General features: G+C 55.2%; 7 protein-coding genes across 15 annotated transcripts in view; 3 read left to right on the plus strand and 4 right to left on the minus strand.

Annotated features, from left to right (window-relative positions):
- Window positions 1-5741: 5741 nt before the first annotated feature.
- Window positions 5742-19419, plus strand: SLC6A7 (solute carrier family 6 member 7). The gene is made up of 14 exons (XM_038150171.1): window positions 5742-5959; window positions 11440-11620; window positions 12329-12460; window positions 13019-13253; window positions 13744-13882; window positions 14157-14291; window positions 14918-15021; window positions 15600-15724; window positions 16097-16209; window positions 16291-16422; window positions 16744-16843; window positions 17199-17299; window positions 17504-17671; window positions 18611-19419. Exons 1-14 carry the CDS (start codon window positions 5927-5929, stop codon window positions 18824-18826), a joined length of 1914 nt encoding a protein of 637 aa, XP_038006099.1. The 5' UTR covers window positions 5742-5926; the 3' UTR covers window positions 18827-19419.
- Window positions 19420-22079: 2660 nt separating this feature from the next.
- On the minus strand, window positions 22080-56323 carry CAMK2A (calcium/calmodulin dependent protein kinase II alpha). 2 transcript variants are annotated; one of them, XM_038150172.1, is made up of 19 exons: window positions 56072-56323; window positions 50512-50606; window positions 47556-47615; window positions 43678-43732; window positions 43391-43456; window positions 41822-41894; window positions 41362-41464; window positions 40812-40895; window positions 40118-40212; window positions 39614-39736; window positions 38793-38876; window positions 37428-37470; window positions 35686-35726; window positions 31006-31038; window positions 29871-29919; window positions 28494-28569; window positions 27597-27691; window positions 26994-27231; window positions 22080-26757 (listed from the first exon to the last, which is right to left on the minus strand). In XM_038150172.1, the coding sequence occupies exons 1-18, from the start codon at window positions 56131-56133 to the stop codon at window positions 26999-27001; spliced, it is 1470 nt and encodes a 489-aa protein (XP_038006100.1). In that variant the 5' UTR covers window positions 56134-56323; the 3' UTR covers window positions 22080-26757; window positions 26994-26998. The 2 variants fall into 2 exon arrangements, with proteins under 2 accessions (XP_038006100.1, XP_038006101.1); XM_038150173.1 differs by lacking the exon at window positions 31006-31038 and having other exon boundaries at window positions 56072-56321.
- Window positions 56324-60472: 4149 nt separating this feature from the next.
- Window positions 60473-66379, minus strand: ARSI (arylsulfatase family member I). Its single transcript, XM_038150651.1, has 2 exons — window positions 65481-66379; window positions 60473-64423 (listed from the first exon to the last, which is right to left on the minus strand). The coding sequence occupies exons 1-2, from the start codon at window positions 65798-65800 to the stop codon at window positions 63016-63018; spliced, it is 1728 nt and encodes a 575-aa protein (XP_038006579.1). The 5' UTR covers window positions 65801-66379; the 3' UTR covers window positions 60473-63015.
- A 20029-nt stretch (window positions 66380-86408) lies between these two features.
- TCOF1 (treacle ribosome biogenesis factor 1) lies at window positions 86409-106762 on the plus strand. Of its 5 annotated transcripts, none has more exons than XM_038150134.1 (18): window positions 86409-86543; window positions 87102-87157; window positions 89787-89929; window positions 90661-90767; window positions 91042-91390; window positions 92205-92290; window positions 92762-92986; window positions 93567-93836; window positions 97649-97823; window positions 97970-98112; window positions 99984-100157; window positions 100552-100783; window positions 101010-101098; window positions 101809-102037; window positions 103038-103628; window positions 104677-104774; window positions 105274-105310; window positions 105762-106762. In XM_038150134.1, exons 1-17 carry the CDS (start codon window positions 86433-86435, stop codon window positions 105304-105306), a joined length of 3111 nt encoding a protein of 1036 aa, XP_038006062.1. In that variant the 5' UTR covers window positions 86409-86432; the 3' UTR covers window positions 105307-105310; window positions 105762-106762. The 5 variants fall into 5 exon arrangements, with proteins under 5 accessions (XP_038006062.1, XP_038006066.1, XP_038006061.1 ...); XM_038150138.1 differs by having other exon boundaries at window positions 105277-105310; XM_038150133.1 differs by having other exon boundaries at window positions 105274-106726.
- Window positions 106592-110694, minus strand: CD74 (CD74 molecule). 3 transcript variants are annotated; one of them, XM_038150141.1, is made up of 9 exons: window positions 110541-110694; window positions 109188-109363; window positions 108975-109066; window positions 108833-108886; window positions 108552-108647; window positions 108231-108321; window positions 107704-107892; window positions 107285-107374; window positions 106592-107183 (listed from the first exon to the last, which is right to left on the minus strand). In XM_038150141.1, exons 1-9 carry the CDS (start codon window positions 110609-110611, stop codon window positions 107176-107178), a joined length of 867 nt encoding a protein of 288 aa, XP_038006069.1. In that variant the 5' UTR covers window positions 110612-110694; the 3' UTR covers window positions 106592-107175. The 3 variants fall into 3 exon arrangements, with proteins under 3 accessions (XP_038006069.1, XP_038006067.1, XP_038006068.1); XM_038150139.1 differs by having other exon boundaries at window positions 108833-108880; window positions 110541-110688; XM_038150140.1 differs by lacking the exon at window positions 107704-107892 and having other exon boundaries at window positions 110541-110688.
- A 4106-nt stretch (window positions 110695-114800) lies between these two features.
- Window positions 114801-117870, minus strand: RPS14 (ribosomal protein S14). Of its 2 annotated transcripts, none has more exons than XM_038150142.1 (5): window positions 117590-117870; window positions 116215-116365; window positions 115770-115931; window positions 115534-115610; window positions 114801-114910 (listed from the first exon to the last, which is right to left on the minus strand). In XM_038150142.1, the coding sequence occupies exons 2-5, from the start codon at window positions 116361-116363 to the stop codon at window positions 114843-114845; spliced, it is 456 nt and encodes a 151-aa protein (XP_038006070.1). In that variant the 5' UTR covers window positions 116364-116365; window positions 117590-117870; the 3' UTR covers window positions 114801-114842. The 2 variants fall into 2 exon arrangements, with proteins under 2 accessions (XP_038006070.1, XP_038006071.1); XM_038150143.1 differs by lacking the exon at window positions 117590-117870 and adding an exon at window positions 117114-117411.
- A 4766-nt stretch (window positions 117871-122636) lies between these two features.
- The window catches only part of NDST1 (N-deacetylase and N-sulfotransferase 1), a 20959-nt gene continuing 7869 nt past the window's right edge, over window positions 122637-135726 (plus strand). Inside the window, exons 1-3 of the mRNA XM_038150321.1 lie at window positions 122637-122699; window positions 133936-134837; window positions 135387-135726. The exon at window positions 135387-135726 is cut by the window's right edge and continues 143 nt beyond it. Coding sequence (XP_038006249.1) covers window positions 134328-134837; window positions 135387-135726 — 850 coding nt within the window. The 5' untranslated portion in view covers window positions 122637-122699; window positions 133936-134327. The remainder of the gene's footprint in view (window positions 122700-133935; window positions 134838-135386) is intronic.

The raw sequence follows: 135726 nt of genomic DNA on the forward strand, positions 1-135726 counted from the left end.
GAGGGCAGAGCAAGCTGGGCTCTGGGAACCAGGCAAGAGCCTCGGCTGTGGGAGGTGACATGGGAGCCCTGCAAACCGGTGATGCAGCAAGCTGGAGCACACCCTTGACAAGAGCACCTGAACATCCCCACCATTGTCCCCAGTGACCCTGGCAGTGCCCAACCCTGCGTGCCCAGCCCTGCCCCTGCAACCACACAGAGCCATGTGGAGCAGCCCTGGTTCCCTGGCTGTGCCATGGCAAGGAGGCACTGCAGCCATCCTCCACGTGCAGCACAGGGAGAGGGTAGAAGGGAGCCTGGCACAGGCACATTTGGGGCAGACCACCCTGCTGAGCCCTTCCATGGGGAAGGGAAGGAGAACAGAAGGTTTGCCGTCGGGACAAGGTCCAAGAACCAGCCCCAGGCTGTCCAGAAGGGCCAATACTGGGAGAGTTGTGGGTGCTGCTCTAAGGGAGCACAGTAACTGCAGGCACCAGGAGCTGCTGCCAGGCAGGCAGGGGCCTCCTCAGGCATGCAAGAAATGACTGGCATGTGCCCTGGTGTTAGGTGATGCAGAGGTGGTTTTCAGAAAGACAAAGAAGCATTTATTTTCCTATTTTCTTTAAAATTCAGAATACAGGACTACAGATTTTGTCCTCCCTGTCTCCCTGCTCCTCCATGCACTGCAGTCCCTCTCACCCACTGTGTTCCCTATGCCAGTTAGCTAAACCCCATCCATTCCTACTGGTGAACTGCAGCTGAGAAGTCCCTTTATCCTGTGGAGTCTAGACCATTGTATATGCCCAGGTTAATGTACAGCCCAGTTTCAGCAACCCCAAAGGCCGGTGGGGCACAGCTGGGGCACAGCTGGAACACAGGAGGGTCTGTGGCTCCTTCTCAGGCTGCACCACGTGCTCCTCAGCTGCAGTTCCGAAGACCAAGTCAGGCACGAGGGAGCATGAGCCTTGCATGGTGGCTTGTGTGACGTTTCTCAGCATTTTCTCTCCAAGCTCTGGCAGGATGGAGCAGCAGACATGTCCCTGCTGCCTGAAGACCACCCAGTCAAACCCTCACATCCCACCTGACACTGCTGGTGCCTCACATCCCTTGGCCACACTGTCCACTGCCAGCCCCCACCACTCCCAGCCTCCAGAACACAAAGTCCCCAGGTGTGCTGTGGCTTTTACAAGTGGGTCTCTGTTATCCCACTGTGTGCACTGCTCTGCTCCAGCCCTCAAAGGCTTTGGGTCTCCCTCCTGCCAGTGACACTTCCCACAGCCACTGTTACCAGGTGGTGATGAGGACAAATGTCTGCATCAACTCAGGACTTCAGCTCAGTTTTTGTGTATATAAGGCAGAACTGGTTTTCCTTTTTATTTTTTAGGCATGGGTGAAAATAAAGCCAAGCAGGGATCCTGTGTGACACAGGTTTGTTGCTGTCATTCCTGCCATGGCAGGGGAGGATGTTGGCTTTGGGGTCACACTGGTGCTGGTGCTCCTGGGCACAGCCAGGGCTGGGGAGGGTGTCTTGGGGCAGCAGCCTTGTCCCTGTAGCACACGGTGTGCCTGTCCCACAGGGACACTGCTGGCAGTGGCATGGTTCATACCATGGCATGGCACTGCCACGTCTCATTCCCTTGGCACCAAGAGGGATGGCAGACAGGATGGCTGCAAACTCACAGCACTGGAGACAGAGGGGAGAGGGTGAGGCCATCGTTGGGCTGGCAGAGGCCAAAGAACAAGGCCAGCTGCCCACGGATGTGGGCGCCTCCCGTTGGCGCCTCCTGGTCTCTAATCTCATTTTATGGCTGTCGATGGGCTGAATATCCTCCTTGTCCAAGATGAATAAACAGAGAATGAGGATGTGAGATAGTGCCTGGGACAGCTGGCATTGGTGCCTGACACTCTCCCCTCTCCATCCCATCAGTGTTCCCCTCATCCAGCAGAGCAAGTGGCTGCCCTCGAATCCCTGCCCCAAATGGCTCCTCCAGCCACAAAACTCTTCCCAGTGCCAAGCATTGCATGGGGTGTGTTGAGGTGCCAGGGCAGGCCAGCTGGCTGTGGAAGGACACCCGAAGCAGGATAAAGTCCTCATGGGTGGAGGAGATGGAGGAGTGGGAACAGGATGAGGTGGCATTGCTGAGAGAGGGACAGAGCAAAGTGTTTGTTCCTGCAATTGCAATAGAGGCTGCACCTACTGCTGCACCCTGATGACCCTGCACTCACCAGCATGGTGCCAGGCTGCCCATGGCACAGGAGAAACACCTCATGCACCCCTGCAAGGAAATGTGGGGAATCAGGAACTAAAACAGGCAGGGGGATGCAAATGCAATGGAGCTGGTGCCATATAGGAAAGGGATGAGACTGAATCAGCCACCTGCCTGAAGAGCTGGGCTGGACTGGGGAAACTGGAGCTGCTACTGTGTGCAGACTCCAGCATGGTCCCCCTGGTGGGGGCTGGCTCCCCCACACTCATCCTCCCTCCCTGGGCTTTGGCTGCCTTTAATGTCCAATTTTGCCATTGCCACGTGGAGACCAGCAGTGGGGTCCTGCCCTGGCAGGGGATGAGAGCCCAGCACTGGGCATCGCTGTTGTCTGCAAGGGAGAGCCTGCAGACAGCAGTGGGGAGGGAAACAGAGTCCTGGTGGGGGTGAAATGTGCATCTCCCAAATTCACCTGCGGTGTTGGGTGGCCTGCAGGGAGCTGAGGGGCTGGGACAGAGGGAAGATGCTCCAGTGCCTGCCCAGAGAGGCTGTGGGTGCTGTTGACAAGATGAAATTCCAACTGATACCCTAATCTGGCGCCTGCCTGTTTGCACAGCAGGGTAAAAGTCCAGGGAGCCGTGGGCTGTGCCCTTGGGTCCCTGCCACCCGTGTGTGCACAGGGAGCCGGTGCTGGCGGGAAGAGGCAATAAATGCACCCACACACCCAGCCACCCCTTCCCCCTACACACACACACGCCCCTTGACCGGGTGACGAAATGCATCTGCTCTGTTCCCCCTCCCATGTCCTCCCCTGCGCCCTGCATCTGCCATTTGGGCAGGGATGGGTGATCCGTGCAGGGCCCTCCCTGTGCCAGGAAAGGGGCTGGTGGACACCATGTCCCCACCAGCTTTGGAACCTTTGGTTCAAACCTCCTGGACACGTGTCACCTTGGCGGTTTCACCCCTGGCAGGTGACAAACACCTGGTTCTAGCACCTGCAGCAGCTGCCTCCCAAGTCACATGTCCCACATGGAGCCTGGCCCTTATGGGAACAGCCTGCCCTCGTAGCCAGGGGACCCTGGGGACTGTCCTCTTCAAGTTCCCACAGTTTCTCCTTGCTCCTCCCTCTGCACTTTCCATCAGCTCCCACTGCCCAGCTTTTCCCCTCCTTGGAGAAATCTTGAAACCATCATCAAAATAAGGCCACGCACAGCAGGTGGCCGAGCAGAGCCATGCTGCCAGCAGCCTCCAGCATGGCACATGTCCCAGCAGTGAGCAACAGAGCACCGCTGCCTTGCCGCCTTCCTCGTGTCTGCGGGCAGAGCTGGGCACGCTCCCGTCCTGCTGCCAGCCGCCTTCTCACCCCTTTCCGGCGGCTGCCACCCAGATCTGCGTGGGCTGCCCAGGCAGGGTGGGCAGGGGTGTTTCCCCAGCCTGAGTTCTGCCCTCTCCTTGCCCTCCAGAGTCACGAAGAGCAGGCAGCGCCAGTGGCTGCCTTGAGGTGGAGGATGTGTGCTGTGCTTTGGCCCATGAGAAGGGAAAGGTTTACTGCGTGTCCCAGGGGTGGCTCAGAGGTGGAGTGGGAAAAAACAAAACTTGCTGGAAAATGCTTGCAAGCCCCATGTGGGCTACCTAGTGCCAGCTCCTTGGGGATCAGGGCACGGGGTCAGTTGTGCACACCCTTGTGCTCTCCTGGGGTTTTTGGGGTCCCTAGATTGCACTGCTCCTTCTGGCTGTTTCTGCCTGTGGTGTGTGCTGCTCCATGAATTGCATTTCTTGCCAGCTCCAGGGCAATGCCAGACTTGGTCCAGCCCTGCAATGCTAAGCTGAAACATCCCAGGTCCCTGGGGTGGGACATCTACTCCCTGGTGATGCCAGGCTATGAAGAACTGCTGGTGTTGCCAAAGCAGCACCAGACAAACCAGAAGAGCAAGTTCCAGGTTCAGAGCATCCCAGAAGAATTGGTGTCAACATGGGCATTTCAGGGCACCATCAACCCTGGGTGTCTCTAATGAAAAATACTGCCCTGGACACAAGAAGATGAGGCCATGAAGTCTGCCCAGGGATGCTGAATGGTTGGGTAGAGATCAGTCCATGCTGGTGATGTGGGGCTGGGACAGCTGTAGTAAGGTGGCACCAGGCTCTCTGGTTCAGATTGCACTGGCATGAAAGGCAAACAAAGCATTCCTGCTCTGCATGAGGGCTGAGGTAAGAGCAGTGCTTGATGCAGCCCCTGGCCATCAGCCTGGCCAGCTCCAGGCTCAGCACTCCCAGCCAGCACCTGGGAGAGGGAGAAGTGGTGGGCAAGTCCAAGGCAGGTAAAATCAGCCTGAGTGAATTCCCAAAGATACTTTTATTTTTGAGGAAGATGTGAGTGTGTGAAAAGAGATGTTTGATGGGTTATCTAGTTTTGCTCTTTCCTCTTTTCTCTGGGAAATCCAGGTAAATATTAGCTCTAAAAGACCCATTGTGCAAATGCTGAGCCACTTCATCGTGTTGGATTTCTGCAGAAATGTGTCTTTATGCTGAGAATATCTTTCCTTTCAGGGAAAATTTTCAGAAGTGCTTAGAGGGCTGTAGGAGCACAACTGCCATTAGATGTCCTGGATATTTGCTTTTATATCAGGCAGGCTGGGTTCTCTCTGTTCCAGCCCTGTCATTGTCCTCCTCATCCCCACTCACCTTAAGCCTCAGCAAAGCATCTGGGCAGAAGTCTGGCTCAGGTTGGAGCCTGTAGGGCACTTGCAAGGAAAAGGGACACATCTGGTGTCAGAGCACTGGGCACAGTCCAGGGATGAAGTGATGGACAAGTGGATATTATCATGGGAAATAGGTACTGCTGTGAGACTGGAGCTGTCCTGGTCCCACACTGGCCCTGGAGCATGTGGGGTTGTTCTTTCTCCCATTTCCACCATCAAAGTGGGAGGAGAAGGCACAGACCAGCTCTGCCACCTCATTGGGAATTTGACTGAGTATGAGGGTGGAAAGCCAGCATCTCCCTGGGCACTGGGGCTCCAGTATCCCACTGCTGGCTCAAACTGGGAAATCTGGACCTTGGAGATGTGACCTGTGCTCCAGCATCGGAGCTGTGGTCTGCTGGGCTCAAGGTGCTCACCCTGGGCACTGCCCAAGGATTGCCCTTGCCCTCGGTGTGCTGGGATGTGTTGGTCCTACCCAAAGGGACTGCTGGCTGTGGAGCATCCCCTCCCCTGGACGGAGGGCTGGGCACAGGCAGCATGGGGAACTCTCATCTGCTCAAGCTCCAGCTGCGTCCTGTCACAGGAAAGTCATCTCAGAACCAGACAGGAAGGGGCTGTGAGCTTCTGGCATCTCTGCCATCACTACATGGGGTGCTCGGTGACAGAGTGACCCCAAAGTCAGGTCTTTGGGACACCTAGGGACACCTGATTGATGCATTTTGTGGCTCGGCTGAGGCAGCAGCTGTTGTCCCTCGCTGCCCGGGTGAGGGTCTGAGGTCCCGGAGCCCCCCTTTCCCCACCAGGAGTGCTTTTGACAGACAGACCTCCCTCCTCCCTCCCTGCTCCGCACGCAGCCATCCTCCACTCAAGGCAAACCTTTCCTTCAGCCTCGCTCCTCGCGTCCCCGGCTCTCCCGGCAGCAGGTGCGTGCCCACCCCTCCGTGCCGGCCATCGCTGCCCCGCTCCCCCTTCGCCCTCCCCGGCGCCGGAGAGAGCGAGAGACGCGAGGCGTCGGAGCGGGGAGCGCATAGCAACAGGGTCCAGCATGAAGCAGGTTCGGCAGCAGCATCTCCGCAAGGTGAGAGCCGGGAGCGGGGATGCTCCAGGGATAGGAGCAGGGGACCAGGGCTACTCCCGGCAGGTGACAGCCAGGAGCGAGGGTACCCCAGGGCTGGCAGAGGGAGCGGGGATAACCCCGGGCTGGGAGCGGGGGAGTCATGCCCACGGCCCTGCATGCCGTCCTCGGGAGCCTTCGTGGGCAGCCGACAGGGATCGGTGGGATATTCGGGAACAGCGTTGGTGCGCGGGGCCAAAGCGAGACCGTGGGCAGCGGGATGGGGCATTTCGTGCCCAGCGCTCCTCCTGAGCGGGAGGCACCGCTGCCCCGCTCCCCTCCCTGGCAGCAGGTGCTGCCGGCGGTGGGTGACTCATGTTGTGTCTGCCGGGCGCCGTGGGTGGCCCCGGGGGCAGAGCTGGCTCCCCGCAGCCTGGCACCCCGGGAACGCCGCTCGCAGCAGCCCCGGCACTGCCCGGGCTCGGGGTCCCTCCCGCGGGATGGGCGCAGGGGCTGGGCAGTGCCTTTCCCCCCTGCAGCCCGGATTGCCTCCTCATCCTCCTCCTCATCCTCCTCACCAGGATTCAAAGGGGTGTGGGTGATGTGGGGTCAGCTGGATGCTAAACTCTGGGTTCAGGGCAGAGCTGGCAGAACAACAAACCCTTTTTACATCCTCCTGAAAACCCTTTTTTAACCCAGCTGTCAGGCTTTTCCATCTCAGGTTCCCCTCCACTTGCTCTTAGCAGTCTGAGCTCCCACTTCCCCCCACACAGGGGACAAGTCCTTTCTCTGGGGACACGGTGGAGCAGGGTGGCACAGATGGTGTCAGCCACAGCTCCACCATGGGGATGTGCTGCTGCTGAATGGGTCAGCCCTTCCTGGAGCATCCCAGGCAGTGACCCAGGGCTGGGAGCCTCTTCAGCTACACCCTGTGCCAGACCATGCCCATTGAACACAGGGCAGGTTGAGTCTGCTGAGATGAATGAAAACACAGGAGAGTTTTATCCCTGGCAGGAAATTCCTAGGGTGTTGAGAAATGACGTAAAAAACCCAGCAGTATCCTGGTGACAGCCAGCAGGCCCTGACAGCCTATTTCTCCACTCTTGTTTGGAGGCATCGTTGGGATCTTCTCTTTCTTTCTCTTTCCAACAAATTCCTTTTCCAGGTGGCTTTGTGACTGCAAGATCCATTAAAAGTGGTCTTTGCCCCTTCCAATGCCTTTCTGAGTCACTTGATGCTGGTGACCCTCTTTAGCATTTATTCAGGAATTCATTTAGTCCCATGGCGATAAGTTGGGATGGAAAGCACATGTCTCTGGAGTTATTTTCCCCATTCCCAGTGTTGTTCTGAGCCCTCTGTCCTTCATTACCCAAAAATATTATTGCTGAGCTCCAGATGGAGGACCTGGAGCTCACAGCCACCTTGGGACCACTGTGTTCAATGCTGGCATTGGGCTTGCCTGGAGCTGGTGGTGGCTGATGAAGAGATGTGCCCATCCCCACTGCAGCACCCACCCAGGACCCTGACAGCCTCCTCTTCCTCTCATTGTGACCCATTTCCCATTGGTGAGCTGGAGTTTTAAGCTCTTCTTGCCAGACATATTTTAGACATATGGAAATACCTCTTGATTAGAGAAGACCTTTCTCAAGCTCTAAGGGTTTCAGGTTGGTTTTTGCATTAATAATACTCCCAGAAGAGTTGAGTGGTTGTTTTAATTTATTTAATTATTTTCTTTGGGGTTTATTTGGTAGAAATGGACTAAATCCCACTGCTGGGAGCCATGGTTCCTGCTGTCCCTTCCCATACCTGGCCAGGCTCCTGAGCAGCATCTTTCTCCCTCAGCCTCTGCCTGCCACAAACTGCCTTGAATCTTCCTCAGGGTTTCAGATGAAAAACCACAAGCATTTGTATCTGTGCATGCTCCCTACACTTTGGACATTGCTGTAATGAGTTTCCTTCAGCCTCAGCCATCTCCAACCTCCCTGTGCTGGCTCTGCCATCACTTGCTCCCACTGATGGCATCAGCTGTGACCCCGGGCTGGGGTCACCCAGGGTCAGTTCAGCCCTTTGAGGGGCTCTTCCTTACCATAGCAGTGCTTTATTTACTTCACTCTGCAAGTGATATTACATTTGAATTCATTTTTATGCCTTTTTAAGATTTTTTTCTCTCAGAGATTAGCAAGCAGTACAAACTAATCTGAAGTGACTCACACTTTAGAGACTCACTGTGCTCAGATCCGCAGGGGAGAAATCTGGTGCTGGGTGGCATTTCTCTTGCTCAAAGGCTGTGATCACGCACAAAACACTGACAAAATAACCCCACAATGCCAGCTTGAATGGAGACAAAATAGGATGAAAACATACCTTTGATCTGGCTGGAGTTTTTTCTCTCAGATACAGCTGAGTTTTGGTTTAAGTAAATTGGTTTAGAGAAAATAATTAGCACAGAGCCCTTTCCTTACAGACCCGAGCTCTTATCTTGGCAGAGACTAAAGTGCTTTTTCTTCTCGCTGACCTTTGCTTTGCTGACTTCTTTGGGAGCATCTTTTGGTGAATAATGGGAAGTGATGCTGTGTTCAAAGAGGCCGTGGTTGCCAAGGGAGCTGTTAGTCCCCGTCTGTTTATAACTGCGAGACGGGAGCCCGGCTTGAAGGATGGCAGCTGACTTCAGTGGAAAGCACTAGAGCAATGCTGTAGCACTGGAGCACTTCAGCTGCTGCTGAAAAGAGAATTTCTGTTATGACAGAGGCTGAAAGAGACCATTAATCCTAAAAAACCAGCTCTAGAATCAAGCTGGTGTGTTAGATTTCCAGCAGTCTGGAGAAGGGAGGTGTGCTTCCCTCTGCAATTCAGGACAAGGATAGGCTGGAAGCCTTAAATACTGTGCTTTGTAATTCATTTCAAGTCAGGCAAATAGGCCAGTTTTTCTGTAATTTCAATGGAAAGGCTGGGATTTGGGGGAATTTTGAGCATTGCAGTCAGGGAGCTGCCTTTGTGTGTGTTTTCCAGCAGCATCCCTGACTTGTATCCCCTCAGCTTACCCAATGGGGACAAGTGCCATTGTCCTTTGGGTTTATCTGACACTTGAGTAGTCTCTGCTTTCTGTTCTGGGGTCCTAAATTTGTGCTCCAGATAAAGATATTAACAAGAGGGGCAGTCATTACTGAGTCACAAGTGACAAACTACATCCCATGGCCCTTGAAATGGTGACTGAGGTGGGGACCAGGCCATTTACAGTTTGGAAAAGGTCCCATTGGTTCCTTTCATTTCCTGTTGCTGCTGCTGTGTTGATTTCTGTGCTACACCTCCTGGACAGGCACCCACATGTAATGAGATCTTGCAGCTCTACCTGTGCCCTCCTGCAGGTGTTTGGGATTCAGACAGAGATGCAGGAATTAGGCAACAGGATTTAATGATCTCCCAGCATCCCTGCTCACTGGTTTTCTGTGATTCAAACCTGGAAAACAAGAGCTTTCCCCAGCCAGTATGATGGATAGGGAAGCAATATTTTTCAGGGGGAAGACTCAACTGTGATGGCCCCTACCTGGCAGGGATCTTTATGAGTACAGGTTTGAGCTGCTGAAATCTCTGGGAGGGAGCTCAGAGCAGCCTGTGCACCCCCTGCAAGCGCAGACAGCTGTGGGTCACACACTGTGTGTGCTGGGCTAATTAGCAGGCACAGCCATGGCCTGTTGCTGAACCACAGAGCTGTGTTGAACAACTGCAGGAGGCTGCCAGGTACTGATGATTTTATAGCAATAGTATTACTTTTGGGTTATATTTTGACTTTTCAGCCTGTGTTTTTGCAACTTTTTTTCCTGGCCCTTGTCTTGTGATGGTGGCATCCAGCAGGGATGGGCTTTTCACAGAGGGTTTTGGTGTAACAGCTTTGCTGCAGCTGTACATTTCAGACCGGCTCTGGGAAGAGTTTGGCCTTGTCCTGTCCCTCGAGGTGTTTGTGCTCCAGGTGGGGATGGGGAGGAGTTTGCCTCTGTGTTTGGTGCCTTTGGGCTGCAAGCAGCATGTCTGCAGTGCCAGCAGCTGGGGGTTTGGGGCGCACCCTGTGCGGGGGGGAGCTGGCAGCCCTTTCCTTCAGCATCATGGCTCGGTGTCTCCATGGGAACCAGCAGCAGGAGCATCCTCCAGTCCAGTCCAGCTGGAGATGAGGAGGAGGAGAGGAGGTGGCTGCCACCTTCCAGGTCGTGAAAGGGCAGCACTGAGCTCTGATCACCAGCCAGCTCTGGCCTCCTGGGGACTGGGGTCTGCTGCTAGCTCTGAGCACCAGTGCACACTGGTCCAGGAGATCCACAGCTCCTTCTGGCTGGTCCCTCCACACCCAGGTCCCTCTCTCTCAACCACATCCCAAGGGTTTCTTCCCTACAATGATGAACAAGGACAGGGAGATGGCTGCTTTTTTTCTTCAGAGAGCCCAAGAAGAGAAGATTTCCAAATGGGCTCCTCCAGCCCTGGTCCTGGTACCTTGTCAGCAGGGACACCAGAATCCTCCTGTGCCTCAACACAAACATGATAAACTCCCACACCAGGGCACGGCGACACATGGTGGCACAGGGACAGGATCCTCATTCCACCCCATTGTGCTGCCTGGTTTTGCTGTGGGTGTATGTGATGGGATCTCATCTGGCAGCTGCAGGCTCAGGCTTTCAGCTCTGGAGTCAGTGGGGATGCTTTCCCTGCTCTCCCGAGGTCAGGAAACTGCGGGAATTCAGACTGAGCACCTCCCTGCAAACCTGCTGTACACCCATGCAAACACGGAGATGCCCTCCTGGTGCATCACCCCAACCCAAATGGATTGCAGGACTCACACTTCCACTTGCAGGGCTGAGGCAGTGGGGAGGAAGGGAATGGGTTAATGCCCTGCCTGTGCTGCATTGATCCAGAGCACATTAGGAATTCTGGAAGGAGGTCTCTCATCTCTCAGCAGGGACAACTGGGAGTATCACTAAATTCCCACAGTGCAGGCTTTTGGCAGTTGGAAAAGTGTGAAAAATGCACGGAGCAATAAGTGGCAGCCAGCCAAGTGCCTGGCATGGCACACACATGGGGCTGGTGTCACGCTCCCTGGCACGCCACAGTGCTTCTCCTGCTGCCCTCATGCCCCTATCCTGCAGGAGATGCAGAAAGTTTATTGTGGCCCCCTGAAAAGATGTTTCTGGAACCTGGAGTTGTGAGTCGGGTCCTGGCGAACCTTCCCAGAATGAACTGGGAAAATCCCACATTTTCCAGGGGAGCTCTGGCCGTGTGGGATCACATTTATCCTTTTTGTTTGGTCAGTGGCAGAGCAGGGCATTGGCTGAGGTGGGGAACAGAGAGCTGCTGGGACAGGGTGTTCCCAAGGGACAAGTGTCAATGTTGTCAAGACTTGGGGTCACAAATTCACTCACGAGTTCTTGGCACTTCTTCCCTCTCTCCCATTCTTCATTCTCTGTTTTTATTCCTTGCTCAACCCCTGTCTGCCCTCTCCCACACCCTGGTCCCTCACTCAGCCAGTGACGCCAGACCTCCTGGTAAGCCCTAGCAGCCAGGATGGGGACCTGGGCTCCGAGTGCCCAGAGGACAGAGGGAACTGGACGGGGCGGCTGGATTTCCTCCTCTCCTGCATCGGATACTGCGTGGGCCTTGGAAACGTCTGGAGGTTCCCCTACAGGGCTTACACCAATGGAGGAGGTACTTGGGCATCCTCTGTAGTGGTCAGCCTCCCACCCACTGACCTGGGCTGGTGGAATATCCCTGAGGAAACATCCCTTTCCCTTCCTGGGCCTGGAAAGTAGCACTTGTTGCGGGGTGAAGCCTCCTCTTGTCCGCCCCATGGTTGTTTGGGGCTTTAACCACCTGTATCCATGTGTGGAAGGGATTTGCAAGCCCAACTCTGTATTCCTGGCCTTGGACAACCCCCTGTCTCCATGCTGAACCACACACCAGCTCTCCTGGTGTCCAGCAGCTTCTTGGTCTGGTGTCCTCCAAGACTCAGCAGGGTCAGCCAACCTCTCCGAGCTATCAAAGGAGTGAGTGAACCTTTTGCAATGCAAGAGCCCTGGGTGATGGTGGAAAGTGTTGGTTCAACTCCTCCCAGAGCAGTAATAACTGAGGAATTTCAAGGTGTTTGTGAAAGATTCAAAGAGAAAAGAGAGTTGGGAGCAGTGGGGAAGCACAGCACCAGGTGAATCACAGCCCTTTTCTCCTACAGTAACAGTGAGCTCTTGCTCCCCTGTCCTCCTGATTTTGATGTAGATCCCTCAGAGCCACACATATTGAATGAGCTTTATTCCCTGTCACAGTTAGGCTTTAGGTGTTTGTCCTGTATTACTTTCAAGGTTTTTTTGGTTTTTTTGTTGGGGTTTTTTTTGTGTTTGTTTTTTTTTTTTCTTCTTGCAGGAGCTTTCTTGGTTCCTTACTTCATCATGCTGGCTATCTGTGGGATCCCCATCTTCTTCATGGAGCTGTCACTTGGCCAGTTCTCCAGCCTAGGGCCACTTGCAGTCTGGAAGATCAGCCCTCTCTTTAAAGGTGCGTGAGTGAAGTCCAGAGCCTCTGAGAGACCTCTGCAAGAGCTCTTTGATGAGGACATGCACCAGCAGCAGCATCTCATGGTCCTCAAAGCTCTCGTTAGAATCAAAAGAACCCAGGGGAAGGTGTGGCAGGCTGGAATTTTGAGTTAGCTGTTTTAGTAGCTGCATGACATTGATCAGTCTTTGAGGGCTCTGGATGGCATGGCCAGCTCTAGAAATGGTATGAAGATTATTAAGCCAGCTCTGGTACAAAATAGAGCATGAAAACAAAGCAATGTGCCTGTTAAAAACAAAGGTAAGAATAAAGCATTTGAAAAAAAAGTTCAGATCAAATACTTCTATTCTCAACATTAGGCTGGTGTAAAGTTTTTTGTATGAGGCAGATCAATACAGAGAAGGCACGTCCAGATGTTATAATGGCAATGAGTGGCTCCCCCAGCAGGTGAACCTTGGACTGGTTGATCATTTGGCTGCTGAGGTGCAGTGTCTGACCCTGCTTTTGGATGTGCTTTGCTCTGCTCCAGCTCACTCCTTCTTTACCCTCTCCTTCCTTCAGGCGTTGGCATGGGCACGATCCTCATCGTCTCCCTGGTGGCCATTTACTACAATATGATCATTGCTTACGTTCTCTTCTACCTCTTTGCATCCCTCACAAGCGACTTGCCCTGGCAGCGCTGTGGCAACTGGTGGAACACTGACCTGTGCCTGGACCACCACGTCATCAAGGCGGGGAACAGCACCCTCCCCGTCAACATCAGCAACACCGTCAGCCCCAGCGAGGAGTACTGGAGGTAACGAGGTCAGCCCGAGCCAGGCCTGGGGACGTGGCTGGTGTCTAGCCAGGGAGAGGATGGGGAGGGCATGAGGGGTGAGGACCTGCACGTCTCACAGCACAGATGCTGCAGGTCTCACTCATTGGGGGTGGTGTGGGTGCAGCAATGGGCTCGTGTGCTCAGCTCTGGGTGACAGCTCAGTTTAGCCACTGGGATGTGGGAGGTGTCCATGTTCTAGCACGGCTTTGTTGGCCGGGAGATATGCTAGACTAAAATGCATCCCACGTCTGGAATGGCTGGCAATTTGCTCTTGAGATGCCAGGCATCCCTTCTGGGCTCTTTAATACGTGGTGGAGAAATCACTCCAAGTGTTCCTGTTTGCTTGTCAAGGAGCTGCCAGGGCCTATGATTGTTGACAAGGTCATTTTGCAGCAGAGGCATTTCTAGGGTCAGAGGGCCTCTGAAGGAAGGCAGCCCATGCTCACTAGCAGCTCTCCTTCCTCCCTAGCCGGTATGTCCTGCACATCCAAGGAAGCTCGGGGATTGGGGATCCTGGGAGGATCCGCTGGAACTTGTGTCTGTGCCTGCTCCTTTCGTGGACTATTGTTTATCTGTGCATCCTTAAGGGAGTCAAATCCTCTGGCAAGGTAAGGGCTGGCTGCTCTCCTCTGGGGGGACCTACAGCGATGCTCACCAGTGTGTGCAACTCTGCACCTCTGGGAAAGTGAGACCCACAAACAGCATCCGCTGGGTATAAGATATTTTGGGGATGCCTTGCACACCCAGACACCAGCAGGGCTGACACACCGGCCCTCCTGCAGCCCAAGAACCCCAGGGTGGTGTCCCACCCTAGGGACAGGGCATGGGGGCAGCACTGTGCTCTCATTCCCAGCTCTCCCTGCTGGCTCTGCTCTCCCACAGGTCGTGTACTTCACTGCCACCTTCCCATACCTCATCCTGCTGATGCTGCTCATTCGTGGCGTGACCCTGGAGGGGGCCTGGAAGGGGATCCAGTTTTACCTCACACCCCAGTTTGATCACTTGCTGTCTTCCAAGGTGAGTAGGATGTTGTGCAATTTGTTCAAGACACAAAAATTAATCATCTCCCACCACCTCCTGAATGCAGCAGGGACAGTTCCCTTACTCAGATGTCTTTTCTGGCCACACTCTAAACTAAAACTCTCTTGGTTGTTCCTAGACCAATAATCTTTGTCCCACACCTTGTCTGGGCCACTATTCCCATGTGTTCCCACCCCATGCATGTGTTAATGGCTCTGCATGGATGGGATGGTACCAAAATTCCCCTGAGTACCAGGACCATGGGCAGGATCATCCCAGCCCCTGGGATGGGCTGATGGGTGCCCGTGGTAGATTTGACTGTTTGTGGTTCTCAAGAAATCCCAGCATGTGGAGTGGGGGTCAGCAGTGGTGGTAATCAAGAGACCACCCAGTTTTAGGGGAGCATTTAATGCCACACTGGGCCGGCCCTAAAACATTCTTATTAGCCTTTCCATCAGCCAGCGGATCCACTATGAGTGGTGAGTGTTAACAAGGAAAGACAAATATCCCGTAGGCTGGGGAAGATGTGCCTGGGGCTCTGGGGAAGCAGATTTCTAATGTCATCTTCCTCATGTGGAGGTTCCCAAACCCCTGCTCTCCTCAGAACTGCTTCCTTCCCCCAGGTGTGGATCGAGGCAGCCCTGCAGATTTTCTACTCCCTTGGAGTGGGCTTTGGGGGCCTCCTCACCTTCGCCTCGTACAACACCTTCCATCAGAATATCTACAGGTGGGAGTCAGCTGCTGTCTTGTAAAAATTATGAGTTGTGGGGAGCTGTGAAAACCTGAGCTGGTGGGTTCAAAGCCAGCAGAAGCCTGTGGTGCAGCACAGTCACCTTGCTCTGCTCCTTGCACTGAGGGGATACCTGGCAGTTTGTACAGGCTTGAGAAGAACAGAGGGATCCATGGGAAAAAATTCTCCTAAGCACCAAGGCAGAGCACTCAGCTCAGATGTTTTGGGCTGTAGGTGCTGAAAGCTGAGGATATTTGAGACTGGGAGTTGGGCACCTGTGCCCTGTCCCCAGCATCCAGTGTAGCTCACTGAAAGAGACAGGTGTGACATTTGGTCTGACCCCATCCACAGGGGGCAGAAAGCTTTGGAGGAACCCTGTACTACAACAGAACCCTACAGTATTATCCACTAAATATATGCTCCTTTTGACCCTGGAAAGCACTTGCCATGAGAGGCCCTGAGGGACAGTGACTGGGTCACCTTACTGTGGCATCAGGGGCTGGCAGTGCCACCGTGCATGGGTGTGGGGTGGGAAGGAATGAGCAAATTCAGAGCATCTTCTTCCTTCTCTGTAGGGACACCTTCATAGTGACCCTGGGCAATGCCATCACCAGCATCCTGGCAGGGTTTGCCATCTTCTCTGTTTTGGGATACATGTCCCAGGAGCTTGGGGTCCCTGTTAACCAGGTGGCAAAAGCAGGTGAGGCCAAACAAAGATGTTTTCCCCTTCCCCCTCTGCCTGGGTGTGCTCAGGAATATCCCTTCCAAGATGGAAGGCACCTGAGGGTGTCAGCATGAGGGATGAAGGTGGATGCTCAGCTGGCCAGGGGGAGGGAAAGGGGCAGATAAGTTCCTGTAGTGTAAATGTTGAATAACAAGTGATGTCTAATGAAGGTCTGAGCAAGGAGCAGGCTGTTTCTCCACCCTTTGCCACAGGACCCCTCCTGCCCATCTTGCCAGAGTCCTGGCAAGTCTCTGCCATGGTGCTGCTCTGCTGAGCTCTCCTCTCCTCCATCCCCCCACGCCCAGCTCTGTCACCACTTTTCACCCTGCTGTCCTTTGCCTCCCCTAGGTCCTGGTCTGGCTTTTGTGGTGTACCCCCAGGCCATGACAATGCTCCCCCTTTCTCCATTCTGGTCATTCCTGTTCTTCTTCATGCTGCTAACCTTGGGCCTGGACAGCCAGGTAAGGACAGAGCCCACGGAGACAGCCGTGCCCTCCAGGCAGCCTGAGGGCTCAGGGGACCCTCTCCTCCTGTGCCTGCAGTTTGCATTTATGGAGACCATCGTCACGGCAGTGACAGATGAATTCCCCTACTACCTGCGGCCGAAGAAAGCTTCCTTCTCAGCTGTCATCTGCATCGCCCTCTTCCTCATGGGGCTCATCCTCACAACAGAGGTATGGCTCTGGGGATGGATCCATTGCGGGGGACAACTAGGGACTCATTTTAGGGAGAACTTAGGGGGCCAAGTTTTCACATGTATATTCCTATCAGGTAGCCAGGTGAAAGAGAGAGACAAGCCTGGGCTTCCAGAAGGTGTGAGGGCCAAGGGGAGTGACACAGTGTCATTCCCATTCCTACACCAACCCCATGAGGAGACTGATGTCTCTTGAGGCTGCTGACTGCTGTGCTCCCCAGGGTTCCCAGAAGTCAGAGGACATGGGTGGAGGTGTGATGATGGTCCAGGAGACGCCGGCCTCTGTGCTTTGTCTCCACAGGGTGGGATGTACTGGCTGGTCCTACTGGATGACTACAGTGCTGGCTTTGGTCTCATGGTGGTGGTGATCACTACCTGCCTTGTGGTGACACGTGTCTATGGTAAGGCCGCTTGTCCCCACAGGGGCACAGGGAAGGATGTGCTGTCTGTATGAAGAGAGGGATTTAGAGGGAGCAGTAGGGAAAGCAACAGCCTCACAGTGGAGCGTGAGACTCCGTTCCCATCACCTGTTTCTTCTTGGCTGTCACTTGATTCACCTCTCCAAAGGTACAAGTGGTGCTGAGCCTGTCCTCCAGGCAGCACCAGCTGGGCCCCCTTCTGCATCTCCCAGAGGGGTGGGAGCAGACTGCTGCAGAGGATACAAACCACTGCTTGTGGTCAGTGCAGGGCAGCCTGGTACAGGCACGAGGCTCTGCAGGAGGGATCAAAGCTTCTGAGTCCCTCTCCCTCCTGCAGGCATGAAGAGGTTCTGCCGAGATATCCAGATGATGCTGGGATTCAAACCAGGCCCCTACTTCAGAGCTTGCTGGATGGTCCTATCCCCAGCAACGATGATGGTAAACTGCTCAGCTAGAGCTGCTGGATGGTGCTGGAAAACCACAGTGCTGCCAGTATCCCTGGGTACCTCCCAGTGTGATAAGTTACTCTGCTGGCATCTCCTGCCCCAGAGACCATCCTTCTTCTGGGTGATGTTCCATCATCTCCAGGCCCTTTTGAGCACAAGACCTCTGGGATGATCTCACTTTCTTCCCATCCCACAGGCTCTGCTGGTGTATAACATTGTCAAGTACCAGCCTTCTGAGTATGGCAACTACCGCTTCCCCCCCTGGGCAGAGGCCTTGGGCATCCTCATGGGAGTCCTCTCCTGCCTGATGATTCCCATGGGCATGGTGGTGGCTGTGCTCCAAGAAGAAGGGACCCTGTGGGAGGTAGGAACTACTGGGGTCTGACACTGCTGGGGAGCACCCCAGAAACATGCAGCAGGGAGCACAAGCCCCTGCCAAGTCAGTATCCCTGGAAGTTTCTGTATCCTCTCTCCTGGAGGTGTGTGTCCCCATTCCCCCTTGCTGCGTAGGGGGTGTGAGAGAGGGCACATCCCAAAGCATTTCCAGCAGTGTTGCTGCCCTTGATGCCAGACAGGTACTGAGAAAAACAGCTGCCCAAGGGGCAGATCAGTGTGCACTCCAACTCCAAAACAAGCCCGCTATGCCCTCTGAGGAAGCACATTGTCCCCAGCGTGGGGTGGCCATGGGCACCTGGGACTTTGTACCCACTTGGCAAGAGCAATGACACAGCAAGGCAGGCAGCTGCCAGACTGTGCAGGCAGCCCAGATGGGATCCCTGCCCTGAAAGGCTTCTCCCAGGAGCAGGTTACAGAGCTGCTGGCTGCTCACAGCTTTCCCAGCCCTTCACTGCTCTTGCCAGGCTGTTAAAAGCGGGGGAGCAGAACTTGATGCCCTCCCCAGGCAGCAATCCCCTGCTGGAACACTTTCTGGCTGTAACCTGGCTTGACACAGCCATGGGCACTGTGGCATGGCCAGGAGCCACCTTGGCCAAGGCTAAGCCCTTGTCTGAGTGGCTGTAACCCCACAGCACAGGGCTGTGGCCCTACAATAGCCCCTTGCTCCTGCAAGCCCTCACCACCAGCACCTACAGCTCATGACACCTTCCCAGCAAGACACTTAGACAGATCACCTTCCCAAAATGTTTCAGGACGAGCTTTTGACCCCATCCCATCCTCACTGGGCATTCTTTCACTCCCTGGGGGCCAGCAGGGCACTGGGAGTGGTGGGTGAGCTGCAGGGGGGGTGCTGCCTGGGGAGTGGAGGGTGCAGGGTGCTGTGCTCGCTCTGCCTGTCCCCTCACAGCGAGTGCAGCAAGCCAGCCGCCCGGCCATGGACTGGGGCCCGTCCCTGGAGGAGAACCGCAGCGGCGTCTACGTGGCGAGCCTGGCTGGCAGCCAGTCCCCCAAACCCCTGATGGTCCACATGAGGAAATACGGGGGCATCACCAGCTACGAGAACACGGCCATCGAGGTGGACCGGGAGATGGAAGAGGAGGACGAGGAGGAGTCCATGATATGAGGGGACCCAGTGTCCCGTAGGCCAGGTGGGAGCTCGCCTCCCATTTTGCACAGGTTGCACTGCAGCACTTCAGGACAGCTTGGGGGGGGTCTTTCAAGGTGTAGTCAGGAGCTGCTGACACTGCCAGGTTCCCCATCACCACCCTGGCCCTGCCAGGACAGAGCTGCTAGCTGTCCTGGTGCCCCCGATGTGTTTCTGTTCAGTGTGACAAACTGTGTGATGAGTCCATGTGTTTGTGTGACAGTGTCTGGTTGAAGTGTCACGGCTGTCCCACTCCCACCTGCAGCCCCAGCCCTGCTGTCCCCTCTCAGGGTTGTCCAGGGTGGAGGGATGTCCAGGCTGCAGGAGGTGGGGAGGAGGAGAAGGATCTCCTGTGTGTTGATCTGTTCTCTGTTCGTCTGTATGTGACTCCAATAACCCATAAACACGTGTGAGAGAATCTGTAACAGCCTCCATGCCCAGAGGACAGCTTGTGCCACAGTGCTCTGATTCCATGGAGGTATTCCAGCAAAACCAGCACAAATCAGTGTCCTCCTAAAGCAATTTGACCTAATAAACAAGCAGTTATAAATGAGTAGAAGAATAAAAGTAAAGGCTCTATAAACAAACCAGGCTGTAGATCCCCCAAGGACCTTGGTGGGTCAGGGTGGCTCTTCCCTGTGGTGAGGGATTGGGGTGATTTGAAGGGAGAGAAGAGTTGCTGTAACCTGTCCCTCGTGTATGCAGGAGGCTGGGGACAGGTTCCAGCTGGACCCAGTGTCCAAGGAGGGCCTGTGTCTATTGCCAAGGGAGATCCAAGGTGCGGCCCCAGCCCTGAGTGTTGCTTTTCCCAGGGCGAGGAGAAGGGCTGGGTTTCAGTGTCTGTGTGTGATTTTTGGGGTAGATCAGCCCATGTCCCACCTCCTGCTGACACTGCTGGCCTGAGAGTCTTGGTGACCTTCTGGATGAGGCTGTTTGGACCTGATGCTGCCAGCCCCCATCATCCCAGCATCATGTGTGCCTTCTGCCATGTGCCATCAGCTCACCTGTAGCTGTGTGACACAGCCCCTGCCTGGGTTATCCGGGGGGGGGGGGGGGTCTTCAGCATGGAAGAAAGACACACCTAGAGGAACTTCCAGGGCTTCCCCTGCACATCTAGAGGGGCACAGCTCCTCTTGATTTTTTTTTTTCTGAAAATCTTTGTCCTGGTAAAAGAAAAAACTGTAGGACAAAGACAAAAATGAGGGTCGGTGTCTGGATTGTGGATGTGCTCCTGGTGCTCGGCGTCCAGCACTGTGGCCTGAGCTCCAGGGTGAAATCTGTCAGGAGGCTGCAGTCTTCTTTCCCTACAGTATAGGAGCTTTAACGATTGCCTTTGCCCCTCCAAGAGTGTAGGACTGGCTCCTACAGCCTGTCCTGCTGCCTGCTCACCTCCTCTTGCCCAAGGATGCTGAGCCCATTTCCGGATGGCTGTGCCTTTCCTTTCTCCTGCAGGACCACTGATGGCTTTCCCCATACCCCCCATGGCTGCAGCCCGTGGGGGCCGTGGGGGTCCCCCAGCTCCAGCTGCTCCAGGTGTGTGGGGCTCTGGCAGCACAGCCGTGAAGCGCCTTCGACTGCTGGCCCCGGGTTAATCATTAGAGTCCAGCCATAAAAGTGTGGCTGATGGAAAGCTCCGGCCATGGAGGCTGGGGAGCAGGGAGGGCCTGCCATAAACATTTATGGCCCCAATGAATCCCTTGCTCTAACCTTGACACTATTTACTGAGCAGGAGGCCTCTGGAGGTCACGGTGTTGCCCAGCCATCGCTGCGGGTGCTGGCCAGGGAGCCCGGGCTGGGCTGGCCCCTGGAGGGGCACACACAGGGGTCTGTGTGGGGTGATGGACTCCCGGGTTTCATGATGGTGCTGCTGGCCACAAAGCACCAGAAGAACCAGGAGAGCCTGACACCTTCCCACAGCATGAAGCTGCTCTGGGCTGACCAAGATGGTCCAGTCTCTGATGTTTCTCAGCTTTTCCTACCTGCATGGGGTCCTACCATACTCCCCAAATCCCCACTGGGGTCCTCAGGGCTGTCCTTTGGTAGCTGCCATCACCCAGCACTGTGCTGCAGAGCAATGGGAGGGATGAAGCTGTGCCAAGGATGTGGTTGGGAGGCAAAGCTGGCACTGGGGGAGGACGCCAAGGGCAAAAGGCAGTGGGGCAGTGGCACATCGGGAGGACACGTGCCCTGTGCCATGCGTGGCTGCTCAGGGCTGGGGGGGGACGCAGCAGCGGGAGCATTCCAGTGCTGACACCTGCCGGGGCAGATGGCAGCGACAGAGGGCAAAGGAGCACCCCTTTGGGGTGGGCCTGGCGTGGAGCAGGAACAGGGAATGTGGCAGCCTGACTCCAGTCCCCCTGAGGTACCAGCCCACCTGCACAAGCAAAGCCCAGCAGGTGCCCCTGGGAGCCCCCCAAACCCTCCCTGGACTTAGCTGGAGGTCCTGTGCCACTCACCCTGTAGCATCAGCTTCCTCTAAACTCCCCCAAAGTGCCCAGTGGGCACCCCCACCCCCCACCTAACTTGAACACCTGCTGGAGGCTCCCAGACCCCTGCAGCACCCAAAGCCCTGTCCCTGGGAAGAGGGCTGGAAGGCAATGAGCTGAGTCTGGGCAGGACACTGAGCTCCCTGAAACCCCAGAGATGCTGGAGACCAGGGGTGGGCAGCATCCAGAGTACCAGCATCCTGCAGGCAGCAGGATACCTGCAGCCCCTGCCCAAGGCCTGCTCTCAGCATTGATGCTTTCGAGGACAGGAGCGCGGTGATGGAGGGACAAGGGGGTGGCAGACGGTCTGAGTCACTGCAGTGACGGAGAATCATCCGTTTCCATGCTCAGAAGTTGGTAGCTATTTATTGCACTTGAACACCAAGAATAAAACTGACACTCGCCCTCCCTCCCACACCCACCCCGCTCCCCGTCCCCCCCCCACCGCCCTCCCCAAACAGATTTGAGCAGTGATCATTCTGTTCACAGCCGCAGGTTCAGAAAAGACAAAGGAAAAGGAAACAAAATCAATCCTCCCCAGCACCCCCCCTCCCCGCCCCAAGTTCCCACTGAATCCAACACGGTCACACTGCTCAACAGTTCGAGTGCACTTACAAAAAGAGAAGAGAAAGGCTTCAGCTGCAACCGTACGGACAAACAGACACGAGGGGACAGGCAGCTACCCCTCCCCGGGGCTTGATTTTTTGTTACGTGACAAAGCTCAGTATACTCTTAATTATAATATATTTTTTGCAATCATCTTAAATAAATATTTCCATAGAGATTTCCTGTAAGTATATATATTTTATATATATATATATATAATATATAAGTGAGAGAGATAGGTCTCATTTTCTTTCCTTAAACCACTGTTAACATATTTTCCCTGCTTGTCCAAAAAATGTTACAAAAGCCCTAAAATTGTGCAACAATTAGAAAAAAGGGACAACAATCCAAAGAAGGAAGGAGCCATTTGATACAGTCCCCTCCACTGCTCCCTCTCTCCCACTCCCTGTTGATGACCTGCAGGAGGGAAGGAGATTCAGATGAATCTGGTGGCAGAGTGGCCACCAGCCCCTGCTCTGGCGTCCCCACAGCCTGCTCATGCCTGAGTTTCCCTGTCTGATACGGATGGGAGCTGCACCTTGGGACACGGACAAGGGCAAGGGCGAGGTCTCTGCTGGCTGGAGGATCTGTGCAGCATCAAGAGCATGGGGTACACTACAACCCATCCTGTGGTGGGGAAGAAGGGTCACTCTGTCTCCTGGGGTGATCAGAGGACGTGATCTCCTGCTGGCAGACACTCCTGGTCCATGGGGCTGTGGGGCTGCCCCCTCACACATGGCACTGCAATCCCACCATGGGCTGCAGAGCCTGCCAGGAGCTCCAGGTGGGAGTAGATGACTGCTGCCTGCTCCAGCTTCTGGCGATCCATGGGGGTATCCATGGGAGGAGAGGCAGGTTTGGGGTCAGACAAGGATTTGGTGCCTGGCAGAAGGGGCATTTCATGCAGGGAAGACAACTCTCCCAGTGGTGTCTGGCTGGGGTGAGGAAGGTGTCTGCTCCTCCAGCAAAGACCAGAGGCCTCTTTGTCTTCCAGAGGGAATGCATCAGCAAGATGTGAGAAATTATGATGTTGCCAGTGGACACTGGCAGACAGGAAGGGAAATCAGGCAGCTCCCAAACCCACCTGTGGAGCTGGGAGCTCAACACCACTACAGCAAGTGCCTCCAGTTAGACATCCCCTGGGGACTGGGAGAGGTGGAAGAGAGGATGAGTATGGAGGACTTCCGAGTTTGGTTTGACCCAGGCACCAGGAGACCAGAGGAGAGGAGTTCTGTCTGTGCCAGGAAATTAAATGTGCCATAGCCTGATCTCCAGCCTTGAGGCTGATGGGACTGGAGGTCCATGGTGGTAAACTCTATCCCAACAAGATGGCCCTGTCCATGTTGTTTATTAGGAACATCTCTGGATGCTGTCATTCCCAGAACCATGGTGAGATTGTTGGGGCAATGCCCGTTTGCATGTGTCAGGGACAGTGTCAACAGCTTAAAAGTAGAGAAGTAACAGCAGCATCCCTGGCTCTTCCAGCCAAAGAAGGATGGTGGAAACTTATTCATATAGCTTTCCTGCAAGTTTAGGAGAAATCAGCAAATGCGAAGGAAGACAGAAACAGATGCTTTCCATGAATACTGAAAGAAAGGGTGGAGGTCCATCAGTGCTTGCTGAGATGCTCTGGAGATACAGGAACCCACTCTGGAGAAGCAGGGCAAGGTGGGGCAGAGACACCAGGCAGGACAGACCCCTAAAGTGCAGGTGCTTAATGCTGCCAGCATGGGCATGTTGGGAGGTTGGGTCTTCCTTGGTCAGGCTGCAGCTTGACTGGAAGACTAGAATGAGTTTAAACTTCAGATTCTGCTTCCCTTGCAAAGGAGTGTTGCAAGGACATCCAGCTGCCTCCAGGGGAGATGACCTTAGGGAAAACTCAAGGAGGAGAAACTCCCTCCAAAAAGACACCTCAAAGCCTTCCAGGGAGTCAAGATGCTTCTCCCTAGAAGTGACTGTGGGTTCTCAGTGAAAGGAGATTGTATCTACCCCAACATCTCATCTGTTATTCCCAAGGAATCCCACCAGACTCCCAATCCCAGTCCTTTCTCAGTAGCAGCTGCTGGAGCAGCTTCACCCTCACAGACCATCCAAGGTCCACAGCTATCAGCAGCTTCAAAACCAGGCTGTGATGGCATCTTCCCTACAGCCCCCAGGCAGAGCCCTGATATGATGTCCTCCATCATCATCCACCTTATACCAGTTCCCAAAAATCCTCTTGACACCTGGAGAGCTTGGACATCAGAAGGTGAATGACACTGACCACAGCTGGCTTCAGAGCCAGCACTGGAGAGGGAGAGAGAGAACTGTGAAAGAGCTGAGTCCTTCCTTTAAAAATTAAAAAAACTTCAGCACTACATGACTACAGGAAGAAAAACAGATCTGTAAAAACACCCAAACTCTACCTTTAAAACTAATCCTTTCCCTGCATGGATTTCCCTGCTTTGGGGAACTCTTGCAAGCCTATGGTGCACAGGTCCACCAAAGGCATGGGGAACCCCATGGGCACCCATGGATCAGCTCTGTGATTTGCCCCCAAAAAGGCATCTCCTACAAACACCAGCAGCCATCGCACTGCTGGCACAGAGGAACACACCAAAACACTTCTCAGGGCCTGTCCGTGCCCCCGCAGTTTAGATTTCTTCCCCTCCATCCAGTGGGAAAATATTTTTGCAGTCTGCAAGGATGCAGCTGCGTTTGGCATGGTGGCCATCCCTGCCTCAACAGAGAGCAAAGCATTCAAAACCACAGAAAAGGCAAAATACACACTCAGAATTTACATGGAGGAAATATTTCCTCTTTTTTTTTTCCTTTTTTTTTTTTACGTTTTCCTTTTTTTTTTTTTAGGTCCAAAACAAGCAGTTTTTGTTCGTTTCTTTGTTTTTCAGCACACGCACCGTCTAGAAAGTTAAACACCATGCAGACAAAGAGAGTGGAGCTAGAAAGTACCCCAGGGCAGCAGTGCTGCAGGAGCCTCACATCAGTGAGTAAAGAGGCTCCAGTCGGGAAAAAGAGAATGTGAAATGGAAGAATTGCCAGAAGAACACCCACCCTCAGACCTCTACCTGATGGCAAAGAGGTGAGACCAACGTTCCCCTTCCCAGCCATGTCTTCTGTCCTGAAAGCCACATGCTGGTGGCACTGCCAGAGCCACCACTGTGGTTTGCCCTGCAGGAAGACCCATGGGGTGCAGGAAGGCACCACAGCAATGTGGGTGCCCCTGGAGGTGGATGCCCTGGAGGTGGATGCCCTGGAGATGGGTGCCCCTGGAGATGGGCGCCCCTGGAGATGGGCGCCCTGGAGATGGGTGCCCTGGAGATGGGCGCCCCTGGAGATGGGTGCCCTGGAGATGGGCGCCCCTGGAGATGGGCGCCCCTGGAGATGGGTGTTTTTGCCACCCAGCGCTGCGGGACAGAATGGGACAAGCCACCACGGTGTGAGAGGAGGGGGCTGGCAGCCATGGGACCCCTGGCAGGAGCATCGTGGCAGAACACCCCCACTTCAAATGTAAACGCAATGAAAAACAGCAACCCCCGAAAATCCCCCCTCCCACCCCACTTAAACAGTTGAATGTTTCTAGTTATTACATAAAGATCCATTTCAGCAAATACTCAAAATCAAGTTACGAAATACACGGTAGGTTGGTTTTTTCCCTATAAAAAGGCATGCGCTCAAAGGAGAAGACAGCGAAAGGCTTGTTTGTTTTTGTTGAAGCACAATCAGATTCTGCAGTTTGTCACTAAAGCTTGCATTCCTTGTTGTCGCTGGAAGGAGTCACGTGGGCCATGGAGGTTTGTGCCCCGAGCCAGCAGCCAGCCTGGCTGCCCCCATCCCATCCCGGGAGTTGGGAGCAAGGGAACGCCAGTGCTGTATGTGAGGGGCAGAGGTGGGTGCTGGGGTAAAGGATCCAGGCTGGGTGGTGGGTGAGGAGGAGGCTGCAGGGATGATGCTACCACCCAGACATGGATGGGGGAGCCCCAGCTCCTCTCTGTGCTGATGGGAAGCAGTTGTCATTCTCCTCCTCTCTTCTCCCAGCATCGCCAGTCTCTGCTCCAAAGGGAGAAGGGAGGAAGAAGAGAGAGCATCCTTCTTGGCGCAGCACTTGCCTGGAGCCAGGGTGCAAACCTACTTGCTCTCCTGGGAAGGAGCCAGCCTGTGCTGGGAAGAGAAAATGAACAGATAGTCTTTACTCACCCGTCCAAACACGGCCCTCCTTGCACAGGTACGCATGAAAAATGGACTTGGCAAATGGATTGAGTTGCAGTTCCCTGGACGAGGCTGCTGGGAAGCAGGAACTCAGGTTGGGAGCAGGCAGGAGTCATGGCAGCAGACAGGGATCTTGATAGCAGCAAAGCAAAATCCACCAGCACGCAGGGAGGATGCAGCAGAGAGCAGCTCAAAACTGCCCCCCTTTCCTCGGAGGGCTTCCAGCAGAGGTGGGATGGAGGTGGATGATGAACCTGAGCCCAGTTCAGGAGATGTGCTGGGTAGTGAGGAGGCCCACCGACGCTATGCAGCTGATGAGGGGGGCCTGTACACCGGCCAGATGCTTGGGTTTGAGTCCATGGTTTCTCTTTTTCTGGTTCATGCAGAGGAAGGGGGCCCAGCGCCATGACCCCGGCAGGGTGGGGGTGGATGGGATGCTTGTGCTGCCCCGGCGGGGCTGTCGTGTGTGTGCGGTGAGAAGCGAGGGGTTATTCCAGCGGGAACCAAGCAGCAGAGCCAACAGCCAAAGTCCCGTAGGTGAACATGTCGGAGGGGGTCTCCCCTTGGTAGTCAGTCAGTGACAAACCCAACACGGGCAGGGCCACACTTCAGCTGCAAAACACAAACCGGGAGGAGCCGGGATTCGCTTTGACCATCCCTTTGGCAGAGCATCCCTCTCCCCGCTGCTACCTCACAGCAATCAGCACCTCCACAGCAATCTCAGCTGCAATCAGCACCTCCCCAGCACAGATCCTCAGGACAGGATCCCACGTGCTGTGAGCCCCAAGGCTGCAGCATGCCCACACCCAGCCCTGCCTATCCCTTGTGCCCAGCTCCTGGATGCTCACAGGGCTTACTGCGGTAGGACCGAGGGCGCGCCGGATCTGTGGAAGTGAACAATCTGCCATTTGCCATCCCGGCGGTGCCAGATGCGGGTCTCCTCGGACTGGGCAGTGCGGGGGATCCCTCCAGAGTCCACGTACTGCGTGATGCGAATGTAGGCGATGCAGGCAGACTCGTCCCCCATCAGGTGGATGTGGGGGTTCAGGATCGTCGTGTGCACGGGTTTGCTGTTCCGGGACCACACTGGAGAGGGGGCAAGCACAAGTGGATTTAGGCATGGGAAGGAGTTTGGGTGGCTCTTGCTCAGCGTGGCAGCAATTTTGGAAGGGGAGACACTTGTGTTAAGGTCTCTGCTTGATGGGTCTGAGTAAATGCTGTACAGGTGGATTCAGGATGGGTCCATCTAGAAAACAGCTAACAGATACAGCCAACAACTTCTACAGATACCTGTCCCCAGGAGACCTTACACCCCCTGCTGGGATCTTCCAGATCAGCTAGAGATGCTCCCACAGCAACCCTAGCCCTATTCCCTCCAACAAAATGATGGAGATCAAGACAGGCACATGGGAGGTGGGAGGGGTCCCTCAGAAAGCAAGTGAGCTGCTTACAGTTTTCAAAGTAGAATCGGTGGAAATCCAGGCCTTCCACAAGGTTGCCCAGAGCCTCAGGCTCAAAAGCAGTCATTCCAGGGTCACACATCTTCCTGGGGAGCCAGGAAAGGGAGAGAAAAGGGAGAGGTTATCTCACCACTTCTGGCATGAGAGCCTGAAGAACCCAAATGCCTCCTGCTGGGGATGGCTCCCTCAGCCTAAGGCTGAGGAGTATCTGCACCAGTGAGTAATTCATACAAAAATCTGACCTCAACCCTGCATTCTGCTCAACACACCTCCCCTCCTGCCCACTAACTGTAGGCAAGGCCCCACCAAAGCAGGGTGCCTTCTCCATCAGCCACCCTTTGCAATTAAACCTCCTCAAACATTGTCATCTTCTTTGCAAGAAAGGAAGACATCAGGGAAAAAGCTCATATTATCTGCTCTGTGTCAAAATATCCCTGCTGCGATCCTCTGAGGCAGGGATGACGACCTGCACTCACTCACACATCACTAATTACATCAGCCTTGGACACAGAAGAGGTGTGCTCTGAACAGCATCAGCTCAGCAAGCAGAAATCATCTACACTTCAGAGCAGCCTGTGGCAATCTGGATATAATGGATTCCATGGATACAAACACTTCTTTCACCATAAGTCACGTTTACAATTATTTCTCTTTCTGCAAACCAAAAAATTGGGCTCATCTGTGACAGTAAGACCAGAGAACTGTGATCAGCTGAACACAATAACAGCATCAGACTCAGAAACTGATGTCTCCTCCTTCTTTTGGATGGTCTCCACTCTTCCCCACCACATCAACCTTGTCACCCTGCCCTGGACAGCAGTAAAATCTGGGCAGCACTGTAAGAGTGAGAGCCCTGACCCAGCCCAAATCCACACTGGGCACACTCACGTGTAGGACTCGAAGTCTCCATTGCTTATTGCTTCAATCAGCTGCTCTGTGACTTTAATGATTTCTTGCTTCCGTACTGTTGGTTTAAAGAGAAAAGGGAAATAAAAGGATAAAACAAACCAGAAATAGGCACTGGTGTTACCATATCGGTGAGAGATCTTTATCTCATCAGAAACAGAACACAGGATGTGGGGGGACTTTGGAAACTGTACAAGGAAAAAGCAGGAGAGTGACTGGGGAGAGAGGTGGAGAAGGGCTCTTCATCTCCAGATTTTCAAAGACAGGGCAAAACTGAAAATGCCTGTAATTTCCTAAAGAGCCAAAAGGTTAATCACCAAGTGGGAAGCTACCCTCAGCCCAAAAGTTGGGACAGGTTGGTATTGGCTGAAAAACCTTGCCAAGCTGGGACCCTCTACCCCATGAACTCACAGCAGAGGCCAGCTAGGGCAAGCTGGACCAAGGATGCTCTCACCTTCCTTTTGAAATGGGAGGAGACGGTCTCAGAAGGGAGGAGAACAGGTGAGTGACACGTGCAGCCACCCCAGGAGATACAAGAAGGGACCCTGCAAAGGGCATAGAACTGTGCAGCTGTTGCCAGAGATTCCAGGCACTGCCGGTTCATCTGGGAAGGGATGGGCTCCAAGAGTGGCTTTGGGGCTCCCAGGGATGCAGGAGGAACTGTCAGAGGTAACCTCAAGCTTATCAACAAAGCTGTGCTTCAAATGCAAATTGGCATCATGCTTGATTTTTTTTTTCCTTTGCATTGTGACTCATGAAAGGAGAGGGAGTGTGTTCCTAGGAGCTGTTCACAAAAGCGAGGGAATCCCGTCGCTTCCTGAGCACCACCTGCCTCCACATCCAGGCCCAAGGAGCCCCTCTCCAGAAGGACAAGTTGTCCCATTAGCTCTCATGTCAGGCCAAAGTCCATTTTGCTTTGTGCCGAGATCACTTCATCGAGAGACTTTACAAATTAACACGGATAAATTATTCCCTGGGTTATTCTTAGAAAGCTGCCTCTGGCAGGCAGGCAGGCAGGCAGCAGACAGGGATTTCCCCTGGAGGCTTTTCCCAAAGGGAAGCTTATTTTAAAAGAGCAGCCAGGCTGCTATCCCTGCGGATTTCTGCCATTTCCACACCTGCTTTCAGGGAACATCCCCGTTCATGGGAGCACCTCGCTCCTCACCAGCAGTGCCCCAGCTGCTCGGTTCAGCAACCCAGTAGTGAAACCACCTGAGGAGTCATAGCAACTTCTAAGGAGCCCTGAGGCAGCTTGATGGTGGTGGGTTTTGCTGTGGCAAATATCTTGTGAGGGGTGGCCAGACCCATGGGCACCCCTCCAAAACAACCTGCCCACCTTCCCCCTTGCCCCACTGGTACCTTTGGTGTCTTCATCCTCAATGGTGGTGTTGGTGCTCTCCGACGATTCCTGAGCAAAGAACAGAAAGGACACACGGCGTGGTGAGAAGAGTCTTCTCCCCGTGACAGATGGTGCTCGTGTGTTCGACAGCCCCCCGAGTCTGACCCCACAGCGCTCAACTGTGCCAGCAGACAGAAACCAAGGAAACGCCAGCAGGTCCAACCTGTCCTCAACCACAGCTCTAGGGCAGCACTGGCAGAGCCCTCCCTGACCTCCACTCCTTGTCGCCAAGGGCACAAGAGGTGGGCTGTGGAGGGTCTCGTAGGAACGGCGCTGCCTTTCCTACTGACACCTGTGGGGACAGAGATGGGGGCAGGTCCAGGGGCCATGTGGTGGGTTCCTAGGAGCGTTGCCGGAGGGGCAGGGAGAGGGGCTGTGCAGGGGTGGAAGACACCATGTTGACTGTACAATAAAGAGAGAGATGTACAAATTAACAGCGAGAAGGAGCTGGGATGAGAAAGAGGGGACTGTGCAGGAGTGAGAGAGACCACACTGACCGCAGAGTAGGGAGAGAAATGTACAATAAAACAGTGCTTCCAAGACCCACATGGACCACTGAAGGCTGAGACACAGCTCTTCCAAGAAACAGCTGAGCACTACACAGATTTGGGGGGAGAGGGGTACTGACCCCCCATCTCTCTCCGGGAGCCTCATCAAGGCAACTCTGCTAGCGGAGCTAGAGCAATGGCTCTGCTAGCTCTTCCCAGCAGAGCCTTGCTTGTGTATTACCCAGAAGACCCCGATGTAGGTTGGCAAGGTGTCCCATGACCATACAGTCCCCGCAGAGGCATGGAAGGTGTTTCTCCAAGGCTCCTTGGACCGATGCAGCCTGCAGACCTGAGTCAGGAGAACTGGGAGAAACGGCATGAGAACCCATCAGCAAGAACCAGGGCTGGCTTCCCACCAGCTGGTGGCCAGCAAGTGCCTGCACCAACCCTGTTAATGGGGTTTGTGGGTGATACGGCTTTGAGGATGTTCCCTCCAACCCCGCTGTCCCTTCTTCCCTACCCCGAGGTAACTTCCAAAAACGGGGGAAGCTGGAACATGTGGAGAGGCCCAGCAATATCGGCATTTAGGAAGACGAAGGACACTCACCATTAACTGAACGCTGGAACTGGACTTTCTTTTCTGGAAAAACAAGGAGAAGAGATGGAACAGGAAGAGACACAGAGTGAGAAAGGCTGAGAGCAGCACATGAAAGGCAGCAGCTCCTGAGCCACCCTTCTTGGTCCTCATGGGCAAACGAAAGGCGCAGAGGGACTCGTTGCTCCTGTGGGGACGTGCTGCTGGCTGCAATGTTGTGGGTGACTTGCAGCTCCCTCCCCACATTCCTGCCAGCACTTTTCTCTCCTGACCTGTCACAAACTCTGGGGTTGCTCATCCCAAGGACCTTGGCTAGTACGAAAGGGAATCCCCTAGGAGTCAATGACCACTCTGGTGGTCTGTGACCAGGCCAGCAAGCTCACAGGAACAGCAGCGGGGTACTGAAAAGCTAAGGCAGCTTCACCACAGCTCTTTGCCCAGTGTGAATGCTCTACTGACTTCTCTGGATCTGCTTTGGGTGCATCTGCTGATAGCACTGACTGCTGTGGAGACACTCCTTTAGCTTTGAAACTAGACCAGTCCTAAGCTGGCTGGTTTAAGGCCAGAAAGGCATTAAAGCCTCGAGGCAGGTTCACATTGTGGGAAGCAGTCCTGAGCACAGCTCCAGTGCTTTAAATCAGGACTCCAAAGAGAAAACTTGCACATTTATCTCCATCCTTGACCACTACCACTAGGCTTTAAAGTTTTTCAGTTGGATGACCCCATATCCACTCTTCTACTTGCATCTAGACTCTCCTTCCTTACTGTGCTCTGCTCCCCATCTCCATCTTTAATTTAGCTAGGAGACAGGGGGACATGCCTGCTGACCTCATACCCCTTCTGCACCTCTGGCTCCCAGGGAATGAATCCCAGTGTGCGTCAGGGAATACCAACGTGCAGAAATCAGAATCTGCAGTGCCAAATAACAAAGTGCTGTACCAGCATATTTAACAAGGCACCAGCTGTGCCTGCCCTGAAGAGAGAAAAGCAGCACACAGTGTGCAAATCTCTTGGAAAAGTCCATAGAGCAACCCGTTAGGGTGCATGGGTGGGCTACAGCATAAAAACTGATGATATCCATTCTCCCTCATTGCTCGTTTCACATCCTAACTGACTTCCGCCAGCATCCTCAGTGAGTTTCCCCCTCTACTACTGCTGCTCTCCCCTTGCTCACTAGGTCATAGAATCATGGGATCACAGAATGGTTTGGATTGGAAGGGACCTTAAAGATCTCTCCAGTTCCCAGTAGACCAGGTTGCTCAGAGCCCCATCTAACCTGGCCTTCAACACTTCCAGCAATGGGGCACCCACAGCTTCTGTGAGCAATTTGTTCCAGTGCCTCAGCACTCTCACAATAAATAATTTCTTCCTTATATCCAATCTAAACCTGCCCTTTATCCGTGTGAAGCCATTCCCCTTGTTCTAGAACTCCATGCCCTTGTCCAAAGTCCCTCTCCAGCACTCTTGTAACCCCTTTAGGCACGGGGCCATCTCTCGCCCTTCCTTCACCGAAAATAAAGATGTCCTAAAGGGCAGAGTGAGCTGTGGTATTTTTTCAGGAACCTCATGGAGAAAGGGAGCCACTGGAGCTGGGCTGTTGCAGGAAGGACTGACAGCTTCTGCTACCCAAGGACATGAGACGGGGCAGCAAACTGCAGAAATTTCAGACGCAACAGAATGCAACACAAAGCAGTGACTGCATCGAGTCTGGACATACAGTAACAGGATGCAACACGGGGCAGTGAGCTCATCAGTCTAGGACGGGACAGGATGCGACACGGGGCAGTGATTCCATCAGTTTACAATGGGACAAGATGTGACACTACACAGGGCAGTGAAAGTATCATAGCTGCTGGCACCAGAGGACCTCCCAAGGATCCCAGAGCAGGGCTCAAGGGGGAGTTCTGGTCCCAGGCATGCTTTTAGTAGGTGAGGAACTTCCTCAGGAGGGTGAGTTTTGAGCCCTCTGAGCCCGGGCTGGCACCGTGCTGGTGTTGGAGGGCTGTGCAGACAGGCCAGAGGGCAGCTCCAGCCGCCTGCTGCCCCCAGCACAGCTTTGGGCAGGAAAGGCAGGGGTGGCTGCCTGAGATCTGCGTGCTCTCGTGGGGAAGGCCAGTCCAGCACGTTAATCCAAGTGGGGACACCACTCTCCTGACAGTGACCCACACCACGAGGCCCTGCTCTGAGCAGGCATGACCATTCCCTTCCCACCGTGCCAACCACTCAAGGCAGGCTTCCAGGTTCCTACCTTGCTTTTCCAGCCAATTAAAGAAGTTACCACTGTTCACCAGTGTCCTGACATTTGCTGGTGGCCCAGTGGGCCATTGGAGCTTCACCCACAACACCCAGCCTCCCCGTGTCCCCCTGAATGAGTTATGCTGCAGGTTCCCCCAGGCTGAGCATGGAAATGAGAGGTGGGGATGGTTATGCTGAAGGTGGACAATGCAAGAAAGCTGTTGGGAGTGAGCTTGTCTCTACCTTGTCTTCTCCTCCTGCACCTTCCTGGCCATCTAGCCAAGCTGTCTCCCCTTTACTTGTTGAAAAGGGAGCAATAAAAAAGCAAATTCATTCTCAGAGTTTGTCCACACTCTTCAGATGAGTGCTGGTGGGTAGGTTGCACTTGGAATGAAGCCTCATGATCTGCTCCCTTCTGGCCAGGGCTGAGGGCTGGGGATGCAAACCAGCCTCTCTGATCCTGCTCTGAAACCAGACTCTCCTCACTGAGCTTCCGTGAAGAGCCAGAAGGTTGTTCACCCAAACAAGCTATTTTGCTACAATAGGAAGTGCCTCTTTTCCCAGGGTAATGTCTGCCCTCAAAGCTCCTTTGAAGTCCAACAGGGAGCATCATTAGCAAGCTGGGCTGGCAAATGGCTGTCTACCACAACACAGAAATTCAAAACTGTCCCTTTTTGCTGGAAAATTAGATTCAGGACTGTGCCTGATGAAGCCTCTTCATCCAGCAATCTCACCTTTAATAGGTTAAAAATGCATGTTCTGTTTGGTCTCACCTGTGCTCCAGCAAGGAGCTTGTACCAAGTCAACTCTACCTGTGGTGTCACATCTTAGGTGACTCTCAGAAGCAACTGGGACCTCAGAGCAGCAGAGAACAGGCCAGCAGTGGCTGGCACATGGGATTGTGACAAAGTTGTGACTACCATGGGATCTGCCAGCCCCAGCCCTATTAATTCTGTTCTGGGAGTCTCATGATATCCTGAGAGCCCAAAGTAATGTCCTCTCAGAGCCATCCAGGCCATCAGCCTCATGCTGCAGAATAACAGGGCATGGCCAGAATGGGCTCTCGTGGAGCTGAGCCCAGCTTTGGAGGGTTGTGCACGGCCCCAGTCCCTGCAAGCTTCTCCTGTCCCAGCTGCTGGGTCTGGGAAGAGTGAGAGAAACACATGCCATCCCTAGACTGTCAGCTTCACCAACCATCCGTGCTGAGGAAGGAAGAAGCTGGCTGAGGGCTCTGCTCTTCCAAAACCCTGCACCTGTCACAGCCCAACAGTGGGGTGCCTACAAAAGGGCAGGAGAAGGTTCTGGAGGTTCTCCCAGCAAAGGGCCCCTATGGAGGAGGAAGAGTGGCCACACTGCAGTCGGGCTCCCAAAGCTCTGCCTGATGATGGAGGATGTCACCACGATGGAGGATGTCACCAGGCCAGCTCTCCCTTGCTGAGTGATCCATCGTATTTATGAAGGGAACAGGTAAGGAGAGAAGGACCCTCGCATGGACCATTCCTTCCTGCAGGAGGAGTTTAACAGAGTTCAACAACCACTGCTATCCACCACATCTCCATGTCACCAGAAACAGCAGAATTCTGCTGCCTCCTTGTCCTGGAGCAGAGCTGCAGCCCCACCTCAGAGGGGATGATGAACCTGCAGGCTCTGCAGCCCAAGAAACAAGATCCACCAAACACCAGCTTGCTTTCAGAGCATCACCAAGCCATTACTCTGTCGAAGCACCACTGTGTTTCTTTGCTGTCTGCACTGGGCACAGGGGACAAGCAGCACTGTGAAGGTGGTTAAAAGCACCCACGTGTCACCCAGCAGCACACCAGCCCTTGGTACAGGATGGGACAGGAATTGGGGCCGGTCCCACGAGCTGCATCAGGACCCCCAAGCTGAGCGAGCAGGAGATGAGGCCACCCATCCCGCTAGACAGCTGCTGCTGGAGCCCTGGTTCTGGGCTGCGAAGCTGCCTCCTCCTGTCCCCTGTCCTGGTCCAGCCTCTGCCTCTCCCCCTCCCTGCGGGCAGCGAGGGACAAGCGCATACTGCCGGCACTGAACAGCAGCGAGTTCCCGCAGCGCACCCTCCAGCACCGGCCCGCTCCCCTCGCCCGCTGCGCTGAAAGCCTCCTGTGCCCTGCTGCTGGCAGGAGCCCAGCCGGTGGCACGGGGACACACCGGGACAGCCGAGCCGACAGCTGCCCTTTAAGGCGCGGGAGGCAGCAGGGACTGCCGGCGTGGCGGGCACAGCACGGGGAGCCCAGGGCCAGCAGGGCACGGGAACGCTCCCCGCGGCACGGCACAGAGACCCCGGCACAGAGACCCGGGCACAGAGACCCCCGGCACAGAGACCCCCGGCACAGAGACCCCGGCACAGGGACCCCGGCACAGAGACCCCCGGCACAGGGACCCCCGGCACCGGCCAGCAGCACAGGGGCAGGCAGCACAGGGCACCGGGGCTGAGCTTACCTTCACGCCGTCATTCTTCTTGTTGCCACCACTTTTGCCTCCTGGAGAGAGGAGGAAGGAGATTAGCAGAGCCAGGCAGGGCACCAAGACCAGGAGGGCGAGGATCAGCAGCATGGTGCCGGGTGCCAGAGCGGCAGGAGCCCCCGGCCCGGCTGGTGGGGTTCTTCTCTCCAGCAATCACCGCCGCAGCCCGTGGGAGCTCAGGGGCGACCTTGCCGCCACTGTCCTGTCCTACCGCAGTGGCTCTTGGCCGGGGGCATGACCCGAGTCCGAACGTCACGCCAAGTCCCTGGGGCGGCAGAGGGGGCTGGCAGGGCTGCCCGGCAGAGGCGGGCTCTGGCCGGGCGGTGCTGTTGACCCGGCGTGGTGCAGCGTGGAGGAATGGGCTGCCCGCCTGCCGCCCTCTAATTTTAGCCCCATGCTGCCGGGATCATGTGCTGCCGGCCCGCCGGCCCGACAGCTGCAAGCCCGCATTTTGACAAGGATGAAAAGCAGGCGCCTTGCCCTGTGCCCACCCACCGCTGCCGACCCTGCCCCAGCCCCCCGCTGCACAGCCCGCTGCCCCCGAGCCCGGCGCAGGGCGGACCGCGGGAGCCCAGCGCCTGTCGCCCGCCAGCTCCCGGCCAGGGGACTCTGCTGAGCCCTCGGGCCGTGTGTGGGACGGGCAGCACTGGGAGAGATGCTTTGAACTTCCTTCCTTTCGATGCTTCCTGTCCGCCTCTCCCGGCGTGGGGCTGACATCGGATCCCCCCAGCTGCCGGACTCCTCCAGCGCCCGCCACAAGTGCTAAATGTGTCAGCACGATCCCCCCTCGACAAATGCAGAGAGCAGCCCTGGCCACAGCCCTCTGCACCCCTGCCCACCTCCTACACCTGACACTCGGGGAGCCTCAGCAAAGAACCCTGAAACGCCCGACTAACCCCAAACAGCTGCCACAGCCAGCTCAGCAGCGTGCAGGGCTTGGCTGGCGTGTCCCGGCCCTGTAGCACCTCTGCAGGGCCATCCCCAGGTGGCGAGGTGACAGCGGGTGGATGAGTCCTGCAGTAACACGGCTCCTTTTGGTTCCATGCCTGGGGAACCGCCTGTGAAATCCCATTTGCAAGGAGGTGTCCCCAGAGGGAACAGCTCTCAGGGAGAGCACTGGAGCAGAGGGATTCTGGCTGCACTGAGACATCTCCAGTGCACAGGCCGGGCTGCCATGCTCGGTCCTGTCGCCATGGCAGCCCTCGGGATGTAGGGAGGCAGGAAGAGAGCGGGGAATCCTGCAGGATTAGCATCCACCTGCCTGGGGAGAGACCTGTGAGATCCTGCTGCCATCTGCCTGCAGTGGTGCCAGGGGCCTTTCCCTGCTCCCGACGCAGAGGGTGCTCTCCCTGAGCCACAAACATCTCCAGGAGGACACAAAACCAGCTGCTTGAGCTCGGCTGCCCCCAGCACCCACATCCCCATCATTGCACAAGCCAGATGGTTGGGTGCATACAACCCCCAAAACCCTAAAGCACTGTGGATCACTGAGCCTCAACCGCACACTTTTTCTCTTGCATCCCAAGCCAGCAGCCAGCCTGGAGGTGCCAGGTGACCTCTCCTGGAGGAGCACCCAAAGGCACACATCCCCAGAGGCACAAGGCTGCAACCTCAGCCTCTCTGTGACACATGAGGCAAAGCCAGCTCCCCAGGGACCCTACAGATTTGCCCTGGGCAGCCTGTAAGGCAAGGAGATGAGTGCCAGAGACAGCACCTACCGGAGAAGTTCCTGGTGGCCAGCATGGTGGTGAGGATGGCTCCCTGAAAGACAAGGAAGGCAGAAGGAAAGGGTGTGCTGGACCCCGGGCCCCTGCACCCTGCTGCTCCCCCCATCCCTGGGGGAGGAAAGCCCTGCTCAGCACCTGTCCCCCAGCCCCTGGAAGGAAGGAAACTGGCCCACGGACTGCTATTCTTCTCCTGCCATCAAAAGCAGCTCTCAATACCTGACTCCATACCCCAATGGCTGGCATTGGGTTGCATTCTCTAAAACTGCCTTCCCTCCTAGATTAAAGGGATATTAAATATCTGCTGGGCACTTTTCATTCCCATACTACCCTGTCCTAGATGAAGCACAACCCCACTGACTGGGGCCGGCAGCTGGCAACAAGGGAACCCACTGGGAGTGGAACTGGATTTAATTGTGATTAAAGCTGTGCCAGCTCAGAGCAGCAGGGCAGGGATTGCTCATGGGAGCCACGCAAAGATCACCAGCACAAAACAACATTTGTAAAAATCCTTCCCCTTTTCCAGCTGAGCCTACTACCTAGTTGCTAAGTGTATAATGAGATTACTTTGGACTAATTGCGTACAGTAATGGATTACTATTTTGAAGTGTATGCCTGAACTAATTTGATTACTTGTCTAGCTGAAAAGTAATAATAGTTCATAGCCAGTTTCTTTGCTTGATAATCTTGTAAGTAGTCTGCAGCTGTACTGCTCTGTGTCACGCTGCGTTCAGGCCTGGAGCGCTGATGGCTCAGGCTGTGGCACAGACCAGCCTCACCCCACTCTGCAGGCAGCACTGTGATTTCCAGAGCCCATTCCCAGCGTCCTGCTGCCAGCTGAGGCTGAGCAGCACCCAGGAGATGGGTGCCTCAGGGAGGTGCTCAAGCTGGAGATGGTGATTTCAGAGGGGTCCAGGCCGTGGTGCATGGCAGCATCCGAGAAGGGAGAAAGCTGTGGGGCTGCTGGAGCGGGTGAGCTTTTTGTCTGTCTGTGGATCACTTTATTCTTGGCTGCAAAGTGCCTTGGCCATCAGGTAAAGGTCTCACTGTGCCTCTCAGGCCCACGTCCAGCCCCAAAAAGAAGCTACCTGGACACTGGGTCCAGTGGAAAAGTCCTCACCCAGCACCCAGTGTGACTCAGTGCTTTCCTTCACCACGGCTTTCTTTGAGCAGTGGGGAACCCTAGCCAGATGAAGTTGTCACCCCCCTCAGTCTCCTTTGCCTTTTCACAATGGGGGTCCCCAAATGCCCATCACCCCCACACCACCGCCCACAGACATCACCCTGTCATTTCCCTCCCAGGGGACAAGCCACCAATGATCTGATTGTGCATTTAGCAGCCAGCTTGGACAGAGTTACCTTCAGCTTCCTCCGGGCATTGAACTTCTTCAGACAGTCCACAGTCTCCTGCCTGTGCATGCATGACGCCACGGTGGCACGGTGCTGGGGGGAGAGAGACCTGGCTCAGAGCAGTTCTGGGGGGAAGGGGCCCCCCAGCCTGGCTCTCCCATGCTCACACATGTGTATGAGCTCCCATGGCCGAGGCACTGGCCAGAGCTGCCTGCAGCAGCAGCAGCAGATAAAAGTTTAATGGGCAGTGGGAGATGGAAGCTTTGGAGTCAGCAGGATCTGCTCTGGTGGTGGGGGTGTGTGGAGAACTGGCTGCCCCCTGAGTTAACCCCTTGACTGACCAGCCATGTTTAGCAGTGTGCTCAGGGTTTGCACGTGTGTGGTTAAGCCCACAGACTGCTCCTGCCTTTAGGATCTGATTCAGAGTGAGAACCAGCAGCTGAAACAGCAGGATGCAGTGAAGGGTGCAGGGATTGCTGCTGGAGTAGATGGATGGATAAACATGAGCCTACTCCCATTGCCTCTGAAGAAAGACCCCCCAGCACAGCGTGACACTGAGAAATTAGTCTGTTCCCACCAGGACAGGGGGCCTGTGTGTCCCTCCCATCACCAGGTCCCCCAGGAGCATGCTGCTTGCACTCACAAGCTTTTTTCTGCTGTAAAACCTCAGGGAAAATGCTGCTGTGAGAGCATTGAGAGGAACCCTGCCAGGAAACCATCTTCCCAGGATGGAGAAGAGAGCTGGCAGCATGTTTGATAACAAGTGATCCCCAGTGAGATGTTCCCCACTCGTGAATCCCCACATGTCTCTACCTTCAGCCCCAGCTCACCGATATCCAGGGGTGCTTCAGAGCCTCCGCTGCCGTGATGCGCTTGGATGGGTTTATGGTCAACATCTTGTTGATGAGATCTTTTGCTTCAGGAGTGACCGTGTCCCATTCAGGGGAGGGGAACTGCCAAAGCAAAGGGATGAGGGTGAGACATGGCAGAGAGCCCCTCTGCACTTGGGTTGCTTCCCCTGCAGCTTGAGACAGGCTGGAGAAATGGTGGCCACTGGAAAGAGTAGCCAGGTGGAAAACCAAAGAGCAGAAGTGGAAGAAGGAAGTTGGAAGGCTCAGGACAAGACCTGTCTCTCCCAAAAAGTGGCCCTGAAATGTGCCAATGTCTGTGCCTGGGCATGGCAATGAGGCCAACGCTCTGCGACCAGGGCAGAGGAAAGTACTTGTTCCCATTGGTCAGAATTTTTTTTGGTTGCTCTTCTAGAGCAGCAGGCTGCGAGGCAGGGACAGCAGGAGAGGAGACTGTGAAAGGGACAGCAAGACAAACCCACTCACATCGTAAGCCCCAGCCTTGATCTGCTGGTAGAGTCGGTGTTGGTCTTCATCCCAAAAGGGTGGGTACCCAACCAGCAGGATGTAGAGGATGACACCTGCCCAGGAGAGGAGATGGGATCAGTGGGAAGGAATTCATTGCTAGAGGCAGGAGCACACACAGCCTGGGGACTGATCAAGCTCAAGCAGAAAAACAGAAATTAGGGAAACATGAAGATTTGCTCACTGTTTAAAGAGCAAAAGGCTTGTTGGTGGGTCCAGTTCAGCACCTGGGGAGGTTCAAGGCTCTGGCAGTCACCATGCAGAGCCCAAAGTGGGTGCCCTGGCAGGGGTGGGTGATGTCTCCTCCCCATCGTGGATGGAAAAGGCTCCCCTGTGGCTGCAGCTGCAGGGAGGCACTGCCTGACTCCACCAGCACCACAGGGAGAAGAGAGTCTCGCTTGACTGGGAGCTCTGGTACATAACTCCCAGTTAGGTACCCAAAGGGGGGTGATCCTTCAGAGAGGGTGACACTGGATTGGGAGAGAGTGTGTTGCCCAGGGTGATGTGCCACCTCCTGGGTAAATCCTCCACCCTGGCTCCCCTGAGGTGTGACTGGAAACTGCAACTTGGGGCACGCTGGATGAACAGCCTGCCTCTCCCGCCCAGCCCGGCCCAGCCTGGCCCAGCCCGGCACCCCAGCCCCGGTCAGGCTTACCGCAAGCCCACAGATCCACGGCTTTGCCATAGGGATCCTTCCGGAGCACCTCGGGGGAGAGGTATCCCGGGGTGCCGGCGAAACCTGGGACAGACAGACAGCCTGTCATGCCCGCCGGCAGGCAGCCCCCGTGCCCCAGCCCAGCAGCGGGGACTGCTCCCCAGCCTGGCACAGCGAGAGCCCAGCGTGCGGGCACATCCCGACCCCTGGGACAGACACCCTCCTTCCAGAAACCTCTGTGACTCCCACGGGCAGAGCAAACTGTGTTTCTGCCACTGCCAAAGCCCAGATGGTGCCCAAGGCTGGAGTGTTCTGCTGTGCACTTCCAGCACTTGGAAGAGGCTTTCCCCCCACTGTTCTGGCCCTGTTGCTGGCTTGTCCATCTCACCAGGACACCTCGGTGACTCACAGAGTCCCTGTGGAGCTGTTTGCTCCACACCAGCCTGCTCATCCACAGTGCTTCCTGGGCTGGTGCTCTCCCATAACCCTGGGCCCGGGGTCCTGGAGCCCCCTGAACTACCATGCCCCACCTCAGGCCAGTCCTACTCACCAAACCACGCTTGCTGGTCGCCCTCCACCTCGATGGCGAGGCCAAAGTCAGCCAGCTTGACGGCAGCACCCTTCAGCTTGGATGCCAACAGCAGGTTCTCGGGCTGCAGAAGGAGATGGGGGTTGGAGAGGAGTGAAAACCCCTCAGGGGCTCTGCTGTTGGCAGGGGGAGCTTCACAGCACAGCACAGAGGAAGATCTGGACGTGCTCCCTGACTGCTTTGTCCTGGTGTCCCTGGATCCTTAGGGGATCTGCAGATCTTCAGAGACCTCCCTACCCCATCTCCCTGGTGTCATTTCACTCCGGAGCTGGTCTTTGCTCTGTGGGTTTCCCGCAGCCCTGCTCGTGTTCCTCCCTGCTGTTTCAGCAGCCCTGAAGGACTCTGGGCATTGTTCCACCGTGCTCTGCATCACAGATGGGGTCCCCTGTCCTCCCACAGGCACTCTCCCTGCAGCTCCTACCTTCAGATCCCGGTGAACCACCCCCATCTGGTGGCAGTGCAGCACGGCCTCCAGGATCTGCTGGATGCAGTGGCTGTGGGAGAGAGGAGAAAGCTCACACAAGTGCCTGGTGAGGCAGAGTTTCATCAGACACTTCTATTCTGCTGCGTTTCACCCCTCTGCCCTACTCCCCATCTCGCTGCCCGTCAGCAGCCCTGCAGCCCAGCTCAGCATCCCCCTCCACTGACACCCACACACCTGTGGGGAGCAGTTCTAACCCAGCAGGAACCTAACAGAGCTATTGCACACCAAATAATGGTGAGCAGGAGCTTAGGGGACACAGCTGAGCCCCTGGGAACCCCAGAGGAACAGCACTGGAGGCGGGGAGCTGGAGAGCAACAGTGGAACCACAGTACCAGCAAAGATTTGCTCTCCAAACCCAGGCAGAGCAGATGTGCTCCACGCAACCTTTGCTCCAGCCCCATTTCCCTGCTTTCCTCTAATGCAGGTGGCTCTGCTGTGTCTGCTTGCTTTATATCTAGTTCATTACATTCCAGCTCTGCTGTGTGCGTGAGACAGGAAGGGAAAAAGACAGAGGCACTGATCACTTCTGCTCCAAAACAGCTTATGTGCAAGGCAGAAGGTCTTTATTTACATGTAGTTTATTTTATTTGTGTGACACTAATAAGTGGATGGGCTGTAAGTGGATTCAGTGCAGGCAGCCCATTAAATGAGATTGTTTTCTGCCTAGAAATAAAGGATATTTCCGTGCAGAGAGGTAGTGTAGAGTTTACCACCCTCTTGGACACACATGCAGGCTATGCTTAGCCTGGGGGCAAAGCCAAGAGGCACAGTGATATCTGGAGACTGGAGAGGGCCAGATCATGTCCCCTCAAAAGAGTGAGACTACTACTGTCCCCTGGAGGAGCTGCAGGGACCAAAGGGGTGGCTGAAATGGCTCTGCAGAAGGTACCTGGAAAGTGCCAGTGGGAGTGTGGGAGGGAGCAGAGCTCCAGCACAGCCTGTCTTGACTGCTCTTCCTCAGTGCTTTCAAGTGGCAAATGCCAGAGAAACACTTGCAGAGGGCTGGAATGCAGCTCCAGGGGGAAGGAGTGACATCCCCAGGGTGTCTGTGCTATCCTGGCCCTGGCTGGCCACCAGCCTGGTGTTGGGTTTCCTTCCTGCCAGCCTGAGGAGCCCTGGTGCCCCCAGACCAGGCAGTCCTGATGCCCCCAGACCAGGGAGCTCCCTACACTGTGTTCATTTACAGTGAGGTCAGATGTTGGCTATCCCAGCATCCTGGGGATGAGGATGCTGTGGGCAATGGCTGGGAGCCATCAGAGTCAAAGTGGAGACCAGGGCTGTGGCAGCACAGGCACTGCTTGGCCCATGAGCTGAGTGAGTTAAAAAAAACATTTGGGGTGGGGATTTTGGGGTTTTTTTTTGCACCAGAGTTCCAGTCTCTGAGTGTGTGTTGCAGAGTGGCTGTAAAACACCTCCCAGTACAGAAAGCCAGTCATGCAGGACCCTGGGAGGGAGCAGCCTGTGGGAGAAGGGGACACCTCCTGTCCCCCGCACAGCCTGGCTCACCTGGCATCCGCCTCGCTGTAGTACTCCCTGGCCACGATGTCCTCAAACAGCTCCCCGCCGGTGACCCTGCGGGAGAACAGGGGCTGCACTGACTGACAGCACACCCGGCCCCGGCAAGCCCCCAAAAACGGCACTGCACATGCATGGGGGGAGAACCGGGGTGCAGCACAGGGACCTGCCCTCTGCCCGGCTCGGGGGACCCGGGTTTGCTCCAAACCCAGCCTGAGGGAGGGGCTCGGGTGAGGTGGAGGTCACGGCACCCCGGGGGCAGGGGATGCATTACTCACAGGTCAAATATCAGGTAATGGTGGCCCTCTTCAGAGATGCTGTCGTGGAGCCTCACTGCAGCAGAGACAGAAGGGTTATGGGGTACACCTGGCTCCCGCCCCACTCCCTGGGAATGCCTTTGCTCCCCTTCGGGCACAAGCAGGAGCTGGGGAAGGGCACAGCTGGGCTATTCCTCTTGCTATTTCCACTGGCTGGGTGGGGGGTCTCTGCTCACCAGGGGACCCCAGCCTTGGCCCCAGCCTGGCGCAGTCGTGCAAGGCTCAAAGATCACATCCAAACTGGGGAGTGCCCCGGGGCTGTGCCTGGCCAGGGCTCCAGACAGCTGCTGGGCTATCTTGGGCTCTGGGAAGGCTGCAGGCATGGGTGTCCCCAGTCCCATCAGGAGAGGTGCCCGGGCAGAGGCAGAGCTCAGCAGGAGCCGAGCTGACAATTCTGGCACCCACAGGGGTTTTTTTATTTTCTGCTCATGACCTTCCTTTTCTCCTTGGGAATCTCCACGGGATGAATTTCCCCCTCTCCTGGCACCCTCTCCCCTTGGGCACACCCCTTGCCAGGTACAAACCTGTCACCCTGCTGCAGGCTGGTTATTCAGGCTCAGATCCTGCTCACACTTAGCAGGCAGGTGTGCAGCAAGGGGACTGGCACAGAAACAGGTGGGGTGGATAAACAGATACTTGTTCAGCAAAAGAGAATGTTGGGAATCAAGGAGGAAAAAAGAAACATTCAGGTGAGAGATTTTGTGGGAGTTTTTACTCCTAGCCCCTTTTACTGCATAAATCAGCTGAGCCCTATATGGAAACATCCTCCAGACTCAGTGTGAGCCAGAGGAGATAACAGCCCCAGCACTGAGCACAGACGCTGCACCGTGTCACTCTTATCTGCCAGGCCAGCAAACACCACTTTGCTGGTGCTTTTCCTGTCTCCAAGCTCCGTGGGCAAATCCAGCAGCTGCCAAGAGCATGTTGCCAGCAGCATCACCTCACCTGGCCAGGGCACAGAGCAAACGAGGGCCTGATGGGTGTCACTCTGTTCTAAATTCTTCTAAGCCTTCTGATGTTTACATTTTTTGTAATGGAGTTTCTCACACACTTTTCATGTAAATAATTATCGTTTTGCATTCCTTTCTGGAGGAGGAGAGAACTGATGGACTGTTGGTTTGAGCAGAGTAGCTGGAGAGGTGGTAATTTCATCCTCCAGTCCATGGTCACTTTTGAAAGTCTGTAAATACTGGAGTTCGGAAATAAACTGCTCTCTTTTTACCTTGGACATTTCAGCGCGTGCATGTCGTTCATTTCGTGCCCTATTGCGACAGATGGGCTGCTCAGAATCTTTTCTGTCTCTCTTGCGGTCTTGGCTACTGACACACATCTCATTCCCCAGTTATCCCTCCTGACTGCTGGCCTCTGCAGACATCCCCTGTGCTCTGACATCTGTCTGTTCCGTTTTTCTCCAACATACAACCCCAGCTTTTCTGCCTTTCTCTGCTGGAAGAAACATATTTCCTCCTGTTTCATCTCGCCTGGGAGGGATTTGGGGGTATCAGGCCTGGGATCTCACGGAAGCCAAAGTATCCTCAGAGGGATTAGGTGAGTTTGGTGCAGATAGGGCCAGCATAACCACAAGCATATGGTCCGGATACGTTCCCTGCCTGGGGAAGTCCCAAGCCTGTGGCTGCCAGGAGCCAAGAAGGTATAAGAGGCAGCAGCTGCTATAAATAGAGCCTGATCCTACAAGTATCTGTTACTGACCATAGTCAGAGAGAGCCACACTGGCCAAACCACTTCAGCTCAGAGCTGAGAGCCAAGGCAGGAGCAGGACACAGCTTGAGGAATAAGAGTCAGAGGACAAGTACCGGGAGTTCAAACTCCAGGGTTGAGTGCAGCCAAAGTTTTCCCAATAAAGCAAGATTTCCCTGAATGGAAACAGCTCTCCCTAGTGTATCACCCAGCGCTGTGGATGTGCTGTGGGGTCCTGGGCCTGCCTTTGACTGCCCATGCACAGCTCTCCACAGGAGGCTCTCCAGCAGGCACGGTGCAGAGCACAGGTGGGTTCCCCCAGGAACTGCAGCATGGCTCATGGGAGATAGAAGGACACCCCCTCCCTGCAGGGAGCAAGTAAGAGGACAGCAAAAACCCCTGGAAGCTGGGGTGCATCTCCCCAGGAAGAGCTGGACAGGGCTATTTTGCCTCAGCAGCAGCAGTGCCTCCTCTTCCTCAGGGCAGGCTGCTCTGCAGCGGCGCCGCTCGCTGCAGCTCCTGGGTGGGTACCGAGCCGCCTTTGCTGCGCGCAAGGGAAGCTGCAAAGTTTCCAGGCAGCAGGAGCAGTAGAGGGGGGTGAAAGGAAAGAGGGTGTGAGGTGGGGGGTGGAGAAGAGCCTCCTGGGTATAAATAGCAGCAGATTGGGCTTGTTAGCATCTCATGCTGTTAACCCCTTCCAGCCTTCGCAGCTCTGAAGCTGCCAGGTCACAGGCAAACAGCGAGGGGTAGCGTAGGGATGGGGGACAAGGACAGGGACAGCTGAGGTGTTTTGCTCCTCGGAGACCTTGCCAGCCCCACAGGAAAGTGATGGAGAGGGAAGGTCGAAGACAGCGGTGGGAAAGAGCTGTGGCCAAGCTGGGAACCTGGGGAACCTGCAGGTGCCATTCTGCCGGTCTCACACGGTGAGTTCCTCCAGGTTGAGTATTTCTTCCTACTCGCACACTTTGCAGTGTGTTCCTTCAGGTCTCGGCAATCCCCGCATGTGTTTTGGTGGAAAGAGGAGGCTGGAGGCCCCGGAGGGACCCCTGCAGGACAGCTCCTGGTCCTGCTGGAGCAGAGGCTGGGGAATGCTGCAGGGTCCGGCGCCCCGGCAGTGAAGGGGAGACTTGCCACGCAGCCGTGTGCCCGAGACAGATGGAAGCTGACAATCTTTTTTGGAACTGAAATATTTATGGGACAGGAGCCACATGGCTTGTCCCAGTGGCCCTGGTTCTAGCTCCCTGAATCTGCTGCAGCAGCTCCTGGGGAAGGATGGATCCAGGTCACCGGAGCAGCGAGGTGGCCAGGGAGCAGCTCAGCCACAGAGGAACCCTCCCAGCTCCCGACTGTGGGTTGAGAGGGCTGCAGAAACCACCAAATGCTTTCCCTAAAGCTGCAGGATCTCATTGGGATTGGTACATCCTGGGGTGCAGCAGAGAGAAGAGGGGGTTCACCCAGACCATCCACAGCAATCAAGAGCCTGCATCAGCATCACTTCCAGGATGGAGTTTGGGATTTTTTTTTTTTTTTACTGCAGTTTTTTCCCCTCCCCTCTCTCTCTCTCTCTCTCTCCTTCTGGCCTATTTTTGTCTTTTGCAGGGGCTCAGGAGTTTTCCTGAAACAGCTTTTCCGAAGGAGGCTACTTTCAGATGGACGGTCGGTGGGAAAGTCTTCGCTTCCCCCCGCCATCGCTCCTCCTACACGCCCCGCGCTGCCGCTGCTGCTGCTCCGAGCTGCAGCCGCTTTCTGGAGCACGCAGAGGAATACGGCACCCGAGCGGGGGGAGAGCAGTAAAAATAGCCTCTTGCAGCCTCCTGGGGCTCCGCTTCTCCCCGAGGGAGCTGTGGCCAAGTGGGTTAGTCCGGACCCGTTTCAGTCCCCCTGTGCCCAGCGGGGGCCTTTTTCCCCGTGACCCCATTTGGAGATGGTGTTTCCCGTGAGGAAGAGGAGGGATGGCTCTGCAGGTCAACCGGGCAGGACGACACCGAGCCCTTCTCAGCCTCTGGGACAAACAGTCCGTGCTGCTGCAGGCCAGGCTGGGTTATGGCCGGAGACTCCCTCGCCCTGGCTGGGACATGGGAGGGCAAGGAGGCAGCAGAGCCAGGTGTGGAGCACCAGCAATGGGGCCAGGGCGCACTTACCAATGTTGGGGTGCTTCAGGAGACGGCAGATCCGGGCTTCCCGTTCCAGCTTCTGGTGATCTGAAAGAGGCAATGGCCCTAAATTAGGATCTGAGGAAGGGAATCTCAATGGCTCTCAGAGGAGATGTTGGCACAGGAAACCTGGGGGGACAGAGCAGCTTCTTTTTTTCTTTTTGCTAAAGAGTTACAGATTTTGGGATAAGTTCTGCATCGAGGCACAACTGGGCACAATCCCAGCACAGATGCAGTCCCTGGCTAAGCCCCTCAGGCACTGATGCCATGGGCAATCTTGGGTTTGGAATGATCCCTCACTCTCCCCTCTCCCTTCTCTTTGCTGAACAATCTCCGATCACCTCCCAAATACCCTGGATTTGCCTGGGTTATCCTTGCTGGCAGCACTGTTCCTTTTTCTCCTGTTCACCCAGGCACAGGCAATCAGCCAGGACATTGCCAGCCTCGCATGGTACGATTTCAGCAATTGAAGGCAGAGTGAACCAGAGAGAGGTGTGAGGATGAAATGAGGCTATGGGCTTCACTCCCCCTCGCCACCGTCAGCCATTCCACACCAAGGCTTTTTCTCTCCTCCACGGCAGAGCCCTATCTCAGAACTGGTGCCTGTCTCCAAACAGGAAGCACAGGTCCCACTCCCCAGCTTTCAGCAGGCTTGGGGATGTGAGACAACAGAGCTCTGGGCAAAGCAAGTTGAGCTGAGCCAAAAAATCCTCCTCCCTGGGACAGCTCAGAATGAATCTGCAAATCATTTTGTTTCTTCCTCGGCCCCTCTCTCCTTGCTCACACCTGACCCAGCCGCCCTGCATGGAGGTGCCCGACTGGAGGCATTTTGTGCAGGCACTCAGCAGCCAGGACAAGCGAGGATATAATTAGGGCTGCTGTCTCTCAGCGCCATCGCTGCTACCTTGCAGTTCACACCCCAGAGTCTCGCTCTGCATCAAACCAAGCCTGGGTGTCTCCGACCGCTGAGCCGTGAAAGCAGTGCAGCCCCTTCTCTGCAGGGCTGCAGCCTCCCCAGGGCTCAGTACCCCATCCCAGAGGCACCCTGGGGCTTGGGGGGAGCTTTGCAGCCTGAGCTGAAGGCTGAGATAACCTTGGTGGCCTCATGCAGCTCCCCACATTGTTTCCCCCGATGGGGGACAACCTTCCCAGGCTGGGACAGGGTGACAAGGAGAGGCTGGAGTTCAGACTAGAGCCCATCGTGGGGCGGGTGATGGGGATGGGATGGAGGGACAATGTGACCAGTGGGGCACGCACTTCACTGGGGACGTGGGTTCCAGCCTCTCCTACGGCACAAACCCAGCTCCTGCACACACCCAAACCCAATTTTTCCTTCAAAATCTCTACCTTCTCTCCTCCTGTCCCCTCGGTGTTGGCAGCCAGGAGGATATCTAAAGAAACAATGACTGGGGATGTTTTGCAGCTTCTCTCATCTTCTCCCCACTTCGCTCCTGCCTGCCCTTTGTATCTGGGGAAATGCCACCCTCCCTGCCAGCGCTGCAGAAACGGGGGGTTCCAGACCATTAGCCAGAGTCACTGGTGATTCCAGCTGGCAGAGCAGGGAAAAGAACCACAGTGAAGCCTCTCCAGGGGCCTGCTGGGCACTGCAGGGATAGCACAAACCCCAGGAGAGAATGCAGAGGGGCAAACAGCCGGAGGAGGCGAGCGGAGGCAGGAGGGAGCAAAGGGAGGGCGGCTCAATCTGCTGCTCCAGGCAGCCCTGAAAACTGGGAGGCGTTTGCCAGCTGGGGTACACGGACAGGAGCCAAGGGCTGAGCCCAGCACTGCACACCCTGCCCAGAGCCCAGCCTTTGGCTTGGAAGGAAGAAAATGATCTGCATCTCTGAAGAGGGGCAGGAGTTGGTGCTGGAGGACCTCAGGGGCTCAGTGCCAGTGCTGTGCTGCTTTGGCAGCGCTGTGGGAGGGATCCTGCCGCATGCTGGTTTAATTCCAGGTCAGAAAGGAGCTTGTCACTCTTTTCTGCATTTCAGTTTTGCCTTCGGAGGTCAGCAGTGGAACTGGGAGAGACACCGAGGGAGGTTAATTAAACCCTCCTGGCAGGGTGCTTCCTCCCAGCACACATCCTGCGCTCCCGACAGCCAGGGAGGAGCTGGAGCGGGGACACGGCATCTGCTGCCTCATCCTTTCGTTCACCTTATCACAGCCCCTCTGCCAGGTGGGGCAGAGGGGGGCAGAGGGGTCCCTGGCCTGGGGCAAGGGCTGGGCAATGATTTCTCTGCCTGCTCGTCTCAGCCTCACTAGAGATAGCCCCACCAGGACAGGCCCTCCAGCACCTCTTCCAGCAGCAAACAGCCAACGTGCTCCACCAGAGCAGATGGCAGCGAGGGGTGAGGGCCCGTTTCCAGGTAGAAATGAAGTCAAACCCCCACCTGAAGGGATGTTCCCCTTTCACTGATGTGGACACATGAGTAAGACAACTTACAGACCCCAGAGCAGGGGTGGGGGGTCAGCAGGGGCCCTCTCAGGAAGTTATGCTCCCAAAATGACTGTGCTACCTGCACCTAGAGCTGGTCTGACTTGTTGCAAGGCTGTAACCATTGTTTAGCTGCAATTTGTGTGCAGGAGCCTGGGGGGGGGGGGTCTCAGGGACAGAAATGGGGTCCTCTGGCTCCTGAGGCAGATTGGGGTCTGGGAGTTCCCCTGAGCCTTGGCACAGCCAGGCTGCAGATGCATCCCTGTGATCAGATGGGACGTGGCAAGCAGCCACCAGGACACCTCCTCAGGATGTTCACCCCATCCATCAAGGAGCTCAGGGAGTACCACAGCGGGGACAGGGTGGGATGAAGGGGTCACCCTCAAACAAGGACCCCTCACCTCATTGCACATCAAAGGCATCATCCCAGCACCATGCAGAGGAGACAAATTCCCCATTATGTGAGCCCTGCTCGCCTCTTGCCTTCCCCAAAACACCCTCAGTACTTACCTCGAGCAGAGAGCTTCTTGGTATTGATGATCTTGGCCGCATACTCTTGTCCTGCCAACACCTTCACGCATCTCCGGACAATGGAGAAAGCGCCCCTGGGAACAGGAGAAGCCAGAGGTGAAGGGCTTGGAGTGGGAGCGGGCACAGCTCAGCCCTCGTGTGGCTGTGGGGTGAGGGGCAGCACAGGCATGGGGACAAGGATGGGGATAGGTGCTTGCTGGGGCAGGGACTTGTGCAAAGCCTGGAGGGATCAGCTTCCCTGCACCACTGTCCTTGAGGAATGATGGGAGGAAGCACATGCAGACCTAGAGAGGGATGTGGGCTTCTCCCCTCCGTGCTGCTCTGGGACACCCCAGGCACCATGCACTTTTCCTCCTACTCCTCCTGGCTTTGCCCTGCCTGTTGCCAGGAGGGAAGGGGCATTTGCAGGGCATTATTCCCAAGGGAAACCGTGGTGGCTGCAGCTGCCACATAGCTCTCGGCCACTTCAGTCTGTGTGGCTCTCCCTGTTCTAGACCATTCAGTCACAGCAGGACTTGGCAGCTGTGCCAGGTTCCCCCCCACTGCAAAACTGTCACCCAGGCAGGGACAGCCCAGGGGACCCTGTGAGGATGAGCCCAGCTGGACAGGGATGGATGCTGTTGCACCTTGCACACATGCAAAGCTCTCCTGGGGTCTGACAGGCAAGCAAGCACGAGCTTGGGACACTCCAAGGCCTCCTGCCTGCCGTGATACCCTCTGCCCCACGTCCTGCTAGCTCACGGCACTGCCAGTGCCGGCGCAGTGCCGGGAGCTGCAGCACCGCAATCACACACACATGCACGCTCCAGCCCTGCTGAGCACAACCTTTGTGCCAGGTTCCCTTTCCTGCCAAACCTCTCCAATCGCTAAAATAACAACTATCAAAAGCAATCCCACCTCCTGCCCCACCCTCCCCCACTCCCCTTCACCCCACTCCAACTCCCCGCCGAGGAATAAAAGGCCGCGGGCTGGCGAGAGCAGCAGATAATTGATTTTAGCGGCGGGGGCGGTGGAGACGGGCAATTTGGGTTTGAATGTGATTTTTAGAGGAGCAGGCGAGCAGCGGGTGTGGAGGGATGGGGATGGAGCCCCAGCAGAGCCGGCAGCCCACGCGCCAGTGCTGCCGCGCGGAGCGTCGCTCACGGCACGTGCCAGGCAGGAGTTGGGGGAAAACATCCTGGTGCTTCCCAGCTTCCCCGTCCTGCCATTTAATCCCGGCTGCTGAAAGAGCTGAGCTGTTAATATCCCTGAATCCTGGGGAAGAATTAACTGGAAAGGGTGGGCGAAATGCTTCATACCCAGCTTGCTGTAGGTAGGCAGACCAGAGGTATTGGCAGTCCTGCGGTCTCGCTCTCTTCATCCTGCTGGGACCCCCACACTGTGTAGGGTTTCTGGGCTCCTGTGGATCCCTGGGACTCAGCTTATCTATTTTTTTTTTCCTAAAGACGTGTGTGATGTTTCTGCAGTGGCAGGACAGTCTGCAGCAGAGAGTGCATCAAGCAAGGATGTCCCTCTGCCCCAGCTCGGGGTTTCACTGCAGAACCCGGCAGGAGCCTGGAGGGCTGTGGCTGTCCCAGACCCTCTGGAGGCTGGGGACCAGTGGTCACTCCTGGTCCCAGTGTCCACAGGCACTTGTTCATCTACTTATTTGAATTGAACAGCACAAAAGAGGGAGCCAGGGGAAGCGACTGTTTCACTCCCCCATCTGCATTCCTGGCTTTTGGCTCCTCCAGACCTTCCTAACAGCAACCAAATGTCTATTTGTGATCTGTAAAGCATAAGCAAAACCTGTGTGCCTGGAGGGTGGGTGGAACATAGAACACTGGAGGCAGGTGCAGGATACCCAGGGGTACAGCATGCTTGCCATACCCCCATCCTTGTTCCAGTTGGGTCCTTCAGTGGGTCTGCACTGGCCAGGAACTCTCCACATTGGGTGTTTGACCCCGAGCCAGGCTCTACTCCCTGTGCCAGGCTGGTCCCCTGCTACTCAGTTCCATGTAGGATTTTTCCAGCCTAGGGGGGGAAAAAAACCCCTTTGCTCCATCTAAATTCAGCATCTTCCTGGCAAAGGCAGTATCCCCTTCCACACCAGGGGCTCATGGAGCACTGCAGGCACTGCTGGGGGTGCCAGGCAGGGAGCTCAGCCCCCCAAGCCGCAAGAAACCCCTCTGGAAGGAAGGAATCATGTCCTGTTCCCTGGCCATGGGCAGCAGCGTGTCCCTTTGCTCCCAGGGTCTCTGGGTGGGGATCACCCCAACCCTGGTGGCAGCAGAGGACCCCCGTCTCTGCCTGGCTTGGATGAGACAGCATGTCCCAGTCTGAGCAGGGGACAGGCACATCACCTGCAGGGCCATGGGTACAGACCGTGTCCTTGTCACCTGGCTGGCTGCCAGCGCAGGGTGATCTTGGACCCACAGCCCAGCACAAGCCCTGGCACTGCTGAGCCCCAGCCCTGCAGCCCCTGTCCCTTGATCCCTAGGCCAGGCAGGACCCCATGCCTTGTCCCCACGGCCTTCCCCACCAGCTCAAGCAGCGGCTTTGCCACCAGGATGCTCCGCTTCTCCCTTTTTCACACCTTCCCTGCCAGTGCCCGGCTGTGCTGCTGCCACCCTCCCTCTCTTCAACACCTCCTCCTCCTCCGAGGCATTTTTTTTTTTTCCTTTCTAGAGAGAAGAGTGTGGGCTGGGGATTTTTTGTTCCTCCATATTTTTTTTTTTTTCCTTTTTAATAAGCCCCCTCTCCTGCAGCTCCGGGAGCGGAGGGGCTGATCCTACGGCTCGGCACGGTAATTGTCTCCAGCCTCTCCCTGAACCTGCTGCGGGGGCGGATTTGGAGGCGCCGATGGAGCTGCACTTCATGTTTGTCCTACTCCGGGGGGCCGTGGGCAGGATCCTCTCCCTGTCCCCCCCCGCTGCCCCCCGCCCTCCGCCTGATTCCCTCCTGCAAGCTTTGGGGGTCGGAGCAGCCCTTCGCTGGCTCAGCTTCGCGGGGGCTGCCGCAGGAGTGGGTTTTCCCCGGCTCCGTGTCCCCCGCTCGGGACAGATGTCCTCCCATGCTTGCGAGGCGCAGGGATGTGCCAAGGGCTCGTGGCTCGCTGGGCAGACTCCGCGGATCTCCCTCCCCATCCCTGCCTGCCCCCAAAGCCCCACCGGGGTGCTGCCATTAGGTGTGTGGCACCTCAAACCCCACCTGCCCGGCTCTCAGGGTGGGTGACAGCCGAGGAAACGGCAGAGAAACAGGGTGGGTGCAGCAGCCTGGCAGCCAGACCTGCCGTCCTGGGGCTGGGGACACACCGTGTGCCCCACAACAGCCGCCCCAGTCCCTCGGGGACAGCAAACTCGAGATGGACCCTCTCTGCTCTGAATCCTTGCAGGACGCTGCTCCCTGCCAGGCTCTGGTGTGGGGAGAGCCGTTCTGCCCGCCCTGCCAGGACAGACCCACCCGACTGGCACCGGGAGCATCTCTCCGGAGGAGGAATGGCACTGGCACTTCCCAGCGCGAGCAGCTGCCGCAGCCGAGCAGAGGTGCGGCACTTCGTCCTGATTTCCCTCTCTAAGCCCATGAAGCAGAAATTTCCCCGTGGGAAACCGCTGATTTTTGAATGTGCCAGGATGTGCTGGAAACCATCCCAGTGGAAAATCCCCAACCAGCCCCACAGCACCTTGGCTAACCTGGTGAAGCCCCTAACTCGGGAACACCTCGGCGCTGCTGTTGTACCTGCCCTCTTCAGTGGATGGAAGAGCTGTGGGATGCACGGAGCTGGGGCTGCTGCCCCTGCATCAGCCCGGGACTGGGGTGGTCGGGGGCGATGCTTGCAGGGCTGGCGAGCTGCTGCGCCAGCTTTGCTCCTTTATTCCTTGTGAAATGCATCTGTCCAGGTGGTTTTAGACCACAGTGCCAGGCAATGCAGGCAGCCCCAGAGCCTGGGTGCTCTGCCCTCCAGTCAGCACCCACCCAGCAAAGCGTCGCAGCCCAGATACCTCCAGGAGCCCCCCTGGTCTTCCCCCATCACTCCTGGCCTGCGAACTCCCCTCCACATCCCCACAGCCACCTCTGCCCAGCCAGAGCCCCACAGCCTCATCACTGGCACAGAGCAGCCTCTGCCTCACCTGCCCATCCCCTGCCACCACCACAAAGCCCTAGAGCTCTGAAAAGCTGAGAAAAAACAGGTCCCACATCCCACCTTGCCACCAGCACCGTGGAGGGTGCCCCTCCTCCTGCCTGCAGTGCCAGCTGGGGCTGTCCCCACCACAGGGACCCACTCCCCAGCCCAATCCCCTACTGTCCACCAGCCCCTCCCTGTCACCCTGATGCCACAGGGATGGATGTGAATGTCCCAGGATGGGGGCTCCATCTGCCTCCACGGAGCTGCCCTTCGTAGCAGCACCCCGGTGCCACAGTCTGGCTGGGGAATGTGAGCAGCACTCAGCCCAGCCTGCACAAAGTCCTCCAGTCTCAGCCTCTCGTTTTCCCCATCTCTGCCCTCTCCCTTCTCCCTCGCCCCCGTTCCACACGCCCACGTGCCTGTGGGCACACGCTGAGGCACCGGCTGCTCCGTGCCGGGCGGCGCAGGGCTGCGGGGCCGGAGCATCCCCGTGCCTGTGGATGGACAGAGCTTCCCCTCCGGAGCACAGGCACCCTGAGCCCACCACCACGCTGCCAGCCGCTCCGAAGGGACGGTGGCCACACGGCCCAGATTTACACACCAGCTCCAAAAAAAGGCACAGAAACCAAAACAGAGGCACATGCCTGCTCACTCCTGCACCCGTTCACAGCCACACGCTGGGCGGGACGCGGAGCATCCCTCCACATGGGGAGCCTGGCATCCCCTGCTGCACCCAGGGTGCTCAGAGCTCCCCAGGATCCCCTTGCTGGGCACAGGCAGCTCTGTTTGCACACACACACACACACACACTGATCCAGGCACACACGATGACACCTGGACCCGAGGAGCTGAGCCCTCCCTCGCAGGAAAGCAGGGTCAGACAGGGCTACGGCTCACCCGCACTGGGACAGGGGTGGGAAATACCCTGGATCTTTCCAAAAGCCACCAGGATTCTCTGGGGGCTGCCAGGCAGACTGGGTCTCCTGCAGGTCTAGTCAAGCCCCTGTGAATCCACACAGATAAACTCCCTAAAGAAATGTGAGGGGTGTCCACTGCTTTGGCTTTCCTCCTCAGCTGTCCTGTCCCTCCTCTCGGCTGGGGAACTTCCCAAGGGACCTGGCAGCCTTCATTTTTGGGAGCAGCTCTTCCAGAAGAGGGGCAGCCAAACCCTTCCGAGGCAACTCCAGACCCCTGGGGTGTCCCAAGCCCCCAGCCAAGCACCCATCAGCAGCTCCTGAACTCAGGCAGGGGCAGAGAAGCAGGTCTGGGGCTGGAAGCCCTCATCCTCACTCGCGTGCCCTCTCCGATTCCCACTGCATTCTCCCCATGCCCACCTCCTTTCCCTCATCCCCAGCAGTTCCCAGCTCCGCTCAGTCTCTCTCCCAGCCAGGGCACAGCCCCGCTCTGAGCATCCCAGCCCCATCTCCAACTTACTTGCCCAGTTCCTCAAAGAGCTGGTACTCCTCAGTGAAGCGATTGCAGGTGATGGTGGCCATCCTGAGGGGCTGGAAATGCTCCCTCCCGGTGCGGAGTTTGGGGCAAGCAGCTCTCCTCTCGCTCCCTCCCTCTCCGTGTGCTCCCGGGGCTCTCTCCTCGCTGAGGTAAATAAGGGAATATATTTGATTGACAAGCCCAGAGATAATGATGAGGGCAATTTGTCTTCTCAGCTTCACAAGCCTTCGTCAGCATCGCCGTCCCCATGGTGACCACCGCTGCCAGAAACGCCCTGTTTCTGTTGCCGGGGCAACTGCTTCCCAAACCCGCCACCCTCCGTGGGGACCAGGGCCCTGCTGGGGACCCGGCCCGGGGGCTGCCCGGGGGTCACCCCCCTGCTGAGGAGGGGGGGGGATATCTAAAATACAATTATTAATGGCAAATTAAAGGCTGTGGCAGTGGTAAAATAATTGGGGCAAAAAAGGTTTCCATGGAAACTGTGGTTTCCATGTTCCAGGAGGATGCTGTCACCCCAGCAACTGCTTATTCCCCCCCCCAAAAAAAAAAAAAAAATACAGGCCCTGCTGGTACCTGCAGCAGCATTCCTGGGGGCCCTGGGGGCTGTGGGATGGGGACACGCTGCAGCAGGAGGGAGCAGATGGAGCAGAAGTGTGTCAGGAGAAGCTGGAGAAATCATGGCAGGTCCCCAGGTCCCCACACTGTCCCGCCTTCAGCCAGGGTCCCCAGGGGGGCTGGCCCCGATCACACTGCAGGGGAGGGCTGGCTGCTCCCACTCCCCCTTTGCCCACTGTGACCCCCCTGGGGTTCCCATGGAGCAGCTCCTGAGGGTCCCCCGAGAGAGGAGTGAGCAGCCTGGCCTGAAGCACAGCTAGAGGGGAGCAAAGTGTCCTGGGATGCTGTGCCCTGGGGTGCTGTGTCCCTGTGCTGCCCAGGCCAGGGTGGAAAGGGGGGAGTTTCAAAGTGGGAACAGGAGGAAGGTCTGGCCCCCCAGTCCTTGGACTTTTTGTTGCTGAGTTGCCTCTCTGCTGTGCTGAACATAAGAAAGCACAAAAAGTGCAATAAAAGTGGAGCTGTGAGGTCCAAAACCTCAGGGAAGGGGTTTCCCTCTGAGTCCCCACCAGCCCTCATGGGGGATCCAGCAGCACCTCCTCTGTCTACACCACCCCTTGCACTTTCCACCTGCTGACTTCTCCCAGAAGAGCTTTCTTTACTAAGCTTTTGTCCCAAATCTGGATGATTTTGCAGCAGCGGGGCCCTCCTCACAACAGGAGAAGGGACTCCCTGTGCCAGCTGGGAGGGCACTGCCTTTGGCAGCTGAGATGGATTGAGTTCCCTTTCAGGCTGCCATGGAAGGGTTAAAAGGAAAAGAAAAGGTTCTAACCAGACAAAAATAGGGAGAAATCTTTGAGAGGGGAGAGAGGAGGAGCAGAGAGGGAGAGAAGAAAGGAGGTGGAAGTGGAGGAGGACAGCAAGTGGCGGAGTGAGGAAGAGGAGGGGGAGGAGGAGAAAGGTCTAATGGCTTTTCCATTAATTGCACCATTACCCACCCTCATCCCCACCTTGCACCCCTGCATCCAGCCTCCTGCTCCTGGCTGGTCCCATCCAGGGGACCCTGCTGGCAGAGCAGGGACCGATCCCCAGCCATGGAAGGGCACAGGGATGCGGCAGAGTCCCCAAGGGCTGATGACCTCCAGACGCACCCTGGCCGTGCCCTGGCATGGGCAGAGCACACCAGGCACCCTCACTTGGGCTGCAGGAAATGCACAGGTGCCATCTGTGCCCCGGGGACACAACGGTCCCCAAAATGCCTCCAGGCATCCCCATGCTGCTCCCACAAAAAGGGGATTTCATTCCCCTCCCCAGGGCTGTGCCAGGAGGCAGGGGGCTGCCATGGGGGCCGGAGCATCCGGATGTTTGTGGGAGCGTTCTCCTCCTCCAGCGTTTTGCTGCCAGCCCCCAGCAGCCCCCTGGAACCCTACAGGCAAGAGCCAGAGCCCCCCACTCGCAGGACCCCCTGGATGCCCGTGGGCAGCTCTGTGCCCCTGCCTCACTCCCACCTCCCTCCCACCTGCGCCGCTGTTCGTGTCCCCGTGAGCTCCGCAATGTGACCTGCCCCCCTCCCGTGCCCACCCCCACACTGCCACACGTGCTCAGCCCCACACGCGTGACTCTGCGTGCTCCCGGAGCCAGGGGGAGGGATCTGTCCCCTCCTTCCCCCCGGGGCCCCTGCTGCAGCCCAAACCCTCCCCCGGGCAGGGGGTGATGCTGGCGCAGTCCCCCGCGGGGACCCTGCCTCCCTCCCCAGGGTTCTCCTGCCTGGCAGAGACACAGCTCTCCAGGAAAAGTTTCTCCCTCTCTGCTCTTCTCTCTATTCAGTTTTTTGGTTTTTTTCTTTTCCTCGACATTTTTCCTTCTGAGGGTAAGGGGGTGTCAGACTTCTGCATGCTGAGCATGCTCTGCTTTGCTGATAATGTTTTCCCAAGCAGGATCTGCTGTGTGGTCCCAATCCTGGGTGCCTGGGGACAATCCAAGGAGAGCAGGAGCTCTGGGTGGAACCTTCCACCTCTGGGCTGGGGGCTCCCCTGTAGGAGGGAGTAGTCCCAGTCCTCTCCCAGAGGCCTCAAGATATTCTCAGGATGTGTCTGTTCCCAGCCACCCCAAGATTTGCTCCTGCAGGGCTCTGGGAGCCGTGCTGCGCTCCTGCTGCCATGCTCGGGTCTGGCCACCTGATGGAGACCTTCATCCCCAGTGCTCCTCTCCATCACTGGGCTGGCCTCTCCAAAAAAGCATCCTGCTCTCCACACCGTGCTCCAGCTCTGCCTGAAGAGCTTTGGTTTCTGCATCCCAGCACGGGGCTGCCCCAGGGTGAGCACCCGAGGTCGGATGCTGAACCCCAACCACACGGGATGGGCAGCTCAGGATGGATCCACGTGTCCTGGGGGGGCTGCAGCAGGTGCCCCTGCTCCCAGGGGATGGGGCTTGCAGCAGTGCTTCGCACACCAAAGCAGCCAGGCTGCCAATTACATACTGCAGAGATCCCAAAATTACTGGGACAGTTTCACATGCAAGCTGGGGTCTGGGGGATGCTCAGTTGCTGTCCTCTGGGAAGCTGAATTTGGGGTTATTTTTAGATAAGATTATAAATACCGTGGTGAGGAGAGCTGATTTACATTTAGGGCTGTGTTTGCAAATGTGCCCTGTCCCTACGGGCCCAGCACTTGCTCCTGCAACCACAGGAAGGTGCTTTGGGCTGAGACAGGGTGCCAGTGCCACCCTCTCCCCTACAGCAGGGTTCATAGGCAAAAACCCTCCTGGGGACATGTCCATGATACCTGGGGACACTCAGTAGGTGCCATGTGGCTCCTGGCACCATCGGGCACTGGATCTGAGTAGAGGAACCTGCAAAACCACACATCCTCAGACCACTGGCATGAGAAAGAGCACAAGTCCCTGATGCAGAACACCTTCTGAGGTGCTCAGGGTGCTCTGCCACTCTGCCACTGGGGCGGTTTGCTGGGATGCCCATCCCCTGTCCTGATACTGGGCTTCTTCCCTCTCCCAGGTGGGAGTTGCCTGGGGGGCTGGAGAGGCTCTGACGTACCCCCAGTCCTGCCTGATACATCCTATCCCTATTCCATCCCCGTCCTATCCCGCTTCCCTCCTCTTCCCAGCCCAGCCCAGCCCAGCCCCACCCTCCTCTTACCCTCCTCCCCATCTCTATCCCGTCCCAACTCCATTCATTCCCAGCCCATTCCCTTCCCACTCGCTCCAGCCAGCAGGCTGGAAACAGCCAGGGTGGGGACAGCCGGTCCATGGCTGCAGAGAGGCAGCCACCACCACCCCGCCACCCCCGGGGGTCCCGGTGCAGCCCCTGCCCTTCCCTCCCAGGCCCCATCCCGCACCCAGCTCCTGCGGGGCTCTGGAGCTGCCTGGGGCTTGCCAGGGGCTTTGAAGGGAGGCTGGGAAGGAGGGGAGGCTCAGCCTGTCTGTGGAAACACATCTCCCGGGTGCAGGGAACTCCACCGCCTGAGCATCTCTCCAGCTGCATTAACCCCTTGGCAGCCAGAGCGTGCACACAGTCCCAGGGGACTTCAGCTCTCTGAAAACACGGGGGTTTGGCACATAGCTGTGTTTTTCACAGCACAGACCATTAATGAACATCGCTCTGATGAGGAGAACACGTGGCAGCAGCTGCATCTCCTTTCCCAGCCCAATGTTCAGACACAGCACAGCTGGAATCAGGGGGGAAGGACAGCTGCTGTCCTCGGGCTGGAGGCTTTGCTCTCTCCGAGCACCCAGAGGTGCTCCTGCCTACTTCTCCTCTTTGTTTTCAGGGACTAAGATTTTCCTTCAGCTGTTTCTTCTTGCAGAGATTCAGAATCCAACTCTTTTTAATTAAAAATACAGATGACAACAGATCCACCACTGTGGCCAGGCTGACTGCAAACCCAGCATCAGCCCAGCAGATCCAAACCTGGAAAGAGGAAGTGTGACGAGACGAACATTTTCATGGGGATGTTAGTAAAAGGGGAAGGGAGAAAGATTGAGCATGTTTTCATGGAAATTTCCATTTTTGAAGAAAAAGAAAATAAAAGAAGGACTAAACTTGGATGCATTTATGTAAATATGGAAATGAAAGCTGTTTCCCGAGTCTTGTCACCACCTCATGTCCAGCCCTGCTCTCCCATTTCCTTCAGCACCAACTCTCCCTTAGCTAATATTTGCTCTCAAGCCCCTGCAGCATCACCCCCTGCTCTCCCCTGGTTTTGGCTCTGCCTGCAGCAGCCTCCTCTTCTTCAGCAAAGTGTTGCTTTATTTTCAGCAACTGCCTGGCTTTGCCAAACGGCAGCCGGTGCCGCAGTCCCGCTGATGGTGCACATCCCCAGGGCCCGGGCTGGCTGATTTGAGGTAGTTGGAGGATGTGGAGCATCCTCTTGGGGCTCACCTCCACCCAGGCCATGCCGTGGGGACCAGTCCTCTCGGAGCAACATGCTAAGGGAGCAGGGATGGAGATGGGGCTGATGGAGGAGCTGAGCCCCCTCTGAACCCTGTGCCTGGGATGTGCCTGCAGGGATGCAGGGATGCAGGAGCCAGCGGGGTGGGATGGCACAGCGATGGGCGTGCGCGGAGCAGCGGGGACTGGCGCACACACTGCCACACTCCAGCTTTTCAAACTCCTTCCCAGCTCTACAAGAAGAGGCCTCCTCTCTTCTGCCTTGCTGTCAGCTGGTTTTTTTCCTTTGTTTCTATAGAAAATCCCAATACCCCCAAATAATCCAGATAAGAGTAAGAAAAAAAAAATACAAACATGTCATTTTCTTCCCATCCTCATCCCTCTCTCACACACAGGGCTTGAAAGAGCACTGAAAGGTATTCAGTGTGCACGCTGCCAATTGTCACATCTTTCAATGACAGATTTTAAATGAATGTTATTTTGCAAGGGAGAAAGAGAGGGGGGAAAAGAAAAAAAATAGAAAGCCCACACTGCTCATCCAAGAGCTGACAAGTCCTAACGGGCCTCATTTTCCAGAGACAAAAATAACTATTTTCAAAATTCACAGCAGGGCCTTCGCCTACACACGCTGCACCAAGAGAAACCTGTGGGGAGAAATGTAAAACACATTGTGTAAATGGAAATGCACCATGCATCCAAAACGATTTTAAAGCTATTTACCCCCTTCCATCCTCGCCAGCTCTCCTGCGAGCGCACGTATGCGCGCTCTCACCCCACCGAAGGCGCGGGGGCCCGGAGCTTTGCTGGCTTCCCCGGCCCCTGGCGATGGCATGGGCTGGCTCCCCTCAGCAGCGGATGATGGGGAGGTGTTCTCCTCCCCACGCGTGCGCTGCTGGAAGAGCAGTGCCCATCTGCGAGGAGGGGATGTGGCGCGGTGCTGGCAGGCGGGAGACGTCCCCATCATCCCCGTCCTCCACCGTGGCTTCAAAAGTCCTGCAGCTACCAAACAGCAGATCAGCTTCTGCAGAGACCTCCTTGAGATCTCTCTGCCCCAGGTTCAGCAATGGGATGTGGGGACAGGGACAGCTCCAGCACTGGGAAAGGGCAGATGGGGCTGGTTGGCTGGTTGGATGTGTAGGATTCATAGGGAGGAACAGGGGTGCCTAGAGGCTTACACGTGAGGGGGGTATCCCAGCCAATTTTGGGTGAAAGGCTCTGCTGGGTGGCTGATCCATGCAGAGTCCACCACCAGAGCCTGGGGCAAACCTGCCTCCCAAATGTGGGGCCAAAGAGAACCATCTGTCCTCTGAGAGCATCCCAACCATGACTCCATGGGCCACAGCTCCTCATCAGGGCTGCTCCCAGCCCCCCAAGCCAGTGGAGAGGGGAAGCCATAGCCCCACATGAGGTCACTGTAGCAGCATGACTTAGTCCAGCCCCGTTGATCTCAGGTCTGACATCTCAGCCCTCCACAAAGAAGCAATGTGGTCTGGGTTTGGGGGAGGCCCTCGAGTCCGCAGAGCGAGAGCAAAGGTTGCAGTTGCTTGGCAGCAGGCTGCAAGCCAGGAGCAAACAGAGAAATAGTGAGGGTTAACATGAAGGCAGAGCCCCCATGCTTCCTCTTGCCCTTGTGATGGCCAACACTTAAAGCTTATGATTGGCTGCAGAATCCTTGAGGAAAGGGTCTCTCTGGAAGCAGCTGTGCAGGGTAAGCCCAGCTCAGCAGTCATTCACCACCACCAAGCACCACAGCAGAGACCCCATCACCCTTCCTCACCCACTGGGAGCAACTCCCTGTGGCCACCGCTCCAGCCAGAGAGAAGTGTTTTGGAGTGAACCCTGGGGCAAGGGAGAGCAAGAGAACACTGGCCACCTCCCTGCCTGTCCTTCTCCCTCACTCCCATCCCATGGCACTGCAGTCCAGAGCTCCACCCTGGCCAGGATGGGTGGATGCTGGGGAAGCGTCCTGTCAGATGCGGTTGGACATGAGCCTGGTGTTCAGCTTGCGGAAGAAGGAGCGCAGCTTGCAGATCTTGCACTTCTTCTTCTTCTTCTTGTTCCTGCTTTTCAGAGACTCCCGGCCGCCTTCCCACTCCTCCCCATCATCCTCACTGGCCCAAGGTCCCCAGGCACCGCCGTTGAAGTCTGGGTGAGCCCGGGGGTTCTCCGCAGGGTACCGCACCGGGATGGCCGTCCGGTTGTAGTGCACCAACCTCATCAGGAGGCTCCTGACCACGTCTGGGCGCTGCTCTGAGAGGTCATAGCGCTCGTAGGGGTCAGCAGTGATGTTGAAGAGCCACACAGACTTCCTCAGGCCATCAGTGAGACGCTCCAGGTTCCACCAGCTCCCTGGGAAGTTGGTCAGGGTCTGTGGGGGTATCCAGTCACTGTACCCTGGGTCGCCAGTGAGGAGCTTCCACTCCCCGACCCGGATGGAAGCTTGCACAGCCGTGTTCCAGATGCCGAAGCCATCCTCCAAGGAGCCGTGCTTGGCATGGTTGTACAAGGGGTCAATGTTGTGCAGGATTTCGGTGCGTGGCGACTCCTTACCTTCACTGATAGCAGGCCAGACATCGTAGCCATCCAAGCCTTGGACATTGCTCAGGTTGCCCCTGGCCAGGCTGACCAGAGTAGGGTACCAGTCTGTGATGTGAACCAGTGCCCAGCTTGTCCGACGCTTGCGCTTGATCAGGGGACTGTGGACAAAACCAATGCCACGCACTCCCCCTTCCCAGTACGTCCCTTTGCGACCCCGTAGTGGCCAGTTGCTTCCCCCGGAGAAGGTCTGCCCGCCGTTATCCGTGGAGAACACGATCACGCTGTTGTCATAATACCCGTACTTCTTGAGGGCCCAGGTGATGTTCTTCACCGCCTCGTCCATGCAGGTGACCATGGCCGCGTACTTGCGGCGGGCGACGTTGCCCATGGAGCGGTAGCGGTAGATGTACTCCTTGGGGGACTGCAGGGGCGTGTGCACCGCTTGGAAGGCCACGTAGATGAAGATGGGCTCCTTGGGGCTGTGGGATGCCAGGATCTTGCTGACGCGCTGGGCGTAGAGGAAGGTGGAATACTTCCCGCTCTGGTCCCACGCCACGTCCTCGCCCTCGTGCAGGTCGTAGCCGCAGACGTCCGGCCCGTCGCAGTTGTCGTAGGTGTAGTAGTCCACGTTGCCTGTCAGCGAGCCCAGGAAGGTGTCGAAGCCCCGGCGAGTGGGCAGGCACTCCTTCTTGTAGAAGCCAAGGTGCCACTTGCCCACCATGTGCGTGGAGTAGCCGGCTTCCTGCAGCTTCTGCGGCAGGGTGACCTGGTCGAGGGGCAGGCAGTTGGGCTGCCGGGGGCGGATGATGGAGTGCTGCAATCCTGTGTGGATCTGGTACCTGCCAGGAGGAAGAGCCAGAGGAAAGCAATGGTGATGAGGAGCAGCACTGGGTGAGGACGTGATGGCACTTTTTGTGTTAGAGACACAAAACAAATGCAGATTTCCACGTCACCCAACCCAACCCAATGAAGCAAGTTCCAGCCAGGGACAGGGAGCTCCTCATCTGTCCATAAGTACCAAAAGTAAATGCAAAGAACACAGAGAGAGGCTCAGCAGACATCTCACAAAAATGCCACCAGCATTTGTCCCCACTGCTGGCAGCCTGGCAGGTGTCTGGGCTGTGTCAGGGCTGGGCAGCACAAGCAAGTGGGTTCATAATGCCCAACCTGAAAGTCCCCACTATTTCTGTCCTCCCCTGCCTTGCACACCATGAAGATGTCTGGGACCCCTCAATAACCATCAGGAGAGAAGGGAGGCCTTTGCTTGGAGCATGGTGGGCTCCACCACTCCAGGCAGTAGGTGACCACATCCATAGGCACCTCCCTGGGGCCCACTCCTCAGCAGGAGGTGGTCTGGTGGGATCTGCCTCCCACAGGGAGTGCTGACCACACAGCACTGCTCCGGAGAAAGCCCCACCTATCCTGGAAGGCAGAATGGCCCAGGATAAGGGGGCATCTGACTGTGCTGCCATGGGAGAAGGCAGTGGAGCAACATCCAGCCTGTGCTGGCCAGTGCAGCACTAAACACACATGAAGAGAAAGCACAGACCAAGGGCCTCACAGCAAATCTCCAAGGGCCAGTGTGTCAGGGACTACCTGGGGACATATCTCCTTGCCCAGCACCAAACACCTCCTGTCTAGAGACCACCCTCTCCCTAAGTGACATCCATTATCCAGCAGCATCCACATTTTTGCTCTTGCCACGTGCCACTACTTATCCTGTGTGGAAATCAACTATTCACCCAGGAAACTTTCTAGAGAAATCCAGATCTGCTGGAGGATCTCCATCCTCTGCTAACACACCAGGGCATCGCTCTAGCAGCAAGGTGGGGTTAAGCCCCTCAGAGAAGGGACCAAAGGGGGACATGAGCAGGCTGCAAGCAGGCACTGGCTTACCTGCCAGTTATCAGCTGGCTCCGGGACGGGGTGCAGATGGGCTGGATGTAGTAGTTCTCCAGCTTCACACCCTCTGCTGCCAGCCTGTCCAGCGTCGGCGTCTGGATATCTGAGCCGTGATAGCCGACGTCGTGGTAGCCCTGGTCATCGGTCAGAATGAAGATGATGTGGGGTGGCCTGGTGAAGGTGGGAGGCAGCGATTTCTCCATGGGGTCTGTGGCCACATCGGCCACCAAACTGGGCTTCATCCAGTCCCAAGACAAATAGCCAAAGCTGAGCAGGCTGACGAGCGAGAAACCCGTGAGGGCATAGACGGCCATCCCGAAGCACTGTGCTGCCTGCCAAGAGCGTTACTGTCCCAGCATCGCCTGGGACACGAAAACTGGAGGTCTCCCCCTCCTCCAGGAGGGCTCCCTGACCTAGAGGATGCTCCCCGCAGCCCCCGCAGCCGGTTTTGCGGGAGCAGCTTCCATCAAGGCACACTCGGTGCACACAAAGAGCTTAATCCGCCGGGGCTGGGTCGCCTTCAGTCAAAGGAAAATAAACCCCGCGCTGCTCCAATCACACACATCTGCACGGCAGGACGGGCTCCTCGCACGGAGCCGCTCGCCAGCGTCCCGAGCGTTGGAAACGCTTCCTGGCTGCCTGGGGCTTTCTCCCTGGTGTTACTTCTTTATGAAGAGCTCCACAAAATCCTCGTCGGACAAAGTTGCTCTGGTTTCTCGTCCGCTCCAGCCCTGCCCGGTATCAGGAGGGCTCGCTCGGGATACGCCGATCCTCGTCCTTAAACTCCTGCGGAAGAAAGAGGGTGCTAAAGTTCAAGCCCAGGGGTGCCGAGCTCTCCTCCTCGCTCTCCGGGCAAGAGCCGCCCTCTCCTTTTCCCAACCTCCGCTCCAAGGCACAGTCCCAACATCTGTCAGGAGTTGGTCTAAGCCGCCAGGTTTATGGGGAGCTGCCGGCCCGGCCCCTCCCAGCTCAGCAGCTCCAGCAAAAAGCTGGGAAGCTCCAGGGCATGCAGGGTCCTTCCTCAGCGAGGCATTCCCTGGGCCACCGATGCTTCCCCCCCTGCTTGCTCCCAGCCGTGTGACACATGGATCAGGACCCTCAGTGGGATGCTCAGCTGACCTGGTCCATGGATCAGGACCCTTGGTGGGATGCTCAGCTGACCTGGTCCATGGATCAGGACCCTCGGTGGGATGCTCAGCTGAAGCCCCCTGGTCCATGGATCAGGACCCTCGGTGGGATGCTCAGCTGAAGCCCCCTGGTCCGTGGATCAGGACCCTCGGTGGGATGCTCAGCATCCAGCCCGGGATGGCAGCGGGAAGGGCTGGATCTCTGGGAGGGATTGCTGGGGCCAGCTGCCCACACTGACAGGATCATCATCCAAATAAATCCTGAACAAGGAGAAGCTGCAAACACTTGTTTGAACATCCCCAGTGTTAATAAAACCACCCGGGAACTTGCAGAGCACTAAGGAGTGGTGGGTGCTGCTGCACACATTTTCCAAGTGGGGAAACTGAGGCAGCAAAGGGCCATTGTCACATGAGAGGGGCAAGGTTTGGCGGGAACCAGAGACTTCTGCCAGTGCAGGGGTACTGATCTGAGCTTGGGGTGCTGGGACAAGGGGCAAGTGCCCTGATGCTTCAGGGAGGGGGTTGGCAGAGATGAGCAATGGCCCTGTGCAATTCCTTCTGCAGGGCCAGCACTCATCAGGCATCAGGAAGCCCTCATGCCTGGTATGCATCTTGTCCTCCCCACTTCCCAGGCAAGGACATGGCCCAGGAAGGGGGATTTTTAGCACAAACCCCTGCCAGAGTAGGGAGATGAGTCCTGTGGCTGTTTGCAGTCCCAAAATGATGGGGACCTGAGGGGTCCCAGTACACTGGGCACCCCAGCAGCCCCCAGCCCAGCCACCCCACCTGCCTTTACAACTGCAGGGCTGTGCTGGGGGCTCACTGGGGGCCTGGGAGGGCTCTGCCTTCAGAACTGGCTCAGAAGAGCAGATGAGACAGATGGCTCCATGGCCCCCTACACATCTCCTTCCCAGATCCCCTCCTCTGGGTCGCCTCCCTGGGCTCCTCCCACACTCCCTGTCCTTCCACTGACCCTCCAGTCCTCAGGTGTCCTCCCTGCCCCACGCCAGCCTGCTCCCTAGGACCCCAGACACCATGGAGGAGTGGGGAGGAGGGATGGAGGAGTGGGGAGGAGGGATCACGAGGATCCTCACTTCCAGGGACTCTCAGGAACAGCAGAGGGAGGATGGGCCTCTCCCTCCTAGCTTTAGACACAGGCAGAGAGGATGGGGTCAAGGACAGGGACAGGACAGAGCCAGCTTCAGCCAGGGCTCAGGGGCTTGCAGGAGCACAGGGAGGGGTGCAGGGGACAGGAGCAGGAGGCAGGGATGGATAACTGTGTTCTGTGCTTTTCCCTGCTGGCAGGAACCCCTGCTCACTCGACAGCTCAGAAGGGCTGGGCTAAGCCCTTCAGTGAGGTTTGATTAATCCCCAGGGGTTCATCTATCATTTCTTCCACCCAATTCTCTTTTCCCTCTCCCTCACTCCCTCCCACCACTTGCCTCCCTTTTCTTTCCCACCACCTTTAGTTTTGAACAATATCCTCCTCCTGGAAAAACCTGGACCTGACTGAAGGGAAATAGAGGCAGGGGATCCTCGTCTCCTGGGTCCTGTGTTCTCTGTACACACGGCTCTGTACACACCCCAAACCAGAGACAGAGTTATTGCCAGGGCTTGTAATCAGAGCTCTTCCCAAATAATAAATAATGGTCCATTTGGGTGAGTGTTACAGATGAGAGAGGAAATTGAAGATGTCAGGCCTGAGACATGGCAGAGAAACTGTGTTCAAGGCAACACAGATCACTGATAAACTATGTCTTCCTCGGGGCCAGGGGATGAGCAGGAGGGAGGTGCAGGAGGGGCAGCAGAAGGGATGCGTGGCCACAGGAGTGGGTCTGGAGCCCACCTACGAAGAGCAGGGCTGGATCCCATCCCTGAGGAGCAAGAGCAGAGCCAAGCACCTCCTGGGTGTGTGGATTTGCTGCTCCACAGCCGTGTGGAGGGTCACATCCAGCTCACACCCTTAGGATGAGGAGGCACAGGCTGGGAGAGTCATCCTGAGTTGAAGCTGCTGTCAGTGGCCAAAGCGCAGAGGGCTGAAAGGAGGGAAGGAGGTGGCAGCAGGGACCTGGGCAGATGCTGACACGGGGAGGGGACCTTCTGTGCCAGCCAGGGCAGCCGGCTCAGTTAAACCAGTGATAGGTCCAAGCTGGCCCCAGGTCTGGGGAGGAAACAGCAGGGTTAACTCAGCCGGGGGAGCTTCTCCAAGAGCCAAAGGGTGAATAAATAGTGAATTTGTCGGCACTGACCCTGCTCAGAAGGTTCAGGGACAGCTGGGTAGGTCTCAGCAGCACATGGACACCTTCTGAGTGCTCCTCCAAGAAATTATAAAAGGGTAAATAGCAGCAAGGGGTGCAGTGAAAACACTCTAGATCCCAGGAAATGGGGTGCAATGGCACCCTCCAACCAGACCCACTGATATCATGACAGGAGGCAGGAGAAGGGAGCGGCTAGCAGGGAGGAGGAAGAAATGACAAGTCTGGAGTTTTGGGGTCAGGACGCTTTAAGCTGTCTGCACAGCTGCTCTGAGAGTGATTAATGCATCACAAGGTCTAGGGATGGAAAAAGTACTCAGGGCCTGCAGGCACCCCCTCAACCGTTCTTAATTCAAGGCAGTCACTCGTCCAGCCTCACTCAAAGATGTCTCAAGAGCCAGGAGCTTCCTTGGAGAGCTCCAGCATGTTGCACAATGGGGAGATTTCCCCTGGCAGCTGGCCCGGCTGTCAGTGCTGAGCCAGCCAGCAGACCCTGCTTGCTTTGGTCCTGCATCTGCCCTGGCAAGGACAGCCCTGCTCCTCCCATCACATCAGCTGCTGTGACAAAAGACACTGACTCTCCCTCCCAGCCCGGTCTGCAGTGGCATGACCAGTTCAGGATGATGGGGAGGCCCTTCAGGTGAGCTGGGTGCTGGATGTGGGGCTGGCAGCAGCTCTGTGGGCAGAGCATCACCCCCTGCACGCCAGCCCAGCCCTTCCAGGCGCCTGCAGACCCTTCCCAGCTAGAACCAAGCTCCCCATGCTGAGGAATCACTCAGCAACCAGGGTAAAGTCACCAGCCAAAGCCCATAATGCTCCTTTTTGGTGCTTTTACGCCCAGGAACATGACCTGCAGAGCATCAAACCCTGACCAGTGCCTGGACCAAGTCCCTCCATGTCCCTGCAGCTGTCACAGCTCCTCACATTTGCACAGCTGGTTCTCTGACCAAATATTTAATTATTCCTTTTTTTTTTTTTTTAATTATTAATTTTATGTGGCCTGGGGCAAGAATGAAAATAAACACAGCCCTTCCTGCTTTTTTCTCCCCAGCACCCCCCGGCTCTGGCCGCACTTGCGTTTTGGCTCCGAAAGTGCTCACTGCAAATGGGGTTATGCAAACAGGCTCCACATATTTCTCTGTGCCTGAGATCTGCCACGAGGGCCACACAGCAAAGTTTAAAACTAAGCCTCAAATCTTTCTTTTTTTTTTTTTTACTTTTTCCCCCCTTTTTCTTTATTTTTTAACCCTTCCTGAGGCCGTAGCTGTTTCAGCCCTCAATACTGCCTTTCTCTTGCCATCAATGGGGCATTATGGCAGGGGATTTATTGGAAGCAGAACTCCCAGGCTTTACAATGGGAGCTCTGTGCAAGGCAAATATTGCACAATCTGTTTGCACGCCGTCAGCTCACTGCCCTTCCCCTCCGACAGCCCCACTCACGCCTCGGCCTCCGGCCTGCTGAAACAGGACCTTAAAAATCAGAAAAATGAAAGGTTTTTAATAAGTCCCCTCTCTCCTGCTTCAGAGCAAGACATTTGACCTAACAGGGCATCAGGGAGCCTCGGAAAAACACCTCTTGTCGCTCTCGCCTCTTAGATGTTTAAGGGTTTCCACTCTGCCTGGCCAGCGTGTGATGCATTTACTCTTTTATTGGCATGATGAAAGAGGCTAGGCAAGTCTGGAGAAGAAGGGAGCAGTCCCAGGAATGGGGAAAGGTTGTTTTGTCTAGAAAGGGGGGGAAAGGCTGACAGAAGGGGTTGGCTAGCTAATTTGTGGTGAAGGAAAGAGGCTGGAGGCATCACCAGTCCCAAGCCCAGGAGAGGATGGGGCTGGAGGTGAGCACTTCTCCACTGACTTTGGGAGCCTCCAGGTGGTCCAGGGCATCATGTCATCAGCCTGGTGAATGGTTCTGTCCTGGTCTTCTCCCTGTCAGGAGCACTCTTTGCTCCCCAGTGTGTTATCCTCCAGGGATATCCCCAAGGACCATCTTCCCTTCCTGGTGCATTTCAGGCAAGCAGCATTTCTGCCAGGCAGTGCCAGGCTCTGCCTCCTCCCCCACCAGCCCTCCATATTATTTTGCCCACTCTAGGACCTCATTTTTCCCACACAGAGCCCAGCACCTCTCTGCCTCTGGCCACGTGGACCCTGTGGATAGAAACCAATTTTCTAGTGACAACCGCTGCGGCAAGACCTCCACCAGATGACAGGGTTTGGGTTTGGGTTGGGGAAACTCAGAGGTTTTAAACACACCATAATTCACTCTCTGGGAGCTGGAGCAAGAGGAGGAGAAAACAGCAAATCTGCATCAGTTCCTGGTTATGCAACCCTGATCACTGCTGAAAGGACGAGGAGCGGTGCAGCAGCAGCCGTGGCACAGGATGCCAAAGCCACCAAGGCAGCACGTTATGGAGCAGAGAGGAGAGCATCAGCTGTCCCTTTGACAGGGCTCTGGATTTTTTTTCTTGAAGCCAAATGGTCTTTTTTTCAATTCCCTGCCTGTATTTCACACCATTTGAGCAGTTGAAAATAATCATCACCGTCAAAATGCACTTGGAAGCCGTAGCACAGTATTAGAGTCTTTTATAATGTAAACCATAGCCTCTAACTACACATGATGGGCTTGGCCAGGGTTTGTTCCCCATCAAAACACTGCTGCTCCCCTTCCTCCTCTCCAGGTCCTGCAGTACCAGCAAAATAGGAAATAAAAGCCCTGAATAATAAAAGTTCCTCTTATGGTAAGGAATTTTTCTTCTGTTTTTGGTCACTGTGATGATGCATCTCAATGATTCTGTAAATCCTCCAGTGAAATTACTTCTACGCCTTCCTGCTCATGTTTGTTTTCTTCCTTCTCTTTCATTCAGGAGACTTCAGTCCATCAGCTTCTCTTCCTTCACATAATATTCTTTCCCTTGCCTTTCTCCACCCTCTGGGAAACTGCAGCTCGCCGCCTTCTCTTCTCTCTCTAACGCCTTGCTTTGAAGAGCTGGAGAGGAGCCCATGGGTTTGGCACCGCTCCCTCCTTCCCATGCCTTATGGCAAGCTTTCCACGTTGCCTGGGTGCTCTCCCTCCTTGTCCTGCTCCCTTTTCTCCAGCCCAAAATCCAGCACTCCCTGAAGCGAGGTGCTCCCCGCTGGAGCTGTGCAGCAGAGCCCCAGGGCTCACGTTGTGGCTTGGCAGTCTGGATGGAGATTTCCCTTTGCTGTGAACCAGGGATGAGTGGAGATGTGGATCCCCCACAGGTTTCAGAGAGGGTGACAGCAAGCAACTCAAGTCTGGCTTTGCAGGCAGGACAGGCTGGAGATGAGGGACCTGCCCAGGTGTGGCAGTGTTTGATGGAAGACTGAGGGCACGGCCTGGTTCCATCAGGCTCTCATGACTCAGGCTCCTGGCATGGACTTTATCTTGCCCCCAACACACTCACCTTCCAGAAGGACTGAGCCTTGCTAAAAAAGTACATTAAAAAAGAGTCAGCAGTTCCCTGGCCTCTGAGGGCTCTCTTTGAAGCAGAGAAGGTCCCAAGGCAGCGGAAGGAAGGATTTAAGCATTTAGCATAGCTGGTTTCTGGCAGCACTGCCATGTGACCCTGACACTGGCTTCCCAGCTTATTGATTTTGGACTCCCCCACCTTCATTCCTGACACGATTTATCACGGGAGACACAGAAACTCCTCAATCCTCTAGGTATGCAAGATGCTGGCATCACTTTCAGCCTCACCCGGGCTGGGAAAGAAAGAGCAATTCTTCCCAGCACCCGCCTGGCAAATGTCTCCCCATCCCAAAGCCATTCCAGGCTGCAACCCAGCACCTTTGGTGGAGCCCCTGAACAGCCTTCCATCCTGGAGCAGCCATGGCCTTCAGGAATGCAGGGACCCAGCAAACTCCTTTCCATGGGAGCAGCCTCAGCCCCTCCTGTCCTCCTGATACCCCACCAGGATCCTGGCTCTCCTCCCAAGCCACAGCAGAGCAAGAGACTGGCCATCCTCTCCCCAGGGCTGGGCAGCCTCCTGGCTCCTGCCTGCTCTTAAATTCCATCTCCCCTTTCAGGTGCAATCTCTTCAAAGGCAGCTGGTGGGTTTGGGCTGGCAGGAGATGCGACGGCCAGTGGGCAGGGAGCCCACCCAGAGCTCTGATGCTGCCCCGAGCCAAGGCATGGAGCATGAGAGGATGAAGCGCAGCACTCCCCAGCTTGGCTCAGGTGCCTGCCCCAGACAAGGAGCCCTTTCTCACTGCTGAGCTCGCGGCAGGGCAGGGCAGGATGGCCTCAGCACCCTGCTTGTTTATAGCCCCACTTCAGCACAAGGAAAACACACCTGCCCGTGCCAGCAGGGCTCGCACCTGTACCCCCTTCGGGCACGTGGCCGCCTGTTTATCCAGGACGCGTTTCCTCAGCACCTGGAGCACCACAGCAGAGATGCTGCTGCTCCCCAGCACCAAGGGTTGTTTTCCATCCTGGCAGGAGACGAAGTCAGAAAGCTCAGGAGTGGCATTTCAAAGAGTTTGACATCAAGGCTGTCCACAACCGTGCTGCTGGAGCAGGAGTAGGGCAGGGAGCATGTCCGGCCAGACCCCGCAGCTGCTCTCTGCCCGCCCATCCCTGCAGGAAGCAGCATGCCCTGGGCACAGGCGTTGGAAGCTCCAGCTCCCACCCTTTCCAAAGGTCTCTGTGCTGTTGAGCACTGTCTGGGGAGTGGTTCAGAACAGGCAAAGAGCCCAATTAGACACCGCATTGCTTAATACAAAAGGTATCAATAATCCAGCAGGAGATGAGAGCTCTTTCTCACCCAGGATGCCAAGAGCACAAATTGCCTTCTTGTAAAAGAAAGGCTTAATTTCCATAGAACATGACAGATTAAAGTACAAGTGGGTGGGTCCACTCTATTATTCATCAGTCTTCAGTGCTAACAGAAGAGGGTATGCTGCCTCCTTTGAAGTTTCTTCGAAGGCCCAGGGTGCCCACAGACATTTTAGCAGGGCGGAAAGCAAGATATGAGGGAATGGAGCTTTGAACACTGAGCACCCTGGGCTTCCCTTCGCCCTGGCTTTTAATACAGCAGCCTTGCTGTTGCTATTGCTTCCCAAGAGGAGTCAAACCAGAAGATCCTGATTTAAACTCAGACACCCTATCGACCTTAAACTAACAGAGAAGAGGTCCAGGACAACCATGATGCTGTATTAGCTGTGTCCAAAGCTGAGCAGAGCTTCCTTTCCTGGCTGTGCAGTGAGCTCTGTCAGCAGAGAAATCTAGGATTAAACTTTGGAGCTTGTATTCCTCCCTCCTGAATGGGAAACAGAGCAGAATAATGAGAATAAAACCCAGTTTCTCTCAGCTGAATTTTCTGAGGAGAACACTGGAGTATTTCACTCGAACAGAAATCTCCAGGAGTGATTCCTCAGAGGCAGCACATGGCATTTGCAGACAAACTCTGCAGGGTGAGATTGTGCCAGGAGAGGTTTAGATTGGATGTTGAGAAAAATTTCTTCACTGAAAGGGTAGTCAAGCATTGAAACAGGCTGCCCAGGGAAGTGGTGGAATCACCATCCCTGGAAGTGTTGAAACAACAGATAGATTTAGATTTGGTGCTTTAGAGACATGGCTAGGAGTGAAACTGCCAGTTCTGGGTTAATGGTTGGATGTGATGATCTTAAAGGGCTTTTCCAAACGTAATGATTCTGAGATTTTGTGATGTTGACTTTTCATTCCAAAGCAGAGGGGCCTGCAGCAGCCTCCTCCTCCTGGAGCCATGGCTCAGGGTGAGCTGTGTTCACTCCAGGGCAGGCAGCTGCCCACCAAGCACAGTAAAACCACCAGATCAAGCAAAGAGATCCAGTTTCCTAAACAGAAAGCACCAAACCCAGCACTGGGAGATCATGTAAGGCAACCTGGGCACCAAGCAGGACAAATGTAGAGAAGGGGTTGGAAGGGGCTGGAAGCAAAGTCCCAGGCTGGAACTGGGAGCTAGATTTGAATCACAGCATGTGTACCAGGATTCCTGCCACACGCAGGAGGAGAAATGGGCTCTGTTGGAGAAATGTGCTCTGCAGACACTGGATGTGGAGCACCATCCCCATATTCCAATCCCACCTGCTACCATTGAGGGTTTTCTGCTTGTAATCACAGGCATAACTTACAGGGTGGTTGTTGGGAGGCTTAGAGTACCTATATCAATACTGCAGAGGGTGATTCATGATTATCTGCAGTAATCCAGAAGCTATACAAAAAATTGCTAATAATAGGTTTTCAAAACCAACATTTTAGTCAAGATAAAAAATGACTGGAACAAAATCCAATCATGCTTTGCTAAAACTATAAATGGAAAGGTATAACCCATATTCAGCTCCCCTAAACACCAAGCTAAATGAAAACAGGGGATGCAGCTCCAAGTCAAGGCAGGGTTGGGATCTCACCCTGGGAGAAGTTGATTCTCAAATATGCTGAAAGCGGCTCCCAGTGTACCAGGTGCCACAGGGCTGGCTTAAATCCGGGATGAGGGAGGGGATTCGGGAAGGGAAAAGCATGAGCACGGATTGTGTAGCTGCCCTGGCAGCACATGACAGACTGTGCTGGCAACTGCAGAGCTGCCAGAGACGAGGCTGCAGCAGTGGGGATGCGGATGTGGGGCCCGGCAGGGTTCACAGTCCTGCTGAACACCATTTATTTAAGGCTGCTGTGCGATCTGATGCACAGTTGCTAGGTGACCAGAGCCCAGGGATGCGAGGATAACAGGGGAACGGCTGCGCAGGTCAGCCCTGGTCCAGCTCCTCAGCATCACATCTCCAGGATGGTCTCTGGGATGCATCAGGATGTGCCTCCAGCACAAAGAGTGGGATAAATACCGAGCTTGTGCAAGGAGATGCCATGCACATGGTCCTGCCCCTCAGCCCGAGCTCTTGGCCAGGAGAAGGGAACAGAGCCTTCCCCAGCCCCAGGTCCCAAACCTTCCTCTCCCTTGCAGTTCCCACACTCCTCCTGCTTCCAAATGCCTTCTCACCCCGCCTGACTTGCAGTGTTTCATCTGCCCACGGATGGGATAAGCTGATAGAATGTGCTGAACGCCCCAAACGGAGCCCGTTCCCTCCGTGCGCTCCCGCCGCCGGCTCAGCCAAACCCGCGGCCGGGGCCCTGAAAATCTCTCCTGCCATTAACACTGCAACAGAGTACAGCGTTTGCAGGGCCAAAGTAAACACGAAATCTGCAGGGATTTTTGTGGTATTGAGGACAACTTAACGACTGGAGCCTGAGGCAGATTTATTGTCACAATTTTCACTGAGGTCGGTAAAAGCCAGCGTGTTGCAAGCCGGTCGTTAACATTGGCTTTAGGCTTTCACAGTTCTGCCTTGGGGAGTGGCAGAAAATGTTCCTGTGTGTTGCTGTGGGACTGAAGGTAAGCGTGGGATCAGCTGTTCCTCTCTGAAAAACCCTGGCCTCATTAGTTTTGGCATAACCAGCCCCTCTTCCACCTTCCCCACCCTTCTCAAGGGAGAAATGTTTCCTCCCACCTCCCTTTTGAAGGGCTTCACAGTCCCAGATGGGTCAGGAAAGGTGGGCTTTAACCCCATGGCAGCTCCTGGGAGCCTAAAAGAGGAGTCTTTCTCATTTTTTTTCCTACCAAACCATCAGGCATTTCATACCAACCACTTAAATGAAACCAGACTCCTCAGTCCAAGCAATTACTCATGAGCAGCATCTAATTACTTCTAGTATTTAAAGAGAACAGAGAAGAATCTCCTTGGAGTGTAAACTCAGTGAAGAAGTTGCAGCTGCAAGGAAAAGCCTGTGTTACCCAGGCACACACCCTTCTTCACATCACCCCATGTCCCTGCCACACATGCACCTCCCAGAGCACTTAGGGGGCAATCACCCCTTTGTCCCCTTGTCTTTTCACCAAAAACAGCACAAACAACAGCTAGGAGCGAGGGGATTTGCAAATATACATCCCATTATACCACATCCATACGTGCACTCCTGCAGCAGCGTGAGGGGTAGAAGGAACCCACACTCCGTAGGAAGATGCTGCCCAGCTCCCCGGCCAGGCAACCCGACCTTCCCGGGAGGCAGGGCCAGCCCCCAGCAGCCAGGCAAGATCAGAGGTTGGCAGAGCCACCCTCCTGTCTGCTGCACTGCGGGCTCTTCCCATGCCAGCCCAGATGAAGTTGCAAGGGAGCTGGCTGGCGCTGCCGGCCGGAGATGCCATGGAGCCCACACCCGCTGCCCCAGCCTCCTGGGACAGAGGGAGGATGAGACTCTGGCTTGGAAAACTCCCAGAGCACTTCAATCTTCTGTTTTGGACAGTGCCTCGGGCAGCTGCTCAGAAGCACGAGTTGTCCTTCTAGAAGCAGAATTGTGAAGATCATCCTGCAGGAAGCTCCCCCCTCCCCGACCACACTACACCACAGGCGATGCTACTGTCTCTGAGGGAGAGAGAAGAGGCAGAAGGGACAACTGGCTCTGCCCAGGGAAGATCCCACAAGGATTGGGATCTGCAACAGAGTCCCCACAGGGCCAAAAGACAACCAGCAGTACATGGCCGTGGACAGAAGGCTGCAGCCTGTGAGGTGTGACATGTCCAGCGTGATCGCACACTGGCACTTTGGGGATATCCCAAGCAGAAAGAAGTGGACCAGGAACAACTTCCCCTTTCAGTATCACTTCAGGTGGCAGATGTCACTCTGATTTTTTACGATTTTCTAAGCTTTTTGATGTTTACATTCTTGTAACGAACTTTTTTCACACACTTTTTGTAAATAACTCATTGTTTTGCATTCTTTTATGGAAGAGGAGAAATTTGATAGACTGTTGGTTTGTCCAGTGTCATTGGAGAGGTGGCACTGTCACCCTCCGATCCACTGTCATTTTTGGAAAACTATAAACGTTGGAGTCAGAAAATAAATGTTCCTTTTTTTACACTTTGAGAACAGCAGTGTACATTTGTGCTCTTTTGTGTCCTATAGTGACAGGCACAGATGCTCCTGGAGCATCCCGTCCAGTGGCACCAAGCTGCCTCCATCCCAACCTTGTCTGAGTTCAGGCAGCTCCTCCACCAATCCATGTGTCCGAGCCCCCAGCACGTTTGGAGCACTGGAAGGTGCAGGTTTGGATGGCCACGAGCTCTCCACGAGCACAAAAGACAGACATGGAGCAGCTCTCTGCTTTTCCAAAATCACTATAAAACGTGGGTTTCACATTAGACCACCAAGGGGGAGCAAGGGCAAGGCTTCTCTCCTTGTCTGCTACAGCAATTTTGGGGAGTTCCCCCCCTGCTTTTGGCAACAAAAAATGGTTTGCTGATGCCAGAACTGATGCTAACTAAAGCTAGGTGGAATAAAAAGTCCCCAGGTCCTCGGTAACAGCATCCCGTTTCCAGCCAGCACTCTCTCCCATCCAGGACTACACCAAGGACTTTCCAAGAGTCTCTGGTTGCCCTCCAAAGGGAACTGCTGTCCTCTGCCAGCCCGGGACACCTTTGGGTTTGTCCTGGGCCACCGCAGCACAGGATGGCACTTTGTCACCCTCTTGTGGCTTACAAGGGCTGGCAGGCTTGCTGTGGCTTTGAGGTGGCCACATCCAGGACCCCTGGTCCAGGGAAGGCAGGGCAGTGCCTTCAGCACCCTCCTTATTCCAGCATCCCTGCTTTGGCCTTTTGCTCCCAGGGATTAGGGGAGGCTGTGCACCCCAGCAGACTGGCTCTCCCACCTCTCCTGCCCCATGGGTCAGGAGTCTCCGAGGCAATTTCAAGCTTAAGGAAGAGCTTCCCTCGACCAACATATCCCTGCTCACCCCACGCTCCCAGCAAGCCATGGAAAATGCCTGCGAGTCATTCAGGTTGGGTTGCTTTAAGGCATTCCCTCCTTCCCGGCTTAGGTGGCTGAAAATCTCCTACCCAATTCCCAACCCACCCAAATCTCAGCTAGGAAATTAAGCCGCATCAGCCTCTGAGACAGAGAGAGATTCATTCAGCTTTATCTGAAAGCCATTTCAAGTATGTCCAGATTCCTAATGAAACTTGGATAAAGCTCCAGAGATTAATAACAGTGCAGGGTTTTTTCAGATAATGGTTTTCTTCTGTTCCCAAGAGAAACACATATATATATGTGCTTTGGTGGAATCTCTGCATACATTTTTTTGGCAGAAAAGCCAAAATAAATCCTTGTACTGCAACAACCCTCAAGCAAGATAAGGCAAAAATCTGTTCACAATTCCTGCATATTGTTGTCATACACAGATAAACTGGCATCTCTGGCCACGCTGCCCCCTCAGCAAGGCAGGGAGAACAGGGATTAATGTTGCTACACAAGCTCATCTTGGCTGTCCCCATCAGTGCAGGTCCAAATCTGGTCCCCCCTCATGTTACTTCTTCACAAGCACACGTGTACATGTTGCTCCTGCCTTAAACTTGAGTTTTTCTGGTACATCAAAGTTACATCAATGTGGAGAATGTGCTTGGAGCCAGTGTGGGGTTGTGTCCCACTTGAGCAGAAGCAAAGTTCCTCACAGTTTGCCTGGGAAGCCCAGGAGCAGACGGGTTTGGGTACCAGGAGCATGAGCTTTCCATCCTGCCCACTTTCTTGTGTGGCAGAGGGAAGGCAGAGCTTGTGCTGACAGAGAGCAGAGGTTGTGCTGGGTTACCCACCCACCTTCCTGTGGCTGCCTCTCCTGGGCAGGGGCAGCCAGGCTGGCTCAGCACTCACACTTTTAGAGGATGAGGATGCTGTGAGCAGGACCATTGCCCTGCCCACCCCGGCTGCTCATGCCACAAGCATCAGGAAGGGCTGGCAGCACTGTGACACGAGGCAAGGCTCATGCTGGATGTGCTCACACAAGTCTCCCCTGCCTTCACACTGAGCCCTGCCAGAGCAGAGCAGACCCTTGCAGGGTGTCATGTCCCTTGAGGGGTCGCCCCTCAACCCAGAGCCACTTGGTCAATGAGTGCAGGTCCTGGGGAGGCCACGTTCTTCTCAACTCTCCTCCTCCTGAGGCAAAACTCCTGAGGAAGGAGTCCTCCATGACTGCCCAGAGCACTAAAGCATCTGGCATCTGTCCACTCCACTCCTTTAACCACAGTGGCTTTTTCCATCTTCATAAGCAGGGAAAGCAATCAGCGTAATGAACGTCTCTGAGGCTCTCACCAGGGCTCTCAGGATGTGCTAAACGAAATAAACACACATCAAGAGCCCATTAATGGGGCTCTCTCGTGCCCAGCAGCCACATTCAGGCACAAGGGGACCAGGAAGGGATGCTAATGTACAAAGCAGAAACCCTCAGAAAGAGAGGCCTAAATTCTTACATTTTGTCTCTCTTTTTAACCCTGTTTTCAGACTGCTGCATCCCCACTGCTGGCACATGGCTGTGCCCCACCAACATGGTGCCACAGGGAGGGTGGTGGGCCATGCTGCTGCACAGTGATGCTCCTCACAGTGATCCTCCCCTGGGTGATCCATCCTGAGGAGCCTTCCCAGCAAGCCTTCCTCTCTTTCCCAGCCTCCCAGACTCTACACAGAGAGAATTCAGAGCAAACCAGCTGGCCACAGGTGGTGGTTATGGCCAGGTTATGGTAATGTGGGACAGAGACTGCCAGGCTGGGGGGACAAATGCTGCTGGTCTGGTGGGAGCACAAGCAAGAGCCAACGGTCCTGAAGCAAAGCAATAGGATACAGCCACAGCAGTGGGGCAGCTGACTGCTGAAAAACAAGGGGTTGTTCCTCCTTCCTCAGTCTTGTATTGTGGCACTTAACCAGGAGCAGGAGTTTTGCTCTGCTCAGAATGGAGCTGGGGAAGCTCAGGATGCTGGAAGGACACAAACCACAGCTCAGGTCCACAGTAGGACCCCAGCACAAGCAGCCCCTGCCTCCCCCTGCTGCCTCCTTCCCCTTTTCCTGCCCCACACCTTTTGACTTCAGTTGGAGCAGCAAAGGATGCCCGATGGGAGAAAAATAATACCCCAGATCCCTGGCTTCGTGGAGGCAAACAGAGCCCCTTCCCTCTCCTCCCAGGTAGAGCTGCTGAGTCCTGGATCAACACAGCAGAGCTGTTGTGGCTGTTGGTGTTGGCCGTGCTGCACGCGAGGCTGCCAGGCCTTTTAACAGGGATAAGCTTACAAATGAGAGCAGGAGCCTGCGGGAAAGCAGGGCCGGGCTGGGGGCTGGTTAATAATAACAGCCCTTCTGCTCACTGCTTCGATGTGTATTGGATCTACTCCCCAAAAAATGAGAAATTAAATGGCCTAATGCTACGTGATGTTCAGTGCCAGCGCTGAGTATCTGCCACGCCAGCAGACACACAGGCAGTGAGACACAGCCAGAGAGACACTTCCAACCGAGGCTGTTAAGCATATTGCAACAAAATGTTAATGTCACGTCTTCTGCTCGTTGGAGTTCTCAAATCTGTTCTTTCAGCTACCAAATTTAAAAGACTGCTTTATATTCCGCAGGCTTAGAGGTGACTTTTTTTCCCCCCAATTAATTAGTTTGAAACGAAAAGGGCTGGGTCACTCTGAGTTCCAGTGATGGAGCTGTTGGGATACGGGTATATATATACATTTTAATATTTTTCTTTTCACTTCTGAGCTGCTCCTTCTCATCTGGCAGCAAGCTGCCAGAGAGTGAGTCAATATTATTTGATGCCTGCCTCATAGCTTAGGGGAAATGATCCGATCACCCCAAGCAAAGCCTCAACAGCAAGCAGCCACATCACAGCCCTCAGGTTTGGCTCTGCGAGTCCACCCTGGCTGTGGGGCCAAGCAGGAGGCAGGAGTGGGGACACAGCTTTCCAGAAGGGCCAAGGACTAAGCTGGAGGTGCTGGGGAGGGCTGTGATTCACCAGGTCAGGCTCCCTTGATCTCGTTCTTCCACCTTGTGCAAAAATCTTTTGAACATAACATGAGAACTGAGTATCATTTATAACCCCTGAAGTCCCCAAAGGCAATGTGGAGCAGATGTTTCAAAACTAAACACTGCTTTCACCACTGGCAAAATGTCATGGGCTTGGTTTGGCCTCCACAAATGCGGCTGGTGAAATTAATGAATGTGACTTGGACACCCAGGTCAGGGAGGGCACCTGCCACCAGGCTGGTGGGGAGGCCTGAAGGATCCTCAGTGTACTTGCAAAGCTGGAGGGAGAAAGCTGCCCAAGCCAGGCCGAGCAGCAGCAGGGCCTGTGCACAAAACAATGCCATGATTCATCCGAGATTGCCATAACCCATCGCATTTCATCAGGATGCTGTGGCATTTAAAATGGCATTTCCTCCCATCTGCTGTGCATTAGCAGACAAAGAAAAAGGAGGAGGGGGGAGAGAACAGCAAAACAAAGCGGGGGGGAGAAGAAAACGGGATTCCTGAGTCAGACTGTTCCCAAAGCAGCTCGTTGTCCTTGCGAAGCCCAAGCCCACCGGCTGGGCAGAGGACAGTGGCACTGGCCACGGACAATCTTGCCCCCAGTGCTTCCTGGCTGCAGCCCAGCACGGTGCCCAGAGGCGGTGAGATCTGCTGTGACTCAAATCCCTGCCGAGCAGCACCTGGCAACCCCGTCCACACCCAGAGCTGCCCACCCGGGGCCCCACTGAGCAAATCCCCACAGGCTAATTTCGTCATTTCCTCTGCTTCTCAGCCCTCCTCAGATTTTCCTCTGCTAAGTACCTCCCTTCCCTGACTCATCTTCCCTTGCAAATAAGAACCCCTTTCTCTGTCCCTTCACTGCTCCCCCTGTGCCTCTCTCTGCCCATGCTCCCACCTTCTCTCCTCACTGTCCCTCAACACCTTTCATCTCCATCTACCTCTTGCACCTTGTCCTGCCCAATCTCCACCTCCTCCACATTCCTATGTCTGCTCAGCCCAGGTGGTGCCCCCAGGGCTCTTTGCAGGAGGCAGAGGGCTTGAAGCGCTTTTGACAGGGCACTCCTAGCAGGGAAATTCAGCTCAGCTTCTGAACTGGGCCATGAAGATCATCCTTCTAAACATTACTTGCACTTTCTCCAATGTTGTGACCCATGAGATACATCAGAATTACTTGTTGGGGGTCACAAGGGTCCTGTCCCTGGCCACCCATCCCACCCCGCTCTGGAGCCGAGGCAGAAGGAGCATTGTGCCTGCAGCTCACGTTCTGGATGGGATCAGCAGCTGTGAAACATGTCAGGTGAGGAGCTGCTGCAGCTGAGGAGCAACCAGAGCACCTTTCCTCTTGTCCCTCCTCCACCAGAGCACCTTTCCTCTTGTCTCTGTTCCACCAGAGCACCTTTTCTCTTGTCCCTGCTCCACCACCACGATGTAAACACCAGCAGCCAGAAGCAGAAACTTCCTTGGGCAAACAGCCTGGGACCTTCCCACATCTAGACCCCACACGTGCTGTGTACCACCCTGCCCGTGATCCCTATGGATCACAGTGCCTTCATTCTGCCAGCCCTCAACAGGCATCAGCAACCCCACGTGCACCAAACAAAAGGCAAGAGCGTGACAGGAGATGTGTCCCACACTGCTACCACACATGACACGCCAGGGTGGACAAAGACCTGAAGCTTGGAGAGCGGCAAGTGTCCCTGCAAGCCCAAGGGTCCTGCAGACGTGCCTGGGGGCTGTCAGCTCCTGCTGGGAAAAACGCAGGAAGGACAGAGCTCCCCAGCCTGCAGGCACACTCCCTGAGCCCAGGCTTGGCTGGGACACAAGCAGTCATTCAGAACGGAATAGGTGTGGACAAGTTTGACCCCAAGAAACAACCAGGGAGCCTGTGAAAGTGGCAGCAAGCAAAGACCTCAGTTTGAAGGCTGAGGGCAGGGAAGGGCTGTGTGGTTATTAGCAGACGGGGCTGAGCTGGCTCCTCAATTACAGCTGTTTTGTCCTGTCTGGACTTCCAACAGCTTCCTCCGATCCCTTCGTGACTCAGTGTCTTGGCATGGGGAACACATACCCGAGAGGTTGGCTTTTGAAATCCACCAGGGACATTTCACCTTCCTAAAATAAAGAGTGGGCAAAATATTTTCAACATCCTTCCAAAAAATGTGCACACAAAATAAAATACCACTCCTTAATAAGCGCATGTTGTTGGGTCTCAGCTGGTTTTGGGCTGGGGTAGATTTTCCTGGTTATAATCATGCAGCTGTTTGCTGACTGAATAGCTGTATTTATTTTTTGACATGTTTACCAACCACCTCAAATACCTTCTCTACCTGTAATTGTGGTGCAGCACACATATTATTTTTTTTCAGATTTCTTCATTCAAGTGGGTTGTCTTATTCCCAGGCCCTGCGCTGAGGTTTGTGGAGTGCATTCGTGGTTTGAGGGTATGAAGCTTTGGACTCAGGTGACCCTGAACTATGGCAGACTGCTGAGGAGATACTTGGTGGGGGCAGGGGGAAAATTGAGTCAATTTTTCAAGCCATTTGGGTGCTCAGTACTCTCCATTTGGGTGCTCAGAACTCTAAACTCCTCTATTTGCCTTTCTGAAGCAGTCTCTCGTGAAAGCGTTTCCTCCCATCTGTGCCCATCCATCTTCCTCCCTTCCATGTTTTATTGAAGTTGGTCAAAGCCAAACCCTTTATGCTTTCTAGAGCATGTGTGCCCCGAGCCACGGGAGAACAGGGGAGGCCTGAAAGAGCAGCAGAGCAGAGGCTCGTTGCATTCCTGGCACCCAAATGCTGGGCTGCCTTCCCCAGATCCCCTGTACAGAATCGTACCTTGGCACGGATTTCAGAGGGCTCTGGGGAAGCTCGGCTGGCAGAACACTTCCAGCCCCACCCTGCAGGGCTGTGCTCTCTCTCCTGCCCTCCCTGACCCGAGGGTCTCCTCGCATTGTCCCACCCCTGCAGGTTAGCAGGATGTGCTGGCATCTTGATGACTTGCTAATCTGGTCACCTGCCACCCTCCCAGCGCTTAATGTCCCATCCACCCTCTCCCCAGACCTCTCCAAACAGTGCTTTTGCAATTCCCAGCACCACACAAGCCTGCATTAATAGTTTGACATTTGTTTCAAGATGTTTGGAGAGTTTTGCTGCCCCAGGAGAGACCCTGAGCCCAGGGCAGCAGCTCCTCTAATCACCAGGTGCTGGGTTAGTGTTGAGATTTGGGTTTTCTTTTAATAAACAAAGCAAACTGAGCAATTCCTGGAGGTATAAAGCCATTCCAGACCATGTCAAAGGAGGTCCAAAGCTGTTCATCCTTATCTCTGCAGCAGACAGAGCTCTTTTTGGGCTCCAGGGGCTCACTCTGCACCCAACTTCACTTTCAGAGGCCATGAACAGCAGCCTCAGGCTGCCTCTGTCTGCTCAGCCCCATCCACAGCCTCCCCAGGAGACACCCTTCTCTCCTCTCTGCCCTGCGAGGCTTCATCTGGCTTTTCCTCTCCAGGCAGGGCCACAAACCAGGCCACCAGCTGAGACTTTGTGCCTCAGGTCACCTCAGAACAGCCAGAGCTGCGCTGGGACAGCTCATGGTCCAGCCACCCCGTCACGGTGTGTGCTGAGGCCACAATCACAGCAGTGACCACTGGAGCAGGGGGAGGTCAGACCCAGAAAGGGCTCTCCAGGTCTGTGATTCATTTACAGGAGCTGTAAAACTGCCACCTGGACCGTGCCTTTACAGCCTTGGACCATGCTGGTGTCAAAGACGCTTGGTGCAAGAGCCAGCTGGAGCCAGGCCAGTTTTATATTTAATCCTGCCTAGGAATACAAATGCAGGGTCTGTATTTTGAATGAGCGACAGGCGCACCACGGACATTATTAAACCTTCCAAAAATAAACCCCTGCCAAAGTGATGGGAGCCAGATTTTTCCTGGAAAGTATCAGCACGGGCGAGGGGAGCTAGCGGGGCAGCCCCTCCCTCACAGCCCCTCTCCAGCAGCTGCTCTGCATCAGGAGCAGCTTCTTCCCTCTGGCTCTTTGCTTATTTCAGCCCCACAAACGCCTCAAAGTCCACTCAGCACTAAATCAGCTCTGAGGATTCGCCTTCAGAGCACTTTGGATGAATCTCACGGAAAGCTGATCTGAAATATGTAGAATTACACATGGCGCTGCCGCAGCAGCCCCGGGGTGCCGCCCCCGCTGGTGGGCGGCTCGTCCTCCCCCCGCCGCTCTGTGCTCGCCGCCATCTCCTGCCCAGGGCTGTGAGGGGCCCGGCTCCGGCCAGGGGGTGAGCCCCCCGCTTTCCCTGCTCTCCATCCCCCTCCAGGGCGGTGGAGGCAGCCGCTGTGGGCTGGCCGCCCTTTCCCTGCTCACCCATGCCCTAAACAGCGATGCGGGCGCACCGCGAAGGGACCCCCGATCTTTGTGCCCCGTCCCCAGCCGAAGGGGTGGGAGAGAACCTCCTGGAGTGTGAGACACCTCACGGGGTGCGAGGGAACCTCATGGGAAGAACCCCCCGCCCTTCCGTTCTCCCCATCTCCCACCGGGGCGGCATGAGAGACCCTTGGGGCGATCTCCTCCTTTTTTCTCCTCTTTCCCCTGGGCCGACCCCCATGAGGTGACAAACCCCCGCCGGGTCCCCCCCACGCCGTGCCCCCGGACACTCCCGGCACTACGTTTCCCATGGGGCCGCGCGGCGGAAGCGGAAGCGGCGTCTGTCCGGCGCGGCACGCGGGCCGCGCCATGGCCGCCGACGGCGGCGGCGGGCGGGAGCTGCTCGCCCTCATCCACCAGCACCTGCTCCGCGGCGGCTTCGCGCGGGCCGCCCGGGAGCTGCAGGCGCAGAGCGGGCAGGTAACGGGCGGCCGGGCCCGGGCCGCGGGGGAGGCAGCGGCGGGAGGGGGGGCCGTCCCGGAGCGCGGGCCTCGGCGCGGCCGCACGTCCTGGTCCCGGTCCCTGTCCCGGTCCCGGTTTCGGTTCGCGCCCTCACCGACCACCGGGAGTGCCATGTGAGTGTGGGCGCGCCGCGGGCCCGCGGCTCCTCGCGGGTCCGTGCTGGACCCACGTGGGGCCCCGGCACCCAGCGGGCGCTCCCGGTGCCCGCGGGCCGACCCGGCCCCGAGCCGGCCGGGGAGAAAGCGGCAGCCCGCCCGGTAGAGCCTCCCGTAGCGGGGGGCTGCTGCTCCCCGGACACGTGCTGCTCCGGAGAAATCTCCAGGGAAACACGCGGCCCTGGGTGCGGCGGGGCGGGGAGTGGGAGGGATCCGCCGGCAGGTGTGTGCAGGAGCACGGTCCCGCTTTCCCGGGAGGTTTGGATGGGCCCCGCGGCCGCTGCTCCTGTCTGGTGGGCACATCCCGAAACTGGGTCACATTTGGGCCGGTGCTTGACTGGTGTTCGCTCTGCTTTCACAGAAATTGCTCCCTTCCCTCTCGACCTCTCTCGAGGACATCTTTACCCACTGGGAAAAGTAAGTCACAGGAGGGAATGAGTATCACATAGATTCCAGACTGTGCTGACGTCTAGGCTGCATGGCATGTGTCATTTTTATTTGTTGGAATTCCATGTTGTCAAAGGATTTCATGTGATAACTGTGCTCAGTAGAATTTTCTCCTAACCTCTGGTTTCACAGCAATTCATTTCAGATGTTCAGGATTGCGCTGGTTTAAAATTTCCTGACCTTGGAGATAAGTTGTTACTTTAGTTTTGAGCAGCTGATGCTGTTTGTGCTGGTTGATGCTGGAGTGTTGTGGAGCTCAGAGTCATGCTTTACTCTAAGAAGTCTGTTCCCCAGTTCTGTTTCACTTTCTTTTTAAAGCCACGTGCTTTGCCGGATTATTGACCCAAGAACAAAGGAGTTGAGCAGGTGTTGAAATGCCAAAGCTCTTACACGGACTCAAACCTTGGCATAGATCACAGATGATCTGTCTCAGAGGAAGTCTCTTGGTTTCAGCCTGTCCTTTCAAGTCCTTACATGTTCCAAACACCTTCCTGCATCGTTATCCCCCATTTGAAGGTCTGCAGGAGGGAGCCTTTCCATCTGTGATGTTTGCACCCACCCTGTGCTTTGGTTGGGTGTTGAGTGCAGCCCTGCAGAGGCCTGTGGCAGCCTCAGTGCTGGGTTGTCTGGGAATCTGTGGGGTCTGGAGCTCTGGAGTGAGGATCTCCTTAGCATGGCCATGCCAGCAGCCTTGGGAAGAGTTTTTTCCAAGGTGTTTTCTGCTCAGTGCCTTCTGCCTTGCTCTTGTCCTCCACACCTGAGCAGGAGAAAGGCTGGATCTAGATGATGATGCAGCAGCCTAGGAATGGGTTTGCAGTTCCTCCCTCTTGCAGATGGTTGCTCTCATGGGTGCTGATGGTGACCTTCCCACAGGCTGGTTATCCTGCCTGCTGCAGCAAACCCTCCCAGACACTGTTGCTTTTAAACTTGAGGGGCAACAGGGCATTTGCATCGGATCTAATTCCTCCTTCTTCAGCATCACCCTTCTGTTCTGGTCCTGCCCCACAAAGACATCTGCCATTCCTGGTCTGCCTGCCTGGGAGTCAAAATGAGGGATGTGTTGGCCACTATCTTTATCCTGGAGTGCTCCTGTGAGTGAGCTGTCTTTATCACATCCTGTTGCTCATAGGCTCTTAGCCCAGAGATGTCCTTCCTTAGTCTACCCTGTGGCTCTTGCCCTTCTCACCAAGGCCACCCCTGGTGTTCTCCAGAAACTCTTCCAGACTGAGGCTAAAGCTGAGACTTGCAGTTCCAGAAGAGACCTCCCATCAGAGCTGCATTTACACTTGGAGGATGCAGAGAGGGGGGTGGAAGGGTGCCTGGGGGCTGGGGAAAGCTGGAGCAGCTCAGCCCTAGGAGCAGCCTGAGCCACGCAGGTCTCAGATGTTCCAGAATGCCACAGGGCCAGTGCTAGCAGACACCATTTCTTCCCCTCACAGGGTATCCCCGAGCTCCTGGTCGCTCACAACAAATTCTCACATCAGTCTGTGCTGTGCCATCAGCTGCCACTGGATCAGGATGGTGTTGCAGGATCAGAGCTGCCTGTGTGGGCTGCCCTGTTGCTTTATTAAAAGGATTATTGGAGTAGTTAAGGACTTTGTAAGAGCAAACGTGCCTTTGGCTTAGACTGTTTGCACAAAACTTGGTGTTACAGCTGTGCTGCCAGAATACTCTGACACCAAGCACAGTCTTTACTCATCAAATTGTTAAACTAATCTTGTTTTTAAAACAGATGAACAAATAAAATGGGCTAAACTGGCCCAGAAGTGAGGATATTTGCTTCTGATAACTCTGTGTCCCAGGGCTTGGAAGCATTGCATGTGTGAATCACACCAGCATGTTCCCAGTGTTACCCTTGTAATAAGGCAAATGTATTGTCTTTAATTCTCAAATGAAAGCATGGGTAACTTCAGCCACATCATCCCTTCTGGTACAGGTGGGATTTAGAGCCTGGAGAAATCTTTCTCCAGCTTAATGTTTTAACCCAGTTGAGCAGCTTAAGTGTTTAATACTTATGTGGCTTCTTCCTCCTCTTTTTCTAACACATCTTGTGTAGGTCCAGCCACTTCATTTCTTAAACCTCTCTGCAACCTGACTTTCCAAGTTCAAATGGCTTTTGTACCCTTTAGATTGGCTTCTCCTGGCCCTGTGGAATACCAGGACCTGGTATTTTGGGGATATCTGCCCTAACCCTGAGGCTACACTTACTCTGAGGCTGTGGCTGTAGCCCCTGGAGAAGGAATTTGTTCTGCAGGATGCCTTCTATCGAGCACCAGCCTGCCTGTGTATGTTTTTATTTCTCTGCTAAAGTAAGAAGGAGTCTGCCTAGGGCACAGAAAAATCATCTAGGCTCAGTATTTCTCCTGAGTGTTGCAGGAATATGTTGCTCTTGGAAGTTTACTGAGGACTGGAGATGTCCCTTGGAGGTTAAAGAAGTATTTCCCACCCCCTTAGAAATTCCTCTGTAGGGAAATTCCTCTGTAGGGAAATTACACTGCCTATTCTTAGGCTGGAGCCTGATCTGAGAGTAAATGAATAATTATATTCTAATTTGTTCAAGATATTTTTCCCCATTTTGACACCCATTGTCTTCCCTCAGAACTCCACCAAATTGCAAGAGAAGAAATGTGAGTGATGAGGAGGCAGCAATCCCAGAAAAGATCAGAGTTCCTGATCCCGTGAGCAGCTCTGAGAGCTCAGAGAAGGAAGAGGATGAGAAAGAGAAGGCAAAAGCTTCAAATGGTAGGAGCCTTTTATCTCCCTGGAGTTGACAGAGTAGGACTGGAGACTTGTGTAGGAGCAGCCCAGCTTGCTTGGCTGGAGAAAATGCTTGTAAAGTGATGGCTATTTGTTTGTGCTCATAGAAAAATAGGACAACTAATTTAGCACCCCCTTCTCATGTGGAGTTTCTGAGGAGCACAGATGTCTGGTGAAGCTAGAAAAAACCTGTTATGATTCACTGGGGAGGGATGGGTGTTGCTGCTCAGATGAAGCTTTGGAAACCTCTTTCTGCCCACTGTGGAGCACCTTCTAGTTGGTCCCAGGTGTGTGTTGGGCCAGTAAAGGCAGGCCTGTTTTGTGGGTCAGGGAACTTCTTTTTAGTGGGTCTGGAAGGCCAGTGCCGTCTGTCTGAGGTGGGGATAGATCTCGCATGCAGCTGATGTGGGAGGTGTTGGCTTGCAGAGTCTAACAAAAACTTGTGTCTGATGTATTTTGGCAGATCAGTCTGATCTGCTGTAGACCAGCCTCTAGAAAAGTGCAGATCTTGACAGATTCCCTGTCTTGGTGGCTTGGACAGGGATGGGGTGGAGGATCAAAGTACTTACCTGTCACGGGGACAGCAGTGGTGATGGTCTTGGGTCAGGTGTGCAGATGGGACCCTGCCCTGCTGCTGGGGCCCTCCTGCAAACCAGAGACCGTGCTGGTGTGAGACACACACTCACACAGCTGCTCTGTGGCTCTCTCCTGTGCAGCAGCCAGCCTTTCTCTGGCCACGAACTCGGTAGTGAATATAGAAAGCAGTGAGGAAGATGAGTCCTCGTCAGAAGAGGAGGATCTGGCTGGGAAAGGTGCAGTGACGGTAAGGCAATGCTCCTGGCTTTGAAGGCTGGTGGTACTCTGAGGCCAGGACTGTCCCAGACTCCTCAGCATGTGTAGAATTGTGTCCTGGGGTGGAAATCATGTTTAAATGACCCTCATATGCTGCCATAAGCGTTTCCTTAGATATCTGTCCCCCAAACGCTGCCTTGAAGAGCTCTATGGCTTACCTTGCTGCCACATTGCTGTTGCAGGTACATTCCCCAGTTTAGTTCCCCATCTGTGTGTAGCCTTCTAAGTTCCTTTATTTCCCATAGGTGACAGCAGCTGTGGTGGGTGGCAAAGCTTCCAACTCCCTGCATTCTCCTCCCAAGCCCACTGCCCCAGCGGGCAGAGCAGAGGGGCTCTCTGCTGCTGACAGAACTGTGCTTTCTAACAAGCAGCAGCCCAATGCTCTGGCTGCAGCTCCAGCCCCAGGCAAGGACCAGAAACTGCCTGGTCCTGGGAAGCCTGGACATGCCACAGCAGCTGTGGTCAAAGCAGGACAAAGCAAAGCACCAGTAACGACCAAAGCTCCAGAAAGTTCCAGCAGCAGCAGCAGCTCCTCGTCCGAGAGCGAGGAGGAAGAGGAGACGCCAGCTGTGAAGGCCCCAGCTCCCAGAGCAGGTAAGGAGCTTGCAGGGTGGTGTAGATGTGTGTGAGCTCCAGCTCTGCTGCAGATTGGATCAGAGACGTGCCTTCAGCATGTTCCTTTCAGCTCCCTTGCTGGAAAGCTCAGAGTGATGCTTGTTCCTTGGGGAGGCTGCTAGAACATTGCAAAGCAGCCAGCTCTGGAGCTCCGTGGGATGAATCCAGCGTGCTTGCTCCCATTTCAAGTAGCAGATCCTGTGCTAAGATGTCTGGCAGCACCCAGCACATACCCAGGGGTTGGGGCTAACAGTGTAGCATGTCCGGAGGAGGTGCAGTACTAATGCTGCTGATACTTTTAGCTTTATGGAAAGGCCCTCCAGTGTTTTCTCTTTATTCTCAATTGCAAAGTGATTCGTTTTGGGGTTTGAAGTCTTCAGGGAAATCTTTAAATGCTTTGAAGTGTGTCTCTGTGTGTTGGAGGAGGAGGGTGAGAAATAGATCATTGAAGTTCTGGAAATGATGCTGCTCATGGCTGTTATCCAGGCAAGGCCCAGCCAGGCTGGGTGCCCCTCCAAGGAGCTGTACGTGGCTGGGCAGCACCCCGTAGAGTCAGAGGGGGGCCAGGGAGCATTTCCCATCTCTGCCTGCACTCGGGGAGAGGTGGGTCAGCATTTGTCTGTTCCCAGCAGGCTATTGATGCTTTCAGCTAGGCTAGGTCCTCTTCCCTGCAAATCCCCTTAGCCCTCTCTTTGGCTTGTTTTGCTTCCCTGACTTCAAAAGCCACATTAGCATCACACTCTGGGGGCTCAGGGCAGGCAGCAGCTGTGACATCTCCCCGCTTGTGTTTCAGAGCCGGCAGCTGGGGCTGAGAGCAGCAGTGAGGAATCAAGTGAGGACACATCCTCTGAGGAAGAGCTGGTGATTCCACCCATCCAGGTAACCTCTCCAGCATGGATTCTTTGTCCCTAGGAAATCACTTCCCTTCTTTTGAAGAGAGGAAATGCTGCAGTGTTGTATTCTGACAGCATCCCTTACCTTGGGTGTGTGAGATCCCCAAACCCAAGACCAGAGCACATGCTGTGTGGCTGAGATCCCCCCTAAACCCTGCCGACATCAACCATTCTCCTCCAGTTTTTTCTAGTGCCTGAAGCTGAGGGAGATCCTTGGATCTGTAGGAGGTGATTAGTATGCAATTTGATGGATATAGTCAGGCAGTCCATGGAGAAAGTGACTTGCTTCAGATATGCCACAGCTCATGGGTCTGAAAAAGCCTGTCCTGATTGAAATTAGCAAGGTAGCTTGCTTTAAAACAGATTCCATGCAGTTAGAGCTTTCAAGTATTTTCTTCCAAGGTGTTACCTGCTTCTCCTGTTCCCTCTTGTTTCTCCTGTTCCCTTTTGTTCCCAGGCCAAGCCAGCTGTGAAAACAGTGCGGGCTAGTGCAGCACCTGTGAAAAGTGTAGCTGCTGCTCCAGGGTCCCTGAAGAAGAATGCAGTGAAGCAAACAGGACAGGCAGCAAGCCAGGCCAAATCTGCATCCCCAGCAGCTCCTGGGGCTGCACAGCCCAGTGACACATCAGAGAGCAGCAGCTCCTCAGACAGTGAAGATGAAGAACGTCCATTGGTAACCCAGGTGTGTGTCTCTGAGATTCTCCCTCTCCTTGCATGCCTCTCAGGGCTAGGAACTGCAGCGAAAAGAAAATTTTGTAAATGCAAGTAGTGTGTAGCAAAGTCATGTTGGGGGTGGGAGGAAGGAGGCGTGAGTTGTTAAAAGGCACCTCCGTGTCTTTGCTCTGAGCTTTAATCAACCCTTTGTGCCTTTCTTAGAAAAATCCATCAGTACTTTTAAAAGAAAAAAACCCCGGTGATTCTTTTCCCACCTGAAGAGGCAAATTATCATGGTGGAATTTTCTTCTCAGGTATAAATTGCAATAAATAGTGTCTAATTTGTCAAATGTGGTGCAGCTCAGCTTCCCTACTGTGGAGAGTGCAAAGTGCTGCCTTGTACCTCACTGGGGGGCACTGGTAGTAGCAGCAGACTGATGAAGAAGGCTAGATGAAAGAATTCCTTGTGTCCTGCCAGTCACTAGTCTTCCTTCAGGGTTTGCCTTTCCTGGGGGGCTCTGAAATTTCTTCCCTTGATCATAGTGTGAGCAAATGAATTATGCTGCAGTGGGATTTGCCTTACTTCACTCTGTTCATATCTTGTCCAGACAAAGTCACCTTCAAAATCCTCGCAGGCCGTCCCATCCCCAGTGAAACCTACACCAGCAGCATCACTCTCTGTCAAAGCAGCTCCAGCAAAAACACTTCCACTGTCCCAAGGGAAAGCAGCACCAAAACCAGCAGTGCCGAAGCAGGGTAAAACCTCACTGGGAAGGACTGCTGCTCCCACAAAGCCTGCTGAAAGTATAAAGCCAGTGGAGAGCTCTGCCTCGTCAGCCAGTGAAGAGGAGGACCTCCCTGTGCCCATCAGCCAGAAGGTAGGTGCTGCATTCAGCCCAGTGCCAAGGGATGGAGTATGCAAGACAAGTGTTTATCCCTTAAATGCTGCCACTGATCTTGAAACACCAGGAGTACCTTGTTTGTGCAAGTACAGCCTCACTCTTGTCACGCGTTGTGCCAGAGGAGGTGGGAGGCACATGGTTTGATACCAGCTGTTCACTCGTGCCCTGCCCCGCTGCAGTGGCCTTGTGTGCAGGGTCACAGCTATCTTAGTATTGGCTCTCCTGTGGGGGTTGGTCAGAGTTCTCAAACCAAGGGAGAAGGACTGGGAGCTCACAGTGGACTCATGTGGCTAAACTCAAAGGGGTGCAAATCCCTTCCTGAGAGCATCCTTAGGCACATTGTGCTGAGACCTTCTGCCTCAAGTCTGAGCTGGAGGGGCCTTCAGAAAGTGCCCTGAAAGCAGTCTTTTGGAGATGCAGCCTTACTGTCTGCAAGGGAGGAAGGGAAGCTGGGGGTAGAGCCTCACGTGTCCTTGCAAGGAGGCTCTTTGTCAACACGTCCTTTGACTATTGACAGGCAGGAGCCAGCAAGGCTCTGCATTTTTGTCTTCATAGCCTTGGTCTGCTGAGGTGGGTGGAGGGGGATGTTTCTCTCACAGTTGGCTCTGTGCTGCTCTCTTCCTGCATGATTGATTATATGTGAGGATTCAGCTCTAGGTGACAGGAGCAGCTATTTGATAGCTGTGCCATGAGGTCCCACTGTAAAACCATTGAGATTTGTCCATTTTAGCAGGGTTTATGTGCTGGGGTAGGTTTGCATCCTCTGGTGTTGATTCTGTGAAGCTTTCAACAGCAAGTTTTACCTGCTGATTTAACCCCTTCAGCATTCCCTCTTGCAAACTGACATTTACCCCTCCACAGCCAGAGTCAGCAAGGAAGAGCTTGTCACTGAGGGAGCTCTTTTTTTGCTATACAGGCTGTTCCTTCCCGTGTTAGTAGCCTACAGGCAGGGGCCACGAGTGAAGCCTGAAGATAAACCATTGGGCTTAGCTGTGTCCACAGTCCTGTCCTCCCAGTCAAACTCTTCTTAGCTCATTCCTCACCATCTGCTACTTGGGCATATGCTAACCACTGACTTACTGTATCCTGCAACTTCCTCTGGCTTCTGTGCAAGATCCAAACAGATACAGAGCGTTGGAAGCTGCTTCATCTTTCCCTGTGGGGGTGGATTAGCACAATTAAAATGAACATCATGCCTAAATTGAACTGCTTAATTGGTATGTTTACCCCCGAAGACTCAGGAATATTTAGTCAAAGAAGTTGACAAGGTGTTTGCATATTTTGGGGGGAAAGGAATGGTGATGGGGGACAGTCTGACCTTAAAGATGCAGTGAGCTGCTTTTCTTTTGAAACTGCTAATTTTGCTCTGCTGCTTCTTTCCTGAGTGTTTTGAGCCAAAGGTGGCACTTGAGCCCTCTGTAGACAGGCTTTGGCTTCTGTTTACAAGGAGTGGGTGTGAGATACACGTGCATCCATGTGTTGGGAACCCGTGTCTTCCTTGAGCATCCCAGGAAAACCCGCGTGGGTTGTGCTGACAGAAGTTGTGCCAGCAACTTTTAATCTTGGACTGCAAGCTGTGTGGGGAGAGGCCAAATCTCCCAAGAGACAGAGGGTCTCTTTTCCTCCTTGAACGCTGCCCCTCCTCCTGGGCAGGTGGCAGTTGCCCCTTGGCTGGGCCGTGACACAGCTGAGGTGCTGGTCGCAGTGCTGGTACAGGCAGTGCTCACACAGGCAGTGCTGGAGTGTGATTTTACAACGTGCTGGGCACACGTGGCTCAGTGTTGTTCCTCCTCTTGTCATGCAGCGCTGCAGGATGCAAATGGACCCAGCGAGTGGCAGATGGGTTGTGCGGGAGCTGAGTCATCACTCACTGAGCCACAGGCAGCTCCTGCTTTGGGGGCTGGAGAGCGAGCAGGAAAAATGATTTCCTCTTGAGTTATTTTCCTCTTCTCTGAGTTACTTCAGTACCTGTGACTCTCAAGCTGTCAGGAGCTCTGCCTGTGTTACTTGGTCCCTGATGTAACTTGGCTGTGTTGTTGGCCAGATCCCACGTGAGACTGCCATCCCTCTGATGGATGGATGGACCTTGGCTACCTCCCAGGAAGTTCTGAGGCTGTGTAAACCTTTGTTATGTTCTTTCTGTGTTATGATGCCCCTGCGTGGCAGCTCTTTCCCACTCCATTGCTAAGTTAGGAAATGGAGCGGCCCTGTGCTGTGCATCCACAGAGAGGAGAAGCCAGACCATTGCTATGAAGCGCTTAAAACTCAGTGGGCTCTGGTCTTGGTAAGCTCTTCCCTTGCACAGCAGTGTTCAGAACAACAGAGAGGAGTTAGCACGTTCAGAGCAGTGTGTGTGAATTCTTCTGACTGCTTCAAGTACTTGTGTCTCTTCAGCATTGCAAAGCTGGCCTCTCTCCTGGAGATTGTGACTCACTGGTATCAAAACAAAACAGAGAAGTGAGGTTTGCAGTCCCCCCTCCCCAGGCACTTGTGGAGGTTTCTGTTTCTCTAAGCAGAGTCAAAATGTGCTTGGCTCGTTCAGAGAGCTGTTCTGTAATGGGATAAACATGCAGATGCTGTTGTCTGTTTAGTGTTTGGCTTGGAGATGATAAACAGTGCCCCAGTGGCAGCCCATGGCAGGGCTGTGCCAGGAAGCACAGTAGGATTGGTCTTCCCGAAAGGCTACGCCGGTGCTCTCTGCTGTGGGGGTATCACTGCATTAGCAGCATAGCAGGGATGGTGCAGCCAGGCAGGAATCTCTCATGGAGCACCAAAGCAGGCTGGCATCCCATGCAGGGTGCACAGGGCCTGCCTGCCCTGGCAAACACGATGTACTCCTTGGCAGAGCGGCCCGGAGATGAGCCATGAGTGGAGTAAATGAGCGGGTGCAGAGCACTGCCAGCCTGGGGAATGTCTGCAGGGGAGGAAATTCCCAGATCATTCCACAAGTGCTTCCTCTCCTCTGCCACCACTGACCTTCAGTGTGCAGGAGGGGGATCTGCAGCCCTTGGAGAGGGGCCAGGAAGAAAGGGTCTCACCTGGCAGTTGTGTATCTGGGGCACAGGTGACTGGCTTCCTGTGCTGACACAGCAGGAAAAGTGGTTTGTGGTCTGTCCTGGAACGTCTGATTGTTGACAGGTGCTGCAGAAAGACACAGCCCTAGTGAGTGTCAGAGGTGTTTTGTTGTCTGGAGATTTCTAAATTCTTAGACCTGTTAACCAGTCAGCTTCCAAGCTGAGTTGCACTCTGTCTCTGCCTGCCCTGTGTTCCCAGCCCTTGTGTCAGCCCTGTGTCTACACTGAGCTCTCTAGCAGCTCTGGACTGTAGCTGCTCCAGTGCTGTCTCTGAATCCTGCAAGTGTGATGGCCCAAGGCTTCCCAGCTCCTGCTGATTCCCTGAACTGTGGCTAGGTTGTGCTTAAATGGCTTCCTTGGAGTGGGAGTCTTGGGGTTGCAGTGCTTCTCCTGTCCTCAGCCAGTGTCTCTGTCTCAAGAAGAAATTGCTGTTAGAAGCTTACAAGCACTGTTAGCCTGTGTGCTCATGTAAAATGTGCTTGGACTTTCTGTCAGAAGGAAATTGCTAAATTCAGAGGGATGTATCTACAGCAGCTCAGCCCAGGGAGTGGCTGAAGCCCCTTCCACTGATACCACACCAAGGATGGTGAGAATGTTAGTAACAGCTCTGTTAGGGTAAAACAAAACCCAACCTGAGCTGAAACTGCACTTAAACTCCTAAACGACACCTGTACTAATACTACACTTCTGGACCTGTGTTTCTTTTTTATTAAGAGGTTATCAGACCAGCCCAGGCCTATTCCCAACCTGAGCCAGGCTGCTAAAGCTGGGCAGCCTGAAAAAGCAGTGGTCAGCACCTTGAAAAGCCAGGTTTCAGAAAGTGGGAGCAGTGACTCCTCTGACAGTGAAGAGGAGTCTCCTGCAGCACAGACACAGCCTCCACCAGCTGGTAAGTTGCCTGGTAGTAGCCAGGATCCCTCACCTGCATCCTTATGGGTTTCATACTCTCCCCTGCACATGGAGCAGCTCGTGCTCTGGACAGCGCCAGAGAGCAATTCTTTCTCACAGTGACAATCTCTTACCCTTTTCCTGCAGTGAAAACCAATTCTGTGCCCCAACCAACAAACGTGAAAAAGGCACCAACTTTGGCCCCGGCCACAGCCCCTCCAGCTGTGCACAGCAGTGATGATTCCAGTGAGGAGTCAGATTCAGAGGATGAAATAGTCCCCCCTTCCCAGGTGAGGAGCTGCTGACCCACTGGCTGTGTAGGCTTTAGTGCTGCACGCTCGGGAGGTCTCAGGAGTTGGAAGGTGGTGGTTGTGCAGGTGGTGAGCAGTGCAGAGGAGCCTCCCCTTGGCTGGATTAGGTTTCCTTGGCTGTGTCCCTGGGTCTGGCTGACCCCAGCTCTGGGTGCACATCTCAGCCACAGCAGTCTTGCAGTGGGTGAGAGCAGTGAAGAGTGTGAGTGCTTTGACAGGAACGTGAGTAGACACACAAGCCCAGACCTTCCCTGGGACTCTGTCCCCTCTGCTCTACTCCAGGAATTTAGGCTGGAAAAGCAGCCAAATCCTTACAGGAAGAGTCTTTCCATGACCTGTGTAGCTCCAAGGCAACCCATTGCCTGGTTCCTCACAGACCTCTGAAGACTTTAAGTTTGGTTTCAAGAAAACCAAACTTCCCTTTGGTTTTCTTTTCCACAAGCCTTGGGAGGATGGCAGGATCTGCCCTGAGGGTAGCACGGCAGTCCTGCTGCCTTTCAGCTGGAGGAGTCAGGCCCTTGCCTTAGAGAAGGGAAGGTGACCCCCTGTCTGTGCTGAGAGCACCCCTGAGGGTCATGGAGCTGATCCCAGCTCTCCCACTGGAGTCTCTTTGCCTCTCCATGCCAGTCCTGCAAAGCTGTGTCTGAGCTCCTTGGGGCCAGAGCCGCCTTGGTGTGAACCTGCCCTGGGGCTGTCTGCACTTGTGCTGCAGTTTAAGCCCAAGAACCCACATAAAAAACCCCACTGATTGAGGAACATGGCTACTGTTCCACAGGGTGGTGGCCTGGCTGGTGTTCTGAGCCCAGGGCTTGGTGCCCAAGCACACTTCATACCCCACACATGCCTTTGCTGGGAGGGGGACATTATGAGCACTCAGGAAACCCTTCCCCATGCTGGCCTGAGTGGAAAAGCTGTCTCCCCCCAGCTGATGGGCAGGCAGCCATCCTGAGCAGTCCTTGAGTAAAGCTTGTTTATATGACTGAGATTGTATAAAATAATGCAGTTGCTGTAACTTGAGCTTTGTGTGAGAGGGCCGAGAGCTCGCGTTGGGCTGGCGGGAGCCTTCTCCTTCCCAAGGCCAGATGATGTGTGGGGGAAATGTCAGGCCACAAAGGCCCAGCTTGTCAGAGATCTGCAGGGAGAGAGCTGCTCACGTAGCCTTGTCAGTAGCAGAAACCAGGAGTGCTCCTTTCGTGGCTCCTTCTCCCTCTCCTGCTGGCATTTGTGTCATGGTCCTGTCCTCAGTGCCTGGTTTCCATGCCCCTGGTCTTTCTATTTTTAACCTCTCTTTTGCTAAGTTTGATGGGAGGTTTTAAATGTGAGGCAACAAAATTGCTCTTGTTAATTTGACCCCTAATCTGTTTTTTGGCTTGTGGACCTGGAGGCAGATTTTCGTTGTGGTTAGTGTCTTTGTTTATCTCTGTTGCCAGTTAACTCTTGGTGTGTGATTTTAGAGTGTAAAAGGCATCTAAGAGTCCAAGTGCCCGCTCTGCAAAGGTTTACAGCTGCAGTCTTGCTGCTGCTGCAGTGGGTAGGGATTCACAGCCTGCAAGCACAGCACATTTCCCCTGCCTGCCCTCAGGGTAGCTGCCTTCGGGGCACTGAGCTAATGCTTTTGGCATTCTCGGGGTGCTGGCCCTCATTTCTGCTCCTGGCTGTGCCAGAGGCCTTGCTCAGAGGCTCATGGGAGGCAGAACTGGTCTGTGAAAGAGAGAATTAAAAACCAAAAAGCTTGGTGCTGCACTGAAAATGATGGAAAGGCTTGGGAGTTAGTGCTGGATTGGTGTATGCCTCTGTATCTTTTCCCTCCAAGTTTACTCTGTCCTGATTCACTTTCTCATCTCTTGTAGAGTCTGTCCCAGCAGAACGTCAAAGTAACTGCAGTTCCGAGCATGGTGGCTGCAAAGGCAAATGCCAGCCTGCCTTCAGGGAAGAGGACAAAAACTCCTGCTGTCCCTGCAGTGAGCAGAGTGTCTGAGAGCTCGAGCACTGATGCCTCAGAGCACAACACGCTGGCAGGAAAGGTAATGATGGAGGAGACTAAGGTGGGGAGCTTTCCTGGGGAGAGGGAGAAGATGGGTCTGCTGGGGTCTGGTGCCACGTCCCCAGCTGAGGGATGTGTTCATGAAGCTGGGAGAGAGGGGCTGCCCTATCCCGACCACAATGATCCTGCTGTGAGATGAGGCAGAGGGCAGCCCTGGTACCTTTGCTGTTCCTGGCCCCAGCTGGCTGGCTGCTTCTTTCCTTTTGTGGTAGCAGTTGTCTGCTTGGCTTGGGCTGACTGTGACACAAACTGGAGCAGTGCAGCTGAAGAAAGGCCAAGGTGCTCCAAGCCCCTCTACTCTGGGCTGCTGCTTACACGGATGTGAGCAGTTAGTTATTCCTCCTTCCAGATCTATTTCATCTCCCTCTCCCTAGGTCCCTGCTGCTTCCAGCCAAAAGCAAACGGTTCCTGTGGGGAAAGCTCCTCCTGCCAACAGTGCCACCCCAGGAAGTTCCACTGCCAAGGCAAGGAAACCAGTCCTGCAGCCAGGACAGGACACCCACCCGAGCCTGGCCGTGCCACCCGCTCATGCAGAGGACACCTCAGACAGCAGCAGTTCCTCCGACAGTGACGAGGAGGAGGCACCCAAGGAGCCTTCCAAACCTGGTCAGTTCTCTCCAGGAGATGCTCTCGGTGCTACTGGGATGGGGACAGCTTTTTGTTACCCCATGGCAGGTTGGCAGTGGTTGGAGAGGCATTCCTCCTCTCCAGCCTGGCAGAGCACTCGCCTTTTTTTGGAGGCAGGAGGGCTTTTGGTGGCAGTGCCTGTGCTGGGAAGGTGAGCTCAGCCCCAGGCAGCAGTGGTTTAACAGGAGGAACTCTGCTCTTCCAGCAGGCTCCCTACGGAAACCAGGAGGGCCCCAGCCAGCCCACAGCTCCTCCTCAGAGTCCAGTGAGGAGGAGGAGGATGCAGCATCACAGGTATGGTGTTGAGCAGGCTGGATCCTCTGGGGTCTTGCAGCTGGCTCCTACATAGGACTGAGAGACTCAATCCTCAGCCGTAGCAGACGGGGTGCTGGGTGGGTTTGCCAGCAGAGAAGTGGGGGTTCCCCAGTGCAGTGGTGTGAGCAAGACCTTTTGGCAGAGAGAGAGAAGCTTTTGAGCCTGGAATGCTTCCCCAGGCAGCCAGGCCTTGTGCCCAGGGTTCTTGGTGCCTTCCCTGGGAGAAGAGACAGCAGGATATGGTACCTTGCAAGGGTTAAACCAGAACTGGTGCACAGTGCCAATAGCAGCAGGGATTTTTTCCCCCCACTTTAGTTTGTAACTTAAGCTGTGTCCAAGACATGAAATTGCCTTTGTAAGTAACGTGCAGGGCGTGCAGCACATCTGCAGTGCATTAAGTGTGCGTGGGCGCACGCTGATGGCCAGGAGCCTGCCCCAAGCCTGCCTGGCTGGGTGAGAACAAAGGAGAGCCTCTGGCCGCCAGCTCCCCAGGCTGTCAGCTCAGCTGGTGTCTGTCAGTGCTGGCCCCTCTCCTCGTAGCCCTGGGCTCTCAGAGCTGGCTCCACAGGTGGCCAAAGGTGGGCCCTTCACTTGAAGAATGAGGATAATAGCAGCAGAGACAGAGCTGCATGTCTGGTGTGTGGGAGGCTGCCCTGCTGTGACTCCTCAGTGTGTCTGTGCTGTTTCAGTCCCTCCTCGCAGGCTACCCAGTCCTCTCCAGGACCCCAGTAACACCCCAGGCACCAAAGACGGTTCCCCCCCAGCCTGGAGGTGAGGTGGGGCTAGGGAAGGCAGCTGTGAGTGCTGCAGACTCCTTCGCCAAGGGCTCCCTGAAAGCAGCCGTGGCCAACAGCTCAAGCAGTGACAGCAGTGACTCTGACACAGATGACAACCAGGTGGCTGCAAACCACAAAGCAGGTGGGTCTCCTTTGGCAAGGTTGGGAATTTGCTTGGCCTGGGAGCAAAGCCGTGCTGGCACAGGGGGGTGGCACTGGGACGGGCCCTGTTCCCAGTGTGTCTCTACCGTGGAACCACAGCGTGGAGCACTGCTGCCGTCTGCTGGCTTCCCTGGCCACAGCACAGCCTTCTCCCTCAACACCCTGCTTGTGCTGGCTGCCTGCAAGGCTCAGTGCCTTTGCCTCTTCCAAGATGTGCTTTAACCACAGTAATTAACAGGAGCAGGTAGGGCTCTCCCTGGAGCCAGTGCACACTGTGTTGCTGGCTTCTGTGGAGGGCTCAAACACTGCCTGAAGAGTAGCTGCTGCACAGTGCTGGTATTCAAACTTCCCCTTGGGCTGTGTGGGCTCTGCTGCATGTCTGGAGAGCAGAGGTGGGGAAGCAAGTGAGAAAACCAGCAAAGAACCAGAATGTCCCATCGTTTCCCTGGTTTGTTGGCAAATTGTAAAACCTGGATCTGAAAGCTGCTTCTGCTCTGGTGTGACCCTGGCACCTTCAGATGAACTCTGGCCCACTCTAGAAGTTCAGATGGGTCTGTTGGTCCCTTGGGCACATCATGAAATTGTGCAAAGGGCTGTTGAGGAAGTCAGAACTATCTATATAGGGGCTCAAGAAGGCCCAGGGGCTCTGGGCTTGGCCACTGGTGGTGATTGCAGGAGGCAGTGTGGAGACCCCCACCACTTTGGGAAGTCCCCAACTCACTGGGGATGGTGTCCTGGGGAAGGACTGCTCCATCTATGCTCACCCATCTTGTCAAACAAAAAAGCTGTTGTGGCTGTTGTCACCCACTTCAGGCTGAGGCATCTTTCTCTGACTCTGCTACAGATGCCAACAAGTTTAGCTTTTTTTTCAGAGAAGAACTGGTTTCTCCTCTTCAAATGCATATTTCCATCCTCCTGTGACTAGTCTGTGTAATGAATGCTCCCTGAGTTGTCTTCTCTGTTTTTGTCTGTTTCTGCAGAAAACAACCCCTCTTCAGGACAGGAAGCTACAGAAGCCTCCAACAAAGAGAAGGTAGCAGGAAAAACAGAGCCTGGTCATGCCAGCCTCAAAGCTTCCTCACTGAAGAAAACCCTGGCAATGAAAGAGAACAATGTTGGGGCAACAGGGGTGCAAGTGACACCAGCATCATCACATGCCCTGCTCTCCGTCCCACAGTCACAGCAGCCAAGCTCAGGGAGTGAAACTGAGGTCACCACTGCTGCCAAAGTCCCTGCAGTGCAGACAGTAGAGGGCTTGGAAGTGAAGAAGAAGAAGAAAAAGGAGAAAAAAGAAAAGGAGAAAAAGGAGAAAAAAGAAAAGGAGAAAAAGAAACCATCCTCCACAGCAGACAAGGCTGTGAAAACATCCAAGAGCAAAGACAAAGAGAACAAGAAGCAGAAAACGTCTCAGAAGCGGAAGCTGACGGGAGAGGATGGGGCTGTGGGGCAGTCCAAGGAGAAGAAACGGAAAGGGCAAGCTAATGAAGAAGTGCCCAAAAAGAAAAAGAAGAAAGTGGATGGTGACCTCGAGAAGGTGGCAGGCAGCAAGGAAAAGAAAAAAGCAGCTAAAAGTAAGCATCTACACTTGGGGCCTAGTTTGCAGTAGGTTCTTGCAGCTGATCCAGTTTCAGCCTCTGGTGCAGGGCCTTGCAAATAGCACCCATGGCTTTCCCATTGGCTTCCTGCTTGGCTGCTTCCCTCATGGAATCATTCATGTGGCTTGAAGAAGGTCTCTTATCATCAAATCCAGCCATTAACCCAGGCCCATCCCCAAACCATGTCCCCACATGCCATATCTACACACCTTTTAAGTGCCTCCAAGACTAGTGACCACACTGCTGCCCTGGTCAGCCTGTTCCAGTGTTTTAATAACCCTTTCAGTGAAGAATTTTTTCCTAGTATTAAATTTAAACTTGCCCTGGCTCAACTTGAGGCTATTTCCATTATTCTGTCACTTTTGACTCTTCTACAGCTTCTTGTTCTGTAGTGGCCTGCTCTGTGCCCTAATCCAAAGGCCATTTTTTTTCTTTACAGTGCAGCCTGTATTTGCAAATCAGAGCTGGTTTTGTGCTTGATCTGGTAGGCTTTAAAGAAAAATGGGGGGAGGGGATGTGAATTGGCTGGGCGAGGTCTGTTCTGCTGAAACACAGCCCTTCTTTTTGGAGGAGACAGACTTGTCAGTTGGGCCCTGTGTGAGCTGTTTAACAGAGATGAGTGGAGCCTCTTGAGCAGTTCTGCTGAGCTGAACCTCGTGTCCACCCTGTGTCAGCAGCTCCCCTGGCTCTCGTTTCTGGCACGTGCCCATCTACTCCAGCCCTGTAGCAGTTCCTTGGAGCAGGTGGGCAGCAGGAGGTGGAAAGAAGGGAATTGTATGTCATTCCACCCACGTGTGTGCACAGATGATGGGATCAAGCTGCTCTGACTCAGGGGTATTAGGGAGACATCCCTGGGTGCAGCTGCCTGTGGGTAGAGCCTCTGCCTTTCCTGCTCTGGAAATCTTGCTCAGGTTTGGATGTGATTGAAGTCTTACTGGAGATGCTCCTACCAGTCTGTGCTCCCTCTCAGAGGCTGACAGTACCAGAGTCCTTCTCTTAGTTGGCTTTTCTTTCCCACTCCTAGAAAAGAAGACTGGAAAAGAAAAGAAGAGCAAAAAAGCATCTTTGGAAGGGGCGCCTGTAGCAGATGGCTCTGCTGAGGTTCACAAGAAGAAGAAGAAGGTATGTGTCACACCCTGGGCTGTGGTGCTCATCCCAGCAGGAGAGGTGAACAGAGCCATGTCCTGGCCTTGCTGGCAGTGCAGGGAAGCCTACAGTTCACTGTGGCCAGTCTTAAGACACCCTGACCTTTGGATGGGGTTAGAGTGACTCAAAGGGCTTGTTCCTGTATTGCTGCCCTAGGAGATTCCTTTCCCTGGAATGGTCAAACCCAGGGACTCTTTTGGTGGCAAAGGACTTAGTCCTGTCTGAGGACTAAGTGCTGCTCTCCAGCTGTCTGCTCACCTCATTCTCAGCAGAAGCTGGAGTTCCTGAGGGCTTGGTAGACTTCTGCATCCCATCCCAAGGGCTTGAAGGGGTGACAGAGGGAAACTACAGGATGTTCCTTGTGGTGGCTGCCACCTCTACAGGGACATGTCCATGAAGCCTCTCTGGCTTTGCTGGGTCCTTCGTGTCTGTGGTGCAAATGATACTGATGTATTTTTTCCCCTTTCCATTTTAGAAGAAGAAAGGAGCTGAGCCTGAAGGATTGTGAGAAGGTACATGGCCTGTGGGGACGGGCCATTGGTACCCTGAGCGGCGTAACCTTGGCCACATTCAGAACTCCTGGGCCAGTTTTGGGAAGACAGTGTGCCCTCTGAGAGCTCCCTGAGCCAGCCTGGCCTTGGATCAGAGGGCCAGGGAGTGGAGCAGTGTGAGGAATGTCGTGCAGCCACGTGCTGGCTTCTCTGGATGTGTCTGACCTCAACTCTTTAGCTGCTGAGATGTCCAGCCTGGGCGTTGCTGACCTCTGTCACCAGCAGAGATGAGTGGCCTCTGGCAGTGTCTGTCTGTCCCTGCTGACCCCAGGGAGCTTGGAAAAGTGATGGGGATTAGATGGTGATGTTGTAGCCACCTGCAAGTGGACCAGATGCCTTTGCCCATGCTCTGCTCAGCTGTAAGGCTGCTCTCCTCCTCCCCATCCCTAACTTTTAATTCCTCTCCCCAAAGGTACCGCATTCCTGTGATTAAAGATTTATGGGTGAAGATCAAACAGAAGAGAGGAAAAGGAAGCTCACGTGGAGAATTCCAACATTTTTTTAAATAATAATTTATAATTTCTTTTAACTGTGACTTTTAGAACAGAGTTGTGTAACTTTCTGCCTCCTCCTGCCCTGCTGAGGCCCAGAGATGTGTTTATAGTCCCTCCAAATGGAATGGAAGTGGAGGAGGCAGTTTGACCAGAGCAGAGCATAAACTGCTTTTCCCCTTGTTGACACCCAGCCATCCCTTTCTCTTACCACAGAGCTATATTTTTGAGAAAAACTTTTTACCTTTTTTCCCCTCCTCCTGTGACTTGTGGTGTCAGTCCTTTTGCTACTACAAAGAAAGCTCTCGGGTTTCCTTTTTATTCTAACACTGACAGCGGTGATTATCATGTCCCTGGAGTTGCACTGAACAGTTGTGTCCAGCAGCTGTTCTCAGCCAAGGCAGAGTCAGTTTTTGTGTTGTTTTTTTTTATGAAATACAAAATAAAAAACAACAAACAGATTTTTCTTCAGCTGCTTTCACGGGAGGCCAAGGCTGGCTGGCTCTCCAGGAGGATGTTATGGGTGGGAGAGCAGAGCCCAGGGTCTGCCTGTCTGGGGCAGGGGGACCCCAGGGTCCCAATGAAATCAAACAAGGGATGGGCCAGGAATGGAGCAAGGAACACAGCCAGTCCTGGGTGGAGATACAGCTGTCCAAGTGCCTGCAGAGATTTTTTTTTTAATCTCTTTTTTGTTAAGTTTCATTTCTTTATAACCTCAGACAGCTGCAAAAAGCACACAAAGAAGCTGGAGTTGCTTACAAGGTTTGGTTATTCAAAAGTTTATTTGAGATTATTAGCTTGTGAGATCATTTGTAAAGGAACAATCAGATATATTCAGGAAAACTAGAAGCCCCTCTGCCTATGGTTACCCACTGCTGAGGCTGTAGGCGAATCTCTATGTACAAATCTGAGCACTCCACAATCAAAACCCATTACTCCAGTAACCTAACAGGGCTCCAGCCTACAGCAAGCAGTTAAGAAGCTGGTGGGGGTTATTTTGCTGCTTTTAATGTTTGTTCAGTCTAAGGAAGCCTAAGTTCTTCAGCAGGGGTGAGCTGCACTGCTGCCTGGGTGCTGCTGGAGGTCGAGCCAGAGAAAAGGATTAGTGGATCTGAGGTGGCTGAAATAATTTTCCAGCCTGCTCTACCCACCCTCTGAGGGGACTCTGTCTGATGGTGGTGGCAGCTCAGCCCTGGCTGATGTTCAGCAGGGGAAGGGTGCCCAGGGATGCCCGCTGCTAACTGCCTTGGAAAAGCAATGTAAGAGCGGAGAAAGAAAAAATAAGGCAGGAGCTGAAGGAGCAGGGATGCTGAAGGCAACTGCTGGCATCCTCTTCTACTCGTCTGTGGGGGAACAAGAGGAGGTAGTCAGTAGAACAGCTCAAGGACTGCCCAAAGCCCCTCTCCAGCAGTCCCCAGGACTCTGGGGACACTTGGCCGCTCACCTTTCCTCGGGTTCAGCTTAAGCGCGTCGACCCCAGAGAAGATCTCCTCTGGATCTGCGGTGCCAGCAGGAGCACTGGGAGCAGCAGTGCCTGCAAAGGGAGGGCAGGATGTAGCTGCTGGACCCTGGGGCTGCCCCATCACCCACCCCCATCCCTCTGAGGGCAGCGGGGGAGAGCCTGCCCCCACTGCTGAGTGGGGAGCAAGGGGGGCTCATGGAAAGCCCTGACTGCACACCTCAGCTCCAGCTACCCGCGGGGGGCTGTGGGTTTTGGGGTCCCTTAAAGCCTTGACATACCAGCACTGGGTGGGTGAGGGGTGCTCCCTGAAGCCTAGATGCCCACCTCTCCTAGCTCTCCTCTACTCCCAAGCAGGCCATGCACACTGCTCCTTCCTCTCCATCCCCTCCCTGGCAACCTACCGGGGCAGTCCAGCTTTTCCCGAGTGGCAGTGCCCTCAATCTTGGTGCCGTTTTTGTAGCAGCACCAGCAGTAGCCAGTGGAGAAATGGCACTGCTTGGGCAGGTAGTCGCCGTTCTCATCGCACTGGGGGCGGAAGCGGCCCGGATGATTACCCCCAAAAGTGGCCTCTGCTTGGCACTTAGTTTGAACTAGGGCAATAGAAAGAGAGGGGACATTGCATCAGCCCCCAGGCCCTTCCCTCAGCAGGAGATTCTATCCAGAAACAGTTGAAGGCAAACGAGCCCCTGCTCGGTGATCTTTCTGGGGCTCTTGGTCTAACCAGGGATGGAGGATTTGGGGTGGGGCTCCAGCCTTTTGTTCACCCCAAATACCCTACAAGCAGAGATGTGATGTCCTAACAACCACAAGACAGGGGTTCCCTCAGAACAAGTAGGTCCATGACTGGAGGGAGGGCTTGGATCCTTGTGAGATGCCCCACGCCCACACCTCCCTGCCTGTCCCCAGCTCAGCAGTCCCATCCCAATACCTTTCTCTGCTGGGATTGTCTTGCGGTCCTCAGACTTGGGGTTGTTGGCCATCCCAAACAGCAGCCACTTGTGCATCCAGGACTCAAAGGACTGCAATGAGAGGGTCCAGCACATTAATGGGCATGGGGGAGTTCAGCCCCGGGGAGCCATGTTAGAGCTCTGGCTTGGACAGGGAAGGTGTGAACACAATCCCCTTCCTTTGGGTGGGAGCAGCCCAAGCCTGGCTAAAGCCAGAATTTGTTTATCCTGATAAATGCCCCTTCCCAAAGCACTCCTGGACAGAAGGCAGGTGGGACAGGATGACAGTGACAAGCACTGACCTTCCAGTCCATATGATTCATGGTGCTTCTCAGGTGCTTCAGGTTGTCCATCAGGTCGTCCTTCAGCTCCGGGAACTTCCTGCCGGGGTCTGCTTGCTGTGGAGCAGCCACCACAGTGAGGACAAAGAAAAATGAGGTGAGGGGGTGGGGGTTGGAGTTGTGCTGGTATCAGCCAGAGAGATGCTGCAGGAGGCCAGAGCTCCCACCAGCTCTGAGCACCCCGAGAGACCCCAGAGCAGTGCAGGAGGCAGCTGTGGGGTCAGGGGAGCAGGGGACCTTACCAGCAGCAGGTGCTTCACTATGTCCTCGGTTTTGTTGCTGGCAGGGCCCTTCATCTCAAGAGAAAAGGCAAAGGGGCAGTGTGAGCACGGCAGCAAGGCCTGAGGGCAGCAGGAGTGCCAAGCAGTGGTGAACTTCCCTTACCGAAAGGTCTTCAAAGGATACAGGATGCAGGACACTCATGACCAGAGGTGTGTTTGCCTTGGCCATCTTCATCTTGTTCACTGGCTTGGCATCTGCCGAGGAAGGAGAACTGTGAGGAACCCAACCGGGTTGGGTGGTCCAGGAGGGTTCCGGAAGGATTCATCCCTTCTCCCCCTCCACCTCCCCCACTCTGGTGCCCATGGGGCTACTGACTGGCAGGCAGCTTCCTCTGCAGAGCCTCCAGCTGCAGGTTCTGGGAGGTCTTGGTCAGCTTGCTGATCTGCCCGCTCTGCTGGTACACGTAGTAGATGGTGACAGCCTGGCCGGCGATGAGCAGGGCCACCAGGATGGAGAGCGTGGAGAAGGCGGCTTTGCGCCCCAGCGCAGACCTGCGGGGCACGCACAGGGAGCTCAGCGCCCACCGGCAGCAGGAGGTGACATCTTGCTGTCACCCCCTCCCGGCCCCAGACACTCGTGTCCCGGCGGTCTGCAGCCAGACAAATGCAAATTCCCCCCTTGCAGAGAGCAGAAGTGAAACCTCAGCACCGCTCCCCACCGGGAACCGAAACCCACTGTGGGGGCGGGGGAAGGGGGGACACGGGAGGGGGAACGAAGGGCACGTGACAGGGCGCTGCCAGGGGATTTTGGGGAACAGCATCACTCTGGGCATCGCCTTTTGCGGGATGACGGAGCCACTCGGAATCTCGCTGGCCCATGGGGCAGAGGACACGGCTCATGGGATGTTGTTTAAAATGTTGCGGCAGATCCTGCCCCGCTGGCTGTATGTGGCACTGTGGGGGTGCCGCGGTGCCCCAGAGGTCACCCCTGTCCCCGCGGCCCGGGGACTCTGCCCGGCCGAGGGACATGTCCAGAACGGGACGCGCCGCGCGGGCGTCTGCCTGGTGACTGGTGACGTCAGAGCTCCGGGGCTTCTGATTGGCTACAAGTTTCGGGCAGGGTGTCCCCCCTGCGGGGGTTGGGACACAGGGAAGAGCTGGGACATGGCGGGCAGCCCCATAAAGCCCTTTGGGTCCAGGGTCCGCTCCTGCCCCATGGCCATGTCATCATCCCGCCCGTCCCACAGCCTCTTTCCCACAGAGCTGCTTCCCCCAAAGCTTCAGGCCGTGGCTCCACGCCCCACCCTGTGAGCCTGGCCACCCCACCGCCATGCCCTGTCCCCGGCGGCCCAGCGGCGCAGTGACGCTTTTCATCCCGCTGCCACCCCGTCCCCTCCCAATCCCATAGCCACCCAATTCCCCCATCCCACAGCCGCCCCACGCTCCCCTCGCACTGCCGCCCCATGCCTCCCATCCCACAACCACCCAATTCCCCCCATCCCACAGCCACCCGTGCCCCTGCCTGGCCTCACAGACCCTCCCACGGCCCTCTTAGCTCCGCAGTGCCCCATTCCCACAGCCTGCGCCACATCTCCTGCCCCGCAGTCACTCTGTGCCCCCTTGACCCGACTGTATCCCCTTCCATCCCACAACCACGCAATACCCCCTGCTCCACGTCCCCACTGAGCCCTCCCCGTGCGCCCCAACCCTGAGTCCCCGGCAGTGGCACCTCTGGGTGTCCCCAACACTGAGCACCCCGCTGGCCCGGTCAGAGATGAGGTCCCGCTGCTCCTCAGCCATGGCTCCGCTGGGCTCCCCGAAGACAATGAGCACCCCGAGGGAGGCTTCTGGAAATACCCTCGGGTCCCCACCCCGCCCTGACACCCGGGGGGGGGAAGCCAAAAAAAAGTCCTATTGGCTGCTGGCACTTGCATCACTGGTTGTCAGGCAGACCTTTGCTCCAGAGGGCTCCAGTTCAGAGATGATGCTGGACACAGTCGTGAGCTCCACGGCCGCTCAGTGGGGCTTCACTGCCCACCCCACGCCATGAGCAGCTCACCGTGCCCCGCTGGTGACACCGGTGCCATGGGCCCAGAGGCTCTGGTACCCCCAAGGGGCAGGAGGTGAGAAAAGGGAGGTGGGTGGCAGTGGGGAGGGTGAGAGGAAACCTGTGAGGAAGGAAGTGGGGTGCAGAGCTGGGACAGGGGGGTGGGACACCATGGGGAGGACCCCCCACACCAAAAGCTGAGCAGGACCTTCCATGGGGGCACAGTGCCAGGGTACACCCATCCTCCCTGGCCTCCTCCCCTGCTGCTGGGGAAAAGCTGCGCTTGGGCTCAAGCCCCTCCTTGAGGGTCATTCTGGACCCTCCCTGTGTGAGGGCTCTTGGCCAGCACTTCTCAGGCTGAGCGGGCTGTGACTAAAGGATCAAGAGCTTTCAAGCCCTCTGTCCTTCTAGCATTGCCCTCTTTGCTTTGCCTGCAGCAGCTTCCAGGGGCTGAACCCCCAAAGCCAAGGGAGGAGGAACAGCCCCTCGATGTGAGTGATCCCAAAGCACCAGTGGGAGTGGGGCAATGAGGGTCTCCAGTCCCCCAGAGCCTCACAAGGGCTGCATGGGCAGGAGCAGCCATCCACCCCATAATGCTGTTTTTTGGGGGTGTTACACAACGTCCCAGAGCAGCCCAGCGGTAACAGACCCCCATGCCCACGCTGGGCTGAGGGTCACACTGAACCCAGCACCAAATTGGCTCCAGCGTCAGGACTCAGCACAACCATGGGCAGAAAGTGAAACTGCGAATGTGGAGCTGAGAGCCCCACCTAATCCCACCTGACCAGACACCACGGGGTACCTGGCCAACCCCCTGGGGCGAGCAGGGACGCGTTTCAGCGACTCCATTTCTTTTCCTGATTCAGTCCTGAGCCTCCCAGCTGGCAGGACAGCCCTGGGAGAGGAGACAAAGGGATCATTTCAAAGCACTTACAGGGGGTAGGGTGGGGTCTCCTGGCAGATGATGTTCTGTAGGAAATGTGGTGGCATGATGCTCCTGCTTTCCAGGTGGGAAACTGCAGCCCCACACAGGGGAAGGGTTTTGGTGCCTGGAGCCTGATCCCGACCCTGCAACTCAGCTGAGAAAGGCCTGGTGCCCAGGGGTTCACACAGCACTGCCCCAGGGTGTCCATCAGCCTCACCCCAGGCCTGTAACAAAGCTGTGTTTAGAAACCATCAGAAGGGTTTGAAAAGAAAATAAAAAGGGAAAGGAGATTGAGAAAAAAAAATGGAAGAAAGAGAAGTAAAAAAATGGGAAGAAAAAAAGGGAGGGGGGAAGGAAAGAACACAAAAGCCTTCCATACATTTTTTGTCTCTGCCCTCATGGGCACTGGGACTATCAGGGAATACACGGGTTTTCCTCACAGCCCCAGCCCCCACTCAGCTCCTCATTTTTGGGCCATAATCCCTGCCTCGAGGCCCCATGCTCCTGGTGCATTCATGACCAGCCTCAGCCATAAGGGGAAGCAGAGAAAGTCTGAACAGGAACTTCACAAATGAAACCCCAGCGATTCCATGGAGCTGGGCCGGCTGTGCAAACCACAAACGTGGGGTGACAACCTGGGGGTGAGGAACATCCCCTTCCCAGGCTGGCTGAGCCCCTCGAGCCCCAGCCTGGAGGAGGAATGTCAGCCCCAAGTCAGCCCCTGCTCCACACACAGACATTTCCAGTCAGCTCTTCAGTGCTTCACACACAACTTTCTGCCCAGGGCTGTGACACCCAGTGGGTTCTCAGTCTGTGAATGGATTTTCCAGGGGAGACAAAGACACTTTCAGAGAGCAGCTTCCATCCTGTCTGACCCTCCTCCACTCCCCCATAGCCTGAGGCTGGCAATGAATTGTCACCACCCTGTTACCCCAAGGCTTTGTATTTGGTGCTGCCCATCAAAAACTTCACAAGTCTTTTTTGGGGGGAAAAAAGCCATCTGGAGCAAGGAGTGATTCCAGGACTCTGATGAGGCCAGCAGAGCAATTATTTCAGGCAGTGAGGTGGAATAAGCTGGGGGCATTCACAGGAAGCCATTCATCACCAGCTGGGCCTCATCTCACAGCTCTCATCCCCAGACCCTGTGCAAAGCTTTGGGGGACGCACCCACATTTCCCACCAACCCTGAGGTGACACCCTCAGCAGCACAGGATCAGCCCTGGGCAAACCTGAGGGGAAAGACTGAGCCACAGGGCTCACCAGTGACCACTGACTGTGTCTGGGGATCGAGCACAGCCCCTGAACAGCCCCATGCCCTCCACAGGATGAGCATCCCTGCTGGGATGACACTGGGCAGGCAGGCAAGGGTGGGCAGGCAGAGCAGCTCCCACTCACACAGCCCAGAAGCCATCACCCAGCTACAGGGGGGGCAGGTGATTCAGTTCCTCACTGAATCACTCAAGACAAGCCAGTTGGGTCAGACCAGGGACTGTCAAGAGCCGGGAGACCCATCCACGCCACTCCGACAGGAGGGCTTTTCCCTCCAGAAAGCCCCAGGACACGGGCCAGGAAGATGTCCTTTGCTGGGCCTTCAGTTTCTCTTCCTCATTCATCATTTCCTCTTTGGGGTTATGCATCAACACAGGAAGCTGCTTCAAAGACGACAGGTCGGCTGAGAAATCAAAGCAATTTCTGCCTTTAATGGTGCAGTGAGCCCAGGCACCAGCTTGGCCATGGCACAGCACTGCCAGGGCAGCACGGGGCCCAGACTGGGAGTGACTCAGCTCAGGCAGCCCTGTGTGCACCGGCACGGCTCCAGCTTCCAAGGATTAAGGGTTAACAGAGCAAATCCACCTTTAACGTGGGGCAGACACCTTCCCCTTTCTACATCTGGTGTGTAAACCAGCAGGGCTGAACCGGCCTGGACTAGGGTGGGCAGCAAAGGGAGTGAGTGGAAACATCTCCCCCTACCCTGAGAGATGAGCAGCCTGCTGAGTCTTTTCTGCAACAAAGGTCCTGTGTTGGATTCCTGCTGCAGAGCTCTCCCCAGATGTGCCTCATGAAACAGCCATGGTGATGTCCCCTGGGACAGAGTAACTCACATGGAACACATAGAATCACCAGGCTGGGAGACCCTTGAGTCCAACCCAGCCCTAACACCCCAACTAACCACGGCACCCAGTGCCACATCCAATCTTGAAATAACTGTGGCTTTTCATAGCGTGAAACCCATTTTTAACAAAATCCCCAAAACCAACCAACCAGCAAAACTGCAACAAACAGCGAACTAAAAACCTCACTAGTAGGAGGAAACCTGCAACCCTGCCTGCTTGATCTGCCCTGCCCTCAGACATGCCACACCTGCGTGGCTAAGGAGAACAGCAACAGCTTTCACTGCCTGCAAAGCATAACAAAACCCAGAGTGAAGCTGGTGCTAACAGCGTCCCATTCCCTGCTCTCTTTTGTCCTGCCCCATCCTCCTACAGCTCCATCTGCGCTGAGCTGTTCCTGGTTTCATGTTTTTGACATCTTCTCCACAAGGAGTTCAACCACCACTTTAAGGACAGGAAACCAGTGATCTGAACGGCAAACAGTGCACGTTTAAGACAGTAAGGGAAGTTTATTCTAACATTTTCCATGGCCACACATAAAATAACAAATAAAACACTATGGCTGTGCCAAGGGAAATGCTGGCTTAGGAACAGATATCCAGGCAGAGAGAGGACTTTTTCCACAGAAAGGGGAAGTGATGCATTAAGCAACATTTTGCAGAAAGCCCAGCAGCAGCTGCTCATTCCCAACCCAGCTTTCTTTTCCAGGAGATGCAAGAGCTCATGACTCATTCTAAAAGCAGCTTTTACTATATGAAGCCCAAGACCCCTGTGGCTTTGGATCAACCAGGCTGGTTCCCCTCCAAGCAAGAGGCCTCGCTCCACAGCACATGCCATCTGTGGCTGGAATTAACTGAAGCCCCTTGGCTTCTGAGCACACCCCAGCAAGAAAACACAGAGCTGAACCGAGGTTTAAGAGAGCTTTAATAACAGAAGGTGCTGCGCTGGTTACAGACGACGTCCACGGCGACCACCCTTCCTGCGAGTGCTGTCGGAGGGGATGGGGGTCACATCCTCTGCAGGGAGAAAATCCAGGACACAGTTACCTTCCAGAGGCACCCCCAGAAACCACCTGGGCACAGCCATCACCCAACACCTCAGCACCTGGACACCACAGGAGCTGCACATGTGCAGGAGTTCTCTTTGAAGGTATCTGGGAACTTGCCATAGGCTGGGTACCCAGGGCTTTAACACTGTGCAAGCAAAAATTCCCATCTCCCACCCCACTCAAACCAAGCAGCCAAAGCAGTTCAAAAGAAACACAGGATGCCTGAAGAATTTTCAGCACAACCACCACTGCATCGTGTGACTTCCCCACAAAGTTCAGGACTCTCCCTACAACAGCTGGAGAACTCCATCATTACTGAATCACCGAGACCAACAAGGTATTTTTAGGTGACAGAACAGCCATGTGACATCAGAGGGCAGCAGAATCCTGCTGGGGTTTGCACTGCACACAGAAACCTGGGCTCTGAGTACTGCTCTCACCACCTACTGGTCAATTTAAGGATCTGTTTCCATGAAATCTTTTCATTGGTGCTACCTAAGCAGCCATGAAGAAAATCCTAAAGTCAAGATCAAGCAGCAGAGATGCCTACAAAGCTCATTTCACTAAAAAATCCCTTTTTTCCTCACTCACCAATGCGGCCGATCTTCATTCCAGAGCGGGCCAGAGCTCTCAGGGCTGACTGAGCACCAGGTCCAGGAGTCTTGGTCCTGCAGGAGAGTCAGAACCAATAACCCCTTTAATGACCCAGAAGCTGAACACAGGAATATGAATGCCACACTTTCCCCATGCCAAACCACTCTCCTGGCGTTCCACACCCATTCACCATCAGCCATGTCCCCAGCAGTGTCCCAGCCCTCCTGCTGTACCTGTTGCCCCCAGTCGCACGCAGCTTGATGTGCAGGGCAGTGATGCCCAGCTCCTTGCACCTCTGGGCAACGTCCTGGGCTGCCAGCATGGCTGCGTAGGGAGAGGACTCGTCCCTGTCTGCCTTCACCTTCATCCCACCGGTCACACGGCAGATGGTTTCCCTACAGAAGGAAAAGGTGATGTTCAAAAGAAAGCCATTCCTTGTTCTTTCTCCCAGCCAGAACCTATCATTTGCAATGTTACCGGATCAATAAGCCACACAGTGCCCTGAACACCATCTTGATCAGAAGAGCTCACCAAGCCACCCAGTTCATGTACATGCACCGTGCATGAAGCTCAGCAGAAACTCAAGGATTTTGGGAGAACCTCTTGCCAAGCCCAGTTTCTGCTTTCACACCCGAAGGAGCTGGGTACTGCAGTGAGGTGCTGCTGTCCCATACTCACTTGCCAGACAGATCAGTCACATGGACGAAAGTGTCATTGAAGGAGGCAAAGATGTGGCAGACACCAAACACATTCTCCCCTTCAGCAACCTGGGGTCCCAGGCTGATGACCTGCTCTTCCTTCTTCTCCTTGCCCTTACGAGGTGCCATTTCTGAACAACAACAAAAGAGATGTATGAACATTGGTAGTTTCTCAGCATTGTTAAAGGACTTTATCAAATTTCTGCTATTTCAACCTTTTACCAAGCAAGAAAAAATGAGTTATCACTGGCAAAACACAGGCACATTTCCTATAAACTCCGTAATTCCCAGCTTTGCTGTATCCTCACACACAGGTCATCACCTACAGCTGTTTAGTGGAGTCTCTCCTGCTGCACTTCATGGCAGTTGATGTCCCCAAGTGCCACCACAGCAGTGCACAAGGGAGCTCATTTCCTTAATAACCAGCAATGCTAAGCACTTCTGATTGTTTATGTGGGTTTATGGAAAGAAAACACCAAAATAAACAATTACACAGACACAGTATTGTCAGTAAGCCCCAAGTCTTCAGATCTTTTAAGAACCAGCTTGGGTTTTTCCACATTATTGGTCTCCCAACCACATCGTCGGGACTAGCCCAGCTAAGTCCCTGCTTCCAAAGCCCACCCCCAGTGATGGGAGACAGGGGCAGCACTCGGGTGTGCTCGGTTTGATGGCCAGGGATCCTGTACATCCGCTCCCAAGCACAGAAAAACAGTTCCCTATTGCCCTCTCCTGCCAAACTCCTGCTACAGCCGGCGCCCTGCACAAGGGAGATGTCCGGCCACTGCCCCGAGGTACCCAACCCAAACACAACCCACGATCACCCTCGGCCGTGCCCTCTCCCTGTCAACTGCCCTGAGCATTGTAACATCGATTTACATCAGTATCTGCGCGGCCGCTTCAATAGCACCACATCCCCTCCTGGACACATCCACGGCGCACGGGCTCCAGGGACAGCGCTCTCCCCAGCCCGGCGAGGCCGACGCGGAACACGCAGCACACGCTGCACCGCCGGCATCGAGCTCCGAGCGACGAACGCGCCGCGTTTCACCGCGGCCCCGACCGCTCAGGGTCCGGGGGAGGGCCGGCCCGAGGCCCAGCAGCCCCGGCCGGGCGCTCCGCTACTCCAGCCCGCGGCTCTCCCGCGGCCCATGGCCCCGCGGCGCCGGGCGCTCCGCTACTCCAGCCCGCGGCTCTCCCGCGGCCCATGGCCCCGCGGCGCCGGGCGCGCCTCCCCCGCGCCGAGCGCGCTGCCCCGCGCAGCCCCGGCCCCGCGAGGGCGGGCGGCGGGCGCGGAGGCCGCGGCGAGGCGCGGGCGGGCGGATGGCGGCGGATGCGGCGCGGCCCGGACTCACCTGCCCGTCTGCTCCGGCGGCTGCCGCGGAAAGGAAGCGGCGGGGTCAGGGGGCGGGGGTCACCGCCTCACCCGGAAGGGATGGCGGGAGGCGGCGTGTCCGCTGCCGCAGGCGCAGGGCTGCGTCCCCATCCCAGTCCCGATCCTTCCGGGCCGGGCCAAACCGTGGCCGCCTCTCCCGAGGCCGGGCCGGGCCGGGCCGTTCTCCCCGGGATGCCGCGGCCGCCTCTCCCCACACACAGTTCTCCCGCCGCCCGACCTCCCCAAGATGGCGGCGGCCTCCCCCCGCGTCCCTCTCCAAGATGGCGGCGCGTCCGGGGGGTGTTCGCGCTCCAGACGGAGCCGGCCCGGGAGAGCTTTGGAAGCGAACCGGTTCAAAAAACAACTGGAGGGAAATGGGTGTAATTCCAGCAAGCATCCTGCTTCCCCTCGGCTACGCCGCTGCAGCCGGCTCTGCCCCGGCTTAGAGCCAGATGGGGCGCAGGCCTTTCCCCCTCGCGGCGCTGTCGGGGCTGAGCGTGGTGAGGCGTCCTGGGGGTCTCCAGGCAGCTGCTTGTCCGTGCCCCGAGCTCAGGCCGGAGCCTGACTGCGAGGAGGTGTTGGGGAATTCACCCACAAGAGGGTGTACGCTGTGGTTAAATATGTGTGGGTGGTGTATTTTCGTCAAGGAGAGGTTTCGGTCGCGGTGAGTCTCCCAGGAGCTCTGGCAGCGGACGGGAGAAGCAGGGACTGCAGCGGTGAACCATGAGTGATGGTGCAGGAACCTCGCTGAGCTGTGACTGGGGAGGTTTGTTCTGCCTCAACAAAGAGAATGTCAGTTTGTAAAATTTTACATAAAGGTGGTCCAACAAGGCAGTATTTTCTGTTTTCAAGTGATTTGAAAAGTGCTCAGGAGAGTAGGGATGGGGAAACACCACAAAGCTTCAGAAGAGAGGCACAATGAAATTGAGTTTATAGTGCTGATGAGATGCTTCCTGTGCATGATCCTGCCCTGCTTCCAGCTGCTTCCCCTGGTGCTGAGCTGCCTCTGGGAAACAGAGAGCTCTGAGCCACATGGGCTGGGGTGTGAGTGACAAAGCAGGAGCACCCGTGGGTCCCTACATGGGAGCGCCTGACAGACCTTCAGATCTGCGCCCAGAACTGTGCTCAGAGCTGGGCTGATGGAGGAGAAGCAGCTGGACAAGGGAGGCTCCTTATAACAGCACTGCTAGCGAGGCTGCACAGTCCAAAGGCCTGGAAACATCTGCAGGGAGGGTCCAGCACCTCTGCATGACTGAGAGTATTTGGTGCTGGCCCTGCCTCCCTTCTCATGTCCATCTCCTCTGCACCTGTGGGGTGCTGGGTGTTTTTAGGGTGGCATCCACTTGCCCATATTGCTTATCCAGATTTCCCATACCTTTTCCTTTCTCTGGCCAAGCATTCCAGGATGCAAACCTCTGGGCTGCCACCAGCAAAAAGAGGTTTGGTCCTTGAGTCTCCCTATCCACCCCGGCACTGCCCCCACCCGTGCTGGGATTTTCCCATGGGAAAGCTCTCTGTGCTCAGGGATGCCACTGTAACCCTGGCCTCGACCCCGTGGAACACCTTCACTTGCTCCTGTGCTCGATACACTTTTGCCACTGCATCAGGGATCTTCCTGTTTGAATATTGAAGGAGAGGCTTTTAAAATACACCTTGGCAGAGCTGCTGTAATTCCAGCCGGGAGCTCCAGTGACAGCGGCTGTGGCCTGATTTGGAGGAAAGGGGAAGGAAAGAGTCAGCAGCAGGGAGTGCTGCAGAGGTCAGCCTGCATCAGGGCACGTGTGCTGTGGGTGCTCTGTCTGAGGAGGAGCCTGGGGACGGTGAGGGGTGCACAGGCAGCCAGGCAGGCTGGGTTTGTCCCCATGGAGCCACGTGTGCTGCTCTGCCTGTGACAATCCTCCAAGAGGACTGTACGAGCCTATGGATATTCCTCTGGAACAGATGCAAGCCAGAGACAAGGAGACGAGCCTCCGCTTATGGGCAACAGGCTGAAATAACCATATGAGCTGCTAAAAGAATTAACCAACTGTTTCAAAATCCCGTGCTGCCCTCAGTCCCAAAGTTGCTGGGAGACAGACTGCTCCCGGTCCCTCCAGCCTCTGGGCAGGAAGGAGCTTTCTCCACTCCCTGGGACACATTCTTCCCTTTCACTTTGCCTCGCACTAGTTCTGGTGTGTCTGCAAGGGAGCTGCCTGCCCTGCAAAATGTTCCTGGGGCTTGAATTCCAGCTCCAGCCACGCTGTCCTGCTGCTGAGGACAGCTCTGAGAGCGTTCCCTGGCTGGGATGAGAAGGGAGGGGCTTCCAGCAGGGGCTGCAAGGATTGCGTTCCAGGCTGGGAAGGATGCTCAGGCCACTGTGGGGTTAGTGCCAGAGATGATGTGTATTTGCTTTGAGAAATCCCCCAGATTTAGTTCCTTAATGGGTAATTAACATTCCAGCTGGTCCTTGGTAATAGCCTCTCCAGCCCTTGGGAAACCCACGGACACGGTGACGCTGCAGGCGGATTTCATAACTCAGCTGGTGACTAAACAAAAAGGGCAGGCAAATGGGAATGCTGCTCCTAACATCTCCTGCCGGGCTTTGGCTTTGGAGTAAACTGGTTCAGGCTGAGTGGGGTCAGTGGGAAGTGACTGGCCTGACCTGCGAAGGGCCCAGCTCTAGGCTTTCCACAAGAAGGAATTTTTGGTGCTCAGATATCACTGTTTCTATGGCTGTGATTTGTTCCCATGAGCCATGGACCAGTGGCCTTAGTGGTGTCCTTGAAACAGAGACTGGAACTGGAAGAGGCCAAAATTCCCCCTACAGCAGGCTGAACCCCAGCTGTCTGCCCGGTACAGAGCAGAGTCTGCACTTGGGGCTCTCTAACAGACCCCTCAAGATGGCATCTCTCCTCTAACAGCCACGGCAAAGAGACATTTAGGGTCCCAATCGCATCATTCACAGGTGAAAAAAACCCCAAACTTTTCCATTTGCTTTTAAGGCCATTTTTAGTTTCAAGAAGGGCAGTTGGTGCATGCACACATGTAAAATGATGTGTCAGAAACAGGCGTAGGAAGATTAAAACAGAAATCTCCAACACTGAAGTTAAAGCACTTAAGGAATTGGCAGAGACTTCAAGAGCGAGTTTCTGGTCCTAATGAAGTTGGTGGAAGTGCTGCCATGGACTTCAAGGGGACCATAATGTGGCTGTAACTCAGTAGGGAGCTGGAAGTGTTGATTAATAAATTGGAAACAATGTGGAGGAAAGCCGCTGAACTGCTTTCTGACAGATGTGCTGAAGAAGAGCCTGTAGCTTAAAGCACGCAGGAAAGGAATTGGTTTCCTTTGTGTTTGCAAACAGAAGACAGGCAAGAAAAAAAAGCTACCTGAATCTCATGTAAAATGGCAAAGCTGGTATGAATAAATCCCAGTGCCTTTCTGAGCAGCTTTCTGTTTGCAGTGAATAATTTTTTCTTAAAAAAAAAAAAAAAGTATTCACAAATACCAGACCTAGAATTCAACAAATTCCTTTTTCTCAGAAGAAATTATTCAGTGGAAAACTTTACTGCTTGAGATTGTGGATTCTGCAGATTGTTCTTGGAGTTTGGTGCGTGCCTTTGATTACTCATTGCTGGCTTTTTGCTCAATGATTTGTGCATGAATCTCCTCTGGCGGAGGTTAGTATGGCCTCAGAACACTGTTCCCAGGGGTGATACTTTTTTCAGGCTGAGTTTGCAAATCATTTAAGGCTGAAAAAAAATTAATCCCTTTAATACCCTTTACAGCAGTTCACAGTTGAAAAACTTGCTGTTTGTTCCTTTTTGTTTTCTGAGCTTTCAAGTAACTTTGGCATTTGCAAAATATTCAGGGATCTTCAGAGAAAATGCTTGTGAGGGAAGTGAAATGTTTAAGGATAAGAAGTCTTTGACTTCAATGAACACTTAGAAAATTTGCAGCCATAATAGTCTGCCATTCTTTGTGTCTATTTCCCTACAATTTCCTTTCTTGTTTTCCTTTTGTTTGTTTATCTGCTTGTTCCATTTGATTGAAATTGCTTCCTCGACTCTTGTTCAGTCGGAAGCTCTCCCAGAGTATGCTGCCTAAACCAAACCCTGCCGACCTTCTGCCACATCTCATCCCCAAGGGCTGGACATGAAACTTGTCCCCATGGGCTGGACACAAAACCTGACAGGGTTGTCTTAATGCACCTCATCCCTTCTAAGGCGGGCAGCAAGGCAGACCTGGGCAGCTCAAGTGGGTGATTAACTCTGGACCGGAGCGTGTCTCCACATGCCAGCACAGTCCCCAGCAGCCTCCGAGGGCAGGGCAGGAGTGGAGCAGCTCATTTTCCCCCTCTCTGAGGAATGAAGGGAATTTTGTGTGTGTGCATGCAGGTTGGGGGCAGCCAGCCAGTAACTTGGATGTGGCCCTTGAACTTATCTTGAAGTCAGGGAGGAAAAGCTGAAACGATGTGATCCCAGCACCCTGAAATGACACCTGGGTTCTGCAGATGGGCAGGAGACTGGGGACAACCTCAGGTTTGTCCGGCTTTAGAAATCTGACACAAAGGGTGCGCACACACCGGGGGAAGGAAGGATGGAAAGGCTCTGTGTAGGAGCCTGACACCCCAGTTACACCAAACACACAGCCTGGGCCATACCCTTTGGACACCCCATCGTGCTCATCCCGGGAAACAGTGGGAATGTGGGGGCCTGGTGGGAGCATCACCGACCACGCGGATCATCACAGGCACCCCGGGCGCGGGGATCTGAGCCCTCCCGCCGGGGGATTACCGCCCGGCTCACGGCCAGCCCGGGGCCGGAGGGGGCGCGGAGCGGGGGCTGCGCTGGCAGGGCACGTGTGGCGGGGGCAGCCCCGAGCCCCGCCGTGCCCCCGGCGCCGCGCTCAGCGCCGTCCCGGCCCAGCCCCGGCTCCGGCCGAGCCGCGGAGCCCCGCGCGGCCCCCGGGGCGGTGCTGGCGGGGGGCGGCGGGGGCGGCGCCTGCCCGGGCGGCGGGCGGGACGCGCCGAGCGGGGCCGGGCCGGCGGAGCGGGCGGCGGCGGCCTGGCGGAGCGGAGCGGAGCCGAGCGGAGCGGGCCCGGCGGCGGCAGGTACGGCCCGAGCGGGGCGGCGGCGCAGACAAAGGGCGGGCGGGGGAGCGGGCGGGCGGCAGCGCGGGCCGGGGCCGCCGGGCCTCGCAGCGCCCCGGCCGGGCTGCGCCGGGGGCCGGGCCCGGCGGGTCCTCCCGTCCCCCGCGAACGCCGGCACACCCCGCCCGGCCCCGCGGCGGAACGGCACGGTGCCCTCGGGAGGAGCCGGCCCGGGTGGAGCGGGGGTCCTGCGGGAGCCCCCAGCCCCGAGCCGTGCCGCGGCCCCGCCGGGCCGAGGGGTCTCCGGCGCACCGGGCTCGGAGGAGGCGGCGAGGCCGCGCGGTGCCCGCGGGTGCCCCGGCTCCGCCGCTCCGGGCACCGCCGCGGAGCAGCCGAGGCCAAGCTGCAGCACGGTGCCAGGCGGGGGTGCGAGGCCTGGGGTGTCCCCTGTCCCGAGGAGTGCGAGTGGAGGCAGCTGAAACCGTGCAGGACCAGAGAGCCCGGGCAGCGCGGCCAGGACACCTGGAGGTGCGCACCTTGCGCATGGCACGGCTTGCCCAGCCTGGCTGGCGTTCCTGTGCAGCACCTCACCACCCTCTCTTGAAAAGGTCCTGGCATTTTCTCCCCCGCTGGTGAGCTCCTGGGCCTCTCCTGGATAGCTGTGTGTATTATTTCCCCAGGTCTTTTGGGTTTGCCTCTACCACCGCACAGGCAGGCTGTCCCCCGCAGATGGGGGCAGCCCCTGATGCCTGGCGGCACAGAAGCCACACCAGCTTGGGCGACCTTTGGCATCACCTGGAAGACTTTGCTTCCTATCGAGGCTGGTGCTCCCTCCCAGCACTGCAGTCATATCCCAGCACCAGACTCTTCCATCTCATGATCCCAGTCAGCTGCTGCCACAGCACACCATGGGGATGGTTGTCTTCCCACTAACGGTGCTTGCAGGGTTGGGAAACCGGCGCCTTGCAGTGCCCCTTTGTCACCGGCAGCCTTGGAACAGCAGCTCTTCCTGCAGCAAAGCAGCACCTTTGTTACTCACATCTCGACAGTGGTTTTTACTGGGCTGGGCTAGTGAAGATGAGGAGGTGAGCAGCCCTGTGCCTGCTCGCCTCAGCTGCACATGGGGACCACAGCTGAGGAAGCTGTCCTTTTCCAGATAAAACAAGCAGGACAAATTCAATAGGAAATAAGTTCCTCTCTTCTGAGTGAACTTGCCGTGGGTGGAGAAGAAGGAAATTAAACAATAGAAAAAACGTGCGGAGCTTGATATGGCAGGAAAATAAACCCCTATGCTGGTGGCCTCTGGCAAAATGGCTGAGCATCTTCCCTTTGCCTGTGTCAGTGTTCGTTTTGGGCAAGGACAGTGAAGGCAAAGCTCATGTTTCCCAGTGCCCCTCCATGGCTGGGGCATCCGTGTGTGGGTATGGGGAAGCCAGGACCTTCACATGCCACCCATTATGGTCACCTCACCCAGCCCCAGTACATGCCATGACACCCCACCAGCTGCAGCCCCCCAAATTTGCCCCTTCCAACCTGGAGCTGCTGGCATGGGACACGGATGCTGGTGGGGAAGCTCGCACACACAAAGCCCTTCCCGCTTCCTGTGCCTTTGGGAAGCTGGTGGGTCTGATATGATTTTGTTTGGATGGGGTTGGAAAATCCGTGCCGCCAACATACAGGCAAACAGATTTTTCCTGATAGGTTGTTTTGGGTTTTCCCCCCCCTCCCTGTGTGTCTCTGTCAGTACTGTAGAACAGGACACATTTAATACGCTGTTGGTGGTAATTTAAACTGAAGGAAGAAGACACCTCATAAGTCAAAACCCAGGCTGGAATGAAGAGGGAGTGATTAATATTTTCTTCAGTAGCGTGTCATGGTGAAGTATGGCACAGCCGAGTGTGTCCCTGCTGCAGAGTGTCACCATCAGCACCTGCTTTAATAAGCAGGTTTGGTTTTGGCATATCTCTGGGTGCTGGGCTGAGGATGGAGGGCTGTGGTCCCACCAAGTTTCCCATCTTGGCCAGCTTCTGACTGCATACTGGAGATGGAGATGCTGTCTTGGCTCTTTGTACTCTGGGGCAGAGTCATGGAGGGTTTAGCTTAAAACGGGTTGGTTTTTTTTTGTGTAATTCTGCCTTCTAGATGTACGTTAATGAGCTGTGTTTTTATTTTTGGCTGTTAAGGTAGAGAATAAGGTTAGGACTCCAGACAACAGAAGGAAGATACTAAGTTTCTACGTCTTGTATTTGCTTCATGGCCTCAGAGGACAGGGGCTTCCAATCTCTCACTGATGTTTCCAACCCTTCCAACTTCAGGACAGCCCTTGACTTCCCTGTGTGTTTTTGGCTGAGGTAGTGGCATTGCTTTGTGCCATTGTCACGTGTATGTTTGTGGTATTGGAACTTGACACGGACAGGAGGACTTTGGTGGAGGGAAAATAGGACGCTGCTTTCTTGGAGACCATCCTGCAAGCCTTGGGGGCTGTGCCCAGTCTGCAGGTGCCAGTGGGAGATGGTGCTCTCTGTGCCCACTCTGTCCCCAGGTGTGGGGGGACAAGGGCAGGACAGCCCTCGTGCCAGACCCCTGGAAGGGCTGGATGAGTCGCACCCTGCGGACACGAAGAGATGGTGGCCTGTAGCTTATGATTCATGTTGTTTTCCTGCAAAAGCCACTGACTGTAATGGCAGAGCTTGCAGAAAACGAATCAATATCGAGCTGTAAATCCCGCGTGTGACTGCGGCCGGCGGCAGGGGCTGCGACCAGGAGCACCTCGGTTCCCATGTCCTCCCCAAAACCAGCAGGACCTTGCTACAGCCTTTTGCTCCAGAAATGGGACAGGATCCTCTGCACTACCTTCAGGTGGCAAAAGCCTTCCTAAAGAGGTTTGGGAAGGTCAAGTGATCCCTAAATGGGAGCTATCCCAAGAGGAACTGCCCTGGTATTTATGGTGGGCATGTCCTGAGTGCAGCCCTGCTACCGATCTGATCAAAGCTGTGGAAATGCAGATTGTCTTGGAGAGATCAAGACTATGTTCTAGGACCTCTGCCCTGCTGTCCTGCTTCTTGCCCAGGGAACCCAGGGAATTTAAATTCACTAATGTAAAGCAGGGAAGAAGTGTCTCCTGTCTCTGAGCTTGGCCAAGTTGGGGATTGGATGTACAGTGAGGGATGTCCAGCTCAGCTCCCTCTGCCTCATGGGGAGATGTGTCTCACCCCAAAGCTCTGGGTATGCTTAGAAAGAATGGCAATCTCTAGGATGTTGCTGCTCCTTGGGGTAGCCTGCTGCTCTCCTGGCTCTGCTTCCCATGTCTTGGCAAGACCCAGATACCTGGGTACAGGTATTCAGATACAAGGCTACAAGTAGTAACCTTTTAGCTACTTGTCAGCACCCCACCAAGTATTCCCCTTCCTTCCCAACACTGTCTGCATCTTCACAGCTTTGTACAGCCCTGCAGCCCCAGGGCTTGGAGCTCTTAAAGAAAGAGGATGCATTAAAAAGTGTTAACCACATATCTGAAGTATGGCTGTGAGTGCTATCAATGCCTGGACACGTGGCTCAGGCCATTTTCAGTCTCCTCCATCGGCCTTGATCCATCTCTTGCTGTGCTGGTGCACTGCTGGTCTCATGGATTTACGTCAGAGAGTGGGATCGAGGCCAGGAGGAAAGGAGTTGGTGCAGGTGGGCATGACAGGTTGGTTGCTCGAGCATTCTCTTGCCTTGGAGCCCCTGCAGAGGAGGAGAGGACAGGGCTGATGCTGGAGCAGAAACCAAACCAAAGCAACATACTTATCCTGGACATGCCATTAGGTTCCTGCAGCCTCAGACCTGGATCCGGAAATAGGGGAGGCATGAGGCAGCTCAGATGCCAGCAGCTGTGCTTGTTGGGGGCAAGTGTGGCCTTTGCCAGTGCTGTTCTAGGGAGGGAAAACAAAACAAATCTTGCAAACGTCCCCTGTGGTCTGTGCCTGTTCCTGCTCCCTGTGTTTTCCCTGGGCTGCTGAGCCTTCAGCCTCTGGTACATTTGAAGGGTGACAAAGTTTACATGCAGAGGTAATGTCTTTTATTAGCCTAACTAATACCTTTAGGAAAAAACAGATGTGCTCTTGGGCCTGAGAAATTCCTGCGCGGCCAAAATGTGTCGCTTTTTCCAACCGTGTCCACTGGTCTAATAAAAGATCTGACCTCCAGCCTGTCCTGGCCATGACCTTGGAGCATGCTGGCCCTGGAAGCTCCTGCCTGTGCGTCAGTGTGTGCTGCCCAGCCCTTCCCAAAGGACCTGCCACCCCGGGAGCCACCGTGGGAACACACCCACAGCCCGGCAGGGACTGCTCTGACTTCTCTTCAACACTGTCTGCCAGCACCTGGCCCTGAGGGTGCTTTGGGCTCCTGGCAGCGTCTGCCCTGGCAGGCTGCAGGGAAGTGGAGGTCAGAGGCAGCTCAGCAAAGCACTGGGGCATCAGGCAGGATGGATGTGGTGTGACAGGAGTATCCCAGGGAGCCCCTGGGAGGAGGGAGCAGCTCCATCCTTGCAGGGATTTCTCTGGAATGTGGGCGCTGGCAGGGGGGTGGGTTGCTCTATGTGAGCTGGTTCATGCTGTGGTTTTATGGATTCTGCTTTGCAAAAGTGCTGGTTTGGGGCCGGGTTAGCCCTTGCAGGGCAGCCTGTGCTCCCCTGAACAGCTGGCAGGATGGCTCTGCTCTCCTGCCTACTTGGGAAGCTGTCAAGAAGAGGAAGCAGCTGGCCCATCCCGTGGGGCTGGCAGTGCTGCCGTGGCTGAGCACAGGGAATCGCTGCTGCCTCAAGGCTCTCTGAGATCCAGTGTCACCCTCACACTCGTGGCAGGACCAGCATCTCTGCAGGGAAAGTCCGTCCAAGACAAGTGTCAGAGACAGCAAAAGGTGGTGGCATCAAGGGACTTACAGTCTGTTTTTTTTGGGGTAGGAGTCCTCGTGCGACCTGCTTGTGAGAGGGCAGGCTGCCACTCCAGTGAAATATAAAAATGCATGTGAGATTATTTTCCCCTCACCCTTTTCCTTTTTAAAATACTTGGGATTCAGACCCTGATTATCCAGAAAGGCTCTTGGGTGCTTGGAAAGCCACAGGAACCGACACGGCACATTTTGAAGCAGGAAAACCCAATTCATTGAGTGGATTTTTTCCCCCTGCGAACCCACTTAAAATTCATGGAGAGTTTTGTCGGTAAGAACCTGTTTCAATTAACAGACAAAAGAAACTCTCCTCGTTAAGCGCCTCTTTCAATTAAGGTTTGGGAGAATTCCCCAAGCTCTGCTCCAAAGCTGTTCCCAAGGATTCAAGGACAAAAAACACCCCTGAGGAGGAGTCACCTGTGAAGGGCTTCGGCTTTTTTGGGGGGGCTGCAGTGACACAACCCAAACCATAACATGGCTGTGGGATGTTGGGTTGTTTTGATGGGATGGTGTTGGGGATCATGAGTGCTGAGGGATCAGCTGCCCAACCCCAGGGTCCCTGGGGCACAAGAAAACTAATGACTGCTGCTAATTGCTGGCCTAGTTTGTGGAAGACGCTGATTTCATGTGGGTATTGGGAGCTGGCGAGGTGCTCTTCCAGATCAGGATGCTGAGGACAAGGAGGGTGGGATCCTGGATGCCCCAGGATCAGAAATGGGGTGACCTCTGCAGAGGATTCCTCTGTACAGCCTCACTGATGGGGCTGGGGCACCTTGGGGCTGGGGAACAGGATGGGAGATGGGGATTAGCAGGGACAGGACCTTGGGATGAGGGTTTGACATGTGGGGTGTGCTAGAACTAGTCTTAGAAATCCACCAGTTGGGCTTACCAGCTGCTCTGCCATGAAAAGTTTTAATCACAGGCTTCCAGAAACCTAACCCAGTTTTTAGGGATTTAGATTTTTTTTAAAAAAAATTATTCAGGTTTTTTCTCTCCTAAAAATTCAGCATATACATGTCACACACACTGAACCTTGCTTTTTCATCCCTGTGCAGGCAATGAGCTGTTCTCATGATTGTTTTTTTGAAGAAAACCTGAGAAAAACATGACTTTTATCTTTTGCAGTAAGACTGAAGTGCTAACAGGGCTTTGTGGGTGAAAAAATGCCTCTTCCAGAGCTGGACACTTTGACTAAAAATAAATGTTTTAGCGTGCAAATTCTTAACCACTTTCACTGGTCTAATTGCTCATATTGTTTTCTTTCACCCAGGAACAGGAAGGTGGTGGGCGTTCAAAGCCAGAGGTTTATCTCCAGAGTGGAGTGGGGTGTCAAGGGGAGGCTTGGTTTAGCAATCCAGGTGAATGCTCCAACTGCTCATTTCTGACCAGACTCTATAAATCAGATCTTAACAAAAAAGAGCTAAGAAAAAGGGAGGATTTTCCTGCTGAAGTCCTCCTGGGGTGGAAATTCTCCAGACCTTATAAATCATGGCTGAGTTTTCCTGATACTCCCTTGTGTTTGGTCATACCCAGCCTGTGCACGAAGGGGAGAAGCTGAGCCATGTGTGTTTGCAGTGGGAGCAGCACCAGTGGCTGCCTGTCACTGCCTGTCTCAGGGGCAGCTGCTGGGGCTGCCCTTGTCCATTTTTAACTTGGCACCTCTCGGGCGCTGGTGGAAGGCTGGTGTCCTCAGGAAAGGAGCACTGGGATTGTCCCTCTCCCAGAGCAGGGTGTTTTTCTTCCTGCTAGGTTGTAACTACTGTTTGCAAAGCACTTAAGCAGCCTGTGTAATTACTACTAAGATGCTCCTTATCTGGCATTACAAAACCTCTGGCAAGTGGGTGACTGGGACAAGCTCCTTTCTGCTCCTCTGTGTCCTTCTCTGTGTTTTCCCCTCTCTGTCTGCTCCACATGCCTCTCCCCTGCCCAGACACCCAGGCTTTGCAGCTTGGCAGGAGGCAAATGGATGTCCCTACAGCTGTCCAAGTCTCTTGGGCCCATCCTAAAGGCTCATCCAGGCTGTCAGAACATGGGGATTGCCAGGAAAAACTCTTGGTTTTGCAGTGGCTGAAGTTTTTATGCTGGGTTTCTCTTCCTGGGCTGCTATGGCTTAGTTTCTTGTGGCCCAGGGCTTGTGCCTCAGCTCCAAGAGCATCCTGGTGAGATCATCACACCACCATGCACCACAATGAAGGAGATCATCTCCTGATTGTACCTTCTCTTGGTCAGTGGGTCCAGCCGTGGCTGGGGAGGGAGGAGATGGGGACAGGGACAGCCAGTGGTCCTTCACACCCTGAGATAGCTCTTCCCTTGCCAGTGCTTCCAGCTGCCTGCAGGTATTTCCAGTCATAGCTGGGATCACTGTCATTTAGAGCTGATAAAGGCAGCAGTGCAGAGGTGGGTGTTTAAAGGCCATTTTTTCATGCCAGTTACTTTTTCATTTTCAAAGCAACCTCCCCTGTCTTGAGCTTGCAGTTGTCTCCTGAATAATGTGATGGCATTAATCTCCTCTCTAAGGACATGCTTAGCTCAGTGGTTTTAGATCTGTAGCCCTCTAAATATTACCAGTGAGTGAAGGGGATTCCCTCTAGAGGGAACTTAAACCTATTAATAATAATTTGGCTGCCTTTTGTGCATCTTTCACAGGTACTGCTGATTCCCAGGGCTGCAGGGCACCACTTGGTGATCTCTGGGGATGCTGGTGAGGGAGCCTGAGGTGTGGGAGAGACAGAAGGTGGGGTTGGATGAGCACTGTGCACCTGCTGGGGGTCTGAGTCCCAGTCTGGCCAAATCTAGACCTTCCAGTAGCCTTTTGCTTTCAAGTGAGAGGTGCAGCAGATGTGTAGGTGGGGCCGATCCATCCACATTCCCTGCAGTGGTTGAAGAGGGGAAGGGAAGTGTTGGAGCAAGCAGAAGTGATTGCAAATCGCTGAGCTGTGCAATGCAATTTAGCATCCTGCCTCTAAATCCTCCTCCATCCATGCTTAACCCCCAGGGCTGGCTTACATGGAGAAGTGGAGCTGGCGTGGTGGTGAGGAGGTGATTAATCAGCAGTGGTGGGTCTCTCCCTGCAGAGATGAGGAGTGAGAAGCAGGGGTGCCCACCCAAAGGGTGCCAGCAGGAGAGGAGCAGGGTGACCCATCTGGCTGTGATGTTTAGGATGTGACTTCATCTCTGTGGGTTGAATGTTGGAGGTTTTGGAGCTACTAGAGCTGGGGACCAAGGTTCTTGCACAGAATCTGAAGTATTTTCTGCATGACAGTGGATGCCTGCTCTTCCCCTTCTGCCCTTTCCAGAGTGGTACAAGGGAAATGTGTGAGCAATTTCTTGCTCTGTCACACCCGTGGTTTTGAGCTTACCTCTTGTTTCTGGGCCATGGGCTTGGGACAGTTGATTTATCCAACAGATGGGACTTGTGAACTGCCTGATTTTCACTGCTTGCACCTGCAGCCAGACCTATTCCACCCCCCAATAAATCAAACCCTGCTGTGGTTGTCTTCTGGGATCACTGACCCTTCCCTGTCCTCCAGATCTGTTTGCACTTCCTTGCTTATATTCAATCCTTCCATTGCATCCCTGCAAAATCTCACTGGTATTTAAAGGAAGAGTGCTGTAAGCCACTAATGGAGATGGTTTCATTCCCTCTCATCCCATCTGGTGCCTCCGTGACTTTCTGGGGTGCAGTGGTTCCCCAGGCAGTATTTGTGGGAAATAACTCTGAGCAGGGGGAAACCACCATCCTCCAAACTGCACCAGGGGGTGTGTTTTGAAAAGGTTTTCAAACATTTTTCCTTTCCTCCTGCAGCTCTCTTAGATTTGAAAAGTGAAGGGTTTCCCTGTCCCCTGGTTGCACTCCCTGCCCGTCCTGGGGTCGGATCCGGCTCCGCAGGGCGCTCCGGGCTCCCAGCCACGCCGGGAAGCTGCTTGGATGCTGATTGTGTTTGTCAGGGCAGCCGGATTAAGAGCACAGTGGCTAAGCCTCCTCACTGAGCCTCCTTTCCAGTGGAGTCTGTGCCAGGGCATTGCTCAGAGACCCACGAGAAAAGAGCATTTTCCAGGGCTCTTTCTCCCGGGGTCCTTGGTGTGCAGCTGTGGCTGAGCACCTGCCCGGTGATGGGAGCCTGCCAGCACCGATTTTGGGGGCCTGAGGTCTGTGTGTGAGACTCAGGCTGACATTTCCAGCTGGTGCCTTTTAAATAACCGCTGTGGTTTTAAAAGGCACCTTAGCAGCATCTAAAAATCAGGTTAAAAGGAAGTTTGACCCCAGCTGTCACCTTGCCAGGTCTTGTGGTTTTTTAAATTTTAACATCTTGTTTCCATTTTTGTTTTAGAAAAGCTGTTGGTCTCAAGGAATTGTTTTGTGCTTTTGGGCATGAACCTGCTTCCTTCTCTGGCAATGAGCTATCAGCTCTCCCCATCACTGCTGGGGCTGTGCAGGGGTTTGCTGGGCAGGATGCAGCCAGTACCCACTTGCACGGGGAAAGCCCTGGGCAGGAGCATCCCCACCCTGCAGCATCGCCCCGGAGCCCTTGGCTTGCTCCCCATGGAGGGTTTGCTCTGGCGGTGAACTGGCAGAGCAGGATTCCTGCCTGCTTCCTGCCACACTGGCAGCTGCTTGGGGCAGGATGCTGCCCATCCCAGCCCCAGCTCTCACCTGGCTGCTCCGGGGGTCCAGTGCTGGCCCCCTGCCTGGGCAGGCTTTGAGGTGGCAGCCTGGGGAGACTCAGCCAGAGTCTGGCCGGAGATGCTGTCTCCAAAGCCTGGTCATTAAGTACCGGTAATTAAAAGCTCTTAGGAGAGAATGGACTAATGAAGTGCCCTTGGAAATAGCAGGTGATGTAGGTGCAGAGCCCTCTTCCCTGTTTCAGGGAGGGTGGAGCAAGGATGGACACACAGTCCTGTCCATCAGCTGCTGGCTCTGGTGCTTGGCATCAAACCTCACTGCTGCCATTTGCCCGCCCGTCACTGTGGGAATGCAGCTGCCAGCACCCACTGCTCCTGCAGATGAAAGAAATGGAGAGGGAGTGGGATGGCACAGCCAGGGTGCTGGATAATGCACTCCCAGCTCTCGGCATCCCTAGGCAGGGAGATGCAGGGAAGCCTTCCTCAGCACAAGCACATCCCTAAAAATCAACAGACCTGGAGAAGTGTGCCCTGTCCCAAAACCCCAGCAGGGCTGTTGTCTCAGGGATGCTGGAGGGGCAGAAGGAGTGAGGTGGAACAGGCAGGACATACCTCAGGGGGGCTAAGGAGAGAAGGTGCATCTCTCTTGGTCGTGCCTGGAGATCATCCATGTGCACAAAGATAGGTTACAAATCAATAAACCCCGGTGTTCCACCATGCCCAGCACAGCCAGCAAGGGGAGATCGCTGGTGTGTCCTGGAGATGGTGAAGGAAGAGACAATGATGGAGGCTGGAAGGAGACTGGCTGCCAGCACACCTCCAGGGTTGGGAAGCAGTGCCTGGAGCAGGAGTTGCTGCTGGGAAGGGCAGGGATGACAGGATTACCCTGCCAAGCCCCAGCCTGTAATCCACAGTGCCGCTCAGCCGGCCACATTTAATCCTGTTAGGAGCCTGGCTGGTGTCAGCAGGAAGGGTGCTTAGCCACGGTGCTGGCAGGGCACAGGGAGCTCTCCCTGGGAGGAGCAGGGACTCCTGCCCTTGTCCCCAACACTGGTAATGAGTCTGGGGACAATGCTGTGAGTCACTTATTTTCTTTAAACACATTGGCCTCATGAGTCTGTCCCCTAGTTGGCTTCACCTTCTGGCAAACAGTGCTTATTGTTTTCCTTTTCTTTTTTCAAATGAGCCTTTCACAGGGAAGACAAAAATATTCCCAAGGTCCCTTTGGCTCCACGTGGACACTCCTGCATTCCCATCTGGGTGACCTTGGCTGGTGGCTCCTGGCTCAGCCTTGAGCTGGCAGGCTCCCCATGTCCCTCCTGTGTTCCCTCCCTGCCAACCAAGCTGGGCCATGAGGGCTCACACCACCCCTCATTCTCCTCAGCAGAGTGCAGCTGCTGCTGGGCACAGGGAGGAACAGGGCTGCTTCTCCAGCTGCTTGAGGTACCAGAGATTCACAGGGGTCTGGGGGCTCCCCTCCGTCACACCTGGTGATGCACCTGCACTCCAGGAGCACCCACAGCCGGATCCCGTGGCACGGCTGCGCGCTGCACTCCTGCTGCATCCCTGGTGCCACAGCATTCCTGTGGCAAGCCCTGGCACGCCAGCGAGCTCGTGAAGACTCTGCTGGGCCTGCCAGGCTGGCAGAAATAACAGCAGCAGGTTGGCACTGTCCCTGCCCTCTCATCCCACCCCTCTCTCTCAGGGCACCGTGTGGAGCCGGGGAAGCAGGGATCCGCCATGCCCACGCTCCCAGCACCATCCACGCCGAGGCCGCCCGCCGCCCCCTCGCCCCGCTGAGGCCATGGAGCTGCTGCTGCTGCTGCTGCTGCCATCACCACAGGAATTTTGGCTCGGCACGGGGACTCTTGGTGCCTCTGCCATGGTGACATGAAGCAGACGGCGAGGGACGCCGGACTGCTGGAGGGCAAAGAACCTGCACAGGCGGCCTGCTAGTATTTTAATTTATTAGTAGTATTCAATTTGATTTAACCTGATTTTTTGTTGGTTGGTTGCTTGCTTCTTCCCCTCCCCGGGGCTCGTGAGGGGAGGGGCGGGAAGGGGAGAGGGACCCCACCTCACCCAGCGGATGCAAGGATGACTGTGCTGGCCAGGGCCCGGCGGGGTATCTGGCAGCTCTCGCCGCAGGTGGTGCTGCTCCTGCTCTTTGCCTTCTGCCTGCTCAGTGTTTTCGTCTCTGCTTATTATTTATATGGGTGGAAAAGGGGCTTGGAGCCCTCTGGGGACGTGGTGGGGCCGGACTGCGACGAGCCCAAGGTCGCCCCTTCCCGCTTGCTGCCACTGAAGACCCTCAAGGTGGCCGACTCCTCCCGCACGGACCCTTTGGTGTTGGTCTTCGTGGAGAGCCTCTACTCCCAACTGGGCCAGGAGATTGTGGCCATTTTGGAGTCGAGTCGCTTCAAATACAGGACAGAGATTGCCCCGGGGAAGGGGGACATGCCCACGCTGACCGACAAGGACCGGGGACGCTTTGCGCTCATCATCTATGAGAACATCCTCAAGTATGTCAACCTGGACGCCTGGAACCGGGAGCTGCTGGACAAGTACTGCGTGGAGTATGGCGTGGGCATCATCGGCTTCTTCAAGGTAAGGGGGTACGTGGGGCATACCAGGATCCCATGGCCAGGCCAGATGTGAGCCCTCACGTCCTGCTGCCCCACAGAGACTTTGCCCTCTCCATGCTTTCATCAAGCAGCGTGAGTTGGTGTGGGGCACAGGCTTCTAGCAGAGGGCACCACTTTAGCTCTCTCCCTTTGGAAGGGCTGTGTGGCCTTCAGAGATTTTGGGGGGAAAAACACACTTCTGGGATCAGTCCAGTTGCTTTTTGCACTTGTTTTCCAGCCGTGACACTTGCTGGGGTTTGCCAAAAGCTTGAACAGGTATTTTGCTCAGCAGCCCTTCCCCTGCCCAGGGCTCCTCGCCTCAGGGCACTTTGCTCATAGGACATGAGCAGGACTGAGTGTGTGAGGGGGATGAGGGCACCCCATGCTCCAGAGAGGAAGGAGAAAACCCAGAACCTGGATCTCTAGGGGTGATGAGCTGCTGACTCTGTTGCCATGGCTGTTGGTGTTCTTTGTGAGCCCCTGCCTTGTCCCCAGTGTCCCATCTCCTGTAGCTCCCATTTTCCCCATGCAGGCCAACGAGAACAGCCTTCTGAGTGCCCAGCTGAAGGGCTTCCCACTCTTCCTCCACTCCAACCTGGCGCTGAAGGACTGCAGCATCAACCCCAAGTCACCCCTGCTCTACATCACGCGCCCCAGCGAGGTGGAGAAGGGTGTGCTCCCCGGGGAGGACTGGACTGTCTTCCAGTCCAACCACTCCACCTACGAGCCCGTCCTCCTGGCCAAGACCAAGTCAGCTGAGTCCATCCCTCACATGAGCGTGGACGCTGCGCTGCACACCACCGTGATGCAGGACCTGGGCCTCCACGATGGCATTCAGAGGGTGCTTTTTGGCAACAACCTCAACTTCTGGC

The sequence above is a fragment of the Motacilla alba genome, chromosome 13 (genome assembly GCF_015832195.1).
Source record: "Motacilla alba alba isolate MOTALB_02 chromosome 13, Motacilla_alba_V1.0_pri, whole genome shotgun sequence".
Taxonomy (NCBI): domain Eukaryota; kingdom Metazoa; phylum Chordata; class Aves; order Passeriformes; family Motacillidae; genus Motacilla; species Motacilla alba.

What these genes read in the sequence shown, in the direction of transcription:
- ARSI (XM_038150651.1), bottom strand. Translation starts at nt 65,800, where the DNA reads ATGGCCGTCTATGCCCTCACGGGTTTCTCGCTCGTCAGCCTGCTCAGC. An exon ending in AGCCAGCTGATAACTGGCAG is followed by an intron (nt 64,424 to 65,480) that starts GTAAGCCAGTGC and finishes TCCTCCTGGCAG; the next exon opens with GTACCAGATCCACACAGGAT.
- CD74 (XM_038150141.1), bottom strand. Translation starts at nt 110,611, where the DNA reads ATGGCTGAGGAGCAGCGGGACCTCATCTCTGACCGGGCCAGCGGGGTG. An exon ending in TATCCTTTGAAGACCTTTCG is followed by an intron (nt 108,887 to 108,974) that starts GTAAGGGAAGTT and finishes TTTTCTCTTGAG; the next exon opens with ATGAAGGGCCCTGCCAGCAA. An exon ending in GGAAAAGCTGGACTGCCCCG is followed by an intron (nt 107,375 to 107,703) that starts GTAGGTTGCCAG and finishes CTCCCTTTGCAG; the next exon opens with GCACTGCTGCTCCCAGTGCT.
- RPS14 (XM_038150142.1), bottom strand. Translation starts at nt 116,363, where the DNA reads ATGGCACCTCGTAAGGGCAAGGAGAAGAAGGAAGAGCAGGTCATCAGC. An exon ending in GTGACTGATCTGTCTGGCAA is followed by an intron (nt 115,932 to 116,214) that starts GTGAGTATGGGA and finishes TTCCTTCTGTAG; the next exon opens with GGAAACCATCTGCCGTGTGA. An exon ending in AATGAAGATCGGCCGCATTG is followed by an intron (nt 114,911 to 115,533) that starts GTGAGTGAGGAA and finishes TTCTCCCTGCAG; the next exon opens with AGGATGTGACCCCCATCCCC.
- TCOF1 (XM_038150134.1), top strand. Translation starts at nt 86,433, where the DNA reads ATGGCCGCCGACGGCGGCGGCGGGCGGGAGCTGCTCGCCCTCATCCAC. An exon ending in TGCAGGCGCAGAGCGGGCAG is followed by an intron (nt 86,544 to 87,101) that starts GTAACGGGCGGC and finishes CTGCTTTCACAG; the next exon opens with AAATTGCTCCCTTCCCTCTC. An exon ending in TTCACAAGAAGAAGAAGAAG is followed by an intron (nt 104,775 to 105,273) that starts GTATGTGTCACA and finishes TTTCCATTTTAG; the next exon opens with AAGAAGAAAGGAGCTGAGCC.
- CAMK2A (XM_038150172.1), bottom strand. Translation starts at nt 56,133, where the DNA reads ATGGCCACCATCACCTGCAATCGCTTCACTGAGGAGTACCAGCTCTTT. An exon ending in TACAGCGAGGCGGATGCCAG is followed by an intron (nt 41,895 to 43,390) that starts GTGAGCCAGGCT and finishes TCTCTCCCACAG; the next exon opens with CCACTGCATCCAGCAGATCC. An exon ending in ATGCCCGGAGGAAGCTGAAG is followed by an intron (nt 37,471 to 38,792) that starts GTAACTCTGTCC and finishes CTTGTCTTTCAG; the next exon opens with GGAGCCATCCTCACCACCAT.
- SLC6A7 (XM_038150171.1), top strand. Translation starts at nt 5,927, where the DNA reads ATGAAGCAGGTTCGGCAGCAGCATCTCCGCAAG. An exon ending in GGCTTACACCAATGGAGGAG is followed by an intron (nt 11,621 to 12,328) that starts GTACTTGGGCAT and finishes TTCTTCTTGCAG; the next exon opens with GAGCTTTCTTGGTTCCTTAC. An exon ending in TTCCATCAGAATATCTACAG is followed by an intron (nt 15,022 to 15,599) that starts GTGGGAGTCAGC and finishes CCTTCTCTGTAG; the next exon opens with GGACACCTTCATAGTGACCC.